We start from the raw sequence: 109264 nt of genomic DNA on the forward strand, positions 1-109264 counted from the left end.
TACGATTGATTGATTGATGGCTGTTTAATGTCCAGTCGAAAATTACATGTATATTTATAACAATAAGATGCAACTTTTATAAGAATATAAACCTTACTTTGTACTAGACTTACACACCAAGTCGAGTGTTTAACGTGATAGTTCACAAAGTAACAATCCACAGGAAAGCATGTCACCCTACTCAGATACACAACTCTGGCCCTGAACCAACTAGTCTTTACTTTTACTCCTAAAAACTTCAAGTCTGTGGTTCTACCAACCCGAGGATCGAATCCATGACCCTCTGCACTCAATGACAGAACGCTACCGCAAAACAATCGAGGCCGTTACCATAAGACACAGTAGCCAAAATATAGTCATGTGTAAACATGTTCGACACAATATCCAAAATAAAGTCAGAGGTAAACATGTTCGACACTATAGCCAAAATATAGTCATATGTAAACATGTTCGACACTATGGCCAAAGTATAGTCAGAGCCTGATGTAAACATGTTCGACACAATAGCCAAAATATAGTCAGAGGTAAACATGTTCGACATTTACAATAGACAAGGGGTCTATCGTGAAGGTATAGTTCGTTCTAATTATGAGTACAGTATGACAAACAAACATAAAAAAGAAGAAAAAAAACATCTACCATCCATTCTCAATTACCATTGACATATACAACAAATGAAACAAGGAAATATGTTCTCGATTATAAGGGCTGACAAATGCATTGAATTTTGTCAGCAGCGTTTTTCTTTTCTTTTCGGGATTTTAGCCCCATTTGAATCTCTTTGAGTTCCATAAAACGAGTATGAATAATTACTGATCTCCGTAAAGTCTTTAACAGTGAGCAAATCCCGTACTGTATGGTAAGCTATAATTGATAGTCCTCTGATAACAACATAGGAAACATTTAAATTTAAACCTACCGCATTAGACTATTTACCGGATTTGTTGTAACATAAGCAGCACGATGGGTGCCACATGTGGAACAGGATCTTCTTACCCTTCCGGGGCACCTGAGATCACCCCTAGTTTTTAGTGGGGTTCGTGTTGCTTATTCTTTAGTTTTCTATGTTGTGTCATGCATGTCATATGTTCTATTGTTTGTCTGTTTGTCTTTTTCATTTTTAGCCAGGCGTTGTCAGTTTATTTTCGATTTATGAGTTTGACTGTCCCTCTGGTATCTTTCGTCCCTCTTTTAAAATTGAGAACCACAAGTCTGGTAATTATATTTAAAAAGTATAGCTAATTATATATAGCATACCGAACTCAATGGCCAATTCAACAAAACCTGACAAAGTAAAACTGTAGACTTTATCAACCAATGAAACGAAGGAAACAACTGTCATATTCCTGACTTGATCAACAAATATGCAAGACACTCATGGGTAGTCCAGCTCGTAAATTACACTCATTGGTACAGCCTGTGGCATAAAACGCTACTCAAAAGATAAAATAATGTATATTATATTCAGATAAACTCATAAATTTCTGTACAGTAAATAACATTGAAATATTCCGTTTTCAATTTACGAGTTATTTTTTACCGTTGTTGCATATAAGGTTGAAGACTGAAAGTTAATAAAAGAAAGAGAATGTTGATATATGTCAATGAGACAGCACCAAAACAACACTACGAAACGGTCAGGCAAATAATACGAATAAAAGGAGACGATGAAAAATAAGTTTTTAAGACACAATTATTGCCAACACATTACGATTGATGGATGGATGGCTAGATGGGTGGCTGTTAAACGTCCAGTGGCAAATTACATGTATATATGTTACAGTGAATTTGTATTATCAGGGATTATGTAGAATCCCTGATTTTTCAGGGAATATGTAGAATCACTAAAATCATTAGTAATTATATATAATCCCTGAAAATAACCAGTGATTTTACATAATCACTGAACATTTTAATAATTATTCTACAAATTCCCTAATATGATTTCAGGGATTATGAATAATTTAATGATCCTTTGTTTGATAAAAAATAATATAGACAAATTATATTTTTTCCTTTCATTAATTCCTTGCCAGATGAAATAATTTTGCTTTTAAACACAGAGGATGATCTAAAAGATATAACCAACACAGGGTTTCGAGATACGGTTCAAGACTTCAAAATTAATAATATCAACATTCCCTGTATAGCAATAGCTTTACATGTATTGTTTGTTTATTAAAAGCCAGCGTCAAATGAATATTCAGATAAAAAGAAGATGTAGTGTTATTGCCAATGAGACAACTGTCAACAAGAGACCAAAATGACACAGAAATTAACATCTATAGATCACCGTACGGCCTTCAACAATGAGCAAAGCCCATACCGCATAGTCAGCTATAAAAGGCCCCGAAATGACAATGTAAAACAATTCAAACGAGAAAACTAAATGCCTTATTTCTACTCTATTTTTAAATCCACAAAGCATGTTATTTGTGATACATGTAAAACAAATGGTGAAGAAGATTATGGAACATCTGTTTTGTGTGGTTTTGTTTTTGTTTAAATGAACAAGACATTCAAACTGTGAGAACTTAGGTATCTAAATGTAGGAAAAACAGGCAGAACTTAGGATTGACACATAGAAACAAATTTTAGAGAAAGCTTGCATTTGGTGTAATATTCTCATAGCAATTCCACATGTTAAAAAAGGAAAGGGAAACCCGAAAAACATAATGACAATTGTTTTAAAAAAGTCTGAAAAAGGATATCGCCTGACTACAAAACATGGTATCTTTCTTGTTCGAACCGGTTCAAGGTTGCAAATTCCCATCTTTTGTTGGGGGGGGGGGTACCTTCAGATGTTTTACTGAACACTTTATTTCACTTAGGCGTGTCGTTAAAATCTGATTCGATATGTACAGGAAAAGGTTTTCTAAAATGTGGATATTGTGGTAATAACAGATGTGAAGCATATTATTTTTATATATTGTGTTTCACATTTTCATGTAGTGTGCCTAACATTTTAAAAAATTTAGGTAATCATTTGGATATATTGTGCTTAACATTTTACAATTTATGTTACTTTATAATGATGTTTTGATGTGATTTTATAGAATAAATAATTTCAATTTTATTCATTTTCTTTATAAATAAAACTATTTCTTCATTTCAGTTATTATGTAGAATCCCATACGTATTTTCTAGTGATTATACATAATCCCTGAAAATTTTAGTGATTATATATAATCCCTAAACTAGCCAGTGATTCTACATAATCCCTGAAAATTTCAGGGATTCTACATAATCACTGATTATACAAATTCACTGTAACATATATAGAACAATAAGATGAAACTTTTATATGAATAAAAACCTTACTTTGTACTAGACATACACACCGAGTCGAATGTTTAACGTGATAGATTAAAATAATGTATATATTCAGATAAACTCATACAAAAAAATGAACCTGCGGAATTACATAATATAAAGAAATGATTTAAATGTGGGCATGAAACAAACTTATAAACCCCCACAACATGTATAAGATTTAGTACCTGTTTTTAACACCTGTATCTTAAACTGATAGTAGTAAGTTGCATGTAACCAAAACCATGACAGTTCATAAATACCAAGAAATCAGACAGTAAACGTTTTTCGAGGATCAATTCATAATCCAATCTTTAAATTATCTGGAGATTTTATTGATAAGTCTATACGGAACAATAGTGAAATCAGACGGTCAATTATAAGTTCAAAGATCTTCCAAAAGATCCCTATAGATTTCTAAACAGGATTTTACCATTTATCAATATCAAGTTTTAGTAATTATTAATACTTGAGTTTTCTTTATCAGGTCGTTACTTTTCCCTTTACAGAAGAAACCCATTTGTCCAGAGGAAGAAGAATTAATCACAGTACTTCTCTTAACACAAAAATAAAAAGCAACCTAACAAAATAACTAATCTAGCTTTCATTTTGCTTATATGTCCGTCACAGTGGACTATGTTTCCAATATATTTCTCATACTTGGAGCAGGGAGCGATATGTTATTGTAAACATTTTTCATCTTTCTAATGCATACATTGATCACAGTTCAGACGGTTAATCAATAAAATATAATACAAACTCCTTAAGCCATTCTTATCTCTGAATTGAGAACAATTTTTCATCAAATTTACTAAGAAATGGGATTTTGTTATTAAAATGACAGTGCTATATGTTGTGTACGCCGTATCGGTTTAAGTATACAATCTTACAGAAAAAACATTTATGAGAAATATGATTCCAACTAAAACTACCGTCACTTAATTTTGTTGTAAAGCCTTGATAGTCCATTGCCAAGTGGCTTTTCTAGTTAACTTAAAATATCAAATTAGCCAAAACGACTTAGAGAGCTTTCGATCATCAGCATACATATATCATAACATTGTGATGATGAGGTTTGATTGCCATTAAAACAAATATCCATAATTGACCAAACGAAGAGAGTGTAAACAGCTACATGTGGATAGGTCATCGTAGGGTATTGAACGATAAGATAAACCACATATAGAAAGTTATAAAAGGCCCTAACATGACAAATGGAAAACTCTTATATAAATAAAATTGAAAATGGAAATGGGTAATGTGTCAAAGAGACAACAACCCGACCATAGAACAGACAACAGCAGAAGGTCACCAATAGATCTTCAATGCAGCGAGAAACTCCCACACCCGGAGGCGTCTAAAAGTATGTTTTAGCCCTACAAGTACAACCCCCACAATGATTTTATAGATAGTTGTACTCTGTGAAAATTGGTTAAATTTCCACATAAATCTATGATCCAATATGCATAGTCCAAACATACACCTTAAAAACTGTATGCATTGACATAGACAATTTTCCGATTGGAAAATTCAATTTTAGTTCCCCCTCGAAACACTCTAAAGGTTAAAACACGTAACTTCTCTGAACAACAAACACCACATCAAGCACCTAGAATTTAGCTCACACAATTGATAAATTAATCATGAGTTTTTGAACGAAGTTTAACACTTGACCTTATATTGATTATTTTTATATTATTGAAAAAAATTGTTTGAAGTATAAATTTTGTCATAACGATATTGTTGTTCGGAACGATATTCTGTACTTTTATAGCTTCTGTTCAGTTTACATATGAATAAGACTTTTTAATCAGTATTTGGACTGAATTTACAGTACTGTATCCTCCGCAGGGAACACAATTCCTTGTATTTATTGGACTGTATGTTTGTTTGACGTCAAGACTCGATACTGAAATACAGTATATATTCTTAATATGTACTGAGCATATAGATATTCTAAAGCAACAGCAATTCATCTTTTGTGGGAAAGGACGGGGCACGGATTGTTTTCTCCTGTACAACCAGCTTTTTTTTTACTTGAATGCAAAAACACCCCTATGTATTCAATATAATAGAAAAACACGATTTTTTAAACTGTGTTCCTTAATTTATAATGACAACAAAGTAATTTTTCACTTCTATTGTTCAACAAATTATGTGTTCATAGATCGTAGAACAACTGGTTATTTCACAGAGCACATTATAGACATTTTAAAGAGTGTGCAAAGACAGAATGCACAAACCTAATAAATTGCTCTCTCAGCATTCGTGCTTCTCTTCTTTTGCCCTTTAGTTTTAGGCCAAAATACCATGACTGCTTACGGTATCATCAAATTATTATCACTGTGCCATTTCATATAGAAGTCGATTTTGTACGTCCGTCACATTTTAACTTCGGTGGCGTGTTGAGGAAAACTTTCTTTGAAACAAATAATCAAGACTTTTAATAAATTGTTTCTTAAATATCCTTTACGACTCTCATTATTACGCATCACCTAACAACAACTAGTATCAAAGTTCTTAGACCTATTACACACTTAATAGATTTATTGGAATCTTATTTGTCAAGCGTGCTTTTAACCATAGTTAAGAAGTTAATATCTAAATACTATAGTAATAGAACATTGATTTAACAGCAAGGTAACTAATTCTATGGTGATTACAACAAAATACAAAACATGCCAGGTTAAAGTCAAATAACGTCACGTCATTGGTGATTTTCCATTAATTAGGCAACAACCATTTGATTTTTTTTTTTTGGGGGGGGGGGGGCTATAGTTTTTTTTGGAAAAAAAAGTTTGTTTCCAGTTTTTGGAGAAAAAAATAATTTGTTTTGAATTCTGAAAAAAATAAATTGTTTGTTACACACTCAGCTGCCACTATATGTAATGCTAAAATTGAAAGAAAAAAATTGTTTTCGACTTTTTTTGCGAAAAAAATAGTTTATACAGAAAAAAAAAACAATAGCCCCCCCCCCCCCCCCCCCCCACCCCCCCCCCACCCCCAGAAAATCAAATGGTTGCTGCCTTAATTGGACAACTATTCATCAGAGTTCAAATGAAGCAGTATTAAGCAATTTTAGGTCGCACGCCTTCAGCATAAGCTTTCTGAAAACCATTATATAATTAAATGCTTCATTTTAACACTAAAACATGAAATAACATACGTCTTTGTATACTACACACTGCTACTAAAACTGAACCCCCACCATTATAGATTTCTAAAGGGGTAAATTCAGTAAATAAATATACGTCATCAGGGACCGCCCATTTGGGAGCTTTCTGTCTAAAAGTGAAGTCCTGTGCTCTTCTGATTGGTAGATAATGTTTGTAATAAATATTTTTTGGTAGATGGATCAAAACTAGAGTTGAAAAAAAATAAAAAATAAATGCTGAATGTACTATTTTTTTCCCTACAGGGTTGAAAAGTAATGGGGGTCAGTATAGGAATTCAGTGCGAATCTACATTGTTTGTAAACAAGGCCATGTGAATGCCCAAAAATGCCGCATGACCCTATGTTTTCTTTGTTGCAAAAGATATGGCTACATTTGTACTTTCATGAATGATATATGAAAGTTTTTAATTTCTAAATGTAAATCAGGTATAAATTTATTTCCACACATAGATTAGCATTAAAGTCAATGGGAGATTTTTTACTGAATTTACCCCTAAAGAGTGTGCCTGACCACAAAATAATTTTGAATCAGATTCAGATAGGCGATTTAGAAACATAACTTCTCTCCTCAATAGTAAACATACGCAGTCTTGAAATATATCTTAACAAATCAAAACGTTCAGTATCAGCAGCATTCCGGAATTTACAAAACGAGATACTTTTCTAGGTTCACCAAAACTAGGGTTAAAACTCAAAATCAAAATGAAAATATTAAATTCACCAAATGGGCATTTCGACATTTTAGCAAATCAAAACGTCAACAACAGTATTCTGGAATTTACAAAACGTAATTTTGCCGTCACATGTTTTTCCAGTTTTATTCTAAAAGAAAAGTTAATACCCAAAATGAAAATGAAAACATTTTATGACCCCAATTTATGTCTCGTTGGTGAGGAATGGCTGAGTCAAAAATATTTGAAGTTCCAAAACTTAATACAAAAATGGCGCAAAATAATTTACGGAAAAGGTAGAAAAAACATGCACTATTTAATGAAAAATTGGTGAAATTCATCGAAAATACAATGAAATGAATATTAGGTACTTATTTCTTTTTGATTTTTAATGAAAAAAATGACATATGAAGAGTAGATTCGAACTAAATTTCAATGTTTTAATGTACTATATTAATGAAGTGTTTTGATGAGGTTATGGCTGACATGTTTACTTATACTAGAAATAGGAATCATTATAATTACTTATATTTGCTCGCAGTTATGTCTGGGTTTTGAGATCTATTACCTATTGATATAACCTTGCTATTACGTCCTACATTCTGTACCGATCTTTTCTTCCAACCTTTAATCATTGTATTACATGAAGCACTTTAAGTCAACCAAAGTCACGATCTACGAAGCTAAATCATACGATTCTAATAAATACCAGCTGATACCTGAAACTATCACCATGGTAACTTTCAAAACATATACAATTATTTCATTTTACCTGAAAATAAAGCGATGTTGATTAATGAGGCACTCAATAAGTACAAATACAAAAAAAACAAGGACATAAAAGGCTGTGTTTTAAATGGGGATCCATGGAAACTTGCGGCGTCGAATAGATTTTGAAATGACCAGGTGTAATGGTGCAATAACAACACGAATATTACCATGGTTACATATGGCATTCTAAAACTGTTGATTTCTATTATGCATAGCATTAGTAAGTCTTTCATATTGTGAAGGAGAATAAAATATATTTGTACTTGGATTATTAAGCTTCTAAAATCAGAGGCTTGCTCTTTATTGTGTGTTGGATATTTTTCAGAATATATTCCATTTAAGGTTAAGAACAGTAAATGGGCTATGTTCTTAGCATCTAAATTTCCGGTTTAATGATGTAAAATAATAGTATGGTCGACTTCGTTTTTGGTGTTCAACTAATCTGTTACAATGTACCTAGTTGGTACTGAAAAACGTCAAAAATGGACGTTTAGTGGTATTATTTCACCTATAACTCTACTTTGAATGATGTGTAACGTAAAATCAAAGTCGGTGATCATTTTATTATTTGAAATCTTTAAAACGGAAATATATGTACAAACAACACCAATATAGTTTTTTAGAACAATCGACATGACTTTTTGTATGGATTTAAAACTGCAGATTTATTGATTAAAGACAAATTTAAGAACGTTTTTCGGGGATTTTAATTGCTCTCTACAGGATGAATGTTCACCTATTTTAAAAGAATTCAATCGCTAAAATTTCAGACAATAACTTTATCTATTATTATTTAAATGCATTAATTGTTCGATTTTTAGGTATAGTTCAATGAGGCAATATTGTATGAAAATTATTACCGAAATCTGTGACATAGCCAATGATTGTAATTTTTCGACAATTGTATGATGAAAAAAATGTTCCAAAACTGGTTTCAGTAACTCAGAAATTACTACTATACAGAACAAGAATGTGTCCAAAGTACACGGATGCCCCACTCCCACTATCATTTTCCATGTTCAATGGACCGTGAAATTGGATAAAAAATATAATTAGGCATTAAAATTAGAAAGATAATATCATAGGGAACATGTGTACTAAGTTTCAAGTTGATTGGACTTCAACTTCATCAAAAACTACCTTGATCAAAAACTTTAACCTGAAGCGGGACAGACGGACGAACGAACGAACGAACGAACGGACGGACAGACGGACGGAAGCACAGACCAGAAAACATAATGCCCCTCTACTATCGTAGGTGGGGCATACAAATTGCTTTTTATTACATATGTATGCGATATCAAGATTACAATCACTGTAGTTTACCACTGGCCAAATCTCGTAAATTGATAAGGAAGAGACAAATCAAGGTTACAAAAAGATTACATCAAGGTCATATATTTCTCTGACTGTTTATGACGTCTTTACACGAAATCCATTGGATGTTGGATGTGTACGGATTGGTAATTTAGTCTTAGATGCATGATTTTTTTAATTAGTTGTTAGAGGCTTTGAACTAGCTGTCAGTTGAACTGTAACAATCACATCGAACCGCCGTATTTTGTGTTTTTGTCTATAATCCCTAGTTAGAACCATGTACTTCAGTGGTTGTCGAGGCTGACTTAAAATAATGAGATGTGTTATAATTTCTAACGAAATTAAAAAGACAATGATGTGAGCACCAGTACTATATTAAACCCTCTGTGACATTTGTCTCATTGACAATCATACCATATCTCCTTCAATAACGAGCAAACCCATACAGTATAGTATAGCTAGCTAAACCTCTCACTCACTTGTATGGCAGTCGCATAAAAAGTGTATGAACTTCCTCCTCTATTTTTCCTTTTGTATCATGTTTTATAGATTCCGATCAAATTAATTTCGCAGCATAAGAAATGAAAAATAATCTAAAAGAACAGGTGGAAAGATGGGAGGAGTTTATACTAATGGACAGAATACCGACTGACTCAGAGAGATACATATAACCAAAATAAAATATCGAGCTATATAAAAATGCTCGTAACTTAATGTTATATGTATAATTTTGTCCAGTAAAATATTTCTTACTTCTACTAATCGACTTAATGTTTTGTTGTTTCAACTTTTGAAATAAGATTTTCTCACGCATAAACTATTTTCTACGAAAGAAATACATTGAGGTTTTCAAGCAATCAATTGATTAATCACCATTTTAACATAATTGTTAATAACTACTCAAACAAGATAATTAAAAAAAGAACCATTACAGCGATTTACATGCTTAATAAAAGTATCTATGAAATAACTTTTAAAAAAATTAATAAGAAATCCAATAGAAAATCGTGGCAATGCTTGCACTGATGTGCGTGTGTTCAATGTAAATTTGAGAATTTGTGTATGTGATCTTTTCATTTTTAAATGCTTAAGGTGGTATGAGAGTCTAAAATAAAAATGATAGAATTTGTTCTTACTTTGCCAAAACGTTGTATCTATTGATACATGTTGAAAAATATGATAAAAATGATAGGTACCGCGCATTTTCTCAAGCTACAGGACGGGACAAAATGACACATTTTGTATGGATTATACAGGAAAAAACCCCATTTTGTGATTAGAAACTAAACAAAATGATAGAATTGTTAAATACTTTAGGAAAAGATAGCTTTCAGACACTGCTTTGAGAATATCAAAAGAAAAGATATTAGGGTCACCGCACGTTTTTTCCGGCTAAAATACAAAATAGGAAAATTCCATACATTGAGGCCGATGAAGGCGAAAAGATTTAATAAACAGCTGCGCCATGAGCGCATGATATGCCCGTCGTCTTGTGTGTGAAGTTTTATGCAATAATCATAAATAGTTTCTGAGATAGAACCCGCGACATGTGAAAAACTCCCTTTTTTTTACCAAAAAACTCAATAACTAAAAAATCTAATTTTGAATCATCACCAAAAAGTATTCAGATCTTTAGATTAATATACTATAACTAAGAAGTGAGTAAAGTTTTAAGCAATAAGCATAAATCGTGTTTGAGATACGGCGCAACATGTGAACCCCCCCCCCCCTTTTTACAAAAAAACTCAGTAACTCTAAGATAAAATTTTGAATCATCACCAAAAAAGTATATAAATCTTAAGATTAATATAACTAAGAAGTGAGTAAAGTTTTAAGCAATAATCATAAATCGTTTTTGGGATACGGCGCGACATGTGAAAACGCCACCTTTTTTTCACAAAAAAAATAAAAAAAATAAAAAATAAAATTTTGATTAATATAACTAAGAAGTGTGTAAAGTTTTAAGCAATAATCATAAATATTTTTTGGGATACTGCGCACCATGTGAAAAAAACACACCCCTGTTTTAGTTACAAAGTCCTGAAACTCAAAAAGTTTTAATCTAATTTTCACCAAAACGTATACAGATCGTTTGACCATCATAAGAAACAACTATGTTAAGTTTCGTGAAATTTTGATAAGTTGTTCTCTAGTTACGGTGCGACATGTGAACGCCGGACAGACAGACGGGCAGACGGACGGACGTACAGACGGACGCCAGATGTAAACCATAATACGACCCATCAAAATTTTGACGGGCCTAGAAAAAGTGTGTGTGTTTGCCATTTTTATCAGTAATAGTTCCAGTGATGGTTGTCAGAAAAAGCGGAATAACTCAGACTGAAAAAGGTAAACAGATAAAACAGTTACAACTATAATTTTACTTTTGTAGTTATTTATCTCTTTAGCAAACATGAAACAGGAAGGTAAAATATATAGACAATAATAGTGCATTGACTTGACATATCAACGATAAAAGGATGAGGCTTAGAAACGGGGAAATGCGAGGCTTAGCCGAGCTATTTCCCCGTTTCGGGCCGAATCCTTATATCGTTGATATGTCAAGTCAATGCGCTATTATTGTCTTTATACTGCAATCTAAAAAAAAACATTTTCAATTGTTGTTTAATGCGTTATGGTTATTTGTTTGATTTCAATATTGGGGGAAATACCCTTTAAAAAGGCCTCACATCATGCTCGCGGAGAAATATACAACACAATGAAATTTACATTTACCCGTTGAAACCAACACTCGATGGTGAACGAAATCGTTTGAGTATGGACTTAAATATCAACCATAAGCATTAAACATAATGATTTATAGGTTGCAAACAAAAAATATTAACAAATTAAATATGTTTTTCCAATAATTGCAAAAGAAAGAAACAAAAACAGGTTGAAGAGGTCGTATGAATAATTCAATATTATTTCGGCAATTTCTATTTAAATATTCATGAGGAAAAGTGATATCGGGTCAGTGACTGTATATGACATAGAAATATACAGTCAACGCATTTTGGCTGCTCAAATAGAACGAGTGCAGTATAAAATGCTTTGTTGGTGTAGAAAGGTATTTTGTAACATATCTTTCATTTTTGTACCTCCCAAGTTTTGAGATAAAATTGTTTGAAAGCCTTAAATTTGCTCAAATATCACAACACATAAAACCTATGAGAACTTACAAACCAAAAATATGGAACTTACTGCGTCATTTTGGGGCCTCAAATAGCCTCTATTACGGTATTATTTTCTCATTGTTGAAGACCTTATGGTGATCTATAGTCATTTGAGATTTGTGTGATGGTTCTCTCAAACGTAATCATAGCACATCTCTTCATTTTCTATTAGTGTTTATAACATAGATATAGGAAGATGTGGTATGAGTGCAAATGAGACAACTCTCCATCCAAGTAACAATTTATAAAAGTAAACCATTATAGGTCAAGGTACGGCCTTCAACCCGGAGCCACACACCGAACAGCAAGCTATAAAGGGCCCCAAACATTACTAGTGTAAAACCATTCAAACGGGAAAACCAACGGTCTAATCTATATAAAAACGAGAAACGAGAAACACTTATGAACGACATAAACAGACGACAACCACTGAACATCAGATTCCTGAATTAGGACAGGTGCAAACAATGGCACACGATTAAACGTTTTAATGGTACCAAACCTTCTCCCTATTCTGAAACAGTAGTATAACATCACAACATAGAAAAGCACACTATAAAATATCAATTGGAAGGCTTAACTCAATAAAAAAAAAAAAAATTAAACAAAAAAACATGCATAATTTTTTTAACTTTAAATATAGATTCTAGGCACTGACGTGGTTACTGACGTTGTTTCGTGATATAGCGTTCTTTTTATTTGTCTTTTTATATTTTTAACCTTTACTGTTAAGTCCATTTTTGGTAATATTCTTTTGGCGTGGCTCGGTATTTATAGACTCCGCTATTGCGTTATTATGCGTTGGTAATATTTTGTGTTCTTGTCTTTCATTTTTGTTTTTATAAATGTACTTTGTCCCTAGTGTATATATATATAGCATTTTGATTTGGGTTTTGACATACCTATAAAAAAGAAGATGTGGTATGATTGCCAATGAGACAACTCTCCACAAGAGACCAAAATAACACAGAAATTAACAACTATAGGTCACCGTAAGGCCTTCAACAATGAGCAAAGCCCATACCGCATAGTCAGCTATAACAGGCCCCGAAATGACAATGTAAAACAATTCAAACGAGAAAACTAACGGTCTAATTTATGTACAAAAATTGAACGAAAAACAAATATGTAACACATAAACAAACGCCTACCACTGAATTACAGGCTCCTGACTTGGGACAGGCACATACATACAGAATGTGGCGGGGTTAAACATGTTAGCGGGATCCCAACCCTCCCCATAACCTGGGACAGTGGTATAACAGAACAACATAAGAACTAACTATAAAAATCAATTGAAAAAGGCTTAACTCATCAGATGACCAAAAATACAAGTGGACGTGGACGGGTACTTGTACATCCCAAAAACAGAAAGACACTAGGTACAGATCTGAGAGTACCCGCAGTTAACTGACAGCTAGTTCAAAGCCTCTAACAACTAATTAAAAAAATCATGCATCTAAGACTAAATTACCAATCCGTACACATCCAACATCCAATGGATTTCGTGTAAAGACGTCATAAACAGTCAGAGAAATACATGACCGTGTGCAATGCCAAGATACAGGTTTCGACAGATTGTCGATTCATGAATATGTATATGTATATAACATACAAGTAATATTTAGTTTGATTTTAATTTACTGATAACAAAATCAATATTTATACCAATAAAAACAATATTCAATGATCTTATTACAGTGTTGAATTAGTAACCTTTTAAAATAAGTTTATTTCTGTTTGTTTTTATAGTGATCAATATTATAGCACAATGTTGACTGCACTACCCCAATTTTTGACATTTTTACCTAATAAGTCTCTTTGTTTTGCTCACAAATTGGTGTCAATATCATGGAACTTTTTGCATCTTTCATACAAGTGAAAAGGTAAAACTATATTTAAAAAGCAAAAAAATAGTTCAATTTGAAATCTAGAATTTCATATCATAAACTGATTCATATTTTATAAAGATCACACTAATACAGCATATAATTACTAAAAAGAACTGTGTTGTTCATAAATAAGTCCATATAGTTGACATTCAAAATTATCTTTACATCAATAATCTAGATGTTGTGATTCCATAAAATCATGCAGTATAGCTTCTCAATACTTTTGAATACGCTCCTGGTACCAAAGGAAATAATATTATGTGAACAAATTTGCACTTTTAAAATAAGATTTGTAGATTGTTTTAACGAAATAATATGTTACCATTCTCTCATGTCCTTTTGCATGTGTGTATTACATAGTTTTGTGCATTTGTTCTACAGACAATCGTTTAGCATTAATGCTATTGTATGAATTCAAAAATTGTGATCTTCGTTATACTTGTTCTGTTTGGCATCTATTTAAGTCGAATAAAGTAATACCTATGACGTACATTTAGTTTCTATTTCTAGATTTAATTGATATTTTCTTATTAATAAAAACAACACAATTATAGAATTAGCAAATTTAATTGCAAAGCAACATCATAAAAGGAATAAGATTTGTTCAACAGACCAATTGCACTGAATGAATTATTTAATGATAATATAAAAAAAAGGACAACAAGCGTTGAAGGGATGGTAACTGTGATTCCTGCACCTAAAACAGATAAATGTGGCTAAACACATTCATTTTTCATATATGGTGGATCACAGGTCCATTATTTATAGGTCACAATGCCTAAAAATATGAATCTTCAAAGTCTTGATGAAAACACCTATTATTTATATAAAGATAGTTGCTTAAATTTGAATATGAGAACATAATTTTTTTTTTTTTTTTCAATGTTGTTTTTTCTTTCTTTCAATATACATATTTATGCATATGAGACAATATCTGAAAAAGTCTAGTTTTTGGCAATAAGAAAAAACCAAAAAAAATTCTTTAGACCCGGTATTTTAATAGCACAAATCGAAGAACACACATTGGGGATCTAGGAACTGTTGTCTGTAATTCAAATACTTGTTTAATAAGGAAACAATGGCAATTTAAAAAATGGTACAAAAAAAATCCAGTTCTTTCCTGTTACAAAAGTGAATCAATTTTAAAAAGTTTCTAATGGGAATAAGGAATAAGTTTAAGACACTATTTGTGGTTTACTAGTATATCCTGCAATAGTTTATCAAATGCCAATTATTGATTTTAGCATTTGCAATACAAAAGGTTTAGAAACATACTTAAATATAGTCAGATATGTCGGTAACATGAAAGAATCTTGAGTAACAGGACAACGGTAACAGGACAGAGTTGGTAACAGAAAGGATTTTTCTGCTTTATTTGAAAGTTTAAGAAAAATAAATCAGTTTAGATTGGTCACAATTGGAAGATAACAGCAAACAGTGTCATTTATCCTTTGAAACTGTATTTGCAAGATGAAAAATCTGCCCAGGTAATGAAAAATTCTAAAATAAATTCCTTTCTGTTACTATCTACTATACTAGAATTGCACAATGTTCTCTGCTGTTATCAAAAGCAAAAAACCTATTTTTTTATTCAATATACTGTATATTATTTTGAAATTTATTTAATAGGGGGGTGATAACTTATATTAAATGAAATAGTTGGCATATAGTAGATTAACTGTTCGATTCTTCAGTGAAATTGTCTTGAACATCCTTCCTGTTACTGATGATGGTTATGCTGTTACTTTTGATCAGGTAACATGACAGAACGTAACAGAAAGGAATTACGCGATAGTTTTTGTCCTTTTTATCACATTAAATGTAAGTGTATTTCCTGTGACATATAACTTTTAAAAAGATGATATAAAAACACACTTAATGTTGTGGTGCACACTTAAAAATATTCTCAGAAAGTGTAAAAAAAGGCTATAACAGGATAGAACACCAATAAGTATTTTCCTATAAATTCTTACCTTGGATGGGCTTTAATTTTCAAACCTGGCCGCCTTTCCAACTATTTCTTTGTACTAATACATAAAGGGAATGATGCTCTTCACAATACATAATGGGAAAATAACTTTTGGTCTTGTAAATGTTTCCACAGGTAAAAAAAAACCAGTGGTAACAGGAGGGAAATCACCCCTGGGGACAATTTTTTTTTCTCTTAAAATTTGCAAAATTTTATTACATGCTATAGTTATAATATAAAAAGACAAATTAGGGGCAAGTTTATTAAATAATATATCATATATGTGAGAATCAGACGCCTGTTTAGTTAATTTGGATATTTTTTGAATGATTTAGTTTTCAAAAAAACACAGGGGACAACATGATTTTAGGGGGGGTTGAACATTTAAATTACAATATTTTATTGGAAGAAATATAAGAATGAGTGTTTAATTGGCAGGCCATGGTGCATTATATAATTAAGTTTATACTAAAACTTAAAATTTTCAAAAAAGATGGCTGAATAAAAAAATAATTGCTGGTGAAGTGCGGGACATGGAAATTAGACCTTTTCAGATATTGTCTCATATAGCTAATGATTTTGTGTTTTATCAGATTAATTAGCTATCTTCTACTGTTTAATGGCCTACCAAAACATGTTTTTGTAATTTGCTTCAACCAGCAAAGAAGTAATTGTTAAGGATTAATTATTGTCATATTTTATAAAACATCAGTTATCTATAACGGTGTTGACATCATAGTAATGTTTCATGTCCATGTCTTGCTCATTAATACAATTGGTATGAAGAGTTGCATGGTATCCCCACCATGGATGTGAATGACAATATTGGATGCTTTTTGAGCTTTTTCCGTCAGATCTAACAGGGCTGTTTTTTGTTGCAACTTATTAAGTTATTAAAGGGTAAAGGTAATCTGTTGAAGAAAACCACATGCCTTGTTAAGGTCTTTCCTTTCATTAAGAAAAGACCTTACTGTATTTCTTCTGATTATTCTTTCCGCCAAACTTTAACGACATTTCCCAAAAAAAGTACGCAACATGTTAAAATGATATTACTAGGTATCTAATATCGGTTGACCAAAAGCTATCTTGCGGTTAGGGCACGACCCCGTAATATTTCCTTTATAGCGGTTATCTCCCCTAACACCGAAAACCTTGTTATCATTCTAACTCCGTACCCATAATAGGTAGAAAAAAACGAAGGGTGGAATTTGTTCAGGAACAGACCCCTGTTCTTCGTTACATTTGGTTGAAAAGATTCAACGACTCATTGGTAGGGTTATGTCCATTTGAAAATTAACCAATGTCGGTTGGCCACCAAACTCAGAAACCGTAAGATGTAACCACCTAGGATCTTCACCAATGAATATCAATTCACGTGACCATGAAAATTGACCTAAGGTCAAATGTCAAGGTCATGACCTAGATTTTTACCGTAGCTTGTTATCAGATTTAATCAATAACTGTAAAAGATGGCTGATAAAATGTAACGGAAAAAATGTGTGTCTTGTCAACATTTGTTATGTGCCATATGTGGGTCCAAAATTATTAGACCAACTATTATGGACCTAGGGCAAAAAAACTGTTTTTTGGGTCCGAAGTGATGATTTTTTGCTTATAACTCAAATGAGGTTAGAGATAGAAAGAAACTTTGAATTTAAAAAATGTTCAGCATAATAAGATCTACAAAGTAAAGTCAAGGTCAGAGGTCAAGGTCCCTGGAAATGACATTTTTGTCCCTAGCAACGATATATAAGTCCTTAACAATCACTTACTATTTTTTTAACTTTAAAGACTATGAATAGTGCATATCACATTCTTAATACTGGAAGTAATATTTTTATCCTTATGAATGATTTTGGTCCTTAACAACCACTTGTAATGAACATAAAATTCTTTACCAACAATGGGTTTTTTTAACTAAGAAGACTATTAATAAAAGGAAAAAGGAAAGACCTTTCAATTGTTCATGAACAATTGACTTTTAATTCTCTTGTGTTCTTGGTGTCTTTTGTTTTTATTTTTGTTTTGGGGTAAATGTCGCTATGTCATATTCCCCAATATACCCCTATATAACTCTGTGTTCATCATTTTGGAGTACAGTGGAATAATCTTCCATTTCTAAAAAAAAATCATATGTGAACTTATTGTTAATGCTGATTGTTTACAATGGTAACTTTTGCTACAAGTCTGCGATTAGTATATAAATGATAAAATTTGTTCCATAGTTTCTTTGCTAGGTAACGATGAATAACAGTTGCGGTAGTTTACAATGATTAACTCATTTAGTTTGGTTCTAGGTGTTAATGATTATGTGTGTTGTTACGTTACAATGATGAGTTGCTAGGTTATTATAATGAGATTGGTTTATTGGTAACAATGGTTATAGTGTCTTTTTAAAATCTATTATGTAGTAGTAATGCTGGGTTACAATGGTCATTTTGGTTGCTTGGTTACCATTATGCATAATCAGTTTCGTCGTTAGATGATAATGATAAGTTATGGTTATAGATTACCATGTAAAGTTTGATTGTTGGCTTTCATTTGTCAGATTGGTTGCTAGACTAAAATGATAAGATATTGTGCAAAGGTAGGCGACAATGATCAATTTGGTAGCTAGAAAAATTAGATTTTAGGTGTCAGATTATAACTATAATATGTACACTTGTAATTGCTACTTTACAACGGTTACTTTATTTGCTTTGCTAGATTATGAGTTTATTGTTAAGATTACAATAATTACATTTAATTGTTGAGCTAGTTCACAATGGTCAGTTTGGCTGCTGGCTTACAATTAGCAGTTTGGTTGTATGATTGCAATGATTACTTGTAGTTGTGGCACAAGTTTGAAATGACCAGTTGGCTCCTTGGTTAGGTTAAGATTTACAAAAATAACAGTAGAAGCAGTGCTAGGTTACAACGATCAGTTCGATTGCTAGGACTACATTTTGAGTTTGGTTGTTAGATTTTATATTTCTGGTGCTCTTTTACTATGGTCATTTCTGTTACAACGTGAGATAATGAGATTTTTGTTATCTTATAATGATTATATTTAATTGTTTTGCTAGGTTACAATGGTCAGTCAGTTTGGTTGTTGGCTGACAATGGTTAGTTTGATTGTTAGATTATAATAATAACATGTAGTTTTAGTACTGTGTAACGTTGATTACCACAATAGTAGTAATCAGTTTACGTGACGGTGAAAATTTCGAAAATAAAATATGAAAAAGAGGCAATAACGCGTGAAGTATGTGATCCTTATTTTACTTCATCTTGAATTCCAAACTTGCCATGAAAACAAGCATGATTAATAATCCAAACAGTATAAATAAACATGTTTTAAACCAGTCCTGCTTCCAAAAAGGTTTCGATTCATCAGGATCATATATGACAGAGTCCATAGGCTCAGGTGTCAATACCTGAAACATAAATATATTTTGATATTCTAGTATTTAAATATCATTAAAAAGATATACCTATAGTATAATTCAAAGTTTGTATGTGTGTGGTTATAACGATATAGCTTCTTTAACATTTAACACAATGTGTGGTCAACTTTTTATTGATTCACACACGGGTAAAATCGGAAAGTTGAGAAAACCTAGTGAAATTTGACAAATACTATAAAAATACTCAAAATATCAGAGAACCACATTTCATACACCAGTAAAATTATTAAGTATAGAGAGTAAATGGTACGTGTGGTGGTTAATAAGACGTCAATCAACTAGATGGCAACATATGTGAATTAAAGCAACTTTATATAAGCCTTCAAAACGAGCTCGTTAGTAAATAGCTAGCAAAGGTTAGCAAACATCGTATGGTAGGCTATCAACGAATCCGGCATGGACACATGTTTGTCAGTGCTCAACCTTTGCCGTAACCTGGGACTGTGGTAATACAACATAACGTACATGTATGAACAAACTTTAAAACACTATTGTAAATGACCTGACTCACCAGATCAGTACGATACACAAACAACTAGAAAAAAGACAGAAAACACAAAGCACCGATCTAAGATTACTCAAAGCTTCTCATAGCTGTTTTAAAATAAAATATGGAGAGAAAGAGTATAATAACGAACCCTTATGTAAATTCAAAAAGGGAAAGTCCGCAAAAACTGGCAATATCAAACGTAATCGACCAACTGAAAGAGTGGAAACAATTGTCATGTTCTTTACTTGGTACAGGCATTTCCCGAGGAAAATATTGGGTTAATCCGGGTTTTCTAGCTCGCTAAACCTTGTATGAATAGTTCCGTTGTAGTGACAAAATTATGAGAGTAACCTCCTAAATCGACAAAATGGGTAAGTTTGAAATGATTTGGATCCTGCAGCCAAAACTATATAAACGCACACCACAGACATGCAGCACAACTGACTGAAAAATTCAAACAAACATTCAAATAAATCTAATAAAGAAAGTGTTGTAGAAAAAATTTAATTTGACAGAGATGCCAAGAAAAAAAGATTTATCAGTTAATAGCATATACTGTATGTATTATTAACACGTTAAACTTTTTCGGTAAAGTACAAAGTAGTAAAATATAAATACAAGGGTAAATGTTAGTTGAGTTGTTTGGTGTTTCGTGCCAATCTTATTTGTCAAGCAATATCCCACAATTTTCTACAGTTTGTTTTTAAATTGTGTTGTTACACCCCTGTAGCAGGTACATGTAAGAGGGCCTATAGCTAGCTCATCAACATATGTAACCCCTCCATATCAATACGTGCCTGTCCTAAGTCAGTAGACTTCTATTGAGTGGCTGTCTTTGGTTTCTGTATCTCACATTTGTTTTTCGATTATTGTTTTGTCATTGATCAGTCTGTTGGTTCATTTGTTTCAATTGATTCAAATGTTGCTATGTCGGACTTAACGGTATAATTTTCGTATTGTTAAAGACCGTACGGTGACCTATGTGATACTTAAATCCGATTGATTTTAAAATGATCATCATTTAGACTCTCTTGTAAAGTTGTCTTATTTGTTGTTATACAGCAGCAGTTTACGTGACTCGGTATTTATGAATCCCGCAGTCAGATTATTTACTTTGAGCTTTCATGGTGCAGCTGAGTTTTCCTATTAAACGATAACGATATGAATACTACATGTAACAACCTGTCAACAAAACAAAACGCTATAATAGACTATTTTCAATTATTTTCATATGCCTTATCACAAATGTTAATAACTTTTATTGAGTTAAAAGCACAGAAAGATTAGTAAAAGGACAACAACTGAAAGCTGACATGAAAATTTAACGATATTTTACGGTTTTTTTTCATGTATTTTAGGTACCCAATACAAATATGCCGTATATCATAATTTTCATGCAGTAGGTTGCAGATGTGTTAATCATTCTTATTAATCCTTTAAATTTTTGAAATGCCGGACACGGAGAAAACAAATACAAACTCAGATTTCTGTTTTGGTTTCAATGCCAGTCTTAGTCCTTTTATACGTGATTTGTAGCCAACCACCTTCCGAATTCCGAAAATTTTGAAACTTAGGAAAAGAGTAAAACTGAAAATGTTAATTTTTCAAATCCAGTATAATTCACTGATTCGTACCACATCGTATCAACATTATTTGTAATCTAAACCAACTGTAAAATTACCTTTATCTATATTATTTTCAACTAAATAAGCCTGCATTCGGCGTAAATATTTCCAAATTGATACGATATTCCTGGGCTTGTATTCCCTATCATGCTTTTCTTGATCGAAGGTTGCTGCTCACGAGGAAGCTATTAAACCAAGAGTTTCAAGTGTTGGAGTTGAAATCATCACTTGAAAATGGTACGGACGCCACATCAGATTCGGTTGACCATTATAAAAGATCTGTCAGACAGATGACAACTTATATGTTCGAACTGTCGTAAATAAAATTCCGTACCCTTTTCCCCAAATATGACCTACCGAATTATACTAATCACTTGGTTTGTCTGTTTGTCTATTGGTTATTTGAACCTTGGCATTACCAGTTTATTTTCGACTTTTGAGTTTGAATGTGCCTTTGATAATTTTTGCCTTTCTTTTGTATACAGCAAAAATTTCCGGGAAATTGCAACAACAAGGTCGATTGTAATTTACGCTAGTGATGGCTTTGTATCTTCTCTTAGAACATCGTACATGAAGTTTGCAACACGACGGGTTCCACATGTGGAGCAGGATCTGCTTACCCTTCCGGTTCACCTGAGATCAACCCCAGTTTTTGTTAGGGTTCGTGTTGCTTTGTCTTTAGTTTTCTATGTTGTGTCTTGTGTTCTTATATTTGTCTGTTTGTCTTTTTCTTTTTTAGCCATTGCATTGTCAGTTTATTTTTTATCTATGAGTTGGACTGTCCCTCTGGTATCTTTCGCACCTCTTTTTCTACACATGTATGTTCTGCTATTTTAAAATCAAATTATTACCCCTCGCATAAATCGTAGAACTGGAATATCCAATAAGGGTATTGTTCTTTTTGTGTACTTCAGCGAAGGGACAACATCCGGACAGTAATTCCTTATTCTAGCAAATCGTGTTTCTGGAATTCCTAAATTAATCAAGAATGTTCTCTCTTTTTCCACAACTCTTGGATCATCGGAAGTGTATTTATCTGTCTGTGTAAATACTCCATATATGGTAATTTCTATAGAATGAAAAAAAGATGATGCATAAAGTTTCATTAAAATGGATAGATACCTTTTCTAAAAGATGCACATACAGAGAGGCAAATAAGAAAATCATTGTACGGCATTATTTTCAATAATTTACACTTTGTAATGTTAGGTTAGGCTGTCAGGATATAAATGAATTGATTTTTCGCAAACGTAAGGAGGATTCATACAACACATGAATTATCAAGTTGTAACTTTCGGTTTCTGTTCATGAGATTGGTCTTTCTATATTTGACCTGTGTTGAAAGTAACTATCTGCATGTTTAAGGGTTAGACCTTGAGTATGAGCGACAACTCTTATAATAAAGGTATTGTGAGTCATTTGTGCGTTTAAACAGAGCAGTAATTGAGCCAGTGATCAATTTTGCAATCATTTATTAGGTCTTACCACTTTTCCGTGGAAAGACCAATTGGTTTTGTTCTGATTATTTTTTTTTTCTTCCGCCTAATTTTTTCTTGCGCTGTATTTTGTTTCAAAAGATATCGCTTAAGTTTATTTGTATATAATATCATACAGTCTATATACGCTTTTGAAACTGATCCTGTTTAACCGAACACTTTTCTGTGTAGGAGTTATCTCCCCGAACACTGTTTTTCTTGTTCTGAGATCTACTTCGCAACCGTAAAAGAAAGCGACAAATTTATTTTTCCAAAATGCTCATTATATCCTCAGGATGTTACGTTTTATTTTGACCGAAGTTGTTCGGAGACTCCATATGAGAGTTATTCCCCTTATGCATTTGATGTAACATGTGTAAGTGATATGCATTTCTAACTGGTAAACCTTAAGTGATAGAGACCTAGAGTCTTTTGAATTGATGTCATTGGTCCAAAAAGAAGAAAAATAGGTCAAGGTCAGAGGTCAAGGTCATATTTTAAATTTCGATTTTGGCTTATTTTCACTTCTTTTAAAAAATCGTATAAGATACCGACAACATTTTTTTACTAAATTGTTAGTTTCGACATGTCGTAACATATACATTTTGGTTGAAAAGGTACGCTTACATTAAATTGGAGTTTTCTCCCCTCTTATATTTAAAATTACGCATATGGGGATATAACTCATTGGGACTTTTGCATTAGGTTGCAAGCCAAATGACCTTGAAAAAGCCAACCGGAAGTGACTTTGTGTAAACCGGAAGTAGCTATTTTTTGTACAAGTATATAGAACCATATATTTTTAAAATCAGTGTCAAGTAAACTATCAAAAAATACCGGAAGTGAAAATTTTCAAACCGGAAGAAACAAATTATTTAAAAATAAATGTCTAGAAACCATATATTTTTTAAATCAGCGTATAATAAGCTATCATTTTATGTTAGGAATGATATTTTAAACAGAATTTTAATATTTATGATATCAAAAAAGATCTTTTCAGGTGGAAAGACTTTCAATTGTTCGTTTAGATTTGGTTATGAGAACGATGCAGGAGCATTTAAGAAAACTGTACGTTAAATCAATGACTTACATTTTTTATATAAAGATTCAAAAATCAAACGCCAAAAAGGTAGAAAATTAACACTCATACATGAAATGCTTCAAAAAATGTACAAGGGAAATTTTAAAACGACTCTTGATTCTTGAAATCTTGGAAGGTTGCCAAAAATTGAAATGAACAAATATGTATTGAATGACAAATTTATTAGGTTTCACTGTTAAGTTATTGGTTGATAGGCTGTACTGAATGTCTTCGGGTTTCAAATTTTAACAGCAATATTTTAGAAGATATGATCTGAACATCAATCCTAGTACAAGCCAATGCCAACAGATAATATAAATTAGCACAAAGATAATTCATGTAATTAGATAGTGATAGACGACTGTCAAAATATTGAACTCACGTTTTGCTGATATAAGCATTTTAAAGTCGGGGGGGGGGGGGGGGGGGGGGGGCAACATAACGTATAATAATGTTAATATGTAAATTTGTCCTACGGGTAACAGTTCCTAAATTAAGCAGCTTTTGACTACAGTTATTATTAAGACCATACAATTTTCTCATAAAAAAAAATGCAAGGAGAAACTGTAGAAGGTTTAATAAGAGAAAAAAAAATCCTATTCCTTTGGTCTGATAGCAAAATTGTGAATGTGAGTTGTGATTTTCAAGAGTTCTAAACAATAATTATGTCACGTCTTAAACGAGATATTTTTTTCTGGAAAAGTTAGAAACACATGTGGTATCTGAGCTTCAGTGCTTTTTTTTACCTATTTATTGATTTTTAACAATATATTTGCATTCAGACTACACATCTGCACATACAACTTCAGATCTATTTTAAGTATGATTCTACGATACATGGATGGGTATTTAAAATGAAAGCATTTCCTTGATGGATGGTTGCGTCTCCCAAGGAAGCTATTTAAGCTAGAGTTACAAGTGGCCAAATTGGAATCATCCCTTCGTAAATTTTACGGACGAGTTGGTCGACTCATTTATTATCAATAAATGGAATACCAGTTTCACAGCTGATAGCAGGTATGTTCCAATTGGCGAAATAACAATCCAGTCCCCTTTTCTCCGAATAAAACTTATAACTGGGTTTGTACCAAAATGAGAAACAAGGTGGGTGCCACATATTAAGCAGGATTTGATTACCTTTCTGGAGCACCTGTAGAGATAACACCTATTTTTATTGGGGTTCGTGTTGCTCAGTCTTTAGTTTTCTATGTTGTGTTTTGTGTACTTTTGTTTGTCTATGTTTTTTTTCCTTTTAAGCAATGGCACAGTCGGTTTATTTTCCACTTATTAATGTCCATTTGGTATCTTTTGACTCTCTTGTATAAACATAAATGCAAAGTCGTTTCTTTATTTACGCAAAACGAGGTAATTGTCTTTGAAATTTTCGGAAAGTCGACTTTACAGACTAGTATACGAACGTCAATGCCCTACACTGACTACCAGGAAGCGTAAACAAGTCTAAGTATTCAGACTAAATACTGAGTTGAATTTGATAAAACCCTTAAAGAAAATATCAAAAACATTGTAATGGTATTTGAAAACAAACGTATTGCACGAAACATTGCAAGATGATAACTTTCCTTTATAAATCGTGTTGTTGGTTCCTTTTTATTGTATTAATTGTAAATTCTGCTATTTAATGTTTCTAAAAATGGAACACAGATGATGCCCCCGCTTGCATATAATATAAAGGGACGGTAAATTTGACGCTACCCAAATTTGTACTAGATCTGTATTTTGTGGTAATAATCATTGTGTATAAGTTTCATAACATTTGGTTGAGGCAAACTAAAGTAACAGAACGGAAACCAACTTTGGGACGTGTACAGACGTATAATGGTAAAACTTAATGACCCCTCCTCTACGGCGGGTGCATAAAAAAATACAATTTACCTCGATTCCTGCTCGCGGCGTCAATAATAATTTCGAACAGGTCTTTTGGTAAACTCGCATCAGGGTTAGCTGAACACACAACTATTAATCTGTTAACTCTCTCCATTTTCTTTCTGGTTCCTAAATATTTTTTTCTCAATGCTTGTATGTCATATCTTCTATAATACGAATCAATGTCAGAAAATTTCTCGCCGTTCTCCATTTTACCACTGAGAACTATGTTAAGCAATTCCGTTTTCAAAAGTGTGTCTTCATCTTCGAAACCCTTCATGTCTAAAAATGTTGGCATCAAATAAGCATCCTGGGTTCCGTAGTAGTCCTCTTTTAAGAACCTATATGAACATTTCTATCAGTTACTATGCAATTGAATTTTGAAATCACAGTATTCTTAATGGTGTATGTTAAAAACAGTACACAAAAATGACATTCTCAATAATAAAACCATACATGACATGTAACTGTGAGCTTTCCATTTCTATGTATCAACATTTCAGCAGCACCTGCATATAGAGTATATACATATATCTACCACTTGGTAAAAACTCCAGAGGTTGCATTTCAAATCATTTTTTTCCCCTGATACAGGGTTGCTGTTTACAATAGTTATCAAAGGCACCAGACGTATAAGACTCATCAGTTTCAAAATAGTGAGTAAGCATAACAAGTATGAAGGTAAAGAGCATTGAGGATCCGTATGCAAGAAAGTTTTTAAACCAAGGGTTCCATGTAGTGAATAAACTCATCATAGATACTAGGACTAAATATTGTATTTACGCCAGACGCGCGTTTCGTCTACAAAAGACTCATCAGTGAAAAAGGCCAAATAAAGTACGAAAGGTGAAGAGCATTGAGCACCAAAATTCCTAAGAGTTTTGCCAAATACAGCTAATACCCCAGTCCCACTAGGCCACGATCGCACTACGTTCTGTGAAAAAAATGCAAATTTTGATGATCGTGGTACGATCGTGTAGGTCTCAGTAAGGTCGTACCACGGTCGTGGTGAGATTTTCAAGATCGTGAAGAGCGTGGCCAACTTTGAACATATTCAAAACAATCGAGGTGCGGTCGTGGCGAAATAAGGTCGTAGTAGAAGCGTAGGGAGAGCGCACTAAGATCGTAGTAAGATCGCAAAGGTCGCTGTACAATCGTAGCGAGAGCGTGATTCTATTCGGAGAGATTGCGCTACGATCTCACAGCGACGTTATCACGACCTTACTACGACCATCAAGTTTACACAACGACCCAACTACGCTTCCACTACGACTTTACCACGCTGTTCACGACCATAGTACGATTCTAGCACGCCCTTGCCGTTCTCATCACGCTCTTCTCATGACCTTACTACGTTCACACTACGACCATCATTTTTAATGTCATTTTCACATAAAATATATAAAAAAAACTCCTTAGATTTTTTTTGTCTGAATGTATTTATCCATTTGCCCTAACGGCTCAACCATGCTTCTCGTTTTTATATAGATTAGACCGTTGGTTTTTCCCGTTTAAATGGTTTAACATTAGTATTTTTTGGGGCCCTTTATAGCGTGCTGGTCGGTGTGAGCCAAGGCTCCGTATTGAAGGCCGTACCTTGGCCTATAATGGTTTACTTTTATAGATTTTTACGTTGATTGAGAGTTGTCTCATTGGCACTCATACCACATCTTCCTATATATATTGACACATCTGTGTCATCTCTGCTATCGTTCACTAAAATATCGTCATTTGAGCTTTATGGACCAGCAATAGGTTGTAATTTAGGTTTGATTGGTCGTTCTGACATCTCTTGATGACAAGTATTATACTACTTATGTGTATAATATCAGTTTAATTGAAGTCTGGAGCTGGCATGTCAGTTAACTGCTAGTAGTCTGTTGTTATTTATGTATTATTATCATTTTGTTTATTTTCTTTAGTCACATCTTCTGACATCAGACTCGGACTTCTCTTGAACTGAATTGTAATGTGCGTATTGTTATGCGTTTACTTTTCTTCATTGGCTAGAGGTATAGGGGGAGGGTTGAGATCTCACAAACATGTTTAACCCCACTATTTTTGCGTCTGTCCCCAAGTCAGGAGCCTCTGGCCTTTGTTAGTCTTGTACTATTTTTAATTTTAGTTTCTTGTGTACTATTTGGAGTTTAGTATGGCGTTCATACTTTGCTCCCTCTGCCTCTACATCAACCCCTACCACCACGCCCAAGTGTTCTAGTAGATTTTGGTGGCATGACTGTATTGTTTCCGAGAAATCTCCGTTTTAATCAGAAATAGAAGGAACGGAACTATATTGATATGAAACACGATATTGACGGTATTGCTGAGAACGTAGTAAGATCTCGGTATGAACGTAGTATAATCGTGGTAAGAACGTGCTATAATCGCAGTAAAATCGTGTTGCAATCGGATAACTCGTGGTATTGTCGTAGTGAGAACGTGAAGAGCGTAGAAAGATCTTTATAAGCGCGTAGTGAGGTCGCAGAATAAGCGCGGTGAGAACGTGGTTTAATCGTAGCGGGATCGTTGTAGAAACGTAATTAGGACGTAGTAGCATCGTGAAAGCAACGAAAATTAACATTTTCATGCCGCTCATACCGCGACCTCACCACGATCTAAATTTATTTTAGATTGCGGTGAGTGTGGTGCGATCGTGGTCTAGTGGGACTGGGGCTTAAGGTAATCTATTCCTGAGGTAGAAAAGCCTTAGTATTCCAAAAAGGGTTTGTTAATTTGGAGGTTTATCAAAAACAATTTAAACTGTATTATTCATTGTGAAATTTTACACAATGGCTTTTATAATAATCAAAGATAACTGAAATGAGTCATAAAACACTTATTGAATGCAATTGGCAAACAACAGATACCAAATATTTTTTGGGACTACGAAAAAAAAACACCTTTAGGCATTTGCAATAATAGCACAGTATTAAAAAACAGAAAAAGTGCATATTTCAGACAACCTTAATAACGATTAACAGCAGCGATTAGTAATAAAATTATTTAGAGAAAGATGTATCAAAACAACGAGAAACTTTTTATCGCATACATATTTAGAAAGTACTGATGATACCAATTTTATAATTTATTATGCACGATTCGATGAAGATTGTAGCAAACCACAAGTTTTAAAATGTATTCATATATGAACATATATCCTAGTGCGTCTTTCTATATTGTGATGTTACACTATTGTTTCACATAAGGGTGAAGGTTTGGTACCATAAAAAAGTTTAAACCCGCTGCAATTGTTTGTACCTGTACTAAGTCAGGAATCTGATGTTCAGTAGTTGTCGTTTGTTGATGTGGTTCATAAGTATTTCTCATTTATCGTTTTTGTATATAGATGAGACCGTTAGATTTCCCCTTTGAATGGTTTTACACTGGTAATTTTTGGGGCTCTTTATAGCTTGCTGTTCGGTGGGAGCCAAGTCTCCGTGTTGAAGACCTTACTGTGACCTATAATGGTCTACTTTTATAAATGTTGACTTGGATGGAGAGTTGTCTTATTGGCACTCATACCACATCTTCTTATATCTAAGAACGCAGATTCTGCCAAACACTTTTGAAAAAGCAACAAATATCAATATATAGTTATATATTTTAAACATTAACCTTTTATGCAGCCTTGTATTTTAGATGGTTGAACTATTGTTTTTTACCAAATTGCATAAGATGCATTTCTCATTTTAAACCTCCATGCAAACATGGTAGCGTGCCGTGGTGCGACAATGTATCGTCTTATTGGCATAAAAATACTTGCATTTTGCATTTGCTCAAGAATCATGCACGCACCAGTCGTGCAGAATTAGAATATCACCGAGTATCTATATTATTTGAAACGCTTTGAACACATTAACACATTAAAACTAAAGATTTTAGGTTGACACACTTAAGGCAGTTTAAACAATGCGTGTTTTTCCAACTCGCCTATTATATTCCGTATTACATTGTATATAAGTGTTTTTTTAATTTCAATTTTGCAGAATAGTTTTGCAATCAATTATTATAATTGTTTATAATAACAATGTTTCCTTTATTTATAAGATTTTGAGATACTCAGAAATATGATAGGCTTGCTTTTAAATTTGATTTAAGGTTGATACACTTGAGAAAACAAGTATTTACCGGTAATGTGGACAAAAATAAAATAGTGATATTGCAGATATGCATATATGATAAAAAAAAAAAAAAAAGAAATAAACAGTAAAAATGTCAAAAATAGAAGTCAACAGTAAATGGGTAATCATATACATCGTATTCTAACCGTTTAAGACTTTGAGTAATCTGTTTCCCTGTTTTACCAGTATCAGCACATTTTGCGTGTTCGATCCATCGTTTATTGCCCAATGCAGCAAAAACAGTATTGAGAAAAGACGACTTTCCTCCTCCAGGTGATCCAATTACTGCAATTATTAGCGGTTTTTTATCCTCGCCGCTTTTACCAACTAGACTCTTACAGTTTGCAAGTAATCTTTCCTTTACTTTTTTAATTTGCTTGGTGTCTATAACCTGCTTAGATATAGTGAAAATCAATCAATAGCTTTTTAATACCATACACGGATTACAAGGCTTATCTTAGATAAAAGAACATTTAGAGATTATAGTTCTAATGAACTACGACAATAAAGGACTTTTTGAATGTTTCATTGTTATTCGTTTACTTTTCTACATTGGCTAGAGGCATAGGGGAGGGTTGAAATCTCATAAACATATTTAACTCCGCCGCAAATTTGCGCCTGTCCCAGGTCAGAAGCCTCTGGCCTTTGTTAGTCTTGTATGATTTTTAATTTTAGTTTCTTGTGTATAATTCGGAGTTTAGTATGACGTCCATTAGCACTGTACTTGTATACATATTTTTAGGGGCCAGCTGAAGGACACCTACGGGTGCGGGAATTCTCGCTACATTGAAGACCCATTGGTGGCCTTCGGCTGTTGTCTGCTTTATGGTTGGGTTGTTGTCGCTTTGACACATTTCCCATTTCCTTTCTCAATTTTATTCATATCTTTAAAAATAACCTCCATATTTTATCGATGTTGACTTATTGACAACCGACGAAAAACAGAAACATTCTGGTAAAAACAAACATCTAGCAACTCCAAAAGAAGCGAGACCAGGCCTCACGGTCATAAAACTTTCGAGCATGATTTTTGTACTCAGACTCGAAAATCAACCAATCAAATTGCTGGATTTCATGTTTCGAGCATGATTTTTGTGCTCCGAGCACTGAGCAAAGTTGTATGCCTTCAAGGCCAGATGTGTCGAGTAGGCAAGCGTTTCTCTCAGTCACAATGTTACATTCGGCATAAGGACACAATCAGTAAAATTAAAATCAGACGACTGTATTGGTATCTAAGGAGTGCAAGGGACTATTAGTTACATAGTGTGCTAGTGACCTAATACGGTATATATGGGGTCAGTAAATTCCATATGGGGTGAGAGCGAAGCTCGAATCCCCATATGGAATTTACTGACCCCATATATACCGTATTACGTCACTAGCACACTATGTAACGAATTTATCTTACCGACTATCTTAACGTGTGAAATTAAGGCTAGTGGTTCTCAAAATGAGCAAGTCTTCAATACTGTTAGCATAAAGAAAATACTTCCATTGATCATACAAAAAAGGTGCCAACAATAACGACTTGTAAGGTTTAAATGTGTTTTATGAATTTATTTTAATCTTCAACATCAATTTCTTCGTCTGTTGGAACTTTTAAGTTTTTTTTCTCAGTACCGTTTTGTTTTTATAAAGGGACATAACACCATTACTAACCGTGTATGAAATAAGCCCCGCCCCCTTCTTACCTAATATGGAATATAAAGGGACGTAACTCCACTACTAACCGTGTATGAGATAAGCCCCGCCTCCCTACTAACCTAATATCAAATATACACGGTTTTCACGCGGACGCTTTTAACCAATCATATTCCTGGAAATGTATAGGAGGTAAGATAAAATGCAATATCGCATCGGTCAACTAGTATCAGTTGAAAAAGGCTTAACTCATCAGATGGATACAAATACAATACTACACATAGTGGACGTGACCGGGTACTTCCCATCTCAACAACAAAAAGACACGTAGTACAGATCTGAGAGTACTCGCAGTTACTGAAAGCTGGTTCAAAACCACTAAGTCTTTTTCATATTGGTTTTAAAAACGGGTCGTCAAGTAGTGATGCCCAACTAAATCTACTGAATTATCATTCCACCTAACTCAACAAATATGTTGTCGGTCAAAATGTGTTTTGATTATCTTCGGTGGGTTTCTTTTGGTGATCAGTGTGGTTCGTCACAAAGTAAGGTTGTTGTTTTCATGTGATCTTAAGCTTCCTATTAATCAAACAATATTTAGCAACTGGAACATCAATGAAGTTTCCTATTTTATTTCCTTACCGTTTTCCTTAATCTGTCTTCACACGTGGGAATAAGAACCTGAAAAATATTTTTTTTGTGTGTCAGATCAATATAATACACTAATCACAAAGATGCAATTGGGTAATGATAAAGATATTTACATGTATAATGAATCTATCATTTTCCCTGTAAGGCAATCAAAAACTGAATTTTTCGGACTACATGTATGTATGCATTATCTCAATGGTTTGTCCATTTTGATTATAATACATGCAGAATATTCACAGAGATAGAGTTCCGTTTCAGCGACAGACATTTGTCAGTTTGTTGGACGGCTTTTTTAAATAAAAGACACCGGGGACGAGTGTAACTTGATTCATGGCAAGAATATTTTTTCTGCTTGAACATTTTTGAATACCGTCCAACCTTTCGATAGAAGTGTCGTGTTGTTTGGTATTTTCACGTCAGAACTTGATTAAAATTCATATTAAAATTATACTATCAGGACGTATACATCAAAAACAATATATGCATTTTACAGTATAAGATTCAATGATTACTGCTATGTTTACGTTTGAGCATAAAAATATTGATACAAACTTAAGGTATTGTGCAATGTTTTAATTCATTCGTTCTTATTGTTTCTGTGATGTAATGTCTTTTTTGTTGTGTTCATTTTAGTTCATTCTTTGTTATTTATTTCACTTCTAACCTGGTTTTTGCTTTTGAACATTTAGATAATTTTATTACCTGCATTGGTTAATACAGGGAATACATCTTGTTTTCAACATTAAGAGATAAACGCCGCAATAGGAATTATCATGGCGCGTATTAACTGGAAATTCTATTTTTTTTTAATAATCACCTGTTTCAGGAACCGGAGAACTGGTACGTCGAATTGTGGAATAGTTGTATTCCAAAATTTAAGGGACGGATCAGACTCATCACAATAGTTTGTAATATATGCAAACCGATGTTTTGGAAGTCCAAGAACCTGACAAAATTTGGTTACTTTCTCTGACACTTTATCGTTATATATTGGATCATGTTTATCTCTTCCTGTCAAAACTCCATAAACGGGAATATCTATAAAAATAAGGCACAATAAGGAATACACCTTATCGCTATTTAGTCCATTCCGGGAAAAACAGTCATTTATACAACTTCCTGTTTTGGGTCACCGGCCGAAAAATGGAGGTCATCAGTAGTGAGCTGAGGGAGAAAAAACTTTAGAAAGTGATCATCAAGAAACTTTGATCTAGTATGATCCACTTTTTTCGAAATTAAAATTAAAGTAAAAAACTATTTTGTTTGAAGTATTTACGGTAGTTTAAACAGGTCTCATTAAATGTATGATGCATGGTGCATTGTTTAAACAGGATCCCAGATAACTTCAACTGGATGAAAAAGTTGTGTAATTTTAGAACTTATCCGGAATGGAATAAATAGCGATTATAGGTGTATAGTTAATCATAAGCGAAGAGAAAACTTGCAAAAACTGTCATACAATATATAATTTTTATACATTGCAAAAATCGTTATTCATTGATTATATATAACTTCGTAAATGGCATTTAAATACGGATTTTGCGTTGAAATAATCTAAAATTAAGGCATGTATCTTTTTTTGCTTATAGCTCTTAATTTTTAAATAAGCTTTGGATTTTCAAATATTTTAGACTCGAACATCACTTAAGAGACATTGATTGTCGAAAAACGCATCTGTTGTAGAAACATTGGTGCCGTTAATGTTAATACAAGGAAACATTAACAACTTTTTTCTAAATCTGGATGACAGATAGGTATACATTTCGTTTTAGGACCCATTAATAATGTCATATACTTGGCCAAACAGATGTGTGATTTCGTGTGAATTGAAGACATCAAGAGTGAAAAAAAACAACTGCTACAAAATTTGTAAACAAGTAAGTCTAACATAAATCGTGGTCATATAAAACTATATTTGTTTTGATTGATCTGACTGTTTCTTTTATTAAAGTTATCAGTATTTGGAACCCCCCTTTTTTTGGACGATAAATGCATTTGAATGGGAGCATATAGTTGGAACCCCCCCTTTACTCTGGGTTGGGACCCCCCCCCCCCTTTAAAATGGCTGGATCCGCCCCTGCATCAGAAATGTCAGTGAACAATATACTTAACATATGCTGATTTTTAGATATTCTTGTGCTATAAATGTCACGAAAAAAATAGTTCGTGCCTCAAACATTAATTATTCGGAAACATACCTCTGTTTTTTCTTGAAGCTTCCACTATGCAAGACAATAAATCAGATGGTAAAGCTGAATCAGGATCAAGTGTGCAAACAACAATGATTCGATCGACCGGTAGATGATTGACCTCTTTGTTATAATGATTTACACTTGAAGACATGTGTTTGGCTCCCTGTACGAAATTCGACAGTTTCTGCTGCTCTTTAATTCTACCAGAAAATACCATCTCTAACAGATCCAGAACAGTTTTAGAATTTTCATCAGGAAAACCAGTCATGTCCAAAAACGTTGGTAACAGAACACCGTCATCTTTGGAGCCTCCTCTGTAATAGTCCTTTTTAGTGTATCTGCTCAAGTAGAACAGGAAATATTGTAATACATCTTAATTCATTTTATCGTTCTTGAACGTTTTATAAATAATTTCCAGTGTGTATAAAAGTTGTTATTTATATTTGTCGTTTTAGAATTGATGTGTTGTATTCATGATTTAAAATACCTAAATTAAAATATAATGAAATGACCATACCTATTATCTCGTTTAATTTTCAGTATGAACGAACGCAAATGACTTTCCTAAAAAATGAAATCTATTTCCTTTCAATACTAGTATTTATTTCAATTACAAAATATGTGAACGGATGCATGTATTCTACAAACTTTCAACTTTCTTGAAGAGTTTCTTTTTTTTCAAATGTCAGCTCTAAACCGCATTTATACAAGGATGCATTATTTAGATATAGCTTGAGACAACCAACTACAATGAAGTTTCAGTTTCTTAATTGTACATGTTCATTACTTTTTTAATTCATCTGTTCTGAGACTTCTACTTTTCATCTTCGTAGCAAAACAAAAAGAAAAACATAGAAGAACATACGTGTTGCTATAAAAATTACACAAAGCTCTTTATGATCGATTGGTATTATGAACGGTAGGCAAGACAATGCTTTATAATATTGACAAATAGCGGGAAAAAGATCTTCTGATAAATTTATACATGATGTACTATGATATAATATCGGTATTTGCATTTTCGACTAAATTTCAGGTAGATCGGTTTCTGATTTTGCAATAGTGTAAATACCCTTTTATTAAAACGTCTAGTAAGACTAACGCTAGATTCAATTAATTATTCATACATAAATATTAATTGCTGCATCGGAATTAAACTAACGCTTGAGAATATTTTTTTATATATTTGTATCCTTGTTATAAAAACAAGGAAACGGTCTGTACAATTGACAAAAAAATAAACGACGAAAAGATAAACAACAATTTACAAAACACTAAATCGAACATTAGTTATTGAGTAATATGTACCCCCGAAATACACCGCGAATTAACATTGGTGATTTTGGAAGGTAAACACTTGCGTATATATAACAATATAGTTAGATCCGCATTGGCCACTATGTTTTATTGGAATTTAGTCTACTAAGAAATTGACTTCACTAACCTTTTGAAACGTTCCGTGAAGTGTAATTGACAACCTCGTATTTTATAAAATCCGATAGGTGCAATTTCCCGCCAACTGTCAGTATTGAAACTAGCAAAAACTGTGTTGAGAAACGACGACTTTCCACAACCTGGAGGTCCAATCACGGCAATATTCAGAGGTAATCTTCCATAGCTGTCATTTCCTACATGTTGCTGGCACTCATATATAATATTTAATTTCTTTGAATACTCAGGATCATCTTGTTGATTATTATGAAACACTTCGGTGTGCTTGTCTTGCACATTAGCATTTTCCCATTTATCATCGTCCATTTCTATACGTTAGAAAATGAAAACATGACAATATCATAAAAAAATAAAGTTAAAGCCTCTTAATTCATCTTACAATAGAGCTGATCTGATGGCAAATTAATATTCAGAATATCAATATTGTATTTGACCGTTAAGATTAAATTTCGTACAGTTCTATGATATTTTGCTAAACTCAACACTGTAAAAAACAGTCCAGATGTGTCTAAAAAATTGTTTTAATAGATTTAAGCACATCTCTAGTATATTTTACAGAAGGGTTAATGATACAACCAATTAAGGATTAAAAACAAACTTCAAACAATCAAAATTCTGTTGTTCCGGCCGACAAAGCAGATTACAATGTGGTATTGTTATGACGCAATTACTGAACTGAGGTTCTTGGGAATGGAATTGTAAATTATCCTACATTGAAGGCAGTACGCTCCACAGAGATTCAAATAGTAAAACAGTCCCCATCACGTCTCAAATTAACGCCTTATCTAAATACCTTTAATGTATTGCCTACTTTAACTGTGAAAAAAATGTCAAATATCGATTCATTTCAGCTGTTTGTAAGTGCTTTTCTTCTTGTGCTGTTAAATTTAAGAAACGTGTTATAATTTATGCGGTACATCATACGAAAGTTATGAAACTCATTATGTTTAGGATTGTAAAATCTCGTTCGATATTATAGATCAAATAATAGCTTTTGATTGTCCCTTCAATTTGGTAAAGTTTTTACCTCACGACACTCTTCAATACGAACACAGAAATGTTTTATTCAATAGAATGAGGCCCCTCATGGGGGGGGGGGGGGGTCCTAGTAATCACATAATCACCATTTTTTTGCCAATATAATCACATAATCATTTAATATTTGCTTATCTTTAGTAATCAAATAATCATAAACTAAAAATACAGTCCTAGGTAATCAAATAATCATGAAATATTTGGCTTAATACTCAAATAATCATTAAAAAAACGGCCAAGTAATCACATAATCAAAAACCCCATGAGGGCCCTCTAAAATGATCTTTTAACAATCTGACTGTTATTGCTATTTGCTTCAATTCATTTAAAACCTTTTTATGTAATGTATAAGATGATTTCTGTTAATGTTCAGAATTTATTGTCCTCCAGAAAGTGATGAGTATTGCATATTATTCATAGTATCAATTTGTTTTATCATATTTCTAGGCTCACGACGATTTATAGCTTGGCATTTTGTCTATACACGTCACAACTGTTGATGAACATTTGCTGTCATCTAGATATCTTGCTGTCTTGTTTTGTTTCTGTCGTTGGGCATGGTTTTAATTATTGACAAGAATATCCTACGGAATTCACAACACAGTGTCGACTTCAAAACTAAACGTTTCCTATTCACGACATTTCGTGGACAAGTATTTCCCCATTCCCTATGTGGTAAGATTAAAGAGAATTCAATGATCTATAATTAGTTAGCTGGTGTGGATAAAATCTGAATTCTCAAATCAATAAAGAATAATATAACCGCTTGAAATCTCAAACAATCGTCAATGCTCTTTAGCTCCATGCTGTATTTGGCCTCAGTCTTTTTTTTTTTATTCGAGATCATTTAGGAGGCCTTTGTAGAAGAAACGCGCGTCTGGCTTACAAAATTTTAAATACTGGTATCTACGATGTGTTTAATAAGTAGGATTTGGCGACCGTGTTTTGATTGCCGATGGTTTAATTGATTCTTGGTCAGCTGAATTCCATTAAATGGTATATTTATAGCTGACTGTGCGGTATGGGCTTTGCTCATTGTTGAAGGCCGTACGGTAACCTATAGTTGTTAATTTCTATGTCATTTTGGTCTCTTGTGGAGAGTTGTCTCATTGGCAATAATACCACATCTTCTTTTTTATATTAATCAACTCTCGTGCTCATATATTATGTATTATGGTAATAAAATGAAATTTGATGTGGGATTTTTGGTATGTTTTAATGGATGTTTTGAATTTCGTATATCATATTGTCCCTCATCATGTCATTCATGATAATTTAGGTATTAGGGTAGCCATATATTTGAGTTGAATACTTTAAAGTACAGTTCGGCGTTTTGCATTTGCGCCGATCTGCATTTCATTTACGCCGATTTTTTCTTTTATTTGCGCCGATTTATTTTTTACAGGTAAATTACAGGTGAATAGATACAAGGAGATGTTGTATGAGTGCCAATGAGTCAACTCTCCATCAATGTCATGTTATTTTTCATTTATCATTATAGACCTCTTTCGTTAGCCAGTTGTACAAATGTTTTGAATTGTCAATCATAACATGTATATAACTGTTGTCCCCTGCTCACCACGGGGTGATGAAAGTAGGATTTCGAGCAGGATAAGTCAATTTAAAAGCACTATATTCACATACTTTGAAATCAAGAAGTAAAAATCGAAGATAAAAGCACTCTGTTTATATTAAAATGACGAATTAAAAATCTATTTACAGCATTCAAATCCATAAAAACGGAATACATTAAAATCATAAATCTGTTCTTGTCGAGCATTTATAGGCAACACATCTAATATATTCTTTTCTTGTGATTTCGTCTCTTCTATATTTGTCGTAATTGTCAATAACGAAGTCCATCTTTTCTTTGTCTGGCTTACGTACAAATGATGGCATTTCTAGAGTTTGCATTTTAACACACGTAGCTGCCTGGATTTCTTGATAACATCCATAAAAACATCTCTAGACTTTTTCCTTGACCGTACCCGTAGTTCTTTAGCCTCCAGGGCCGTAACTAGCCTCTTCAAATAGTGAGGCAAAATATATATACAAATGTTTGGCGAGGGGACTTAAGCTCTGAGAAAAATAACGCAAAATCTTGCATTCTGAGCATTTCCCGGACTCTTTCTGACATTGAAACGCAATTAATTTTTAGTTTTTTTTCGACAATATTATGGTCTGAAAGCAAAACATAGATTCATTGTAATTTAAGACTTGAAGGCTTTATGTGGACAACATTAAAAGACTGATATGTAGGACAAAGCAAAATTCGTAATTCTCATAATCATTAATACCGGATTTATATTTTATTTTTATGACTATATTGAAATATAGTGACAGTGCAGTATTACATTATTGCCTTTTTTCAAATTATTTGATACCGGAAAATTAGTGACCTTACTTTAATTTAAACCATGTCAGCTATCTAGTTTTATCAACCAAAAGAAGCCAGTTGTGAATTCTTTGATATCAAATTCAATTCTCCATACAGAAACGACCATTTTTTTCTGTGTCTTGTACATGTATATTCTTAAAATATTTTCTCGCACAATATCTGGACATCGGTTGGCATGCACATGGCAAAACCACACGTTTACAAATGAAAATCAACACTCAGGCTATTGTCATAAAGTAGAACAATAAATGAGCAAAAGACATACCCGGGACACAGAAGTTCAAACAATAGACCATCAACTCTGAAAACTAAAAGTAAAAAAGAACAAAGAAACATGGATCACGAAAAACATGCAGGGGCGACACCAGAAAGTGAAGAGAACTTGCTTCTTGTTAGACACTTTCCGTGAAAACAATTTGATATTAAGACAATCTTTTGTTTCATTTTTTTTTATTTTTATTTTTAACATGAGGCATTTGCCTCATTTGCCTCAATGTAGTTACGGCACTGGCCTCTGTCTTTCGGACATTTGCAACAAGCATATGGTTATGTTCGTTCTGTGTTTTGACAATAGTCAGACCATCAGAATCCGTGGTGACTCTGGCTTTACACGATTTGATGGTACATCGATAAGATAATTAAAGATATGTTGTTATGTTTCAGGACACTGACCTTCCGATATGTATGGCCGTCGATGATTAAAAATTTGACTCCTTGGCTCATTTCAGTGTGCAATATGTCCATCGTGTTACAACGAAGTTCCAGAACAATATGAATCAAAATTAACTTAAACCTAAGTGAACAACGTTTATAACCAGATTTTACCAATATACCTTCAAGGTATAGTACATGTACAAGGATTAACTTGCCTGTAAGTCCTATGAGGAGCAAATATAAAATCGGCGCAAATGAAAAAAAGAAATCGGACAAATGAAAGAATGAGAATTTTTTTAAATCGGCGCAAATGTCATACGCTCGAACAGTTCTATCAAATTGTTTAATTATTTAATTTAATTCAGACGGATAAACAAGGTTATTTTTCTATGTACATTTCACATTCCTAATCAAAAACGAAAGTAGCAAAATGTTATACCATACCTTATTTTATAAAATTGATTTCAACAACGAATTGTCCTCATTAGCTTCGTTTTTCTTTTGTGTGTTCCAGTTTAAAAATATGAATATCATTTCAAATATTGTATACAATGCACTATTTTAAAACTTACCTTTATAAACCTTTACAAAAATATCAATTACACCGTAGCAACAAGGACATACTATGTCGTTTAAACTTCAATCAATACTTACATAAAGAGGAGGGCCATGAAGGGTTTATTTTTCTTAAACTGAAATTATTATTATTTAAAATGAACTTATCAAAGATAATGTTAAAGAATAGATGCATTGCAATCACTGAAGAAATTTATGAGAAATTTGTTGTAGATTTTCACGTGAGAGCGAAATTATACGTGTGTGTGGGGATCAGACTTGGGGTCAATTACATTGTAATGTAATTAATTAAATTACACATTACATTGCAAAAATAGGCAATTACACTAATTACACATTACACAGTTTTTGAAATGTAATTAATTATATTACAATTACTTTACTAAAGTAATTAATTAAATTACATATACATTTCATCATAATATTTGTTAACCACTATTATACATGTATGTATAATGTATGTGTAAAATATTCATGTAAACATAGTAAAAGCGTTGCATTTGATAATCATGAGTAATTTTAATGTTTTGTCATTTAGTCTGCATCTCTCTGGTCTGTACACTTTGACAGTCATTCTCAAAAGTATTTCTATAGGAGCTAATGTGGCATATATCGCTTGATTAGAATATGGAGGTATTACATGTATACTTCCATAATCAGTTAATAATTATTACAAGCGTTAGCCTTTCAAAAAGGGCTATTCGACTCTTAGCTGATGAAAATGGAAAGTGCTCTCGCTTTGTAGATTACTTCATTTACTAGAATAGCCACGTGCATCAATGAACAAATTTTACCACACACATGAGAGCCTGTCTCCACTTATGAAAATTTCTGGATCTGCCACTCACTTTCCGATTATGACAAAAAACATTTACAAGTAAAACTAACTAAAAATCCTGACAATATGTATTACATGAAATGTTTGCCATTAGAAATGAAAATATAAATATTCAATGTCACAAAATCTTGATAACACGTGCAACCAAATATAAAGCACTATAAAAAGCTAATACTTATGTGAAGCTCTCATTTTCAGGTCTCGGGGCAGATTCAGCCATTTTAAAAAGGGGAGGTTCCAACCCAGGACAAAAGGGGGAGGGCTTCCAACTATATGCCCCATTTCAAGTTCATTGATCGGCCGAAAAAAGGGGAACTTCCAACCCGGACCCTCCCCGTTGAATCCGCCACTGGAACTTCAAAAAATAATTGTCAAGATAACAAATCACAAAGTGATATATTAAAACATATATGAAGGCAGGTGACAACATGTTGAAGAAAATTATTTGCAATTAACATTTCATTCCAAATCCCATTGCCATAAAAAACATCTTTTTCAAGTATTATTACATCTGCAAATTAGTTATAACAACACTTAACTTGTACAGTCAAAACTAATTGCATTTTCTAAGACAAAAGTCAGATAAGATATCAATCACTTCTATACATGAAGATATAAGATGTAACATTCTCAAATTTGAAAGACCTTCTGTAGAAGTCCATTTTGTCAAGTTGTAATCCTCAAAAGTACATGTATTTTATAATGCTTTTTTTTTTATCAAGTTGATTATAGACACAGTATGCATTTTATTATAATTTATCATTCCCAATTTCCATTCTCAATTATTATTAAGTCTCCTTCCATTATAACTCTGGTCCACCAATAATACAACTAAAATCACAAATTAGTAGAAAAAAGCGCTATGCATTCATATTGCTTGGAGTGCAATATTCCAAAAAAAAAAATAACCTATAGTCCTAACCAATCAATAAATTTTGATTATTCACGTCTCGTAATATCTTCCAATCAGGAAGCAAGAAAAATTCACGCCCTAACTGTTCATCGTTCAATTCTTAATCTCGACTCCTAGGAGTCGAGAAAAAGGTATGCTTGTCGCAACATTGAAAATAATTTTTAGTACAAACAATGTATATAATGTCTATATCTTAGCAATATTTTTTTAATTTGATAAAATACATGTAATAGTGGCATTGCCCCTGGACATTTTAATCTGATTAATTGCTGTTTGTTTTTACAGCTGTTATTTTTTATTTTTATAATCCTTTTGTGTATACTTATTTGACAAAATGATTGTGTGCAGTAAATTTAAATTCATAAAGAACTCTTAATTCAATTCTTTATTACTTTAAGCACATTATGCTTATCAGTGCAATAAATACAAATACATTTCTATAACACAACATGACATAATACATCAGAGAAGCAAATAAATATCAAGTATTGACCAATAACAGTTCGGTCCTATGATTAAATGCATTAAACAAGAATTTACACAAATTACACAAATCTTTATATTTTCAGTGCTGAGAAGTTGCACTAATTTGAACGACGATGGACGTCTATAATAATAAGGTTTAATAAACTGTCTCCTTAAGTCTCTATAGCATTCACATTGTAAAACAAAATGGAATTCATCTTCAGTGATACATGTATTCAAAGTACAAAGAGTACACTTTCTTCCTTCTACACTCTCATAAAGATTTTGCACACATTTTTTTGTTTTTGTTTAACATGGTGATTTATTAATTTTCAATCTATTTAGTTAAAAAATCTTTCTTAAAAACATATATATTTTTTCAAATCATAAGACTATTCAGAAAAAAAATTCTGTTGGTCAAATAAGTTATATAAAAACTTTAGAATAAATTACAGAAAGTATGTGATATCAATATTTGAAAAATAAATATAATTTTACAATTTATATTAATAAACATAAATCCTTATCATTAACACCATAAAAGTACATGTAATTAAAATGTAATTCAAAAGTAATTGAGCATTACATGCTTTTTTCATTGTAATTAATTAAATTACCATTACAAGTAATTACAAAAATGCTCAATTACACATTACTTTCAATTACATGGAAAATTGTAATGCATTACACTTGATTACCATTACATTTTCTATTACCCCATCCCTGGTGGGGATCATACTTTTTAAACTGAAATCATTTTGATTTTAAAATTAACTTATCAAAGATAATATTAATGAATAGATGCATTATAATCGCTGCAGAAATTTAGAGAGGATTCCAGGTGTAGAAAATGATTATCTTGTGAGAACAAAATTATACGCATTATATGTGTGTGGTTTGTTTTTTTTTGGGGTGGGGGGGGGGGGTAATTTACGTCTGTTTTACATCTAGAAAATGAAAAGGGGTCGATTGAGAACACAAGTTTTCGACATAATGCTAGGGATTATTACAATTACTGTATGATTAACTTTCTTTTTCTTCGTATCGTCATTCTAGCACCACCTTCGTACGGAGTATATATCACACAGTCGATACGATTTTCCAGAGTTGAGTTTTTACAATAATTATCTTGATAGAGGGTTCTAACAAGGATTTTATGGTGTTAAATAGAAAAAAATCAGTCATCAACGGACATCATCACAATTTGGCTTCTGTCAGACAGATTAATACGGATATGTTCCAATTGTCGTTACAACAACCGTGTCCTCTTCTCCTTCAATGTGCCATAACTTATGAGACTCAACACAGCATGTGTACTTACGACTACGAACATGTGGTTTACTTATTCAGTAGGGCTCTGCACCCTTCAAAAGCTTTTAGGATCCCCACACAAAGTTTTTTGGTGATGTTCGTGTTCCTTAGTCTTAATTTTTTCCTCATATTGTTTTGTCGACTTGTTTATTATCGTCTTCAGTTTTTTGCCATTGATTTGCCACTTTATGAGTTATGAATGCCCCACATTATTTTTCGACTTTATTTGTTTACAGCTAAATGTATTTCTTAAACATATCATAAGGCCATTGATTTTTTTTTCAAATGACAAAAACATGATTTCGACGAAATGTTTTGACCCTATTTGTGTTTTCTTTTAACCCGGGAGTAGATATAGATATCCTATCATACTACATGCATTTTATTTTTCGGGATTAATCTCGATACCCTTAGTAACCTGGACATTTGACTAGAGGCCAATCAGAAAAACCTACGAAAACCTCATAGTCAGAGAAAGTATTTTGTATGAAAAATGTATCTACTTTGTCACTATTTTGCTTCCATATATTGTTCATTTTGTTTTAAATTTTACATGTCACAACCTAAACAACATCAAGCAGACATTGTAGCTCGCACCGGTTTTATTGGGCGCCTTAAGCTTGCAAAGATATGTTGGTCCTCTGTTTCAGGTTAGATGTCTCGAGGGATATTATGAAAACAGTAATAAAAGGTTGTTAATGTGCTGTTATTCTTTTAAAAGTGCGCGTAAAGATCATATGTCATGAAGTATAAATAAGGAATAAACATGCCGTAATGCGCCTATGATTTCTTCTTCTTTATTTTCTCCTTTTTTCCATACCGATACACCAATTCTTATCTATTGATTCACAAGCCACCATAATACTTTTGTCTCTTCAAGTCTTTAAAATGTAGCAACTACATTTTGTCGCCTGTTAATTTGATTTGTAGGTTTCTTTGTTCATGTATTACTTATAGTACAGACGTGTTGACAGACGTGTTGAATAGTCTTAGTAGTTGTATTTTGTATATATAATAGAGTGCCTGTACCGAATCGGGAATATGACATTTGTTATGCATTCGTTTGATTTGTTTGAGCTTTGGATTTTGCCATTTAATTTGGGACTTTCCGTTTTGAGTTTTCCTCAGACTTCAGTATGTTTGTGAATTTACTTTTTGTATGCCTTTTGGTGGTAATAGTTATCAAAGTTACCAGGTTTGGTGATAAATGAGTTTTAAGATTCGTATTTCGTTTACTTTTAAAAGCATACGTCTTGGCATCCTCGGCTGTATAGTGTTATTTTCAACGTTACTGATGAAGGTAAACCCATAAAAGTGCTTCAGACACACCATCTTACAGAGAATTATTTTCCATTACCCATTAAACATCACTGTATCCGATAAGAGAGAAACGAGAACATACAAAATAAATCATCAAAAACAGAAAAAACAATTAATCAGAGCCACAAAAAAAGAATTTAACTACGAACAACTTTCAGATTAGAATACATCTGAGACAAACAATCTTTATGACAATTGGTGATCATGGTGTTGAAGGGAGGCTTTTTCCAAACAGCTTACCTACGTATATGGTACATGGTATTCTAAAAAGAACGGACCACACACTTCAAATAACCAGAACGAGGCTATTAATACTGAATTTAAAAGTAAATAGATGGGGGAAATATTTTTTTTTGAAAATAGCCAGGAAACACTAGCATTTGTTTCTCATTGTTCACATATATATGATGTTTAATAATTGGTAGACATTTTGTAAAACAAGTTTAACTTTTTAGGGGTTCGTGTTTTTTTATCACGTTTTTTTTAGTCTTTCGTGATTTGCCTTGGAGTTGTCCGTTTTTCGTCGGCTTATGATTTTTTAATGTCCCCTTGATATTTTCCGTCTCTTTTTTCTTGTGTGAAATCAGTTTGAAAAGCTGAAATATTATTATTTGAGTATAATTTTATTTCAAAATTGCGGATTTTTTTTTTTTTCATTTGAATATGATTTTTTCCCTTGTCAAAAGTAGAATGCACATGTTTCTACTTTTTATAGAATACGAATATTGAATGTGCATCGTTATTAACTACAAGAAGTTCATCGTTTTGGTGATCGTAGCCTATACTCACGGGGTGGTCAATGCCATCTGTGCTATCCAAAATTACTCTTGCTATGGAGTTTATTGACTGCTGTACAAAATTGTGTTATTGCCATGGCATGTAACCAATAGATTATCATCTTTGTCGGTTGTTAATCTCGTTGGATAACTTAGACTTTTGAGATAGTATTAAGACCGTTTATAATTTGTAAGAGTGTAAACATGAATGTGTTTAGTTCCTGATTTAACATAGTAAATATTCCTTATTATTCAAATAGAAGTATGATATCGCTTTTCATAGTATTAGTCTGTTTCATTTTTTTACCAGAATCATCAATATATATTAAGCATTTTGTTCACAGTTTACTATTAGATTGTTTTTTTAAATGAACGAGTCCTCGAAAATCGTCATAAATATTAATTTGGTGTACAAACTGTCATTTATCTGTATCTATCACGCATACTTGTTTATCATAAATTACAGATACACCAAAGTTATTGATATTTATAATAGCAATGCTATGTGGTATTCCAATCAGCAGAATTTGCCCCCTTTTAAAACCATCTTTGTTTTAACTCATGCATCTAGGATTATACTTCTCCGATATAGCTAAGTCATATTTGGCATCAATTTTGCATCATTTATAACAATATGTCGATTTTCTTTTTCAATAAAAAAAAACGAGTTCGTTAGAGCAAACTCAAATGATGATGAACCTTTTTCAGAAGTTGATGCCCATGTAACCTGCGTAGTTTGTGTTTCAGACACTGCTGAATAGAGCGGCAATTCTCCTCCAGGCAAAGATGATTTATGTGTAAACGGCATATACAATCATGGTGATTCAGGAACTAATAAGGACAATACTGAATTAAAATCTGCTGTAACGTTTGGTTCCCGTTTTACTACCGAGGAGCAAAATATTCTGTTTTCATTTTCCAGATTTATATCCATCTTGTTCATGTTGTTATTTGCTTTCTATCAAAATGCGATCAATACGTATAATCGTGGAGTCGTTTTTTTTTCTAATAGGAAAGTTTTTTGTTGGAAATATATTGTAAACAGCATTCTTTCAGGGTCTGGTAGCGTTCGTTATAATCTTTACCTATGCATTTAAGACCTACAATTCTGGAATATTTTTGCCCTATAGACATTTTTGTAGTTTCTTAAATAAATGTTTGTTTGTCAGTAATATATTTTATTTCGGCTGTCATATCTGTGACTTGTTCAATTAGTTCACCTCTGTTGTTTTCATACTTTTTGTTTATTATCTACTCCACTTCATTTGAAATCAATCTAGTTGGTTATCAATAGCCATTCTAGTATTTTTTCAACTCTTCTTCGCACTTGTCTTTGGTAATTTCTAAATAACGCAGAAGTAAACTACTTTATCGGCTGCTTCACCATTGCGTTCTTTGATTGCTGATAACAGATTTACTGTGATAGATGCCAGTTTGCTGTTGTCTGCAACGTAATCTATTTTTTGAACATTACTTTGTGGTATTGTCTTTTACAAAGTATAGAACTTAGCTTTTCGTGTTTAGTACCGAAAACATTTAACTATTTATCGTCATGTTTATCACACAATACCCATTTATTATTTTTAACAGTAAAATCCTCTTTTTCCTTATTATATGATGCATTCTTAACGGAACAAGTAGGCAATTCGAATACGTTGTGGTTTCTGTCCAATTTGAATGACACGTGTTGGGATTTACAGCTATGACATAGGTTTTTTTCACAATCGGTGCACCAAAATTCTACTGATGAGTTCCCTCTCTGATCATGACATGGTTGACACTTCATTACCTATAACTTAATTAAAATTATTATGTTTCAATCTAGCTGTAAGAAGTTTTGTTTTTGCGTTGGTCAATGTCAGCTAAGAATCTACACCGATGTTTTTACATATATTAATATTTTAACATTTTAATTTCTGCAAAGACTATCATTGTTGATGTTTGCAAATATGACGATGAATAATTCTATAAATGGCAATTTGAGAACTGTTCCTGCTAAAAGAGGTTAATGTTTTCATTTGTTTAATTTGTTTAAATTCAATTTCCAACTTTCAGAAAAGGACAATAATTATTACTCTCACTTAGGAAATTGGGAGGTGTTTTCTCTCCTTGTGTCAATATGCACTTGAACAGTGTTCTTAACCACAACAGGTGTGTTGGCAATGTACGGCTCGACTTGATTAGATTTCTGTCCCTATAAAAACAATTACAAGATGTTTTCGTGATTATAAAAAATAGTAATGGAACTCACGGATTTATTCGGTAAATCAGTATCGCTTGAATGACTATTCCCACAGTGATAAATATATCAAAGACAGTAATAGGGCAATGATTTGTAAGGTGTTTGATAAACAACAATAAAGATAGAGTTAACATTCCATTAATATCTACAATACAAAAACAACAAAAAAACAAAAAAAATAATAAAAATTATCTTTATAAAGATTTGGTGTATTTTGTTTATAAATCATAATTCTAATATTCTTAGGGGTGAATACAAGAAAGAACGACAAAGTTATTTTATATCTTTTCCTGTGTGACGTAACATTCAGTTACATCAAACACGCGAAGTTCACATCAACTCGAGTAGAGTCGCGTGTTTGATGTAACTGAATGTTACGTCACACAGGAAAAGATGTTGCTACGGTGTAATTGATATTTTTGTAAAGGTTTATAAAGGTAAGTTTTAAAATAGTGCATTGTAAAATACAATATTTGAAATGATATTCATATTTTTAAACTGGAACACACAAAAGAAAAACGAAGCTAATGAGGACAATTCGTTGTTGAAATCAATTTTATAAAATAAGGTATGGTATAACATTTTGCTACTTTCGTTTTTGATTAGGAATGTGAAATGTACATAGAAAAATAACCTTGTTTATCCGTCTGAATTAAATTAAATAATTAAACAATTTGATAGAACTGTTCGAGCGTATGACATTTGCGCCGATTTAAAAAATCATGATTGCTTAATTATATTGCCTTAATAATTGGGGTACGGTGAGAAAAGATCTGAATAATTTTGGCAGAAAGAAGCTCGCGAAGGTAAAAAATGAATATCCAAAATCGTAAATACCACGGCATCGTAATAGGGGAATTGGGGGAGCATTCACTGGCAGAGTTGAAATTACTTTTGGAGTGTCAAAAACTCGTTGGAAGTACTTGATAAATTGCATGCTTATATTGGTGATTTTGAATCTGTTCAAAGTTTTGATTTTTCTACCCTGTATACCACATTGCCTCACATTCTCATTAAGAAAAAATTCACACACCTAATTAAATGGGCATTCAAAAAATCAGAATGGGAATATATGTTCAAACTCTTTTAGGTCATTTTTTAGTAGCAATAAACAAAAAAACTATGTTAATTGGACATGCTTTGATACTACATATGCCCTTGAATTTTTACTAGATAACATTTTTGTTCGCTTTGGGGATTCCGTATATCGTCAGATTATCGGAATTCCAATGGGGACTAACTGTGCACCACTTATTGCGGACCTGTTTTTGTATTGTTATGAGTTACAATTTATGACAAAAATAAGCAAAGACCCATCGAAACAACATCTGATAAACAAATTTAATAATACTTTTAGATATTTGGATGATATTTTGGCTCTCAATAATGACGACTTCAGTATGTATATTAATGAAATTTATCCTGTTGAACTTACTTTAAATAAAGCTAATACTAACAATGACCACTGCCCTTTTCTCGATCTTGATATCTATATCACTAATGGAAAGCTGAATACTAAAATTTATGATAAAAGGGATGATTTTTCATTTCCTATCGTTAATTATCCGTTTTTAGATGGTGACGTTCCCTTGTCACCATCTTACGGTGTTTATATATCTCAACTTGTACGATTCGCTCGTGTATGTAACAATGTTTTAGATTTTAACGAGAGAAATTTATGTATTACTGAAAAATTATTACACCAGGGTTTTCGTTATCACAAACTAGTCAAAACATTTACTAAATTTTATCATCGGTATAAAGACATCATTCGTAAATATAGCTCAACATGCAGACTTCTAATACGTTCAGGTATTTCACATCCAATTTTTTATGGTAATATTCTTTATAAAGCACAAAGGTGTCAGTATTCACCTCAGAAACTTACAAAACCTTTGAATAGACTTATTAAGAAGGGATATAATTACGATACTGTTGTCAAGTCATTAAAGATTGCATATTTTGGCGTTAATATTGAGTCACTGATAAGGTCTTTGCATCGGAACTAAACACATTATTTTTTTTAAAAACAGTTGTTGGCATGACACGGGTTATGTTCTTCTCATATATGCTATGATGGTATGATACTAAACCCCCAACGGGAAGGATTGTGCCTGATGTTCATATGATGAAATCATAATATTTCAGTCAGTTTAATTGAAGTCTGGAGCTGGCATGTCAGTTAACTGCTAGTAGTCTGTTGTTATTTATGTATTATTGTCATTTTGTTTATTTTCTTTGGTTACATCTCCTGACATCAGACTCGGATTTCTCTTGAACTGAATTTTAATGTGCGTATTGTTATGCGTTTACTTTACTACATTGGGTAGAGGTATAGGGGGAGGGTTGAGATCTCACAAACATGTTTAACCCCGCCGCATTTTTTCGCCTGTCCCAAGTCAGGAGCCTCTGGCCTTTGTTAGTCTTGTATTATTTTAATTTTAGTTTCTTGTGTACAATTTGGAAATTAGTATGGCGTTCATTATCACTGGACTAGTATATATTTGTGTAGGGGCCAGCTGAAGGACGCCTCCGGGTGCGGGAATTTCTCGCTACATTGAAGACCTGTTGGTGACCCTCTGCTGTTGTTTTTTATTTGGTCGGGTTGTTGTCTCTTTGACACATTCCCCATTTCCATTCTCAATTTTAAGTTCGTTTGAAATGAGGAAACAATGATAGAATATGCGAAAAGTACATGGGCTACCAAACAATCATTATCCGACTATTTTATATAAGGTGTAATAAATCATGTCTTAAAGACAACATTTCTTAAACATTATTATATAGCAGAAGAAACCACGGATGACTGTTGCTTTGAAAATGTTTGAGCAACAATATATTTTTTTATATTGTTTATCAATTCGCAGTTTTAATACCAGAGAAATTTTACATCATACCATACGACATGATTATGCTTATTGTTGACGGATAACATTGAACAACAGCAGCTAATACCCTCGTCACAGGTTCATATTTTCTAGTAGGAATTCAGACCACATCTCCTTACTCCCTACTTTTCATATCTTAAAATTATGTTTATAAGTAAATATAAACATTGGATTATCAAAACATTTTTATTTAACAGATCACAGTTTCCCGAAAAGATCATCATAACTGAGAGTGTAAAGAAGAATATACATCGGATAGGAGCTGAAATTCTTAAAATTATTATGGCGACGGTTAATCAATACATAAGATACAAATTGTAAAAGTTTTAAACTTCAGTACACCACTTTAATATAACTCATCACTGTCATATTGATGAATTCTTGAGTAGTCGTCTTCGCCATCAAAGGAAAAGGACTGAAATAAAACATAAAAACAGATGAAGTATAATTATTCAAATAGAGGTGATAAATCTGTTTAACGAATTATCATGAAATTTATAAACATGATAAAGTTATATTCGTGCAATGCATCAGTTTTGTTAATTCAAACATTCCCGTTGACTTTCAATATACGATTTCTTCCATGTTAATTAAAAACACGAACGCCCTACTCTCACTATCTTTTCTTGATCAGTGGACTGTGATATTGATGTCAAAACTCTAATTTAGCATTAGAATTAAAAATATTATATAATCGGAAACATCTGTATTAAGTTTTAAGTTGATTGGACTTCAATTTCACCAAAAACTACCTTGACCAAATCTTCTAACCTGAAGCGGGACAGATAGACGAACGGACGGACGAACGAACACATGAACAGACCAAAAAGACATAATGCCCATTGGTTGGGCCTAAAAATTTCTAGTATTGGTGAATAGCTGTACCAATGCAGCTCATTCAAGAGATTGAAAAATTATAAGGGAATCACATGTTGTGATGATGCAAAGACACATTCGTTTTTATAGACGATTATTTACAGTAATATTTATTAATAATAATTATTTAGTAAAACAGGTAAAGAAACAATATTTCCAAAATGCTATTTCAAATAGTAAAGATAGTAAAACTATTTGAAAGTATGTCAAAAGTCTAAATCCTAAAAAAATACATAATAATATCACGCATTTAGAATATAAAAATAGTGTAATTCAAAATGATGTTGATATAGAAAATACATTTAATGTGCATTTCACAAATATTGCTGAAGGTATAGTTGATAACAAATTATGTAATAATGATAATGGTGCCAGTTTTGATGCACTCAATAAATTTGTAAAATCAAAGTTACAAACGGGTAGTATAAAATTCATTATACCAGAAATGAGTATTTTAGATGTAAACATGTTTTTAAAAAAACTTGACAAGTCTGTAGCAACTGGTTTAGATGATGTCGGACCAAATATTTTGAGTATGTGCAGTGCTGTCATTGCACCAGCCTTGACATATATATCTAATCTAAGCATCAAAAGTGGTAAATTTCCAAGTATTTTTAAAACTGCAAGAGTTTGCCCAATTTTTAAAAGTGGCGATGCCTGTAATCCTGATAATTATAGACCAATAGCAGTTTTGCCTTGTCTCTCAAAAATCATAGAACGACATATAATTTAATAGTTTGTATATATTTTTAAATAGTAATGACCTTCTTAATACTACACAGTCAGGTTTCAGACCTAAACATTCGTGAACTAATGCACTTACTAAATAAGTAGATGAATGGTTAGCAAATCATGTTTAACAGAAGGTTTGTTAGATTGTTGTGTGCTTACCATATTTTGATTTAATCAAGTACTAGTATATAACGGAACTAGCTTTGTTGTTATCATAAACAGATTGTTTTTCATTGGTTGAATACAGCAAAACACTCAGAAGCACATACAGAAGCTTTTATTTCTAGTCAGAAGTCGTATTGCTACTGCCTCGACAGCTAGAGATAGCTATATAACATGCATCTGCTATTCCTTTTCTAAAAGATGAACCATTTTATGACCCTTGCCATTTGCATATCAATTAAGGAGAATAATTTTTACTTAGATATTCACCAAATTATGTGTTTATGTATACCATTTCTTGATACAAAATTTTCTTTTTATCAAAAATTAAATGTAAGTTTCAGAAACAGTTTGCATGTATCTATTCGTTATACCTATATTTATTGAAAAGGAATACATTTTCATTTCAAAACATCGGTATTTTTCTATATGCTTACTCGTAATACAATGAAGTTCACAAAATGAAGGAAATCGTTACTGCCAAATATCAAGTAAAGGCGGATACCTGAACATTTGTCCTGATATCCTACAGTGGACACAAAGAGGCAAACAAATATCTTTTTTTTGTCTGAAATTAATATAACTTTTGAAGTCTGGTCATTTAGAATTCATCTTCATTTTCGATTTTTATTTTTGTTTTATTATTCAGTTTTGCATTTGTGATTTAAATACTGATAACATAAAACATGTTGGATTTTTTTTTATGGTGCGTTGCATCTATTTTACGTATGTCATGTTATCATGATATGAATGTCGAAATAGTATGGTTAAGTTATGTTTTAAACTAGTTTTGTTATTTAACATAACTCCTTTGGCATTACGGATTATATAATTTTTGTGGGTACATTCTTCTTTTTTAGTAATTGAAGTAAAAATATGGTCATGATAACTTGTCTTTAAACTTGTTGTTCACACATACCGACCAAATCATCAAAGTTGTACCCCAAGAACAATTAATAATCCTCAGAGTTTTCACATGTTGAAGATTAATATATAATAAGAAGTTGCTTTCCTTTCGACTGCCTTCTCAGCAACTTAAGGCACCACATTCTCACTTTTAATTTCACTAAAACAACAGTCATAGAAGATAACTAGTTTAATTTGAGTTACGAAAAATCTTTTTGCCTCAGTATTAAAACTTTGCAAAGAGTGATCACAGACAGATTGCAAATGTGCAACTTTGTTCCGGTTGTTTGGTGTATTCCCCATTTCCATTTTCCAGGTTTTACTTCTTCTTGTTTAGACAGACACATTAAAACTGTTTTATGCAATTATGTAGATGGTACCTAACAATTGTGTCATATGCACCAACAACAGTATTCCCTCATCATTTTCCTGAGAATTAAAGATTTAATTCTGATTTATATTTGAATACATTTGATTTGAATTATTTTATGTAAGGTTTTCATAAGTATAACTGCATTAGTTTATATGGTCATTGAACGCTTAAGAGTGAACTGAGTTTCTTCATGTTAACTACAATTTAGATTTTTTTAAACTCTTTTTTTAGTATTTTATTTGAGAAATCACATTTTTTCCCATTAAGACCTGATCATAGCTAAGCGTTTATAATTAGTGAAACAAAATATCTGCTTGAGTCACTTGTTTCATCTGAAGGTAGCAAAAATTCATCTGTGTTTTGCACATTAAATAAATGAAAATATTTGTCGAAAACCCTACACTACTAGTTTTTAACTCTAGCTGCATTTTATTAATATCTAGTATCAGTAATATAAGGTTAAAACTGTATTTAGGTCATTTCGCAAAATCAGTTGATTTTAATTTAATTTAAGGATGTACTTAGGTGAGGTTAGGTGAAAATTAATAAATTAATAATTTAAAATTGATACTTTAAGCTGGTAGAGCATTCATTAAGGATGAAAATAAGCTAATATTATTGATAGGTCATGAACCTCGTTTTCGATATAATTGAGATTTAAAATATGGTGGGACAGGCTGACTCGAATTTTTACCTTATATTTGCTAAGGTATTATTTGGTCTCAAAACAAAAGAAAGAAAATCAAGAATCTTCTAAAATTTTGGTAAATGACCTTTCTTGAGCTATTCAGGGCATACGATACAATTTTGATCCCGTATTTAAAGTTTGATGAAAATTTCCATATAGGCTATTTTTTGCCTGATTAAATCAAATATGTAATAAAAAATATACATTCATGTCCTACTTCTTTAGTTAAATGAGGTCGAAATTTGGTATATTTGCTCAAAATTCGGAATTGTGGCCGTATTTTCCCTTTCGAAAGATAGACATAACTTTTTTGTTTTAAAAGATAAACACAAATTGTTTTTTTTTTTGTTAAATAATTTGTAACTTCTGTATTTCATAAGTAGCCTAAAATTTATGCTTTTTTTATTCAGAAATAATTCATATTTATCAAATGGTCATGAATTGAGAAAAAACACTTATTTTTTTGCTGTATATTTATTAAAAAAATTGCACTATTTACAGTTTTATAAAATTTGGTCTACATAATCTCCCTACAAAATGAAACAAAATGTCGTTTTAAAAAAATTTAATCAGTTTGAATGATAAAAAACAGCTAAAAAATGCATCTTTTCTCGATATGTCACAGTTTGACGTCGCGAAAATAACATTTTACGTTAGCAACGTCATTGCTTCCCCTGTAACTGTATCGTATGCCCTTAAGTCTTATATGAACAATATAAATGGGTGTTATGGGGCAAAATATTTTACATTGTGTTGCATGGAAAAACACCAAGGAGTCCGAACATTTTATACAAATTCCAAAACCTCACCTCAATTCATCCTTAAGAGAACTCACCTTATCCCTAACCATGTGTTACACTAAAGGCAGTATCTCATAATAGCACCATGCTACAGATGACCTGAAACGATTTTTTTGGTTATACTTTGAATGCAGATTTAACTTTTACACGGTCTATGTCTCTGTTCATAAAAAATAAACAGTATTTTGTCTTATCAAAGACGTATGATCCTTCCAATCAAAATCCAAAATTTTCATAATGTTTCATATGATTGACTGAGTTTTACTACAAACATGTATAGACATTATCTAAAAAACACTTTTTTTTAAATCATAATATTCAAATTATTCAGAAATAGTGTCTTCCCCTTCCTTAATTCACCGATCGGTGTTCAGTTGCCATGATAGCCTTCATTAGAAATTCGGCAATCGAACAGCGCTATTGGGATGGGACAAAAATCGGATGATGGATCAAAGAGTTAACCCGTCAGAGAAAAAGATAGTAATAACAGATTCAATAAAATATAATAGTTCACCAAATTTTTGAAGAAAAAAAATTATGAAAAATTAATTGATCATTTGAAATAAATAACGTAACTTTAGAATAAATAACATAACTTTATTATCTCCCTTATTATCTGCTTGCTACATTTTTCCTGTTGATTGATAACCTTGGTCATGATTGATAACAAATCAACTGTATAAATAAATCAAAGTAGATAAGCAGCGAATTAAAGTCTTCAACCAACAATCACCGAATGGAATATGTTTGTTAATTATCGTAACAATTGTGATAATTGTAATTTTGTATATATATATATAAATAAGCAGAAAAGGCATGATGTCGAATGATCCAACTATTCACCAAAGTTCAATTGAAGTCTATGTAAGCAATAATAGGTATCTACACGACCTTCAATAGCGCAGATGCATCATGCATTTGGTTCAACAATTTTCTTACATTAACTCTTCACAAACTCGTTGCATATGACTACCATAAATTCGATGATAGTCTTTAACTTCAATTTGCAATCAAAACAAATTTCTTTTTTCTTGTATTTTATTCATCGTTATCATTGTTTTTTTTAAAACTGTATTCGTTCTTGTTGAGTATAGTTCCTGAATTGTTTTTACTAGTTATCATTTGTAGTGCAAATTCTTATTGTTGAAGATTACACTCCGATATCTTGTATTGGTTAATATTTTTTGTATGCATGTTTTTACAAATTAGATTTTTATATGAGATATTTATTTGAGATTTTTGTATTAGATTTCTATATGAGATTTTTATATGAGAATTATATTTGAGATTTTTATATGAGATTTATATATATGAGTTTTATATGAGATTTTTATCCAAGTTGCTGAATCAACTTCTAGTGAACTGTGTGACATTATGTTTTACAGATTACAGCATATTATTTTCTCTTACATTTCTGATGACGGATTGCATATGAAGAAGCAACATTTATATATTTTGAACTTATATCTTTTATTGTTATGGTTGTCTCTTTTGATGAATTCATAATACTCATAGTCCGTGTATTCTCTAGTGTTTTCTTTTGAATTTTTGACTATGAAAACACTATGATACATAATGCTGAGCTGCATTATTTTCAATTTACGTTTTTTTTTCCATTCTGTTGATGTTTTATTCTAGTTGAACAGATACAAATTTATAAACAGACGCTATTTTCATACTTTTTTTCTAACAAAATAAACAATTAGTAACGAAAGTGTTAATTTTCTACTAAGTACTCATTAATTTGTTTAATAAATTTGTTAGAAAACATAAGCTGAAATGATGGTTGTGATCTAGTTTATAATTTAGTATATAAAATTAAAACTTAAACATACATGTTTTGACTGTAGTGCATATTTTGGCAGGAGGATACAAATGTGTAATGCATTTGAATTCCAATGCCATTCACAAGCCCTTTCGTGTCATGCCTTAGTTCTATTTTTAAGTCAACCAACATTAATATGGATGTCAATAATGATAAGATATTGAGTCAGTCAATGTCAAAAAAGGTTAATATCATATCATTTGATTTTCTTGTAACAAGGTTAAAATTCAAGATTTATCGAACATTAGGAAAATGTATAGGTATCCATATATTGTATATGTAATCCTTGATCTCAAGATCATCCGTGACTGGTCCGATAGCGATGGTTGGGTGTCTATTCTCTAGTAAATATACACAATCTATAAATAAAAATAAACATGATAATTATGACTGAAATTATTAAAAGATTCCGTCAAAAAGTTGATCTACAGACAATTCAAGACATCTTTAAATCGTTACCAAATTATCTTGAACCTTTAATGAACTGGACATATTACAAAAGTAATCAGGTGCGCAGATAAGAAAATATATCAGATTCTAGGTATTTCAGGTTTTCAAAGGAAACCCGTATCACACTTTAAAATTATTGTGCGTGTATTTAGTGTTAATTTTGGGAAATTTCCTGTGGAACTTATTATCTGTTAAACAATGTGTCATGTTTTACAGTATTTTATGTACTGTAAACATATTATTAGGTTTGAAGGAAGACGAAAAGGTGTTATTACTAGAAATTTCTCTTGTAACAAGGAATGGATTTTGGACTAAGAGACTCAGTTCCAATCGTTGAAAGGCTGCTTCTGTTTTTACTACTGCGGCTGTTGTGCTCTTTTATTGAAAGTTGTCTCTGCTTAGATACCTGGAAAAAAAGAGTAAGATCCCTACTACCAATATGTGTTTGAGCTAATCTGACACAAACAACATAGCTGTCAGATGACTTGTAAAATGGCGGATTTGTACTATTTGTTTTCAAAAAGTATACATCTATTCTCATAACTATGATATGATTGAGAATAGTTACCAAAGGTACCAGGCTTATTATTTGTAGTTCGTTAATTTAACGAACGCCATCACGAGTTGGTTGACCATAATGGAATATCTGTTATAAAGATAAAATCGGATATGTTCCTTATGTCGTAACTTCAATCCCGTTCCCTTTCCACGAATATGATAACCTACCGAATTAAGACTTTTTACCTTTATTTGTGATATTTTTACCTATTTTGTCTGTTTGTTTTGTTCACGCATCATTATCAATATAATTAAATTTGATGCGACTATGGTATAAGTGAGAGGTTTAGCGCTATAAAACCAGGTATATTCCACCATTTTCTACATTTGAAAATGCCTGTACCAAGTCAGGAGTATGACAGTTCTTGTCCATTCGTTTTTGATGTGTTTTGTTATTTGATTTTGCCATGTGATTATGGACCTTCCGAATTGATTTTACTCTAAGTTCAGTATTTTTGTGATTTTACTTTTTGAAACGAAGAAAGCGGTTTACGTCTACATAAGACTCGTCAGTATCGCTCAGATCAAAATAGTGAGAAAGCCAAACACGTATAAAGTTGACGAATAGTGAGAACCAAAAGATCTAAAAGGTTGTGCCAATTTCGGCTTAGTACTCTATGTGTGGAATAAAAAAATCCTTAGTATTTCGAATAATTTATACTTTTAACAAAAAGTTTATCTATAAAAATAACCATACAATTGATAAATATGTCTTCATCATGTAATATGATAGAAAAACTTTAGATAGCAAAACGAAATTAAAAACATTAACAAACAAAATTATAAATTAGTAAACATTTCACATATAAATAGTTGTGATGCTACTGCTAATTCAATATACCTATTTTAGTAAGATCATATTAAAAATAAAAAAATATAAGTCCCATCGATTTAGCACTTTTTGTGGTGTTATTGCAGTTTATGTTCATTTGTCCCAAAATTTATATAGTCTTAGCGAATTCCGTATGACCACAATCCCCGATCTAGAAATGTGTGGTGTTCAGGTTTTCAATTTAATCATTTACACCTTTTGATCGACTTATTATGGAAAACTCTAATTGAAAGAAATGAAAATAAATGTTTTTTTGTTTTCTTAGAAGTGAATATATGAATCAGACTCTTTTGATTCAATAACTGTACGTTATGTTCATTCAAATTATAAATTATATAGGAATACCCTAGAATATCAGGATCCTTTGTCTGGTGTTTTGCACTCTTATTTTTTGTGTAAATCTAACAAAATCCAAAATAAATAATTTATGGCAAACAAATTTCATGAATGTGACTTCTTTAAAAATGTTTATGCGGGGTTCACACAATGTCGAATATTGCTCCCGTTTGAGATCATAATCGATACGACACGAAAAGGGAAAAAGTCGGATTACTATCCGCAGTTATCTGGAATGTCCTATTATTGTCTGAACGCAATCGTTTAAGTTCGTAACATATTCCTACGGGTCGGGAAAGGTCCAAATAGTTCGGCTAAGCACCCCGACAGTTAAGTGCGTCCCGTAACATTCGGGGAAACTCAACCGATGTCGGATTACAATCGTGTCTATGTCGTGACAGATTCTGTTGTATCGGATCAAAATCCTAACAATGTTTTGTGTATTCTGGACTGGGTCCTGTGGAACGGGAATGATCTCGAGAAATTTTTCATTGCTGTTTTTCTGCCGAAAGAGTCAAGATTCCATCCAGATTCCATCCAGATCTTGTCTATTGTGAACCGTTTTTGCTGAAACCGTTCCGGAACAGTCCCGTTATTAATACGAAATTCGTCAATGATACCCACGTCAGAGTCCCGACAATTACAGAATACAATACGACGAAGACCAGACAAAGCAGTTAACAATGCGATAGAGCAGACCGTGATAGGATTACGTTCCGACAGTACCTGATTATCCCGAGTATGCCGACAGTTTTCGAACGGATAACTTCCGTCAGCGTCGGTCCACTGTGTGTTCACTGTCGGATCTCTGTCGGATTACATTCTGTAGAATCGGAACGCAATCGTGACAGACTCGGTCGAATTTTACCAGGCGAAATTACAAATTGGATTAGAAGCGGATTGACAACGGGATTATCGGGATAAATTCGCTTCGAAACGGTTAAATATCGACGCTTCCTAAACAATATCTGATTGTTGTCGTGATTAAATTATTTGTTTTAAAATTTTTAATTAAAGTGTGAATTTCCATCCACGATTCACAGGATCTTGATGAGACTTTTGACAAAATTTAATCTGGAATGGTCCTGTCAAGGACGTCAGTAAAAACCGTTAATGTGTGACCACACCTTAAATGGCAAAGAAACACAAATATCATCACATTTAAAAAAAAATCAAAATGTTAATGAATCTGATGTCTTAAGCAGTAATATGAAGATGTATGGATTTATTCAAATTTTTGATCATTTGTTTTAATTTTGTTAACATTTATAAAGTATGTTTCATGTTATTAGAGTAAAAACACCAGACAATTGGTCTCAAAACGAAAATGTTGCTTTTTCTGTGAACTTTTATACTATTTAGACCATTTTTGAAAGGTCAAAATAAAAACATCACATGTCTGATTATTAAATAAACAGAATAATAGAATAATTATCTTACCGATAATACATAAATACAAATTCCGATTCTGCAGTGTCTAATACAATCAAATTTCTGATTACTAAAAAATAGTCATTAATCATGTTAATGTCTCTACATTTTCATTGTATGTACACATAACAAACCCTGACCTCATAAGCCAGTAAGATGATCCTGACACCTGCAATCATTTGGGTTGATTTCAAATATATATATTAGTAACAATGCATGTGGTTTTAAAATGTAATATTTCCTTTTTTGTGTATCTTTATTATATTTGTTCGTTTTTGGTCTGATTGAGATTGAAAAAAAGGGAAAAGACAAGTTTATTAATTCTTAATTTGATCATCTCAGATAAAACTGACAAGGGAAAGTTGATTCGAAAGCTGAACGGGTCAAACTAAGGACTTGAAAATTGGTATTTGCTACTTCTCCGCTAAGCACATAACCCTTTTAACTGAGCACGGTGGTCTGATCATTTCTTCATATATGAATTCAGTTCATATATGAAATATAGTAAAATAATATTTAAAAGTATGCATAATGTGGTGGTATTTCAAAATAGTGCTACAATCGAAATTTATATGCCTGTTCAAAATTTAAAAAAAAGACAAAAACAACACAGAGGATTTCAGTTAAGTTGCATATTTTGATTTGGTTTGGCAGAATCAAAATACATCTCATAATATGGTAATGATTGACGTACAGACACGTAAAAGTGGGAATAGTATGCCCTCCTTATTGAAAAGAAATAAGTAAAAAGTAAAATAACAGAAATTATGAACTCCGAGGAAATTAAAATAAAACAACGGCTATTAACTTAAATAGATTATTTTCGTTCAAATTGCTAAACGTCGATATTGTCTAGGGTGTTACTCCTCCAGTCCCCCTGCCTCGGTAATAACAGATGTCAGGATCATCTTACTGGCTTATGAGGTCAGGGTTTGTTATGTGTACATACAATGAAAATGTAGAGACATTAACATGATTAATGACTATTTTTTAGTAATCAGAAATTTGATTGTATTAGACACTGCAGAATCGGAATTTGTATTTATGTATTATCGGTAAGATAATTATTCTATTATTCTGTTTATTTAATAATCAGACATGTGATGTTTTTATTTTGACCTTTCAAAAATGGTCTAAATAGTATAAAAGTTCACAGAAAAAGCAACATTTTCGTTTTGAGACCAATTGTCTGGTGTTTTTACTCTAATAACATGAAACATACTTTATAAATGTTAACAAAATTAAAACAAATGATCAAAAATTTGAATAAATCCATACATCTTCATATTACTGCTTAAGACATCAGATTCATTAACATTTTGATTTTTTTTTAAATGTGATGATATTTGTGTTTCTTTGCCATTTAAGGTGTGGTCACACATTAACGGTTTTTACTGACGTCCTTGACAGGACCATTCCAGATTAAATTTTGTCAAAAGTCTCATCAAGATCCTGTGAATCGTGGATGGAAATTCACACTTTAATTAAAAATTTTAAAACAAATAATTTAATCACGACAACAATCAGATATTGTTTAGGAAGCGTCGATATTTAACCGTTTCGAAGCGAATTTATCCCGATAATCCCGTTGTCAATCCGCTTCTAATCCAATTTGTAATTTCGCCTGGTAAAATTCGACCGAGTCTGTCACGATTGCGTTCCGATTCTACAGAATGTAATCCGACAGAGATCCGACAGTGAACACACAGTGGACCGACGCTGACGGAAGTTATCCGTTCGAAAACTGTCGGCATACTCGGGATAATCAGGTACTGTCGGAACGTAATCCTATCACGGTCTGCTCTATCGCATTGTTAACTGCTTTGTCTGGTCTTCGTCGTATTGTATTCTGTAATTGTCGGGACTCTGACGTGGGTATCATTGACGAATTTCGTATTAATAACGGGACTGTTCCGGAACGGTTTCAGCAAAAACGGTTCACAATAGACAAGATCTGGATGGAATCTGGATGGAATCTTGACTCTTTCGGCAGAAAAACAGCAATGAAAAATTTCTCGAGATCATTCCCGTTCCACAGGACCCAGTCCAGAATACACAAAACATTGTTAGGATTTTGATCCGATACAACAGAATCTGTCACGACATAGACACGATTGTAATCCGACATCGGTTGAGTTTCCCCGAATGTTACGGGACGCACTTAACTGTCGGGGTGCTTAGCCGAACTATTTGGACCTTTCCCGACCCGTAGGAATATGTTACGAACTTAAACGATTGCGTTCAGACAATAATAGGACATTCCAGATAACTGCGGATAGTAATCCGACTTTTTCCCTTTTCGTGTCGTATCGATTATGATCTCAAACGGGAGCAATATTCGACATTGTGTGAACCCCGCATAAACATTTTTAAAGAAGTCACATTCATGAAATTTGTTTGCCATAAATTATTTATTTTGGATTTTGTTAGATTTACACAAAAAATAAGAGTGCAAAACACCAGACAAAGGATCCTGATATTCTAGGGTATTCCTATATAATTTATAATTTGAATGAACATAACGTACAGTTATTGAATCAAAAGAGTCTGATTCATATATTCACTTCTAAGAAAACAAAAAAACATTTATTTTCGTTTCTTTCAATTAGAGTTTTCCATAATAAGTCGATCAAAAGGTGTAAATGATTAAATTGAAAACCTGAACACCACACATTTCTAGATCGGGGATTGTGGTCATACGGAATTCGCTAAGACTATATAAATTTTGGGACAAATGAACATAAACTGCAATAACACCACAAAAAGTGCTAAATCGATGGGACTTATATTTTTTTATTTTTAATATGATCTTACTAAAATAGGTATATTGAATTAGCAGTAGCATCACAACTATTTATATGTGAAATGTTTACTAATTTATAATTTTGTTTGTTAATGTTTTTAATTTCGTTTTGCTATCTAAAGTTTTTCTATCATATTACATGATGAAGACATATTTATCAATTGTATGGTTATTTTTATAGATAAACTTTTTGTTAAAAGTATAAATTATTCGAAATACTAAGGATTTTTTTATTCCACACATAGAGTACTAAGCCGAAATTGGCACAACCTTTTAGATCTTTTGGTTCTCACTATTCGTCAACTTTATACGTGTTTGGCTTTCTCACTATTTTGATCTGAGCGATACTGACGAGTCTTATGTAGACGTAAACCGCTTTCTTCGTTTCAAAAAGTAAAATCACAAAAATACTGAACTTAGAGTAAAATCAATTCGGAAGGTCCATAATCACATGGCAAAATCAAATAACAAAACACATCAAAAACGAATGGACAAGAACTGTCATACTCCTGACTTGGTACAGGCATTTTCAAATGTAGAAAATGGTGGAATATACCTGGTTTTATAGCGCTAAACCTCTCACTTATACCATAGTCGCATCAAATTTAATTATATTGATAATGATGCGTGAACAAAACAAACAGACAAAATAGGTAAAAATATCACAAATAAAGGTAAAAAGTCTTAATTCGGTAGGTTATCATATTCGTGGAAAGGGAACGGGATTGAAGTTACGACATAAGGAACATATCCGATTTTATCTTTATAACAGATATTCCATTATGGTCAACCAACTCGTGATGGCGTTCGTTAAATTAACGAACTACAAATAATAAGCCTGGTACCTTTGGTAACTATTCTCAATCATATCATAGTTATGAGAATAGATGTATACTTTTTGAAAACAAATAGTACAAATCCGCCATTTTACAAGTCATCTGACAGCTATGTTGTTTGTGTCAGATTAGCTCAAACACATATTGGTAGTAGGGATCTTACTCTTTTTTTCCAGGTATCTAAGCAGAGACAACTTTCAATAAAAGAGCACAACAGCCGCAGTAGTAAAAACAGAAGCAGCCTTTCAACGATTGGAACTGAGTCTCTTAGTCCAAAATCCATTCCTTGTTACAAGAGAAATTTCTAGTAATAACACCTTTTCGTCTTCCTTCAAACCTAATAATATGTTTACAGTACATAAAATACTGTAAAACATGACACATTGTTTAACAGATAATAAGTTCCACAGGAAATTTCCCAAAATTAACACTAAATACACGCACAATAATTTTAAAGTGTGATACGGGTTTCCTTTGAAAACCTGAAATACCTAGAATCTGATATATTTTCTTATCTGCGCACCTGATTACTTTTGTAATATGTCCAGTTCATTAAAGGTTCAAGATAATTTGGTAACGATTTAAAGATGTCTTGAATTGTCTGTAGATCAACTTTTTGACGGAATCTTTTAATAATTTCAGTCATAATTATCATGTTTATTTTTATTTATAGATTGTGTATATTTACTAGAGAATAGACACCCAACCATCGCTATCGGACCAGTCACGGATGATCTTGAGATCAAGGATTACATATACAATATATGGATACCTATACATTTTCCTAATGTTCGATAAATCTTGAATTTTAACCTTGTTACAAGAAAATCAAATGATATGATATTAACCTTTTTTGACATTGACTGACTCAATATCTTATCATTATTGACATCCATATTAATGTTGGTTGACTTAAAAATAGAACTAAGGCATGACACGAAAGGGCTTGTGAATGGCATTGGAATTCAAATGCATTACACATTTGTATCCTCCTGCCAAAATATGCACTACAGTCAAAACATGTATGTTTAAGTTTTAATTTTATATACTAAATTATAAACTAGATCACAACCATCATTTCAGCTTATGTTTTCTAACAAATTTATTAAACAAATTAATGAGTACTTAGTAGAAAATTAACACTTTCGTTACTAATTGTTTATTTTGTTAGAAAAAAAGTATGAAAATAGCGTCTGTTTATAAATTTGTATCTGTTCAACTAGAATAAAACATCAACAGAATGGAAAAAAAAACGTAAATTGAAAATAATGCAGCTCAGCATTATGTATCATAGTGTTTTCATAGTCAAAAATTCAAAAGAAAACACTAGAGAATACACGGACTATGAGTATTATGAATTCATCAAAAGAGACAACCATAACAATAAAAGATATAAGTTCAAAATATATAAATGTTGCTTCTTCATATGCAATCCGTCATCAGAAATGTAAGAGAAAATAATATGCTGTAATCTGTAAAACATAATGTCACACAGTTCACTAGAAGTTGATTCAGCAACTTGGATAAAAATCTCATATAAAACTCACGTATATAAATCTCATATAAAAATCTCAAATATAATTCTCATATAAAAATCTCATATAGAAATCTAATATAAAAATCTCAAATAAATATCTCATATAAAAATCCTATTTGTAAAAACATGCATACAAAAAATATTAACCAATACAAGATATCGGAGAGCAATCTCCAACAATAAGAATTTGCACAAATGATAACTAGAACAATTCAGGAATTATACTCAACAAGAACGAATACAGTTTAAAAAAAAACAATGATAACGATGAATGAAATACAAGAAAAAACAACTATGTTTTGATTGCAAATTGAAGTTAATGACTACCATTGAATTTATGGTAGTCATACACAGGCATATTTCGTTCACGTGAAATTAACGTGAAATTAACGTGAATTTCACGTTAATCGAGCTTATACGCGTAATTCACATGAAATATTTCACGTGAATTTCACGTGAAAAATTTACGTGAATTTCACGTGAAAGCTTAATTCACGTGAATTTCACGTGAAATATCTAATTCACGTGAAATTAACGTGAAATATATTTCACGTGAATTTAACATGAATTTTTTCACGTGAATTTAACGTGAAATATTCACGTGAATTTCACGTGAAAATATAAATTTTTAAATTAAATTGAGATTCCCAGGGAATATATGATACATATAATACAAGGTATGAGATATTGACAAAATTTTAGATTTTCAGTTAATTTTTTATAACTTGGACACCATTTATATTATTTCACGTGAAATTCACGTGAAATTTTTACGTGAAATTCATGTGAAATAGTTTCACATGAAATTCACGTGAAAATTTAATGTGAATTTCACGTCAAATCTCTTCATGTGAAATTAACGTGAAAAGTTAACGTGAATTTCACGTGAAATCGCTTCACGTGAAATTCATGTGATATTCACGTGAAATTCAAGTGAGCAAAATTTGGATGTGTATGCAGCGAGTTTGTGAAGAGTTAATGTAAGAAAATTATTGAACCATGCAAATGCATGATGCATCTGCGCTATTGCAGGTCGTGTAGATACCTAGTATTGCTTACATAGACTTCAATTGAACTTTGATGAATAGTTGGATCATTCGACATTATGCCTTTTCTGCTTTTTTTTATATCTATATACAAAATTACAATTATCACATTTGTTACGATTATTAACATACATATTCCATTCGGTGATTGTTGGTTGAAGACTTTAATTTGCTACTTTGATTTATTTATACAGTTGATTGGTTATCAATCATGACCTAGGTTATAAATCAACAGGAAACATGTATCAAGCAGATAATAAGGGAGATAATAAAGTTATGTTATTTATTCTAAAGTTATGTTATTTATTTCAAATGATAAATTAATTTTTCTTAATTTTTTTTAAATAATTTGGTGAACTATTATATTTTATTGAATCTGTTATTACTATCTTTTTCTCTGACGGGTTAACTCTTTGATCCATCATCCGATTTTTGTCCCATCCCAATAGCGCTGTTCGATTGCCGAATTTCTAATGAAGGCTATCATGGCAACTGAACACCTGTCGGTGAATTAGAGAAGGGGAAGACACTATTTCTGAATAATTTGAATATTATGATTTAAAAAAAGTTTTTTTTTTTAGATAATGTCTATACATGTTTGTAGTAAAACTCAGTCAATCATATGAAACATTATGATATTTTTGGATTTTGATTTGAAGGATCATACGTCTTTGATAAGACAAAATACTGTTTATTTTTTATGAACAGAGACATAGACCGTATAAAAGTTAAATCTGCTTTCAAAGTATAACAACAAAAAAACGTTTCAGGTCATCTGTAGCATAGTGCTATTATGAGATACTGCCTTGAGTGTAACATATAGTTAGGAATAAGGTGAGTTCTCTTAAGGATGAACTGAGGTGAGATTTTGGAATGTGTGTAAAATGTCCGGACTCCTTAGTGTTTTTCCATACAATACAATGTAAAATATTTTCCCCCAAAACACCCATTTATATTTTTCATATAAGACTTAAGGGCATACGATACAGTTACAGGGGAAGTAATGACGTTGCTAACGTAAAATGTTATTTTCGCGACGTCAAACTGTGACATATCGGGAAAAGATGCATTTTTCGGCTGTTTTTTATCATTCAAACTGATTTAATTTGAAAACGAGTGCATGGACTCTATTTTGTAAAACGACATTTTGTTTCATTTGGCAGGGAGGTTATGTGGACCAAATTTTATAAAACTGTAAATAGTTCAATTTTTTTGATTTTGATAAATATACAGCAAATTCATTACCATTTGATAAATATGAATTATTTCTGAATAAAAAAAAAACAAATTTGTAGGATACTTATGAAATACAGAAGTTACAAATCATTTAACAAAAAAACAATTTGTGTTTATCTTTTAAAACAAAAAAGTTATGTCTTTCTTTCGAAAAAGCAAATACGGCCACAATTCCGAATTTTGAGCAAATATACCAAATTTCGACCTCATTTAACTAAAAATGTACAACATGAAGGTATATTTTTTATTACATATTTGATTTAATCAGGCAAAATATAGCCTGTATGGAAACTTTCATCAAACTTTAAATACGGGATCAAAACTGTATCGTATGCCCTTAATTGCTCATGAAAGGTCATTTACCAAAATTTAAGAAGATTCTTGATTTTCTTTCTTTTGTTTTGAGACCAAATAATACCTTAGCAAATATAAGGTAAAAGTTCGAGTCAGCCTTTTCCCACCATATTTCAAATATCAATTATATCGAAAACGAGGTTCATGACCTATCAATATTATTAGCTTATTTTCACCCTTAATGAATGCTCTACCAGCTTATAGTATCAATTTTAAATTCTTAATTTATTAATTTTCACCTAACCTCACCTAAGTACATCCTTAAATTAAATCAAAATAAACTGATTTTGCGAATTGACCTAAATACAGTTTCAACCTTATATTACTGATACTAGATATTAATAAAATGTAGCTAGAGTTAAAAACTAGTAGTGTAGGGTTTTCGACAAATAATTTCATTTATTTAATGTGCAAAACACAGATGAATTTTGCTACCTTCAGCTGAAACAAGTGACTCAAGCAGACATTTTGTTTCACTAATTATAAACGCTTAGATATGATATGGTCTAAATGGGAAAAAATGTGATTTCTCAAATAAAACACTAAAAAATCTAAATTGTAGTTAAAATGAAGAAACTCAGTTCACTCTTAATATTATAAGCGTTCAATGACCATATAAACTAATGCAGTTTCACTTATGAAAACCTTACATAAAATACTTCAAATTAAATGTATGCAAATATAAATGCAGGATTAAATCTTTAAATCATAGGAAAATGTTGAGGGAATACTGTTGGAAGTGCATATGACACAAATGATAGGTACCATCTACATAATTGCAAAAAACAGTTTTAATGTGTCTGCATAAACAAGAAGAAGTAAAACCTGGAAAATGGAAATTGGGAATGCACCAAACAACTGGACCAAAGTTGCACATTTGCAATCTGTCTGTGATCACTCTTTGCAAAGTTTTAATACTGAGGCAAATATATTTTTCGTAACTCAAATTAAACTAGTTATCTTCCATGACTGTTGTTTTAGTGCAATTAAAAGTAAGAATGTGGTGCCTTATGTTGCTGAGACAGCAGTCGAAAAGAAAACAACTACTTATTATATACTAATCTTCAACATATGAAAACTCTGAGGATTATTAATTGTTCTTGGGGTACAAATTTGTTGATTTGGTCGGTATATGTGAACAACAAGTTTAAAGACAAGTTATCATGACCATATTTTTACTTCAATTGCTAAAAAAGAAGAATGTACCCACAAAAATTATATAATCCGTAATGCCAAAGGAGTTATGTTAAATAAAAAAACTAGTATAAAACATAGATTAACCATACACTTTCGACATTCATATCATGATAACATGACATACATAAAATAGATGCAACGCACCATAAAGAAAAATCCAATATGCTTTATGTTATCAGTATTTAAATCACAAATGCAAAACTGAATAATAAAACAAAAAACAAAATCAAAGATGAAGATGAATTCTAAATGACCAGACTTCAAAAGTTATATTAATGCCAGACAAAAAAATGATATTTGTTTGCGTCTTTATGTCACTGTCGGATATCAGGACAAATGTTCAGGTATCCGCCTTTACTTGATATTTGACAGTAACGATTTCCTTCATTTTGTGAACTTCATTGTATTACGAGTAAGCATATAGAAAAATACCGATGTTTTGAAATGAAAATATATTCCTTTCTCAAAAAATATAGGTATAACGAATAGATACATACAAACTGTTTCCGAAACTTACATTTAATTTTTGACAAAAAGAAAATTTTGTATCAAGAAATGTTATACATAAACACATAATTTGGTGAATATACAAGTAAAAATTATTCTCCTTCATTGATATGCAAATGGCAAGGGTCATAAAATGGTTCATCTTTTAGAAAAGGAATAGCAGATGCATGTTATATAGCTATCTCTAGCTGTCGAAGCAGTAGCAATACGACTTCCGATTAGAAATAAAAGCTTCTTTATGTGCTTCTGAGTGTTTTGCTGTGTTTAACCAATGAAAAACAATCTGTTTATGTTAAGAACAAAGCTAGTTCCGTTATATACTAGTACTAAATTCACTTGATTAAATCAAAGTATGGTAAGCACACAACAATCTAACAAACCATCTGTTAAACATGATTTGCTAACCATTCATCTACTAATTTAGTAAGTGCAGTAGTACACGAATGTTTAGGTCTGGAACCTGACTGTGTAGTATTAAGAAGGTCATTACTATTCAAAAATATATACAAACTACAAATGTATTAGCTATATGTCGTTCTATGATTTTTGAGAGACAAGGCAAAACTGCTATTGGCCTATAATTATCAGGATTACAGGCATCGCCACTTTTAAAAATTGGGCAAACTCTTGCAGTTTTAAAAATACTTGGAAATTTACCACTTTTGATTCTTAGATGAAATATATATGTCAAGGCTGGTGCAATGACAGCACTGCACATACTCAAAATATTTGGTCCGACATCATCTAAACCAGTTGCTTTAGACTTGTCAAGTTTTTTTAAATACATGTTTACATCTAAAATACTCATTTCTGGTATAATGAATGTTTTACTACCCGCTTGTAACTTTGATTTTACAAATTTATTGAGTGCATCAAAACTGGCACCATTATCATTATTACATAATTTGTTATCAACTATACCTTCGGCAATATTTGTGAAATGCACATTAAATGTATTTTCTATATCAACATCATTTTGAATTTCACTATTTTTATATTCTAAATGCGTGATATTATTATGTATTTTTTTAGGATTTAGACTTTTGACATACTTCCAAATAGTTTTACTATCTTTACTATTTGAAATGGCATTTTGGAAATATTGTTTCTTTGCCTGTTCTACTAAATAATTATTATTAATAAATATTACTGTAAATAATCGTCTATAAGAACGAATGTGTCTTTGCATCATCACAACATGTGATTCCCTTATAATTTTTCAATCTCTTGAATGAGCTGCATTGGTACAGTTATTCACCAATACTAGAAATTTTAAGGCCCAACCAATGGGCATTATGTCTTTTTGGTCTGTTCATGTGTTCGTCCGTCCGTCCGTTCGTCTATCTGTCCCGCTTCAGGTTAAAAGATTTGGTCAAGGTAGTTTTTGGTGAATCTGAAGTCCAATCAACTTAAAACTTAATACAGACGTTTCCGATTATATAATATTTTTAATTCTAATGCTAAATAAGAGTTTTGACATCAATATCACAGTCCACTGATCAAGAAAAGATAGTGAGAGTAGGGCGTTCGTGTTTTTAATTAACATGGAAGAAATCGTATATTGAAAGTCAACGGGAATGTTTGAATTAACAAAACTGATGCATTGCACGAATATAACTTTATCATGTTTATAAATTTCATAATTCGTTAAACAGATTTATCACCTCTATTTGAATAATACTTCATCTGTTTTTATGTTTTATTTCAGTCCTTTTCCTTCGATGGCGAAGACGACTACTCAAGAATTCATCAATATGACAGTGATGAGTTATATTAAAGGGGTGTACTGAAGTTTAAAACTTTTACAATTTGTATCTTATGTATTGATTAACCGTCGCCATAATAATTTTAAGAATTTCAGCTCCTATCCGATGTATTTTCTTCTTTACACTCTCAGTTATGATGATCTTTTCGGGAAACTGTGATCTGTTAAATAAAAATGTTTTGATAATCCAATGTTTATATTTACTTATAAACATAATTTTAAGATATGAAAAGTAGGGAGTAAGGAGATGTGGTCTGAATTCCTACTAGACAAATATGAACCTGTGACGAGGGTATTAGCTGCTGTTGTTCAATGTTATCCGTCAACAATAAGCATAATCATGTCGTATGGTATGATGTAAAATTTCTCTGGTATTAAAACTGCGAATTGATAAACAATATAAAAAAATATATTGTTGCTCAAACATTTTCAAAGCAACAGTCATCCGTGGTTTCTTCTGCTATATAATAATGTTTAAGAAATGTTGTCTTTAAGACATGATTTATTACACCTTATATAAAATAGTCGGATAATGATTGTTTGGTAGCCCATGTACTTTTCGCATATTCTATCATTGTTTCCTCATTTCAAACGAACTTGCCTGTTTTTCAACTCTGCCAGTGAATGCTCCTCCAATTCTCCTATTACGATGCCGTGGTATTTACGATTTTGGATATTCATTTTTTACCTTCGCGAGCTTCTTTCTGCCAAAATTATTCGGATTTTTTCTCACCGTACCCCAATTATTAAGGCAATATAATTAAGCAATCATGATTGATAGAGGAAAAAGACGTCTATACTAATTAACAATTTAATGCTGAATGACAATATCGTTTACACATGTATTCCATGACCTTAGCTATAGACAGCGCGAACGCGAGTTAGAAAATGCATTAGTTCCCGTGGCACTATGATAGTCTTTAGTATTCCTCAAAATTATGCATAAAGACAGTTAAACATAACGAAGATTACGGCTTCCTAGTAAAAATAAAGTTCCCTTCACCTGTACAGAGAGTTTAAATCAAAATCTTTTCGGTGTAATTAAACAAATATACCATGTTATGGAGGTATATTTGCGTAAAAAAAAACGACCTTGACAAATTTCATTCGCTTAGCGTCTCGGAAGATTTCACAGTCCTTTGACTGGTATTTCCGCATATACCCCTCCATAACATGGAATATCTGTTCAGTATACAATTATTTCTGACTATAGGTAGTTTACTTGTCTTTTATGTTTTTGACGTTTGATTATGGTCTCATTTGATTCATATTTAATTTCGCTTAATCCAACGAATTACTTGTTACCGTTGTTTTATTTTTAATGGTATTGTCAAGTAGAACGTAATTATCTAAAGGAATATATTCATGCAAAAGAAAGAATGTTGTTCTTGAACCAATAACTTCAGGGTTACTTCAAAGCCACATGACCATGTTTGAAACTTTTATGTATATAGTATGTGGTATCATGCACTAGTGTGGCATATTTGCGAAAGGTGCATGTTACGAAAACGAATCATAAGAGAGAAAAGTCATGACAAACAATACAAAAATCCGGAGTTGATCTCATATGCTTAGAATATGGAATCACAAAATTTATCTTATAATTTGCTCCATATTTTATTTAGCCTACATACACATGATACACTTTATATAAATATAATCAACCGTTTTCTAAGTTCAAGACAAGAACAAATCAAGCGACGGACTTGCTAGGACTTGTCATAATCCATAAAACGCTCCGAGTCAGATCTGTGTAATGATTACCCTCTGTATGTTAAATTTGTATACTTATTATCACAAAATTACTTCTAGATTGAGATAAAATTGCTTTAAGATAATTCAGAAAGTTACTGATGTCGATTTACACATTTTAGGTTATTGCTCTACATTACGATTCGAAAACCTTTCACGATTCTATTTGAGTTTAAAAGGTTGTTGTGAAAGTAATAAATGCACAAAAAGTATGAATGAAATCAGAAATAATTTTGTTTCAAGCAAGGGATCGACACAACTGCAGGTAGACTGCTTTATCACAGGTTTATTTTAATATGAGTAGTCAGTGAGTCAAAACTGACATGATGTATTTCTTGAATTTTTCACATACATACTTAGAAAATGATTAAGCAAGTTAGATTTCAACTTCCTAGTACAAATAGAATTGATAATGGCAATTAGTAATATGTCAAAGAGACAACAACCCGACCAAAGAGCAGACAACAGCCGAAGGCCACCAATGGGTGTTCAATGCATCAAGAAAAATCCCACACCCGGAGCTGGTCCTCAGCTTGCCACTAAATAAAGTTTCGTACTTGTTCAGTGAAATTGGACCTCACACCAAAGTCAAAGACATATAAATGAACTAAAATTAAAAACATAACCAAGGCCAGAGGCTCAGGAATAGGGACAGGCGCACAAATGCAGCGGAGACTTATTTTGTGAGACCTCAACCTTTCTCCTATACCTCTAGCCAATGTAGAATAAAGAAACTTAGCAATACGCAAAGTACCCAATTTAACAGAAGAGTCCGATGTCAGAACAAGTAAAAAAAACTACGCAAAATGACAATGATACATAAATCAACAAAGGACAACTAGCAGTTACTGACATGCCAGCTCCAGATCTCAATTAAACTGATTGAAAGACTATGTCTTCTTCATATGAAAATCAAGTACAATCCTTCTGGTAAAGGGTTAAGTATCAAACCATCACAAAATATAAGAGAAGAACATAACCCGTATCATGCCAACTAGTTTTACGTGGATAGATTTTTGAAAGCATTTGAAGGTATCTTTTAGTTTAATAGATCTTTCTATTTGAGATTAATTCATAAGGGTTTTGATTTATATTTAGATTTTCTGTGAAGATAAATTGAGAACACGCTCCAGACTCAAACTTATTATATCTTATTTTCATTATACATATTTTAATCTGAAATATGCCTTTAAACATAAGATGAACAATAATAAAGGCATGCTGAAGGATATATGTCAAAAATATACTGACAATGCATGGCATGTAAATAAATCAAAGCAAACAAAAGGCAAACACCAAAACATTTTGCAACATACAGAATACAGTGAACAAGGAAGGACTGTGATATATTAGTCATAGAATGAACTGTTTACTGTTTACACTCAAAGATATGGTCCAAATTTTTTTTTTACTTTGTTAATTTTTTATTAATATGAATATTGAATGCCCCGCATTATTCACTACAAGAAGTTCATCGTTTAGTTGATCGTAGTCAATACTCATAGGGCGGTCAATGCCATTTGATTTCTCTATAGCTACTGTGGCTAGTGAGAGGAGGGACTGTTTTACAAAAATTGTGTCATTTTCATAACACGAAACAAATAAGTTATTATCACGGTCAGTTGTCAGCCCTTTTGGATTGCTTAAGCCTTTCACAAGGTATTTATATCGTTTGTTGTTGGTTAGATTACACACATGAATGCGTTTAATTTTCTCCTTAGCACCGAAAAGATTTCCCTGGTTGTCGACATGGAAATAAAATTCTCCTTTGATATTACTATTCTCTTTGACTATTTTCCCAGAATCATTTATATACATCAGCCCTTCATTTATACAGTTGGCTAATAGATTGTTTTCAAAATAAACAAGTCCTTTGCAGCTATCATTTAAATCAATGGTGTTAATACACTGCCAAGCATCTGTATCTATTACACAGACTTTCTTCTCACCAATAAGAGTTACACCTATACGGTGGTCCTCTATAACTGCTATACTATCGGACTTACCAAGTAACTGAACTTGACCTTTTTTAAAACCATCTTTAGTGTACATCATACACCTAGGATTAGACGTTTCCGCTATAGCTATATGATACTTGTTTGGCATCAATTTTGCATCACTTATGAAAATATCTTTGTTCTTTTTTTCGATACGAAATGACTTCTTAACGCAAAAGTTAAATTGTGAACCGTTTCCTGAATCAGCTACAAAGGGAAGATGTGTAGTTTGGGTAATACAGGATGACTTTAAAATCCAACTTGCGAAGTATGTAATGATTCTGCAGGTAAAGAAGTAGTCAAAGGCATATATGGTGAACTTTTTACAGGAGTAGTAAATAGTAATTTTGAAACTGGATTAGACAATTTCCAATTGAAAGCTTGTGATTCTAATTCAACAGTAGAAGAACCTGATTCGACCGTGTCTTTACTTGAATCCCCGCGAGATGTGTCCGTCCCATTTTTTGGTCCATGCAAATTCCTATTAATGTGACGTATATCTATACCATCCTTTGTTTTTACGTAAGACAGCTTGGAATCGGCGATACTTTGTAAATTGTGCTTTGGGTCGGTCATGTGACTTTCGCTATAACCATCTTCAATATGTTTCAGATGCATAATCGTTAAATACTTTTGTCCTAAAGACAACGCAGATTCTACTGAAGTATCTTTTATGACTTTGTACTGGTTAGTCGTACATTTTATTCTGGTATTAAGATCTGTTAATCTTTTGTTTACTTCCGAAATGTGATTTTGATATTTTTTATTCATTTCTTGCTCGACGTCATTTTGCAATAAATCTATGTGTTCATTAATGGCGGTTCTAGCATTCTTCAATTCTTTGATAAAATTAGTCTTAATAATCCCCAAATCTCTCAGATTCGACCTCTCGTTATCAGCAACTGTTGTTAAGCGAGTTTTGCGTTTTCCAACAGTCAATAAGAGGTCCGTTGTGACGGTTTCCAATTTGTTGTCATCTACGACGTCATCAACCTTTTCAACGTCGCAACAATGTCTATGATATTGTCTTTTACAAAGAATGCAACATGGCTTCTCATGTTTAATGCAAAAATATTCTACCGATCTATCCCTATGTTCATGACAAATAATCCATTCATCATGTCCAAAACCAACAGACTCCTTCTGACTGTCCAAAGGCAGAGCGGAATCTTGCTCTAATTCGATCACGTTGTGATTTCCGCTCACTTTGAATGATTTGTGTTGAGATTTACAGCTATGACATAGCACTTCTTCACATTTGGTACACCAACATTTTGCAGATGAATGCCGGTTCTGTTTACGACATGGCTGACATTCCATTATCTATAACAAGAAAAAATACATTAAGCGAGCATTAATCAGTGGCAAATATTAGCTAACTGTCCTTGAAAATATCTCTAAAATATTCTCAGATGTTGTTTAGAAATACTTGCCTTTAATGAAGTTTGATGGAATTGAAAAAGTATGAAGACTGTTTACTTCCTTACTGAACGAAGAAGGAAGTCACAAATGCCGTTTTGGACAAGGAAAAATGGTCGGATAAATATTGTCTTGACAGTTGGAGGAAATAAATTGCATTGCAGTAAACAAATTGAGTCATTAACATATATATTGGGTGTTTGATATTTCTATAAGATATTATTTCTATAAGATATTTTGAAACGTATGTTTAATTTCATGGTTACAAAAGCTTGTACACAAAAAATAGGGGTGAAAATTTTACTCGACTGGTTAAATTCAAGTGATAGTTTTTATCTTATATGCAATGTAGTATCTTTATTTGACAGAATACAACTTCACTCTTGTCAATTATCCTTATCTAAAACTAAAGATAAATTAAGTGCAGTTTTTTAAAGGTCCAAATTCAACAAAGACATAGAAACTATGGTGGTATTACATATATTATTGAAATGCACCCTTGACCTTGCATGTACTTTCATTTGTTAACATTTTATGCTATTGTAATGACAAATTGCAAAAATAAGTTATTCTGAGTGAATTGAGTCTCAAAAACCCATTTATGGAGACATTTGCCGTGAAATAGGACTCTACCATGAATATAAGTAGACAGAGAAAGCCAAAATCAGGGTTTTATTGAGTTTTTCTGAGTTTTCTCCTGTTTCACTATATTTTGCTATAATAGAAAACTTTTTCCTTAGTACTACTGTGATGAATATAAAGCTATAAAGAAATACAAATAATGTTTTAAGCAGTACCTGAAAAAAATATTCACTAAAAAGGAAACAATGTTTGTCCTTCTCTTTGGTTCGGCGGATATTTCAGTTTTACGTAAGGACTTATTGTAACCTCCATGGAGTCAGTACACTTTTATATGGATAATTAATTTAGCTTGAATGCTTCAATTAATCACATATTGTTAATTTGAAATTGAAACTTTGGGGACATGATAGATATAATGGACCAGGAGGGACCTTATAATGAAGATTATTAAGTCCATTAGTGACATAGAGTGTCGTGTTTAAGTATTTGTAGGCAGATGAGAAAAAATTTGATCATTCATTTGTCTACAATAAATACTATTATGATTCGACTTGGTTTAGAATTTTCGAAGACATTTCCTCAACTTGCTGAAGATGTCGTTTTACATTTTATTGAAGTGATTATGACGAAACTTAAGAGCAATGCTTGATACACCAAGTAATTACAAATACAAATAATCAAATTCAGTGTATTCAACAAAAAAGTCTTCTTTTAGTGTAAAACTACCAAATTAAGGACGTAAGGGTGTGACGCCTATGACGCTATACAATATTGGCACGGATTTTTTTAATTCAACTTCAACTATATATGCTTATTTCAACATTGGTAGGAATCATATTGTTTACATTTTACACTGAGCGTTAGCGAGGTGTAAAATGTAATCAAATATAATGCCTGCCTATGTTTGAATGAGCTAAGAGCATGACATGAAGTCCTATTAACAAATCCAGGTCAATATTGTATAGCGTCATAGGCGTCATTTTATTCAATATTGGTGCTCTTTGTGGTGTGTTGTTTGGTGTAAGCCAAGGCTCCGTGTTGAAGACGTTATTTTGACCTACAATGGTTTACTTATTAAAAATCATGACTTGGATAGAGAGTTGTTTCATTGGCACTCGTACTACATCTTCTTACATTTTATTATTAGAATAAAAATGAAAATAACGTAAATAAAAACAGTAAATGTGTGCACATGTGTCAAATATATTTTATGCTAATTAGAACGCGGGTTTGTTTATGTCATATTAGAGTAAGAGAAATAAACACCTGTATATTCAAGGTACATGTATGTTGACTTAATAAATTAAAAAAAAATACCACAATATAATGTCCATTAAACGAGTAAAACACGTAATTTGAGAAGAATAAATGAGATATTTACCTTTATTTTTATATTTATGGTGTAATTCTACTGAAATAGCAATCACCGAAATACTTTAATTATCACAAAGCTTCCCCCTTCCCCTAGAAGAATAACATGTTGTAAGTGTGTGTAGATTTTCACAATTGAACAGTAGAATATATCCCAAAGGCCTCTGATGATGAAATGATTAATGTGCTACAACACGTTGCTTTGACTCCATTTGTCTTGTCAATTAGAATAAGTAGATAAGAAATATTATAGAGAACAAATATTTCTTCATCTAAGCTAGATTATTCAGCACGTTCACATTCAGTGTAACTGCAAAAGAAAATCATACTTTCGGGGATATTAAATGGTTGAAAATATGCCTCTTAAATATCCCTCTTTCGCCTCAAAAGAAGAAATACACACAAAAAAACTGACCAAAAAATATAGCAAACGCAGACAAAAAATATTCACATCAAACCCCACCTAAACATATGTAAATTCAAGCTTTTTGGAAGTTCAATTCATATTGCCTCACAAATTGCTTTAACACGTGCTGGTTAAATCAAGTGAAAATTTGTATTATGAAATCTTACAATCTAGAGAAAAAAGGCGGTATTTTTATGCAAATGGAATACCTCAGTGGTCATCTCTGACACAGATATCCCGTATCGATTAAACGCTTGATGATGATGCCGAAAACCTTCGAAAGGATTACTTCAATCTTTCACTTGGAACTCTAACTTAAAAAGATTTATTGTGAGAGTAAATCTCAATTGGATAGCATGATATGATATATCACTGAAATAATATTTAATGGGGGTTATCAATTCCATATTGTTTGGTTTTATGGTGTGTTTTTTTTTTTATTTTCAATGTAAACGTTTAATATGTCACCACAATTGATTATCGTTGAAATGTAGTGATTTCTTTTAAATGGTAACTTGCAACAATCATGCCTATTTTTCTATCAACCTGGATCCAAGTGTGATCCTGAATATCACGGAAATTGTCCCTTCCAAAATGAAACTCATTTCTAAAAAGTGAATTTCTTCTCAATATTTCACAACAAAAATAAAATGTGTAACATAATAATAATTGGATTTATAAATCAACAAATATTCACAACAAAATTAAAAATAATACTGTAGATTTTATATATTTATAATAAGTATCTACCTTGCTGTGTATCCAATCAATATTATAACGCTGACTCTAATTTACAACCGTATCACAACATGCTTTACTGTATGACTCTTTATGTACTTTAAATTAATGATTTTTGTCATGTTTTTATGTTTTTGAAACAGTGGTTTATTATGTTAATCAATGCTACAGACAAACTTCGATTTTTTGTTTGAAAGTTTCAAATTTCAAGTTAAATAAATATTTAGAATACAAATGTATATTTTATTTAAATGACATTTTTTTTTAAACATTTTTAAATAAATTATACATTTACAGTTTTGCAATAACATGCAAAGGTCAATTATTTTTTTGTATTTTTGTTATTGACGCTCGAACGAAAATCCAAATTTCATTAAAAAAAGAATGCTTGAGGACATAAATTGTTTGTATTAAGAGGCACATGTGGGAAATAAAAATATATCAGGATTAACTAAAGCTCAGAAACAAACAATAGTTTTAAACATTTAGCAGTTTAAACAGTAATAAAATAGCGAATGGATATGTGTCAAAGAGACAACAATCCCACCAAACTGTAGAAAACAGCCAAAGGCACCATTGATTCATCAACACAGTGATAAACTTTTGCAGATGGAGTCCCCATACTCACGCAAGTCTTAACACATTTGAATACTTGAAACTTGCCATGTTTATAAACCATTCACACTATAAACAGTAGAAATTAATAATTTGTGATAAGTTAACTTATATACATTGTATAAGCAACAAGACAATGTTCTAAAGTTCACAAATTTCATTTGTACTGAGGATTGTAACCATATTATATTCATATCTAAATACTTTAAGGTGGTACCTAACACAATAGGGAGATAACTCTGTAAAGTCATCTAAACGTTTTAATTACGTTGTGTTGTAAAAGGAATATTTAGCTTCTCAATGATCAAAATTGGTGTTTGTCAAATTGCTATATAATGTATTTTTTCTGATAAAATGGTTGGTTCAAAATTTGTGAATTTTTTATATTTTTGTTGAAGGGTCAGAGTACATACTTTGACAAAATTTTATGAAAATTCAACGAGCCAAATTTATTTTAGTGAAAGTTTTAATTGTATAATAATCTTTTGTTATATCTACTCATCCATACCTTATCGCAAATAAGGAAAATTGTAGTGCATGAATTATATTTTGAACCTGAAAAAACAATATGTTATTACTGTTTGTTTGTTGCTATGTACTATATTTGTTTTCTAGTTTATCAGTGTTGCGCAACCGTCCTTAATTAGGAGGGTGATACCATTTAACAAGTTTAACCCTGTCACATTCTGTATGATCTTGTTCCAAGTTAGGACCCTGTGATTCAATAGTTGATTTTTGTTGCTGTTAAACATATTTGTTTTTCGTTCAGTATTTTTTTTTACATAAATTAGAATGTTAGATCACTCGTTTTGATTGTTTAACGGAGCCTTTGGTAGCTGACTTTGCCATATGGGTATGTTCATTGGTGAAGGCGGTACGGTGACCTATATATTCATTGGTACCCATACCTCATCTTCTTTTTATATGAACCTTTCATTACTATCTGAAACATTTAAATAAAATCTTAACTTCCATTGAACGTCAAAAAGAAAGAAATTCTTTATAAAATGAAACAAACAATATAAAGAGATATCCGACGCTCTCTTTTTCATCACTTTGTTCATTCGAACTTGAACTAAAGCAGAACTTGTTCCTACATGTATTACAATTTGGAAAGGGGTAACAAATTCGAATGTAAACGGATATCGTAAGATTTTCCACAAACAGATTCTGATAAGTGAAGCATGAACGGTTCATTGCTTGCCATTTCTTAATCTAATGCAAACAAGTTTTAGCTTTCTAACAAGAGGCTGTCACAACGACAGCAAACCGGATTTATTAACATTTATTTGTGTCCTGGCAATATCACAAGAACCATTACTGATGAATGGTGAAAGTGAAAATCGTCAATATCAAATTTGACCTCCATTTTGTCATCAGTATCAACATATTAAAATTTGAAAAGCTTAGATTGAATGGTTCATGAGTAAATGCAACAACGTGAATGGAAACGCCATTTTACGATCTTTCAAGAACCATAACTCCTGAACGGTAAAAGTCAAAATCATCATTATTGAACTTGACCTCTATTTTGTCATCAGTAACAACATATTAAAATTTCAAAAGCTTTGGTTGAATGGTTCATGAGAAAATGCACGGACACGACGGGAAACACCATTTTTTCAATCTTTCAAGAACCATAACTCCTGAACGGTATAAGTCAAAATCGTCATTATTGAACTTGACTTCCATTTTGTCATCAGTAACAGCATATTAAAATTTCGGAAGCTTTGGTAGAACAGTTCATGCGTAAATGCACGGACACGACTGGAAACTCCATTTTTCAATCTTTCAAGAACCATAACTCCTGAACGGTAAAATTCAAAATCGCCATTATTGAACTTGACCTTCGAATAGTTGTCAGTAATAACATATTAAAATTTTAAAAGCTTTGGTTGAAAGGTTCATGAGTTAATGCACGGACAACATTTGATTGCCGCCCGCCCGACCGCCCGCCCGCCCGGCCGCCCGCCGTACATCTCCAAATCAATAACCGACATTTTTGTCACAAAAATTCGGTTAAAAAGCTATCGAATGCTTCGCTCTACACTAATTCAAGGTTATATGTGTGCATGTGGTTCTTAAATTAGTATTGGAATTGTGGTATTTTTAGAAATTGATTGAAATAAAATGGATGTACTTTAAGAGTGTGCGTTTTACACCCATGCTTTTAAAAGATTTTAATTTCTTGTTGAAAATTAAATCAATTATAAATTTAGACATGACTCTTTAGGTGTACCTATATTGACAGAAGTTATAAAAATACAGATAATGCATTGTTGTAAACATTGTTTAGGAACATTGTTTAGTAAAGCAAATCGAGCAAGTTGCAGAGTAACAAAGCAATGAAACACGTATTAATAATTGATATTTCAATATTGAATTTATCTGTGAAATGTATGCATAATTAAACGAACGTGAATTATTGACAGTTGATCGGAACTGAAATACATATAGTTTATTCTCCGTCATTTGATGTCTTTTCCTAGACGAGAGAATTCTGTAATTCTTTATCTCATTTAAGCCTATAGCTGTTGCTGTATCTCAGCCTCATTATAATGCAACCAATCAGAATATATACGTGATAAGTAATTTATTCAAGATGGCTTGTATTTCGACTGAAACTTTTAGCTCCGCATCGTGATGGGAAGCAACTACGTCAATTGTGATATGACAAATAAAGGTAAAAATTGGATTTTAAAATTTCCAATATGTCGGTGAACAAGGTACACTCAGTATATTCAAGATTAATTATTTACACACGATGAACGTAGAGCAGGAATATCGTTATCTAGTATCACAAGCTCTTTTACATTTCTTAAATATGAATATTGAATGTGCAGTGTTATTTACTACTAGAAGTTCGTCGCTTTGATGATTGTAGTCCAAACTCAATGGGCGATCAATGCCATCTGATCTCCCTAATACTACTACGGAACGTGGGTGACGCGACGGTTTAACAAATATTGTGTCATTGTTATTACATGCAACAAACAAATTATTGTCTTTGTCGGTTGTCAGTCCTGTTGGATTATCTACACCGATAAAATTGTATATTAATCGTTTACTGGTTGTTAGATTGTAAACATGTATGCTTTCATTGTTCATCTTAGCAGAATACATATTTCCTCGACAATCGATATGACAGTATAATGCCTCTTTAATGTCAATATTCTGTTTCACTATTTTTCCAGAATTGTTTATATACGTTAAACCTTTATTTGCACAGTTGGCTATAAGATTGCTTTCATAAAAGACTAGTCCTTTGCAATAGTCATGAACAGGAATGGTATTTATGATCTGCCATTTATCTGTGTCTATCACACATACCCTTTGCTTACTCGTAACACCTACGCAAATGTTGTTTATTATTGCTATGCATTGTGGTGCACCATTAAGCCTGACTTGGCCCTTTTTCTGACCTTTTTTGTTGTAGATTATACACCTTGGATTAGACTTTTCTACAAAAGCTATGTCGTTCTTGTTCGGCATCCATTTTGCATCACTTATTGAAATATTTTTATTTTTTTTCTCAACACAAAAAGTGTTAAATAGACCGAAATCGAATGACGAACGGTCTTCGGTAGTATCCATGCACGAGATATGCGTTGTCTGTGTAACAGGAAATGGCGACGAACTCGTAACGGTTGATGTAGGTCGCAATTCAGCTTGCAAAGTAGTAGTTGTAGTCACAGGTAAGGGAGATGTTGTACATGCAATGGAAGAAGTAACTTGTAATTCTAAAGCTGATGGATCAAATTCAAAATTAGAATCTTTTGATTGGTTAAGTTCTAGTTCAATTATAGAGGAGCCCGATTCTAATTCATCTTCACTTTTATTTTCCTGATACTTTAACATATCGTTGTCTTTCCCTTTCAAAGTGCGTTTGATGCGCTCTACAGTAATACTATCACTAGTCTTCTTGTACGACAGTTTATGATTAGCGATACCTTGTAGACTGCAATATTGATAGGTCTCATCACTTTCGGGAAAACCATCTTCCATGTGTTGTAGGCGTATAATCCTTAAATATTTTTGTCCTAATGACATATCAGATTGTTTTGTATCTACTACAATTTTGTGTTGGTCCGTTAAATATTTTTTTCTGGCAGTAAGACTTGTTATTCTTTTGTTTATTTTCCTTGTTTCATTTCCATATTCTTTGTTTATTTCTTGCTCGATTTCATTTTGCAATAAATCTAGATGTTTATCAATGGCAGATCTTGTATTCTTTAGTTCTTCAATACAACTATCCTTTATAATTTCTAAACCTCTAAAATTTGACCTCTCTTTATCTACAACTTTAGTTAAACGGATTTTGCGTTCCTCGATTCCCAATAAGACGTCTACTGTGGTAGTTGCTAGTTTGGTATCGTCCACTACGTCATCAACTTTCTCAACATCGCAACACTCTACATGGTATTGTCTTTTACAAAGAATGCAGCATGGTTTTTCGTGTTTAATACAGAAATATTCTAACGATTTATCGTGATGTTCATCACACATAACCAATTTGTGTTTTCCGACATCAGCAAATTCATTCTCTGTACCTAACGAAGATAGTTCTTTTACTGCGATAGGCGGCAATTTTGACACGTTGTGATTTCTGCTCACTTTGAATGACATGTGTAGTGATTTACAGCTATTACATAGCGCTTCTTCACATTCGTCGCACCACAATTCTGCAGATGCATATTGACCCTGTTCACGACATGGTTGACACTGCATTATCTGAAACAAAATTAGATTAATATTAATCAGGATTATTCATTTCAACACTTATTCATGTCAGTCTTCTGTTTCAGAACGAATTATTTCTTCATTATTCACCATAGATGTCGTTTGTTTTAAAATTCATGCCTGCAATAAATAAGGTTTAAGAATAAGACGTGGGAAATAAATCTATTGACTTTTGAACATCTTTTATCTATTCCGCACACAAATAAATGCATATATTCATGCAATGGAATTTGACTTTTAACATTCAAATTTCTACATAAAGCCATCAGATTTCTCATTTTTTAGCTCACTCACTGTATAGTGTAGGTTTTGCTCATTGCAATAGATCATAGGGTAGCCTATAACTGCTTACATTCACGTCTAGGCAATCATACTTTGTATCCTTATTTCAATACTGGGAATTCGAATGCCTTACATATTTCTTGGTTTAGTTCCAGTTTTACGGGATTTTTACATATTTTTTTTTTAATATTTGTCCAGTCGTGTTCCCTGTTCTTGTTTTAAAATTCATACAACTCTATGTGGTTTTTCAGGTTTATGTGTTGGTGGTAGGTCTCAAAGCAAATGTCTAAAAAAGGTTGGAATTGCAGTTGTCGGTAGTGTCTTTAATCCTTTACTTTATAGTTTGATCGCGTTTAATTATGTTTCATAATATCAAATTTTCAATTGGTATTCGTTCATCAAATAAGCGTCCTCATTGCACTCTTTTGAACGTAAACGGTGTTTTTCATAAGGAAAGGGGGTAGCAATTAGTTGTTTGATTGAGACAATTGCTGTCCATCGAAACCAAGTTCCCCCAAGGGTGACTGGGGAATAGAATATGGTCACTTGGTCTTCTCCCGACCGGCAGTAAAACGCTTGCTGAAGTGGGGCGTGCGTTTGGCTGTGCGGGGTGTATTAAGTTCGCAGTCACGTCCGGTCAGAATGGGGACGTTGAATCCGATGTCTCGTGTAAAGAGAGTGCCACGCTCTTTGCACGTTAAGAACCCTTGTAACAACTCTTTGAGGGGTCCGTAGATGGCCTGTTGCAAGGCAAAATTTCTGTTCCTATCCAAAATACCCTCATTTACCAGTGACAGTCCAAATTTCCCCGACCATCATCCTAAATGGCCTCTATTATGACAAGACCTACCTATTGTATTTATTGTGAACTTGTTCTCGTCCTGAATATGCATGAAATATTTGCCACTGGACGTTAAGCAACCAACAATCAATCAATCAATCGAAACCAAGTGGTGTTTTGCATTGTTATATACAGCATCAATGAACAAACATTCTTGTCGAGATGTACAAATGTCGCTGCATTATTGGAATATGTTGTTATTAGTTTTACTCCGGTTATAGAATGTATATGCCTATCAGCAGCCCTTTAAGCACAGTACTTAGGTACCTACTTGAAAATATTTATATTGTTTTTATGAAATTTCCAGCAATTATATTATTTAAAACTGAGAATAGCTTTAAACATGCGAAGAAGACGTTGCTTCTTTAAATATGTATTTTGTGAATTAAAATTGGCTTCCCTTTTTTCAGTCCCTTTATGTCTAAGATATATCATTATGTATCTATACATTTCAACATCCTCTGGGTTTTTTTTAATCTGCAGGTATGAGCCTTCCACTCGAAGGTAAATATAGAAAAGCGCTTCTTTTTGTACCATAACATAAGTATAATATGATAAAAGCAAATTACCATACCTTTAATTTCGATAGCAAACAAATGTTTGTAAAACACGAATTTACCCTTAGTGACTGTTATAAACTAAGTGAAACCAACTTTCAAAAGATTGAATACAATAAACTATTTTGCAATCTATTAATTGTTAAAAATAGCAGTAGCAATATCAGGTATGTGTTTAAAAGTTGACAGTTAAATCTTTTCATTTACGTCCAGGACAATTCATGAGTCATATTTTCAAATAATTTATATCATTAAAAGGCGAGTTCATTTAGGTACAGAATTACCGATCGGTTGATTGTGATTGTCTACCTATGCATTGACACAAAATGACTATATCGCGATAAAAGGTACAGAAGTAGTCGTAGCTCCTGTAGGTTCGCCGTTTCTTGATAAAATGGTGTAATACGTTTCACGTAATTAGAAATTATATACAAAAGTAATACGCGAATACCAAATGTCTCACCTGCTTATGTATTTCGAAAAGGAACCTAATTCTAAAATGAACCCTAAACAAGTCGTAAATAAGATACTAGGTATATATTGTTAAACGTTTTATACATTCAAACCGAGATTACTTAAGACTAATTACATAACAAATCTTGTTGTCACCTGATAACTTTTTTTTATACATAATTTCAGTAGGTAAAATGTTGATCAATATCGCATTAAAAAATAAAACTTACAAACCATTTGGAATATTTATCTCGACAGAGATAAAGAAATTATGTCTTCTTGAGCAATCCCATGAAAATTTGTTAGGATTACTTTATAGAATTGAAACCTAACGGTTTTGTAATAATAAAAAACATTTACGCAACATGACAAGTATATATAAAATGTATAATGTTTCGCAGATTCAATTTCCACTCTGCAGTTCTGAATATAGGTTTATATATCAAAATGTTAACCGTGTACTCGCTATTTTTTAAAGATATGAAGAGGACATTTTAAAATGTTCAACCAGTGCATAAAAATAAGAACTGTTAATGTTATTACTACCACTTGGTTGCTACCTTTGGTGGTTGGTTGTTAGTCCCTGGTGGTATCATCAGCATAGTCGCCAAAACTTTCGGCAATTGCATGAAAATAACGTGTGTTGTGCTATTACATTTTGCGTGCTCTAATATTTTGACTTGCTTTATCAATTGGTACTTTTTAATGCACAAGCTCTTTATTTATAATGCTTTTTTATATTTTTAGTTTAAACAGAATAGAAAAAACAAAGACTAGTTGTGAAATACTAGTTAAAATTAAATTAGTGCACAAATATGCTTTAAATCAACACAGGTATTGTGACTCCGATACCGTGCCTTACAGTTAACACAGTTCAACATGTTCAACTTTATGCATTAATATTTCTTCCGCCTATAAACATATTTGATAGGTTACTGGTAAATTGTTTTTATTTAGTCATTTACTATTAACAATATCTTTTTGATCAGAAAATTAATCATAATAAATAGCTTTAGTTAGCTTAAAATTTATTTTTTGTAAAATGTGAACGGATGTTTACCACTTTTCCACGTTAATTCACAGTGATTGTTCAAGTCACGCTTGAACTATGTGGTTTAATTCGAACAAATATACAAAGAATAAACATACACTCACGTTGTATTGAATGTTTAATGATAAAATGCCTGTCCGTTTGGAAACTTAGCTCTCCATTTTCGACTTTTCGTAGTCATAGTTGCAAACTATAAACAAACTGATATACGACAGCCCATGAACGGCCATGATTTGAAAACCAAATGATTTATTTCATTTTACTTTCGTTTTCAATTTATGACTTTCGTACTTAGTTCAATCTTTCGACAATCGATTTATATTCAATTATATTACCGTTATCTAGAGGATATTTTTCGTTAAATAATCAAGAATTGTCTAATTATATTGCCGAATTTTACACAAAGGAACGCACATTAAATGAATCAATTACAAACGGGAACAACTGTTTTTTTTCCTATATTAAGATATTTCAGTTGGGACGATACTTGTTTAAACAATGATTTATCCGCATCTTAGGTAGCAGTAAACAGTTAGGAAAAAATACTAAAATTTGCCCTTATGAATTTTACCATCCCTTTTCATTGCTTTTTTGCAATATCAAGTTTACTGTATGTGTCATATATGGGCATATGTATGTAATCAGAATCTTCCATAGATTTTATATCCAGTATATAAAATGGTAAAATATAATTTCTTTCTGGTGTATCCATGGCAACAATCTGCATTTATTTGTTATAAAATATTACAAAAAGGGGGGGGGAAAGATGTCGCATATTTCCCCAAAATTTGGCTAAAAGTAGAATTTCAATCGCTTGAAGTACTACCTTTTCTTAATCTGTGTACATGTATCATTCAGCAAATCCAATGAAAATCATATGTCTTTCATCTCATTTTTTTTGTAAAGTTGCGTCAAAAACTTCGTGTAGAAAAAGAGTGTTTGTAAACAGTACATTAATTTCTGGACCGATGGCCGGTCTAGCTATGACAATACGGATTGTCAAACAGAAAGTAGCCCATAAAACATGTAAAAAATAATCTTGATGCTCTTATAAACCATCTTTGAAGGCTAAATTAGCACTCATCTGTCTAAAAATGAATTTTATTACACAATAACTTTCATATTTGAAAAATCCAAAGGGGCCACAATGCGAAATTAAACTCCTAACTGTGTATTGCTACCTTACGGTGTCTATATATTTTCACTCCGTTGTTATGTCCTTGTCTGAAGTGACGTTGCTGAGAACAAAAAAAAACACGTAATATTTGTGTTGGTGATTAATTATTAAGTCAAGGAATTTGAAACCACATATTTGAAACCTTTACTAAATGCTTGTTTTTCAGCTTGTACATTTGTACTCTTAGATAAATGTATGTGTGTTATGTGTTATTGTTTTTTTAGTCGATCTAATGAAAAACCCCTTTACAATATAAATAAGAAAATGTGGTATGAGTGCCATAAGACAACTCTCCATTCAGGTTATAATGTACAAAATTTTGACATTTGTAGGTCAAAGTACGGCCTCTAAACAGGGAGCATTGGCGCACCAACCATAAGCTATCAACTTCTTTAAAATGAGTAGTGTAAAATAATTTAAACAGGAAAACCAATGGTCTCATCTTGATAAAAAAAAAAGAGAAATGAGAAACACCAAATAAAGATCAAGTTATATAGTTTGTCACAGGTTTGAAGTAGGCTATGGTGACCGCAAAAAAGTTGAACAAGCTGCATTCTGTCTGTCTAAAGTCCGGAGACTGTTGTACTGTTTTTGTCATTTGTTGTATATAATTTTGGTCTTTGTTTATTGTTTTGAACATAGATCTGACCGTTTGTTTTCTCGTTTGAATGGTTATACACTAGTAATTTGGGTGACCTTTTTATGCAGTTTTGATTTAGTTTATTTATGCAGGCCGTAAGGTGACCTTTATTTGCTTACTCCAATGCCATTTTGTCACTGATGGAGAGTTTGCTCTTGGCTATCATATATCTTCCTTATTTTATATGCTTAGGAAAACAAATCAATTTGTTATCAAATGTAATAGGTGAAAATATGAAATTGTAATCCTGGTATATTTGATGAGTTTATTCTTACAAGCACAAAAATAAATTAGCGAAAAGTTCCGATCAAACCGTTGCTAGGAGTCGTCTTGAACTACGAGTGTACTCAATGATGAGGGTATCACTAGAGCATTGCTTTTCTGCTTTGCCTCTCTTTTTTTCAATTGCGTGTAGTGATTGTGCGTTATGTATTTCCACATCGAATTCTCATTAAATTCTTTCTTTTTTTTAAACTGGTAATAGCTCAAAGAGTTCTCTTTCCCTTACCACATTAACAAGTTGAAACGTAATGTATATCCAAAACTTAGTTGTTGTTTTTATTATTCTCTAGTTTCCTGTCGCCAATTCACTTTTCTAAATTGCATCTGTCTCAAAATCACCAAGCACCTATCTCGATTGTGAGATACACTTTTCCTCATTATGCCATAGAACATTCCGATTGGACCATACATCATGATTATCTCCCTTCATTCTTTACCATTCAAGGGCTCTTTGTCATACAATTGATCATAAACATTTAAATTTTAACAATTTAACAATTTTAATGAATCGTAGTTTGTACTATTTCATATTCTGAGAAGCATCAGGTATCTACTTTAAAACTTTGATAATTGATAAGTGTCTTGTGATTCGGATTTGATTATATGCTATGCAATCTTTTCATCAGTTTATATATACTAGTAAGTGTAAATAATATCTTTATTTAGAGGAACATGAATCTATACAAAATAAGCTCAGTAGACAACTTTCGAATTCGATGCATTTCCCACAAAAAACGTCAAAAACTTTGGTTTAAGTGAACATCATTCGTACGGTTAGGGCTGGGGCGTCGTCACTTCCGTTCCAATGTTGAGTGATTAATTGAAAAAACTATACAGATATATTGCACAAATTATTCGGCAAATTGGATTCTCTGTTTTTTTAAGCACCACTGTCATAAGAGAATTGTACCTACAACACAAATATTATGTCTAGCTTATCCTGCACAACGACGATCGTCGAGACGCTTGATGAATGTTTATAGTGCAGAGATACAGGTAAGACCCTCTATCTGGGAAATGACGCCATAAAGGCGCGAATAATTGACGAGTTTTTACCGGTGAAGGACAAACTCGAAAGTGGTCTATTGTTTCAAAACAAGCGCATAACTACATCATATACATATACAAATTCATTTTCGATGTTTGATTACCATTTGTATCCTACACATTCGCCATACACAAGTTTAAAATGGATGTTTTCATGGTTTTTGTCATTTTAATATCTGGTGCGTTAATGGCGACAATCGTCAAATTATAACAAAATCTTCTGTTTTTACACCTTAACACCCAGTTGCAGTCTTGTCTGTGTTTTCTGTTCTAGTTAACAAAGCTATTAACCGTATAGACGACAGATAGAGATTATCTGGTCTTTAACATGCTGTATAGACAGTAGTTTATGGTCGACGACAGTATGTCATGCATGTTGACTTGTATAAGTAGTGTGTTTCCATATAGATATGATTCTATTCTCCCTTGTGAATGATGGACTATATCACAACAACTATGGCATTGTTTATCCATGGAACACAAACATTTGTAACACTTTCGTTGGTTAGTTCTATCGTATCCTCTTAAAAGTTGATCTGTCATTTAAACCGCTCATTGTTAGTCAAATTGTAAACATCCTTTTCTCGTTCCATTAAGCAGAGTATAGATTTCCTCGATTGACAACATGAATGTTAAAGTCTCATTCAATATTATAATCCTGTTAGGCAATTTTTCTTAAATCATTGTTATACTATAACCCTGTTATATTGTTTCAAAAAAAAAAATTACGTACCCATTGATAAAACTCAATGTTTACATGTAGTTATGTTTTGTCTACATGCAGTCGATAGTCAATGTAGGCCTTGTATAGGTAAAGTGTACACAAAACTAGGCATTTAAAACATTAATTCTAACATGTATATTTAAAGAAGAAAACGAGTTTTGAATAAAAATGATATTTATAACAACTATTAATAAAGTTCTTTGTATACACTTGATATATTTCTTTGATATAAATAGCACTTTAACGTATCTTTATTTGTAATGCGTAATCGAGACTTCTTTAGTATCTCTTTCAATTACTGCAAATCATCAAAATGGTTTTCATAAAGGAGCAATCACTTAACTAAAAAAAAAGGGGGGTTGAGTCAGATTTTTGTTCGCGTGAACGTTTTTATTCAGTATTCGATGCTAGCAATGAATTTTTTTTCTCAATACTTAACACTATGACATGTATAATGTATGGGGAAGTTCATGATTCCGAATATGTTTCTAATCATCTTTATGACCAGAATATATGTATTTTGTTTTTGTATTTTATCAAAATGGGGATCAGAATATTTTGCAAGGAAAAACCCATCCCCCTTTTTGAAATCAAATGGTCGTTCCCTAACTAGAAAAGTTGTCCGCAAAATTTGCATTCGATTCTATGTTTTAAATGACATATAGTTTACAAGTGTGACCAAATCTTATGTACAGGTAACTTAACAATGTGTATAGATATGAACAAATTTAATGTGAAACCAGTGTACATTACATTAAACTAATTGTAAACATGTTTACTGTACATGGCGTTTGGTGTGAACACGGCCTTATACACGTAAACGGTGTTTATAAACTACCAATGCCTCATATCTATCACGTCATACACCTATATATTATTGATATTTATTTTTGAAATGCTATTTGGTTGACCATCTAGCTACATTTGACCGTTTTTCTGGTCATCTTTGCTGTACATAAAACACACAAGCTTAGAGCAGTATGTAGACGAAACGCACGTCTGGCGTTGCAAATAATGGACCCGGAACCTTTAATAGCTATTTGTAATACTAAACCATTATAGGTCAGTGTACTGTCTTCAACACGTAGCTTTGGCTAACACCGAACAGCAAGTTTTTAATTGCCCTGAAATGACAAGAGTAAAACCATTTAATCGGGAAAACAATCGGTAGCACATAATTTAACAACAGCATTATAACGAATGAAACAACTAAGAAAATTAGTGTACTTTAAATTGCTTTTACCTTATATTTCGTACATTATATATAGATGTCACTTTTATTGATGTGTCTTCCCTAACTATTCGGGCTGAAAGAATCCATTCTGTATTTTGGAGAGTTTTCGCTGCCTCATCTTCTTCGTTTCTTTAAATTTTTCCTTCACAGTTGCCACTACTCGTTTTGACAAGGGTTAATGTCCTTCCGTCTGGCGTTTAAATTTAAAGAAAACGGAGACCCCTCTACATTCATTTTGTTTAAATACAATTCATATTCACTTGCATATTAAACAGCTTCATAATTTTGAGATATTAACAGATAAGTGACATGTTTTATGAAAGATAAAAACTTTCAAATAAAGAAAATACATGTGAAATCACTTTTTTGAGAGGATATTGTATATATATAGAATATATAACAACCAGAGAGGTAAACGAATTACACATTTAACCGCAGCTGCATTTGTGATTTCATAAAGAAATAAATATATCCATTCAGACACGATACGATGTCTATATGATTCTATATAATGAAGTAGGGGAGTATAGCCTTTCACAATAACACTTCTATATGAATAAACTAAACAAAAGAAGCAAACAGCTGGACAAAACTGAAAACAAAACGAAAATTTTTTTAGAAAACTTAGAGTGGACAGTACTCCTTTTATTTAATGTATGTATTACTAGATAAACAAACAGTTCCCAAAGGTAAAAATATGCCGTTTGCATGGCTCTTCTCCTTTTTTCTATTTTTTTTTTTATTTTTGGAATATCAACTTATCAATCGGGTACTATCTTACAGATGTAGTATACCAACGGGTCGACACTTATATGTCAATGAGTCAGAAATGTTCTTCTTCTGTTAATATGTATGTAAAAAATATGTTCTGATCTTTTTATGTAATAACTTGTCATACATGATTCCATGTGGCTAAATAAGATGTCATGATAGCTGGGAAACATATAAAATTGAGTTATGATATTCTTATGAAATACACGAATACGTATATTCGCATAAATCAATATATGAATGAAGGTGGATTTTAAACTCAAACTGATAACCTGCATCCACATTTTGTATGTTGCTGAGATCATTCGTGTGAGCGTTACAGTGTAAAACCTCCACATAATACATTATTTCATTCATAATAATTTTTTCATTCGCATCATCTCTGTACATTTTAGCCGAGCCTTCATTAGCATTTTATATTCGTGTTATTTTTTAACTATCATCAGTTCTATAATATTTACAATATTCAAACAACTGTGTATACATGGGGATCCGAAAACAATTACATGTTGGACAAAATCCATCTACAGTTTTGCCGGAATGTGTTGAAAATTAGAACGTCGACAACAAATTTTATGACATATGGAGAACTTGGTCGTACACCAATAGATATCGTAATAAAATGTAGAATGGTGTGTTTTTGGAACAAGCTTCTCACCAATGAAAATAAACTTAGCAGTATACTTTATCAAAGAGATTAAAAGATTATCACACTTTCAAATGGATGGATTATATTAAATCGATCCTAGACAATGCCGAACTAAGCTATGTTTGGACTCAGCAATCACCATTAGATATAAATCAACTAAAAATCGTACTGACAGAAAAACTAAAAGATTCATTCATTCAACAATGGCATAGTCAAATTGACAACTTATCCAGAGGAGAATTTTATGGACTTTTTAAAACAATCTTTGGCTTAGAAAACTATCTTTTAAAATTAACACCATTCGAACGTAAATATATTTCAAAATTAAGATGCTGCAATGTAAAAATTCCAGTAGAGCTGGGAAGATGGTATAACATTCCAAAAGAAGAGAGGACATGTGTTTTTTGAAATGTCAACCCTTCTCCTATACCTCTAGCCAATGTAGAAAAAGCAACATGTATAGTTGTTTACTTCTATGTAAATTGTTTTCCAAAGGGATGGTTGTATTATTGGCAATCATACCACATCTTCTCTCTTTTTTTTTGGGGGGGGGGGGGGTAAAACCCCGCTTTGTCCTTTGTTTCATCAGGAAGATATTTGATTTCAATTCGTGTAATGTGTTTAGCTTTTGATTTTGCCATTTGATTAGGGACTTACTGTTTTAAATTTTCCTCGGAGTTCAGTATTTTTGGTGATTTTACTTTTCCATGAGTTTATATCTATTGAGATATGCAGGATATACATATTCATGAATGCATAAAGTTGAAAAATGTTTGATTGTTTTCCTTTATTTGTTTTAAAGTAACCATTAAATTTCAGAAAATATTCTCGAAAAGGATCTGCGAACTAGAAAATATCTACCTGTGATGCCGCGAGATTTGAATGTGTGTTTATTACTACCACACACACCCAGCGAAGTGTTTGTTTATTTTAAACTATGGAGAGTCGAATTGTCTTTTTTATATCTATTATCTATTTATTAGCGAACTCTGATAATAAAAAATAAAATAATACAATAGGAAGAGTATGTATTGATTAATTCAGTAGTTGCTGTGTGTAGCTATTTTTCATAAATGTTTTATTTTGTTGTTTTGTGCTCTATTATCCGGTTGGTTTTTTACTGAAGGGTCTTTAAAAGCTTGTAATGTGTTTTTTCTTTTCTTACTTATGGTTGAATGTCATAGTCCATAACATCTACTTTTCGGGATCTCTGTTAAATAGTTGTCTCATCAATGATAATACTATTTCATATGGTCTCATATTGAATACAAAAAAGTAATATTACAAAAATTATTCCGAGGAAAATTCAATCGGAAATTTCCTAATCACATGGCAAAATTAAATGACAAAACACATCAATGGACAACAACTGTCATATCCCTGCCTTGGAACAGGCATTTTCAAATGTAGAAAATGGTGGGTTGAACCTGGTTTAATTTCACGTAGAAATAACAAAGAATTACTTAAGCTTTTAAATTATGTACAATCATTTGACCGTTTTTTATAATTAAGGTTGTTCACGTGTTTATCTTCCTGCTATATACATGTAATAAGGTCATATTTTGTTTATATTTAACCAATGAGTATAACAGAATATATATTATGCAACTACCCTATTTAAAGATTTTCACGTAGAAATTTCCAAATGTCAGGTGACCTTTTAAACATAACACAATCATCAGATTTATATCTGATGCAACTACCATATTTAAAGATTTTCACGTCGAAATTTCCAAATGTTACGTGACCTTTTAAATATAACACAATCATCAGATTTATATATGATGCAACTACCCTATTTAAAGATTTTCACTCAAAAATTTCCAAATGTCACGTGACCTTTTAAATATTACACAATCATCAGATTTATATATGATGCAACTACCCTATTTAAAGATTTTCACGTAGAAATTTCCAAATGTCACGTGACCTTTTAAATATAACACAATCATCAGATTTATATATGATGCAACTACCCTATTTAAAGATTTTCAAGTAGAAATTTCCAAATGTCACTTGACCTTTTAAATATAACACAATCATCAGATTTATATATGATGCAACTACCCTATTTATAGATTGTCACTTAGAAATTTCCAAATGTCACGTGACCTTTTAAATATTACACAATCATCAGATTTATATATGATGCAACTACCCTATTTAAAGATTGTCACTTAGAAATTTCCAAATGTCACATGACCTTTTAAATATTACACAATCATCAGATTTATATATGATGCAACTACCCTATTTAAAGATTTTTACGAAGAAATTTCCAAATGTCACGTGACCTTTTAAATATAACACAATCATCAGATTTATATATGATACAACTACCCTATTTAAAGATTTTCACGTAGAAATTTCCAAATGTCACGTGACCTTTTAAATATAACACAATCATCAGATTTATACATGATGCAACTACCCTATTTAAAGATTTTCACGTAGAAATTTCCAAATGTCACGTGACCTTTTAAATATAACACAATCATCAGATTTATATATGATGGAACTTCCCTATTTAAAGATTTTCACGTAGAAATTTCCAAATGTCACGTGACCTTTTAAATATAACACAATCATCAGATTTATATATGATGCAACTACCCTATTTAAACAGTTTTACGTAGAAATTTCCAAATGTCATGTGACATTTTAAATATTACACAATCATCAGATTTATATATGATGCAACTACCCTAATTAAAGATTTTCACGTAGAAATTTCCAAATGTCACATGACCTTTTAGTTATTATACAATCATCAGATTTATACATGTTATATATGACGCAACTACCCTATTTAAAGATTTTCACGTAGAAATTTCCAAATGTCACGTGACATTTTAAATATAACACAATCATCAGATTTGTTTTTCTATCTAGGCTGTAAACGCTGTATGTCTTCCTGCTCAATATTAAGGTAATATTTTTAGTTCAAAAATCTTTTACAATTATTATGTAATATAAACTACATTTTTCTTTAAAATCTTTGAATCTTCGTAATATTTGAATCAAAGTAATCAGCGAAGCATATTATTGTTTTTATTGAATGCATAGATTTTCTGAAAATTACCATTTCGTTAAAATTTAAGTGAAAAGTAAGATCACAAAAATACTGAACTTAGAGGAAAATTAATTCGGAAAGTCCATAATCACATGGCAAAATCAAATAACAAAACGCACTAAAAACGAATGGACAAGAACTGTCATATTCCTGACTTGGTACAGGCATTTTCGAATGTAGATAATGCACTGAAACTGTGTTTTCTCAGTGATTTGAAGTAACTGAGAGACTGATATTCTCAAGGCTGTGAGTTTTTAATTTAGAAACAAATATTTAAAGTGGCTGTGAATAAACAAGACCGTTAGTCTGATATTTGAGTTAATTTTACCGTTCAGTGTACCATAATTCGTATGATGACACGGATGAATTTGTTCTCTTTCATGACACTTATTATGTTACGGGGTATCAATCATTTGTCAATTTCACTTTAACGTCAAGAAAAAGTTTTGATCATGCTGAGTTGAAGATGAAACATACAATAAAACATTAAAGAAGATGAATTGATAGATCTTTTTCCTGAACAAATAAGGCATGTTTCTCAATATTAAATAGAAAACAGTGCTGATGTGTTTCACTTAAAGTGATTTGCAAACTATAATGTCTGAATTGTCTTTTTTTAAGTTAGATAGATCACCTGATTCAATCGATTATATTAAAAATATGGTTATGGGAATTGAACGCAGAAGACAACCATCTTTAAAATAGCAGGATCCCTTGTTTAAATAAAAGTTTGATTTGGACAGGAGATTTGAAATGGTAAGTGAAATTACTTTGTCGGTAAATTCATAAATTTATATGAGAAGAAACACAATTTTGATATTTTGATTTGTAACATACATAAAAAGTGTATGTGTAACCACGAAAACACCTGTTTAATTAGTAATGAGAATTGACTCTGTGTGTATCTGATATGATAAATAATTCAATTGGTAGTCCCATTGACGAATCCAAACTTGGACAGAACTTATGAAAATAATGTATTGTGTTATTCATTTGTAGGAATATTCAAGACAGCCATTGTTCACAATTTATATTGGATACCAAATCAGGCACCGATCATCAAAGCAACTGCTCAAATACATACAGAAGCGACGATAGATAATGCGAATGGAAGGAACAAACACATCTTTGCATTAAAAGAAAGAAAATCTTATACACAGGGAAGTTATTTTAAGTATTAGTAATTGATAAATTCATTGATCCATTAAAATAAATATGTTTGGCAAAGAACTGTTGTTCAAAACTTTGAAACTTCATAATGAGTATTGCTGATTTAGTTAATATAAGATTCATACTTGTTAAATTATATAAAATCAAACTGGAGATTATAACTATATAATTTAATTTTGGATGTAACGCGTCTTCTGATTGGCTGACGTTATTTTGTGATGAGCCCACAGACATAATTTAGTCATGTGATCGTGACGTCATCAACGTTTTTTCATGGTTTTCTACGGTTTAAAATGGAATTTAGAATTAAATGATAAGAAATGACTGTAATATTTTTTCTGTCTATTCGAAATAACATAAAAAAATGTGGTGCACACTGTTAAATAACCCGCTACGCGCGTTATTCAGTGTGCACCAAATTTTTTATGTTATTTCTTCATAGACAGAAAAAAAATTACAGTCATTCCTTAATTATCATCGGCTTTATTCTGTATATACAACATATATTTAAAATATTTGAAAATCAAATGGAAAGAAAACTTGTGGTTATGGTTTGTCGCTGTGTAAAATAAGATTTGTTTTTTTTTTGTACATAAAATAGGACGTTTGTGTTTTCGTTTGGATTGTTTTACATTTCGGGCTTTTTATAGCTGGTAATAGGTATGGGCTTTGTTTATTGTTGAAGGTCGTACGTTGACCTATAGTTGTTAATTTCTGTGTCATTTGGTCTCATGTTAAAAGTTGTCTTGTTGTCAATCAAACAACATCTTCTTTGTTTATATATATAAAGGTTAAATCAATTCCTGCCATAATGCAACATAATCATTACCAAACCTTCATGATTTTTTAGTACCTCGTCTTAAGCGTGTGTATTTTTATTCAAAGTGACCCTTTCACTTTAGTTTTGTATAATTTAACACCGACTGTGAAAATTAAACATCTGCAAGTAAATATAAGTACAACAAATTTTACTTTAAGCGAATTACAACTGGGGCACAAATATTACAACTTTGATCAGCGTTAAACCATTTATTTTAACCCCAGATCTCTATTGGAATATTTGATTTGCAATAAACAGATCATACAACAAAAATCAGTTTAGAAAACAAAATTACTTAATGTTCAATATGTATATAATATACAATAAAACAGATAATAAAAAAAAGAAATGTGCTAATACACATTTAACACAGCAGATGAAAGGTACTGCAGTGTATTATATTTAATGTTTTGTAATATTGTTATCATACAGCCTAATATTGACTGCTTAATCTGCATAGAAACATAAACAAACATTTTTTGCAATGGAAAAGAATTTGCGAAAAATCTAAAATACTCTAAAATGTAAACCATTTTTATTTACAGAAAAAAATACAAAACACATTTAGTCTTGTTTAAAACTTTGTATGGGAAATTTATTAACATCTCCATACAACTACAAAGGTAAAGTCATAGTTGATAGACATGTTAGACAAATGTTTACGTGTGACACTTGAGAGACATTTAAATAAGGGATCATCTCAAAACTGGGGATTTCATAATTTTTTAACAGGTCTCATAACATAAATATTACAAGCATTAAATATTACATAATCGTTTTAGTAAATAGGCCTTTTAGCAAAGAATACAAAACAAAGCCATTCCTTATTTCGAAGTTTAACATGATTGTTGGTTGATTGCTTTGTTGATAAAATGTTTACATAAAATGCTATACGCTGACTGGTCATTAAGTGTATTGGTGTTTCGTTTTATTGGTTGTTTGATTGATTGGATGCGCGATGATTTGATTTGTTGATAATTTGCATAATGCTAACAGTATCGATTATCCTTATTATTTTAAAGGAAACAGAGAGGTACCAAGAATGCCCCTTTATTTGGAGTAGGGAATATGTATCCTTCTGTTGAAAAGAATGTGCGTTTAATATTTGTCACTGGACATCACAGTCACAATCAAGAAATCCATTAATCAATATGAAATATGCTATGGAACTGTCAAGCAAGCAAGCAATATATCATTCATGCAATCAGCAAACGTACCAAGTCAATCAATTGATTAACGAACGCGAACATGCATCTATGACAAAAATCAAAATTTCAATCGATCGACCAATCAATCAATCAATTAAACTACAGACTTACAATCTCGGTAAACGAATCTATATGAACATTGATTTTTTTATGCTATGCAGATAGTATATCAACCAATCAATCAATAAACCAAATAATCTTTGTAAAGGAAACAATGTTAGTAATAAGGCTATTGTCGTTTGGTTTTTGGTTGTTTTTTTTAGTTAATTGAATTTATACTTTTATTGATTATTCGTTATTCAAGCTGTTGTCAGTTTTAAACATTTATCTAACATAACATATATTCAATAGCAACGCCTACATGAAGATTGCATCACTTTTGATTCATGATTATATGTTGAAAAGTATTTTTTGTTGGTTTCTTATGTTTCCAGTATTATGTCCAAAATGCATTTAAATGTTCAACGAATGATCACTTTTTTTCAAAACATTTTCAGGGGATACGTAATCCACAAATACTTTCGATTCTTACGAAATAACAGTTAAACCACATCTGAATACATGTCACTTAGTCAAATTTATTATCTTCATGATCAAAATTGTTTTTTTTTTTTTTGGCTTGTCGAACTAAAGTTATATTGTTTTACACACTTTAACAAATTTAGGCCGTTATTTTCGATATTGAATTGTTACAAACTTTTTATGTTGGGGCCTTTAACCCATTTTTCAGTTATAGAAACACAACACCTTTTTACTGAAATAATACTATTTCTTTTCCAATTATGATTTTGTCTGAATACGTTTATGTTCTTATTTCTGATGTTTTGGTAGCCTTATTGAGTGTTTATGTCTAAGTAGACAACTTGATCTCCAAGGCATTCCTCGTGTGCATAACGATTATACTCTACTGTTGTTCAATCTTTGCATCTGATTATTTAAGAGATTATTATCAGTGACTGTTTGAAACAAGACTATATTTGTTAACTTGTTTTAATGCATTTTATAATTTGGCTTTTTAACACTTTAATTGAGGCGCCAATATAGGAATGTATGACAAAACTATTAAAACACAAAACAATGCTTAAAAAACATGCATTTAATCATACATTTTATATTTTGTATGTTCTAAATCATAATGAAATTTAAGCATAATCAGTGAATATAAATGTGACAGATAATGCCTAATTTTCAATTGGTTGCAAATAATAGTTTTCAAGTAATTAAACAATCAATTAATTAAACTGTCATCAACAATTAAAAAACAACTCCTGCGTTTACAACTCTACAGTCAATTGCCCTCTTAGGTCAAAAAGGCACATTATTAAGTCTTTTGCATAACCTTCAAACACTAGTTATTAGGCAATTGATACATGTATTTTAGAAACCTATAAAACGTTATCCAGCTAACCTGGCCATCACATGGTGTCTATCGTTAACAAATCATAATTTGCTCTACAAAGATGAGCATTAATAGTGTGTCTGATGACAGCATAGCAGACTAGAAAATAATGTATTCATAAGAGAAAGTGATTTAAATTAATTGTTATTCCAGTTAAAAGAACATTTTCATCTCTTGAGGGACGATTATATTCCATTTGATCTCTATGTACATGCAAACTAGAGGGACTATTCGATTCTTCAAATTTGTAAACAAATTTACTAGGGTTTTCTTTTATACTGGTTTAATGTTACAAACTGTGACTCGGATGGAAAGTTGTCACATTGGCACGCATAACAAATTTGCTTACATCTATTATTCTCATAAAAGTTTTTCAAACTCTCAGAATATCCGCCAGGGAAAAAAAACGCCACCTTCCCTTTTTAGTCCACGAAACGTCACTGTTTATGATTTGCTCAAAAATTCTGAAAATTTGGTCATAATGTGTCCCAACAAAAACTTCATTGAATAGTTGGTTACAACAGGGCTTACATTAATTTTATTGTATATATGCAATATTTTTAATTAGCGCTTAAAATTAGCAAAATTTGAGGTTTTGTGAGATTTTGCAATCATGTCGACTAGTTCTGGATTTGTTGTCGCTTTAAATCATGACACATTGATAAAATCATCATGACAAGAAATTTAAAATTCCAAACAAAATATTCTTCAAGTTCAGTATGTTTTTAATGTCTTTATAATAATTTTTTTACCTCATTAGATGAATTTTTTTTTATCAATAATAATCATTACCTATTGCTGAAAAAACACACTTATTTGTTCTAAAACAAAACATTCAGTTTAACTAAGATAAAAGGAGAGTGAGCGAAACAGGTTTCTTGGTTCCTCTATTTCACAGGTTATGTACCGAGTGGAAATTCATCTACCGACAAGTACTAAAATGAAGAATATCTATATGCAATATTATATTACAACAATAGCAACAAATAAACATGTTTATGATTATTTACTTTGTTATAAATGTATTATGCCGGTTGGTTTTTATCTTCAATGTTTTTTATCTTGCACATTTGTAAATTATATATATATAAATTATATATTTTATATATTAATGTGTATATAATTTTATATCTTTTCTAATAGGGATTTTTATGCATTTGCATTTTACACTATGTTTGATAACAATCATTGTATAAACATTGTGTAATCGAGACATGTATATGTAATTTGTTAGACAAAAAAGTTTAATATAATTAAGCATACAGTGTTTGCGAAAAGAGAATTGGATTATTGTTAACTGAAAAAAAATGTTTGTCTTGAATATTTCAAAGCTTTTGATACCTGTTTTTTTATATTATATTATCATTATTATGTAACTTATACTGAATATAGAGTTGTGCATCCATTGTCTTGGTGATAGCGTGTGAGTATGTGTGACTTGGTTTTTTTCAACATTGTTCAACATTTTGTTCGTTTATATGCATATAATGTAACATTAATCAAGTTTTATTGATGTTTTGAATCGTGTTTTATTTTGTATTAATTATAATGTTTTCAGAAGCAACTATGTCATATGGAATCGTTCTACTAAATTTGGAAACTATAAAACAGCGAAATAATTTCATTTCCAATAGCAGCACTCGCACCCGCAAAGTGAAAGGATTAATATAAGTTACTATAAGTTGTTTCCCAAATCCACTATAAATAAATCTGTTTAAACTTAAGAGCTCCCAATTAACAGAAATCCTGGTAGTGTAGTTCCTGGGAAAAATGTGACGAAAAATATTCATGGGACGGACGGACTGACTGATAGACTGACGGACTGACGGACTGATGGACTGATCGACTGACGGACTGACGGAAGGACAGACAGAGGTAAAACAGTATACCCCCCTTTTTTTCAAAGCGGGGGTATAATAAATAAATAAAACAGTTGAAGACTATTTTACCTGCTTTAATCAAATTTTTATTTTAGAACTTATCCAGGAGAATCCACAGAAGAGTCATACGACAATGCAAACGACAACTGGAAGGACATTTTTATTAATTCATAGATCTTATATTTTTTTTAACTCTTTTCAGCTGCTTGTATTAGAATGGGACTTTAGATATTATCCAGAAGAGATCGATGAAAAATCATACGACAGTGAAGAAGAAGAACTGGTAGGACATTTTCTGTTGCTTTTATTTTATCAAAATCAAATGAAGACTCAACATGCTCAAATTGATGTATGCATTGTGTGAAATTTAATAAACATTTAGCATTTTACAGAAAAGCAAAACCGAAAATGGTTTAAAAAAAACAATAAAAAGTAAAATCACAAAAATACTGAACTTAGAGGAAAATCAATTCGGAAAGTCCATAATCACAGGGCAAAATCAAATAACAAAACGCATCAAAAACGAATGGACAAGAACTGTCATATTCCTGACTTGGTACAGGCATTTTCAAATGTAGAAACCATTAATATCCAAATTAATATGACTTTAATAATTAGGTAATATATCAGGAAGATCAATTAAAAAAAATAGTGCCAATACTGAACGTTTTTACTGAACCTGATATGAATAATCCGAAGTGTGGTTAGATGTCAGTTCTTTAAGGAATGACAGTAATATTTTTTAAATATAAAAAAGTGGTGCACATAAACAACCCGCGTAATGGTTTATGTAAAAGTATGCAGCACCTTTATGCTGTTACGAATAGACAGATCTAATATCACTGTAATTTCTTATAATGTAATTCTAAATATCAATTCTAATAAGTTATTCATGAAAGGAACGTTGATGACGCCTAGGTCACGTGACAAAAGTATGTCTATGAAGTTATTAGAAGGAAACTTGAGATTGATAAAAAGATCTGCAGGGTTTTATTCGTGTACTGTTATATTGAATATAAATTCAAAAATAACGTTCGTCTCAGGTGATGACTGGGGGTCATAAGACTGATTGATTTTGTATATGAATTATATCTTTCTTACAAGGTCAGGAAAGTGATTCATTTTTGATTGATATAAAAGCTCTTTGTCTTTTCACAGCCTACAACAGTAAGCGATTAAATTATATAGTAAGGCATGGTTTTTGTCGTTCACTGATATTTCATGTATCATGTCTGTGGAGTTTGATAGGGATTCATCATAATGTAAAGGTGTAACTCCACCAAAGCACATTACGTCACATCCGGTTGAATACAAAAAGGGCATATATCGTGGGTATTTCAAAGCACCGTTATTTGGTTTGATGTTTCTATAGAATATTTTGAAAACCTGTGGTTACATGTTTACTTAAGCTTGAACACAGGACAAGGAAGTGGCCATTTGATTGGTCAAATTCCAGTGGTGGTTTCTTTTCCGATATTCAGTGAAATGAAATGTAAAAATTTGTCTGACGCACTGGACAGGATAAAAATGTTACTTATGCAAAGTATTTCTTTATTTGAAACAAGGATAAATTCTGCACATGTTGTTTAGAAAAGTGCAAATTTAACAAAGACTTATTGGGGGAAAAACGTGAGTGGTATTATACCCTAACAGTTTATATTCCTGTGAAAGTGTAAAAACAACTTAGTGTCGCATGTCAGTTTGTACTTGCAGTAAGCACATTTTTTTCTATGTTTCTCATTTCAGTCATCTGACTACACCAAGGTGTACAACAACAGCAGTGACGAAGAAGACGAGTGAACATCCTGTTACTTAACGCAGACTTTTCCAGATTATTGAACTTTATCCATAGGATTTTAATCTCCATATTAAACAAACCTTTAAAGGTGATACCATGTGTTTGATTACTTTGATTCAACTTTTTAACTCACTCAGTACGAGAACACGTTAGTTAATAATTAAACATTGTTTAGCATACTGTAGGTGGTTACTTTACGTTGGTAAAAATATCAGGAGCAAATTTTAATGATGTTAGGGCGTGGCGAGCGAAATCCCTTTGGTTATTTCAACTATTGATTTTGGTTTGTGTCTGCCGTCGTCGGCGTCGTCAATCGTCTTAAAACTTTTAAACAAGACTTCTCTTTTAACAACCAGGAAAGTTAATGCTTTTGGTCCAGATAGTCAACAACATGCCCATTATAGGTGCAATTGTGGTAACCACTATTCTGTACTCGTTTCCGCGAATGTGACTTATTGAATTAAACTGATCACCTATAGTTAAGCAAAATGACAGATGCTACACTGAGTGCAAAATCTGCCTATTCTTCTGGAGCGCCTAATATCGTCCCCAGTTGTTAGTAGCGTTCGTGAGGATTCTTTTTTTGTGTGTATATATTTACTAGTAAATGATAATATGTTGTGTTTTGTGTACTGTTGTTAATCTGATGACTTTTTTTTATATTTTCTGCAAAGGCGTTGTCGGTTTATTATTGACCTATAAGTTTGATTGCCCCTATAGTATTAGTCGCCTCTCTTATAACATAGGTATGAAAACATAGAATGTCTAATATCTTTCAAATGTTTACTGATAGAGAATATCTGCCTAAGGTCAAAACGCCAAATAATATCACATGTCTGCTTGCACATTTAATCGATTATTTGTGTTTCTATCTTTAATCTTAATCTCAAGAACTAAAACAATGGTGTACAAACTGTGAACTGTAGAAATATCAGCTCCAAAGAATGTAAGGAATTTGACAAACTGTCAATGTGACTAAAACATTTAGATACTCTTTTTGGTACATTGTTTTACATTGAAGATTAATGAAAAAGTATGAACTTGTTTTGTCATTTTCGAAACCATTAATTAAATTTAAGTAGAAACTGAAAAGAAAAAATAATAAGGTAGATGATATCCTGCAACGAAAACTCAAAAATGACAAAACCTATTGTAAAACTGAAATGATTTAATTATCAATCGGATTTTTACCTCAAACCTAAGTTGATTGATTTGATTTTTGGTGTTTTAACGCCACTTTATAGCACCGCATTTAGGCTATTTCGTGGCGGTTCCCGGAGAAACCCATCGATAGAAAAACTAACAATCCTAGTCAATTTAGATTGGAGTCGAGTGCACACGCAAGAGCGGTGTCCGAACTCATGACCTCAGTGTTTACTGGCTAGTGATCACAGTAGTAACTACTTAGACCAATCGGCCACAAAGGCTTCTCAAACCTAAGTGATATAAAACAAAGAAAGAACACAAAAACAATTAAAAGCCAATTGTCCAGAGAACAATTGAAGGCCTTTCCACCGGTAAAGATCTATTTTGATATAAAAATATTTAAAATCAGTCTAAAATGTCACTTCCTATGGCTTT

General features: G+C 31.9%; 4 protein-coding genes and 2 long non-coding RNA genes across 9 annotated transcripts; 2 read left to right on the plus strand and 4 right to left on the minus strand.

Moving 5' to 3' along the window:
• Positions 1-19527: 19527 nt before the first annotated feature.
• Positions 19528-81307, minus strand: LOC139486181 (uncharacterized). Of its 3 annotated transcripts, none has more exons than XM_071270973.1 (9): positions 81285-81307; positions 36334-36649; positions 34896-35227; positions 33515-33735; positions 32689-32727; positions 30552-30796; positions 26294-26625; positions 22696-22913; positions 19528-19699 (listed from the first exon to the last, which is right to left on the minus strand). In XM_071270973.1, the coding sequence occupies exons 2-9, from the start codon at positions 36645-36647 to the stop codon at positions 19544-19546; spliced, it is 1857 nt and encodes a 618-aa protein (XP_071127074.1). In that variant the 5' UTR covers positions 36648-36649; positions 81285-81307; the 3' UTR covers positions 19528-19543. The 3 variants fall into 3 exon arrangements, with proteins under 3 accessions (XP_071127074.1, XP_071127073.1, XP_071127072.1); XM_071270972.1 differs by lacking the exon at positions 81285-81307 and adding an exon at positions 41001-41079; XM_071270971.1 differs by lacking the exon at positions 81285-81307 and adding an exon at positions 40873-41007.
• On the minus strand, positions 76176-76865 carry LOC139484307 (uncharacterized). The gene has a single exon (XM_071268044.1). The coding sequence runs from the start codon at positions 76863-76865 to the stop codon at positions 76176-76178; it is 690 nt and encodes a 229-aa protein (XP_071124145.1).
• On the minus strand, positions 77006-78076 carry LOC139484308 (transcription intermediary factor 1-alpha-like). Its single transcript, XM_071268045.1, has one exon. It carries the CDS (start codon positions 78074-78076, stop codon positions 77006-77008), a length of 1071 nt encoding a protein of 356 aa, XP_071124146.1.
• A 3367-nt stretch (positions 81308-84674) lies between the features above and the next one.
• LOC139484309 (uncharacterized) lies at positions 84675-86615 on the minus strand. The gene has a single exon (XM_071268046.1). It carries the CDS (start codon positions 86613-86615, stop codon positions 84675-84677), a length of 1941 nt encoding a protein of 646 aa, XP_071124147.1.
• A 12571-nt stretch (positions 86616-99186) lies between these two features.
• LOC139486184 (uncharacterized) lies at positions 99187-101671 on the plus strand. Of its 2 annotated transcripts, none has more exons than XR_011655494.1 (3): positions 99187-99264; positions 100034-100164; positions 100408-101671. It is a non-coding gene; the product is annotated as an uncharacterized lncRNA (long non-coding RNA). The 2 variants fall into 2 exon arrangements; XR_011655495.1 differs by having other exon boundaries at positions 99205-99264; positions 100030-100164.
• A 2352-nt stretch (positions 101672-104023) lies between these two features.
• LOC139486183 (uncharacterized) lies at positions 104024-107775 on the plus strand. The gene is made up of 2 exons (XR_011655493.1): positions 104024-106168; positions 107632-107775. It is a non-coding gene; the product is annotated as an uncharacterized lncRNA (long non-coding RNA).
• Positions 107776-109264: the final 1489 nt, after the last annotated feature.

The sequence above is a fragment of the Mytilus edulis genome, chromosome 8 (genome assembly GCF_963676685.1).
Source record: "Mytilus edulis chromosome 8, xbMytEdul2.2, whole genome shotgun sequence".
NCBI lineage: Eukaryota > Metazoa > Mollusca > Bivalvia > Mytilida > Mytilidae > Mytilus > Mytilus edulis.

What these genes read in the sequence shown, in the direction of transcription:
- LOC139486181 (XM_071270973.1), bottom strand. Translation starts at nt 36,647, where the DNA reads ATGGACGATGATAAATGGGAAAATGCTAATGTGCAAGACAAGCACACC. An exon ending in TTCTCCGGTTCCTGAAACAG is followed by an intron (nt 32,728 to 33,514) that starts GTGATTATTAAA and finishes AATATTTTTCAG; the next exon opens with GTTCTTATTCCCACGTGTGA. An exon ending in CGCCGCGAGCAGGAATCGAG is followed by an intron (nt 22,914 to 26,293) that starts GTAAATTGTATT and finishes TTCATTCTATAG; the next exon opens with AAATTACCATATATGGAGTA.
- LOC139484307 (XM_071268044.1), bottom strand. Translation starts at nt 76,865, where the DNA reads ATGCCAAACAAGTATCATATAGCTATAGCGGAAACGTCTAATCCTAGG.
- LOC139484309 (XM_071268046.1), bottom strand. Translation starts at nt 86,615, where the DNA reads ATGCAGTGTCAACCATGTCGTGAACAGGGTCAATATGCATCTGCAGAA.
- LOC139484308 (XM_071268045.1), bottom strand. Translation starts at nt 78,076, where the DNA reads ATGGAATGTCAGCCATGTCGTAAACAGAACCGGCATTCATCTGCAAAA.